This window comes from Neomonachus schauinslandi, chromosome 7, assembly GCF_002201575.2.
Source record: "Neomonachus schauinslandi chromosome 7, ASM220157v2, whole genome shotgun sequence".
Lineage (NCBI taxonomy): Eukaryota > Metazoa > Chordata > Mammalia > Carnivora > Phocidae > Neomonachus > Neomonachus schauinslandi.
Genome location: NC_058409.1, coordinates 57952437 through 58096615, shown reverse-complemented (window position 1 = coordinate 58096615; position 144179 = coordinate 57952437). Strand labels below are relative to the sequence as shown.

Below are 144179 nucleotides of genomic sequence, written 5' to 3'. Positions count from 1 at the left end.
TAAAAATCAACCAGGAGGTCAAAGAACACAAGGGATGAAATTCAGATTGTGAAATGCTTAATGACTTGCCTCCACAAAGTAGAGTATGGGAAGGGGGAATAAAAGTAACTTTACTTTGGAGAAACCTGGCAAACACTATCTGGGCTGTTACCATCAGTGCTGAGCCATGACAATAGCATGTATCCCTGATGTAATGAGAGCAGACCTTCATCTCTATGGTCTTCCTCCTCCAAACCCATTTTCCCTAGTCTAACCACGAGGAAACATTAGACAAAAAACAAATTGAGACACATTCACAAAACACCTGACCAGTTCTTCAAAACTATCACAGTCATAAAAAGCAAGGGAAATCTGAGAAACTATCACAGACCAGAGTGGACTAAGGAGACATGGTAACTAAATGTAATGTAGTATTCTGAATGTGACTCTGGAAAGAAGGACATCGAAGGGAAAATGGTGAGATCCAAATGAAATGGTAAGTTTAGTTAACAATGATGCACCATTGTTGGTTTTTCAGTTGTGGCAAATGTGCCATAGTAACATAAGATGTTAACAATAGAGGAAACCGGATGAGGGATATATAGGAACTCTCCCAGCTATCTTCGCAACATTTCTTTTTTTCTTTTTCTTTCTTTTTTTAGAGAGAGAGACAGAGCGGGTGAGGAGGGGCAGAGGTAGAGGGAGAAAATCTTAAGCAGGGTCCACACCCAGGGCAGAGCCCAACACAGGACTCAATCTCACAACCTTGAGATCATGAGCTGAGCTGAAATCAAGAGTCAGACACTTAACTGACTGAGCCACCCAGGCTTCCAGCAACTTTTCCCTAAATCTAAAATTTCATTTAAAAATAAAAAAGGTTGGGGCACTTGCGTGGCTCAGTCGTTAAGCGTCTGCCTTCGGCTCAGGTCATGATCCCAGGGTCCTGGGATCGAGCCCCACATGGGGCTCCCTGCTCAGTGGGAAGCCTGCTTCTCCCTCTCCCGCTCCCCCTGCTTGTGTTTCCTCTCTGGCTGTCTCTCTCTCTGTCAAATAAATAAAATCTTAAAAAAAAAATAAATAAATAAATAAGGTTATTTTTTAGAAGTTAGTCGAATTCCTTACTTGGTAACATTGAGATATATGGTAGAGTGTGATTTCAATTAATTATGAAAGTGAAGGGGCGCCTGGGTGGCTCAGATGGTTAAGCGTCTGCCTTCAGCTCAGGGCATGATCTCGGTCCTGGGATCAAGCCCCATATCAGGCTCCTGCCTCAGCGAGGAGTTTGCTTCTCCCTCTCCCTCTGCCTCTCTCCCCTGCTCATATTCCCTCTCTATCTCTCTCTCTGTGTCACATTAAAAAAAAATAAAAATAAAAAAAAAGAGAAAGTGAAGTTTTTGTGTTGCTTGATATTTATGTCTTCATGTCAGCCCTGTGTAATCGAAAGGTGTAGAATAGATGTCAAAAGGACACAGAGCTAGCTTGAAGGAGTTCCCACTGTCAAATATGGGATGTTGAATGCAACATAAATAATGGCATTAACAGAAATGACCAATAGACTAAAATAAGAATCCATGAGTCCATACAAATACATATAGATGATAGATAAGTGGTATAATAGATAAGTGTAAGTAAAGAACAAACTCTTCCTTATGATAGAATGGCAACTGTAAATGCAAAAGTAATGATGGGATTAGAAAATCACCATTTAGCAACCACCGTAATAACAATTGTTTCAACCAAAGATCATCAATGTATGATTAAAACCAATGGGTGAAAATTTGATGAGAAACCTAATATTGACATAATCTCCAAGCATCTTTCCAAAGATAGTTGTTAATAGCAAGAGGACAAAGAGTAACTTTACAGTGGAGAAACCAGGCAGCCACCACCCTAACCAAGTGATTAAAGTTAGCATCACCAGTAATGGGACAAATAAAATTTTCTACCCCTCCAGGATGGACTGAGAAAGACACAACATCACTTTTGTAGTATTCATGGCCAAAAATGCATCATCTGAAACTAAACATGAGAAAACATCAGAAAAACAAAAATTGTGGGACATTCTATGAAGTAACTGGACTTACTCTTCAGAAATGTAAGATCATAAAAGCAAAGAAAGACTGAGGACCTGTTCAAAGGGCATCAAAAAAGTATGACAACTAAATGCAACACATGATTCTTAATTTTTTAAAAAATTACCTTTGAAAGTCATTATTGGGACAATTAAATTTGAATACAGTCTGTAGATTGGAACCCAGACATCAATAGTTTTTAAAGCTCCGCATTTCCATGTGCAGCCAAGTTTGAGAACCAGTAGTGCCCTTCTTCTGTTTTTTTTTCTTTTAAATGAATAGATTTGTTTATTTTTCATTTATTTATGTATTTTTAAATAAAAAATTGTATATATTTAAGGTGTATAACATAATGATTTGATATATATACCTAATGAAATTATTACTAGTCAAGCTAATATACTTAGCATTTTTGTGTGCATGATTAGTGCACCCGGAATGTATTCTCCTAGTATATTTTCAGGGTTCAATACAGTATTATTAAGTATAGTCATCATGCTTGTACATTAAGTCTCTAGACTTCTTCATCCTGATTTTCAGTTAGAACTCACTGCTTGCTCAGTAAGACCAAGCAGTTTCCAACTCCTGCATAGTGTCTAAGGATCCCTAGGATGCTCTGAAGACAGAGAGATCATCAAGATGACATGCTATAAACCTAACATTGGCAAGCTTTTATGGTAATTAATAAGACTAATGATGATGTAACTGCATTTAAAGAATTGCAGAGCACTTGAATGATGTAAATAATCTTCCTTCACTATGATGTTTTTTGGTCATCAATTCTGCCTTGTTTCTTAATTTCTAAAGACAAGGTTCTATCTCTAAAGTAAAAAGGGCAAGCAATGAAATCGATTGGAGGATAAGGTTAAGAAGAACCCAAGTAGCTTGTCTCTAAATGTCAGATTTCAGTTCTCTTGCCTATCAGGCCTGACATCCTCACCCTCCTTTCTTCCTTATCTCCTCTGGGCCGAGGATGCCAGGACTTTTACCCCCTGAAAGACAGAGTTTTTGCTGGCTACACTGTACTAGGTACATATGCTGAATCTCCAAAAAATAAGAAAGAACATTGCATCTTCACCAATCTTCCAGCTAAGGTCCTACCTCCCTTTTCTTTCCAAGCAAACAGCTGAACACCACGTCCATTTCCTTATTCCTGCTCCCTCTTCAAACCACTAGAATCTATCTGCCTTCTTGCTCCAGAACTTCAAGAAGTTCCTCAAAGACCCCCTTGCTGAGAAATCCGAAAGACAAGTTTACATCTTTACTGACTAGTCCCCTCAGCAGCATTTTATACTCTTGGCCATTCTAGACAACCAGACCTAGAACAAACATTGAAGTCAGACAGCCTGAGTTCAAAACTTGGCTTAGCCACTTACTAGACCTAATCTCATAAAGCCCCAGTTTCCTCAACTGCTCCGTGGGGATTGTAATTATATGTGCCCATGAGACAGGATATTGTAAGCAATGAGCACAGCATCTGGCTGGCACTCAATAAGCATTCAGTGAATTGTGACTTTATTTTCCTTTTTGTTCCTCCATGGCCACAACTTCTCTGATTTTCTGCTTCATTCTTGTGGCTTACTCAGGCCTTTCTATGTGCATGGTTTTCTAGATTCCCAGGAATATGCCTTATCTTTTCAAAGCCACCTTTGAATATCTCATTCTCCAGTTTTTCCATTTAAATTTCTTGGTCAGCTTCTCATTAGCTTCAGCTGGTATAGCCACTTCAGGCAGCTGCAATATCGAACAATCACTGCTAATTGTTTTATGATAAATGCCTTGGGGATAGGGCTGTTCTCACACTGTGAGCTCTTAGGTGAAGCAAAGACAAGTATTGAGAATGGGGCATTTTGGGAACTTCAAGATAGATCATATAGTGGCAATTCTAAAATAAAAATAAAAATTAAAATAGTGGCAATTCTATTGGGGCTAGGGCTTTTTTGGGAGCTCCAAACCTATTCTGCCCCCTATGGTGGTTGCTAGGTTACTGGTTTTCATAGCTACTCAAGCTGTGAGGCGATTCCAGAGCTGGTGAGTGGAGGATGAGAGTGGAGCAACTTAACACACCACAAATCTCACTGTTCTTACTAAGATTCAGTTGTTTTCTTTTTTTTTTTTGAAGATTTTATTTATTTATTTATTTTAGAGAGAGAGAAAGAGCAAGTGGGGGGAGGAGCAGAGGGAGAGGGACAAGCAGACTCTGCGCTGAGCGTGGAGCCCAACGCGGGACTCGATCTTACAACCTTGAGATCAGGACCTGAGCCAAAACCAAGAGTCAGATGATTAACCAATTGAGCCACCCAGGGACCCTGAGTTATTTTTCTTGAAAACCCAGAAATAAACCCACAACTGTATGGTCAATTATCTTTGGCAAAGCAGGAAGGAATATCCAATGGGAAAAAGAATGTTTCTTCAACAAATGGTGTTGGGGAAACTGGACAACCACACGCAAAAGAAAGAAACTGGACCACTTCCTTGTTTTTTTGATTGGTTTGGTTTTGTTTTGGTGAAAAAATTTATATTGAGATTTAGCCAGCTGGACTCAGTTTAGATGATCCTAATTTCGTTGGCAACATCCAAAGCATCATAGTCAGGAACCAATTGAATATATGCCTTCTTCTCTCCATCAGGCCTGATCAAGGTGTTGACCTTGGCCACGTCAAAATCGTAGAGCGTCTTCACAGCCTGCTTGATCTGGTGCTTGTTGGCCTTGACATCCACAACGAACACAAGTGTGTTGTTGTCTTCTAGTGTCTTCATGGCTGACTCAGTAGTCAGAACCTGACGATGGCATAGTGATCAAGCTTGTTTCTTCTGCGGGCGCTCTTTTTAGGATATTTGGGCTGCCTTTGGAGACATAATGTCTTCGGTCATCGGGATGTAGGTGACGTGTGGATCTTTTTTTTGTGACTTTGGACGTCTTTCAGCACCGCTTTCTTTGCCTTCAAAGCCTTTTCTTTGGCTTTGGCTTGGGAGGGGCAGGGGCTTCCTTCTTTGCCTTCAGTGCCATCTTCATGAAAGGGATTGCCTTGTAAAGTAATCTCTGTACCCAACATGAGGCTCAAATTCACAACCCCGAGATCAAGAGTCCCATGGTCCACTGACTGAGCCAGCCAGGTACACCCTGGACCACTTTCCTACACCATACACAAAAGTAAATTCAAAATGGCTTATGGCCTAAATGTGAGACCTGAAGCCATAAAAACCCTAGAAGAGAACACAGGCAGTAACTTTTTTGACATCAGCCATAGCAACTTCTTTCTACATATGTCTCCTGACGCAGGGTAAGCAAAAGCAAAAATAAACTACTGGGACTACATCAAAATAAAGAGCTTCTGCACAGCAAAGGAAACAATCAACAAAACTAAAAGGTAACCTACAGAATGGGAGAAGATATTTGCAAATGACAAATCTGGTAAAGGGTTAGTATCCAAATCTATAAAGAACTTATAAAACTCAACATCCAAAAACCAAAATCATCCAATTTAAAAATTGACAGAAGACATGAACAGATATTTCTCCAAAGAAGACACACAGATGGCCAACAGACACATGAAAAGATGTTCATCATCATTTACCATCCGGGAAATGCAAATCAAAACTACAATGAGCTATCACCTCACACCTGTCAGAATGGCTAAAATCAACAACACAAGAAACAACAGATGTTGGTGAGGATGTGGAGAACTGGAACATTGCTGCACACTGGTGCAGCCACTGGGGAAAACAGTATGGAGGTTCCTCAAAAAATTAAAAATAAAATTACCCTATGATCCAGTGATTGTACTTCTGGGTATTTACCCAAAGAATACAAAAATACTCATTCAAAGGGTTGCATGCATCCCTATGTTTATAGCAGCATTATTTACAATAGCCAAGATATGGGAGCAGCCCAAGTGTCCATTGATTAATGAATGGATAAAGAAGGTGTGGTGTTTGTATATCCAATGAAATATTATCCAGCCACAAAAAAGAATGAAATCTTGCCATTTGCAACAATATGGGTAGAGCTAGAGAGCATAATGGTAAACAAAATGAATCAGAGAAAGACAAATAGCATCTGATTTCACTCACATGTGGAATTTAAGAAATAAAACAAACGAACAAAGGGAGCAAAAGAGAGAGAGAGAGACAACTCAAGAAACAGATTCTTAATTATGGAGAACAAACTGATGGTTACCATAGGGGAGGGTGGTGGGGGATAAGTTAAATAGGTGATGGGGATTAAGGAGTGCACATATCATGATGAGCACTGGGTAATGTATGGAATTGTTGAATCACTATATTGTACACCCGAAACTAATATACCACTTTATGTTAACTAATTGGAGTTAAAATAAAAATTTAAAAAGTAAAAAAAAAGATTCAGTTGTTTTCCTTGAATGAATGCTCTTTGGGTTCTCACAAGCCTTTGGTTAACTTTCAGAGTTTGGCAATTCTTTGCAAGTAATCTTGTTGCTTACATAAAAGAGTGGATTTTCAGAGGTCCTTATTCTGCCATTCTTAATCCAAAACCACTCACCTTCTTATTCCTAAGCCCCAAACTGCCCTTCCTGTTTGGTTTCTCGTCTCCTTAAATGGTACCCACAGAGCTTCATGAACCAGCAATCTGGAAATAATCTTTGACTCCTCTCTTTCTCTCTCCCTCCTTCTTTGGATTCAATCAAATACCAAATCGCAACCATTCCACTTCCTAAATCTCTCTCAATCTTCCATCTCTTTCTTCTCAATCTCCTTCTCATTTACCAAGGTCCCATTACTATCATCTCTTCCTTTAACCCCTTTCTCTAATGGGTTTCCTTCCTCTCTATATCCTCCATTACACTCAGTCATAGGGATCATTAAAAAATGCAGAAGAGTGGAGGGTAAGAGTTCAGGCTTGAGACTCAAGTTGACATGAGATCCTATGTCAACTTTACTATATACTAGCTCTGGGTCCTTGGTCAAATTACTTATTCACTCTGTGACTCAATTTTCTCATCTATAAAATTGAAATCACATTAGTTCTTAGCTCATAGGATATTCATGAGGATCAAGTGAGAAAATCCTAAAGGTTTTATTACACTGTCTGACATGTAGTAAGGATTCAACATATGATAGTAATATAATAGACTAAAGTCCCAACCCTTTAACATGACTTATAATGCACAAGAGCATCCCCCGGGGGGGGGGGTTACCCTTCAACAGCTTCTCCCAATCTTGGAGCCATTAGAAATTTCATTTCCGGGACGCCTGGGTGGCTCAGTTGGTTAAGCGGCTGCCTTCGGCTTGGGTCATGATCCCAGGGTCCTGGGATCGAGTCCCACATCGGGCTCCTTGCTCAGCAGGGAGCCTGCTTCTCCCTCTGCCTGCCTCTCCCCCTGCTTGTGTTCTGTCTCTCTCTCTGACAAATAAATAAATAAAATCTTTAAAAAAAAAAAAAAAGAAATTTCATTTCCTCATATATATGAGAACACAGTATGTTCATTCTCAGGTCTCAGCTCTCAGCCCTTGGCCTTCAAACATATTGTTCTCTGCCTGAAACATCTGTAGTTTCTCCAATATACCAGACATGATTCTGGCTCAGGGCCTTTGCACTGGCTATTTCCTCTGCCTGGGAGGATTTTTCTTAGATCATCATTCCCTTGCTCCACTCATGCCTCTCTGCCTACATGTTATCTCCTTAGTGCAGCCTTGTCTGATCACCATATGGAAAGTTCCCACGATTACTGCTTTTCATTGTTTAGTTGTCCTTTGTAGCCCTTATCCCTGCCTGGTATTAAATGATCACTTTCTTTATTACTTACCTGTTTTTTTTTGTTCGAATGTAAGATCTGCAAAGGCAAGAATTTTATCTTGTTCCTTGTTGTATCTCTAGCACTTATAAATCCCTGACTCATGAAAGACACTTACAAATGTTTGTGGAATGTATCAGTAAATGTGAGATCTTGGTGAGTTTCCCTGGTAAGATATTTTGATGAAGCTATACCGAGACACAGATAAGAAATAGATATTATTTTAGATACTTGAAATGACCTCCTAGGACCAGATATAGGACAAGTGACAGACCCAGGTTCACTTTAACACATCTATTCCATTAAGATAAGAGCAAGAAATTCCAGGTGGGATCAATATCAGTAACAGTAGAGGGTTTCACTAGTTTCAAAGGATGGACCAAAAGACCTATCTCGGTTTAGTAAATCTCTCTTTGAAGGTTTCTATTATTATGGTCTTCCTGGTTGGACATTCCCTGGCTATCGTAAAATTATTATCTTTTGATACACACACATTAATATATGTCTGGAACTAGGCACTTGTGTCTTCTCTCTAGAGCCCCTTCTGCAGTACATGCAATCAGTACATGATATTTTCACTGTCATGACCTTTGTTATCATGAAGAGAAATCTGGGTTTCATAAGATCTGTGTTTTTCTGCTTGTAGAATTGTACTTACTTTATAGCTGTTTTTTCTGTTTTCTCTCTTCCCATTCTTAATCTTCCTGAAAACCTTCTTTGGAAGAATGCTGGCTTTCTGCTCAAGAGTTTATTAAGTATATCAGCTAGCTGATGCAAAGTTTCGTGTTCATTTTCCAGTAGAGTTTTGGCTTAAAGCAGGAACTAAGATTTGTGTTCCAAGTTCTCTGTTTTCCAGCCCTCGCTGAGCTAGCAATTCAGCACTCAGTTTGGACTGGAAATGGCCTTTATCTTTTTCAACTATCGTTAACAAAAGTTCCCTTCGTGAGCCATCTATCATCTGTATTTTAACTTCTCAGTCTGGTCACTGCCTGCTATTTCAGCTGCACAATGCCATTACTCAAACCTTGAATTTCATTTTCTTTGTGAGCAAGGGCACTTGCTATGTCTTTTGGAAATTTCTGACAGTGTTTGATGAGATCACTGAGCTGATTTCAGTCTTCTGCTTCTAGCTGCAAGTATCCAAGTCTCTGAAGTTCAATGTATTCTTTTTAACCCTTTGGAATTCAGGTCTTGTCTCTTTACTTAGACTAACTTCATTAAAGTCTCCTTTTATCTCTGCAAATTTGCAAAAGCCCTTGTAAAAACCAGTGATGGGGCGCCTGGGTGGCTCAGTCGTTGGGCTTCTGCCTTCGGCTTGGGTCATGATCCCAGAGTCCTGGGATGGAGCCCCGCATCGGGCTCCCTGCTCTGCAGGAGGCCTGCTTCTCCCTCCCCCACTCCCCCTGCTTGTGTTTCTGCTCTCGCACTCTCTCTCTCTCTGTCAAATAAATAAAATCTTTAAAAAAAAAAAACAACAGTGATATTTTCACTGAGGTTTTGCATTGTAATATTTTATCCTGGTTTTTTACATTCCTGTTTTGGGAGGGCCTAAAATAAAAAGTGGATTTACCACCGGCATTTGATTTGTCCATCAAGCTCTTTAATTGCATCTTTAAACCGACTTCCTCAAAATGATTCTTATTTGTATCTTGGGTTCCTTAGAAAACTTCTTTGTAACTTTCATGATCTGTTGATAATCTGACAACTCTCTGAGAATTTCTTTTTTCCCCCATGAGGTTTTTAAATTTCTGTAGAGTGTGCTTCATATCTTTTTCTCATTATAGACAGAAACATTCCTCCTAAAGAAAATGCCAAAGTAATTACTTCTTAATAAGGTGGTTATAGATTCCCAAGGCACTTATTGAAAATTAGGCTATGGAGGGGCATCTGGCTGGCTCAGGTGGTAGAGTGTGCAACTCTTGGTGTCAGGATCGTGAGTTTGAGCCCCAAGTTGAGGGTAGAGTTTATGTGAAATAAAGAAAGAAAGAGAAAGAAGGAAAGAAAGAAAGGAAGAAAATCAGGCTATGGAGACTGCAGTAGGGGACAGTGATGTGGCAGAGAAGACAGAAGGCTGAGGCCAGCAGGCACCAGAGAAAGGAGCCCAGCCCTGGTAACAGGCAGTGAAGCTAATTCCTGCCAGAGCCAAGTGAGATGAAAAGTCCAGAAGGAAGAGCTAGAGCTCAAGATCCATTGGTCTCCCAAAACTTCCCATAGTACTGCATCTGGGCCTGTCACCAGATTAATTTCAGAGTCAGGCAGGGCTGGTCCATCCCCGGATCTTATGCTAGCCCTGCTAATCAGACCCCTCCTCAGCAGTGCAGGTAACTCAGTAGCACAGGTGTGGGAATTAGAAGCAGGTGCTTCTAGGGCTCCTGGCTGGCTCAGTTGGTAGAGCATGTGACTCTTGATCTTGAGGTTGTGAATTCAAGCCCCACACTGGGCGTAGAACTTACTTCAAAATAAGTTAAAAACTTAAAGAAGACACAGTCGCTCCTTCCATGAGGCTTTGTAATACATGCACAAATCTATGGTGAGTATGATGTGACTGGTGCCCCCTAAAGACATGCCATTTACAACTTATACAATCAGACGTAGTGACCTGTACCTCCTACCCCCATCAGCATGAACTCCCGACCCTAGAATGATCCTAAAAATAGATATTGCCTTCCTTCTGGGGAAGTTTTCAGTTTATCTAATCCATTGGCCTTCCCTTTTCTCTAGCCCCTTCCATACCACTATTCAATATGGAAGGTAAATCTCCATCATCATGGGTATCCAGAGAATCTCAAAATATATATATATATTTTTTTTTTTTAAATTTTTTATTGGGCTCCATGCCCCATGTAGGGCTTGAACTCAAGACCCTAGGATCAAGAGTTGCATGCTCTATGACAGAGCCACCCAGGCAACCCTGGGAGACCAGAATATTTAAAAGATGGTTAAGGTACATGAGAAATTGAGAAGAATGTCTTTTCGCTCTGAGAGGGAAGTGTGAAGGGTGTCAGGCCTGGTCCCAATCCCACATGTGCCATTAGCTGAGTAAGCTGATCTCTGGCATTTTACTTTGGGCATTCTACTCTGAGCTTCTGAGATATCACTATAAGATAAGTCGACTGAGGGGCGCCTGGGTGGCTCAGTCGTTAAACATCTGCCTTCGGCTCAGGTCATGATCCCAGAGTCCTGGGATTGAGCCCCGCATCGGGCTCCCTGCTCCGCGGGAAGCCTGCTTCTCCCTCTCCCACTCCCCCTGCTTGTGTTCCCTCTCTCGCTGTATCTCTCTCTGTCAAATAAATAAAATCTTTAAAAAAAAAAAAAAAAGATAAGTCGACTGAGCTGGATGATCATGAGGGCTGCTTCCACGTGTGGCCTTCTGTGGGTATACAGTGATCAGGGGTTAGTGGCCAGACTGAAGGAACAGTGAGAAACCTGAAAATAGGTTCACTGCTTTTCTGGGATGACATGACTTGGGAGAAATTGCTCACTTGGGAGGAATGAATCATGCCATACTACCTAGACCTGGACAAGCAACCTGACACTTTCCTGGTGTTTCTTTCATGTCAAAGTCAGAGCTGTAGAGGCCGCTTTTAAGCAATCAGGCTTAAGCGATGGAATGTAGAAGGTGCCAGGCCCCTCAGGCAACTCACCTCAAAATAGCCATAGGCCCTAACTGACCAATGGGCTACTTACCACCAGGCACAGTTCCCAAAAAGGGGAGAATTCCATATGTCACCATACCTCCTCATCTTCCCCGTCTAAAAACAGCCCCCACCCACTGCCTCTGCTCAGCTGTCCCGCCTGCAGCTCCCTCGTGGTGTATTCGATAAACTTCTATCTCTTCTGTTCCGTCTCAGGTAAATTCTTTCATCTTCCATGCCACCGGCTTCCACCTGATCATCACCCCACATTTGGGGGCCTCCATCCAATCAGGATAGACACCCCATTTAGACACCACCAGAACCAGTTCTAGCATCTCTAATTATGCAGATTTTGACCACAGTGGGAATGAGTGTTGAAAGTCTTAGGTAAGTCCATTTGTTGGTTAAGGAAGTTTTCTTCCATTTCTAGTCTGTCAGGAATGAGTGTAGACTGTCTACGGCCATACCACCCTGAATGCACCGGATCTTGTCTGATCTCGGAAGCTAAGCAGGGTTGGGCCTGGTTAGTACTTGAGTGGGAGGAATGAGTGTTGACTTATACCAAATATGTTTTCTGCATCAATAGAAAGGCTCATGTGGTTCTCTCCTTAAATTTGTTAATCTGGTAAATTATATGGATAGATTTTCTAATATTAAAGCATCCTTGAATTATTTTGAAATCAGGGGGTTTTTAAATACACTGTTGAATTGGATTTGCTTGTATTTTATTCAGGACTTTTCCACCTATGTTTATAAACAATGTTTTATTTATTTATTTATTTATTTATTTATTAAAGATTTTCTTTCTTTTTTTTTTTTTTAAAGATTTTATTTATTTATTTGAGAGAGAGAGAATGAGAGACAGAGAGCACGAGAGGGAAGAGGGCAGAGGGAGAAGCAGACTCCCTGCTGAGCAGGGAGCCCGATGCGGGACTCGATCCCGGGACTCCAGGATCATGACCTGAGCCGAAGGCAGTCGCTTAACCAACTGAGCCACCCAGGCGCCCAAAGATTTTCTTTTTAAGTCATCTCTATACCCACCATGGGGCTTGAACCCACAGCCCTAAGATCAAGAATCGCAGGCTCTCCAACTAAGCCAGCCAGCCGCCCCTATAAACAATGTTTTAAGCACAAAGGAGAGTTTATTGGCTCATTTGACTGAAAATTCCAGCAGCAATTCTATCTATGTTTATAAGTGACAGTGATTTTTAATTTTTGTGTGTGTGTGTGTGTGTTGACCTTGCCTGGTTTGGGTGTCAGAATTACAGGAGTCTTAAAAATGAGTTGTGTAACTCTCCTTCTTTTCTTCTTTGGAATAGTGTATATAAGATGAAGATTAGCTGTCCTTTGAGGTTTTATTAAACAAATCTCTAAAAATATCAGAGTGAACTTCCACTTGGTCAGGATGCTGTCCAGATACCCGGGACAAAGTTCCCAGTAAAACAGCTATGTGGACATTCAGAGGAAGCAAGAAACCAGATTTCTCCCTCAGGGCATCTCCAAACCCTGGTAAATTTGAATTTCAGTTTTGATGGTTGGGTATAATACAGGAGAAGAGGAGACAAAACCCTCTCAGAATCTAATAGAAGATTTCTCTATAAAGCTAGGTCTGCAAAATGGTAAGCTCTTTATATTAAGGGTGAACTAGAAATAATGCACGTCACAGAAGGGCACAGTAAGGAAACTTGCTTGTCTTGACCTTGTTGCTAACTGGAAGGAGGGGAAGTAACTTCCTTGGAAATTTATTTTATTTTATTTTTTAAGATTTTATTTATTTATTTAAGAGAGACAGAGCATGAGCAGGGGGAGAGGGAGGGGTAGGAGGAGAAGCAGCCTCCCCACTGAATGGGGATCCCAACTCGGGCCTTGGCGGGGTGGGGGCAGGGCTCAATCCCAGGACCCTGAGATCATGACCTGAGCCAAAGGGAGACACTTAGCCCACTGAGCCACCCAGGAACCCTTCCTTGGGAATTTAAAGTCAACTTTTATTTGGGCACAAGGCTACCTGGAGTAAAGATTGTAATTCCCAACCTTCTCTGCACCTAGGTATGGTCATAATGACTATATATTCTGGCCAATGGCACGTAAGTGGAAGTGATGCTTACATTTCATTAAGGAATGTTCGATGTATGTTCATAAATGAGATAGAATTTTATTTATTTTTTAAAAGATTTTACTTTTTTATTTGAGAGAGAGACAGAGCACAAGTGGGGGTTAGAGGGAGAGGGAGAAGCAGGTAGACTCAATCCCAGGACCCTGAGATCATTTCCTGAGTTGAAGGCAGATGCTTAACCGACTGAGCCATCCAAGTGCTCCAGTGAGATAGAATTTTAAAGTTCTTTTCTTGTGTTGATTCTGTCTGATTTGAGAGCTCTTAGAAAGGATGAAAGGTATTGGTATAGATGACCCACAGTCTCTGCCACCTTGGTGCAAGAAGTGAATGAGACATGGAAAGGGATATCACAGAAATAGAAGGTTCACATGAACAAAGGGATTCTTTATTTTTTTTAAGATTTTATTTTTAAGTAATCTTCACACCCGAAGTGGGATTCGAACTCACAACCCCAAGATCAAGAGTCACATGCTCCACCACCTGAGCCAGCCAGGAGCCCCAAGAGGGATTTTTATTCCTTAAAGAAGAAGATCCCAGCCCTAGGATCTTCTAAGTTTCAGCCAAGATAAGTACCTTGAAAAATTAATGCTCTAATGTGGAGGGACATGAAGTGAATTATTTTTGTCTTCATCCCAATGTAATCTGGAACATCCTGTGGGCTGAAAGTGGGGAGAGTTTTGGGTTAAATTACTCAGAAAGGAGAAAAAAATTGTGTTTGTGTGTGTGTTTATGAGAAAGGTCCAGTACAATTTAAAATATTTCTTGAATTATTTCTTTTCCTGAGTGTGCTTGTTCGAGCTCTTATTTCAAATAGGCCTCAATTCAACCTCAATCTAGCCTTCTGCATTCCTCAATTCCTCTTCTCTTTTGTCCTAAAAGGAGTCTCATATTACCTGCGTTATCAGGGCCTTGCCCTTGAGCGGCCGGCCTCCCCTATTCACAATCACTCTGGGCTTAAGTGCACAGGGCTGGTCTGAGCCTTAGTTGGAGTGGTTTAAAGAGTTCCTTATCTGGGAGAACTGCTGGCTGAAGGACTCTATTCCAGTTCCAGTGAAAAGTAAAAGATAAAATATTCATGGAGCCCTTCCAACCCCATGAATTCCACAGTTTCAGATATATGCCCCTTTTTCCTAGCACTGGCTTGAATCCTGCGAACATTCACATGCTTGTACGTATTCTAGATTAGCAGTTTTCAAATCTTTTTACTAGTATACGCCACATAAAAGTTTTTGAAACATATGTACTCCCTCACACATTTCTACTTTAACAAATGTTCTCAGCAAATTTCATTTAGGTACGTAGAATATAATTCCTGCATATTGGCATTTTGACATAAATCTGTTACATCATTCTTTTAAACATATCCAATGACATCTAAACACCTTAATGATTTTGAAATGCACCAGCATCCATTTAAAAAATACACAAACAAGCTCCTCTTTAACAATGGGAAATTTTGGGGCGCCTGGGTGGCTCAGTTGGTTAAGCGACTGCCTTCGGCTCGGGTCATGATCCCGGAGTCCCTGGATCGAGTCCCGCATCGGGCTCCCTGCTCGGCAGGGAGTCTGCTTCTCCCTCTGACCCTTCCCCTCTCATGCTCTCTCTCTCTCTCTCATTCTCACTCTCAAAATAAATAAATAAAATCTTTAAAAAAAAAAAAAAAAAAAAAAAAAAAAAAAAAAAAAACAATGGGAAATTTTGTATCACTTCTTCTCCTTGAACTGATGTTTCCAATACATTCTCCCCCCCCAGAATTTTATCTTAATGTAATATGTATTGATGCTTGAACATTTTTATATCACTTCTCATAATTCTTTGTAACAAAAATGTGTATATTTTCATTTTGTTTAATTTGCTATGAACCTAAGGCTCTAAGTCATATAAATGACAATTATTAGTAATACAAAATTGAAATGTTATACTTATTGAAGGAGCTTGAAAAAACTTACTGACACAGATTTTTTTTAACCTTGTAAAATAAATAGGTTAAATTATTTTTAAACTGTCTTCGTGTCAGGGTGACTCGTGTGAATCACTCTTCCACTCAGAGTCAATGTCTTTTTCTCCCATATATTGTCTCAGGGGCATCATGGGCATTGGTGAAGTAGCATTTCCTAAAAAACTGCTTCACTCTGGTCTCAGGAGGGTTTTCCTCTAGGTCACCAACATCTATTCAACGTTTGATGCTGGCACTTTCTCATTTTGACCAGGTGCCAGGCAAAGACAATTATGACAAGACTGCCACTTGGTGGCTATAGATGGTAACATTCATCAATGTACCATGTGGAGGGGGAAAAGAGCACCTTAGAATCAATGAGGGATAGAACTGTGAATGGGAAGGTAGGAAAGGAGAACTATAGGAAACTAGGACAGAGTACAGATGGACCTTAGGGATCTGGAAATAGACCCTTTAAATCTCTCTGTATCTCTCTTCCTCCCTGGACAGTGCACCCTGTTTGAAGACCATGCCCTAAAGGATCAATTCTCAAACTTTTTGGTCTCAGGACCCTTATGCACTCTTACAGATAATTGAGGACACCAAATAGCATTTGTTTATGTGGGTTAAATCTATTTACAGTGAAGGGGTTCAGGACAGGGCCTCTGTGCTGCCCCCAAATGTACCACTTTAGCATGTGGACTATTTTGAGCTGAAGGCATTTGAGACCTTGTGGGCTCAAGAGAAAATTTTGACTTATTTTAACCACATGGGAGAATTTAAATTGGCGGTCTTTCCCAAAATAAGGATTATTGACAGAGATAAATTTTAACTGAATGACCCATCTGTATGGTAGGGCAAATATGTAATTACCAAAGATTTGCTCTTCTTACTGCTCTCTGAAGTGCATTCCTTTCCTCGGAAGTCCCAGACCCCCCATCCCCTCTCCTTAGTTCAGAATGATATATATATCTCATTTTGCTTGACTGTCTTTGGAATTTCCACGTCTGTGTGGATTCCCCATATATATGCCTATTAAATTTGATTTTCTCCTATTAATCTGTCTCTTAGTCCACCGAGAAGGACCCTTGAGGGGACAGGAATTCTTGATAGGAAATAGTATCAGTAATTAAAACAAAAAATTTAGGGGTGCCTGGCTGGTTCAGTCAGTGGAGCATGTGACTCTTGATCTTGCGGTTATAAGTTTGAGCCCCACGTTGGGTGTAGAGATTACTTAAAAATAAGAAAATCTAAAAAAAAGAGAAAATTTTAAATATTTATGGAATTCATTTTAAAAATAATGAACCTAGGGGCGCCTGGGTGGCTCAGTCCTTAAGCGTCTGCTTTCAGTTCAGGTCATGATCCCAGGGTCCTGGGATCGAGCCCCACGTCGGGCTCCCTGCTCGGCGGAGAGCCTGCTTCTCCCTCTCCCACTACCCCCTGCTTGTGTTCCCTCTCACTGTGTCTCTCTCTGTCAAATAAATAAATAAAAAATAAAATAAAATAAAAATAATAAGCCTATTGCAAAAAAATTTTTAAAATAAAAATAATAAACCTATTGCATTTTAGCCAAAATAATATATTTAAAAAATTTTTTTGTATTTGAGTATAGTTGACATACAATGTTACACTAGCTTCAGTATACAACATAGTGATTCAACTTATTTATATGTTATGCTATGCTCACCCCAAGTGTAGCTACTATTAGTCACCATGCAATGCTACCATTGACTATTTTCCTTATGCTGTGCCTTTTGTTCCTGTGACTTCTTCATTCCATAGCTGGAAGCCAGTGTCTCCTACTTACCATCACCCATTTTGCTCATCTCCCTGCCCCTCTCCCCTCTGGCAACCATTAACTTGTTCTCTGCATTTATAGGTCTGATTCTGCTTTTTGTTTCTTTATTCATTTGCTTTTTTATAATTAACATATAAATGAAATAATATGGCATTTGTCTTTCTCAGTCTGACTTGTTCTACTGAGCATAACAACACCCTCTAGGTCTATCCATATTGTAATGGCATGATCTCATCCTTTTTTATGGTTGTGTTATTACACACCTTCCTTATCCATTCATCTACCAATAGACACTTAGATTGCTGCCATACCTTGGCCTATTGTTTAAAAATATGTATTTTTATGTATAATAATATATTTGACAAAACAATTACTATTTTTTTTGAAGATTTTATTCATTTATTTGAAAGAGAGAGAGAGCACAAGTGGAGGGGCAGAGGGAGAGGGAGAAACAGACTCCCTGCTGTGTAGGGATCCTGATGCGGGGCTCAATCCCAGGACCCAGAGACCACGACTGGAGCTGAAGGCAGATGCTTAACCAACTGAGCCACCCAGGTGCACCTATTTATATTTTTAAAAACCTTTTTAATGTTTGCTTAATAGAAGACAGCTAGATTCTTGGATCTGCTTCTGCTTTCAATGTGTTGTGAAATACTGTTTTGGTTAAAGGATATGAAGAAAATTTGGACTCACATAGATATGTATTTGGAAAAGGGAGGATCTCCCAGAAGCACTCCCAGGGGCCCTCAGACCACATTTTTAGAACCATTAGCCTAGAAAAATATTTGTACATGTGCACCAGAAAATACATACATATCTTATGAACATGACTTTTTACAGCACCATTGTTTTAAATAACAAAAAGCTGGAAGCAAGACATACCCAATACTGAAACCATGCCCCATAGGGTAAATGAGGTTTAAACTGTCACCAATGGGACATCTGGGTAGCTCAGCTGATTATTAGGTTCAGGTCATGATCCCAGAGTCCTGGGATCGAGTCCCACATCGGGCTCCTTGCTCAGCGGGGAGTCTGCTTCTCCTTCTGCCTGCTGCTCCCCCTGCTTGTGCTCACTCACTCGCTCTCTCTGACAAATAAATAAATAAAAATATTAAAAAAAACAACAAACTGTCACCATCAAGACCTCCATTGACTCCCCCCCCCTTTTTTCTTCACAGGAATGTTAACCTTATCTTTTAGAGGCAGGCAACAGGAAGAGCTCCGGTTTGAGCTGGACCACTGACTCACACCTGCACAGATAGACCTTGGAATGTTGAACAGTTACCTCCACCTCATTATAATGTTAAAATCTCTGCCCGAGGAGGAGCATAAACTCAATTAAGACAACCCAGGATACACGTATGGGCATATTTTCTAAGTAAGCCTGCACAACCATATGCCGGCCTTTATAAGCGATGACAAAACTCCCCTTTCGGAATATTCATCCTAACCCTGAGTAAAAGAAACCCACTCACCCCCATCGGGGAGTCATGGCTTTGCAAGTTGTTCCCCATGAAGTCCTTATTTGCTGCCAATCAAGTTTTCTTTGTGTGACAATGCTACCTGGCGTAATCTCTCATCACCATTAGCCTCTCAGGAATGAGATGGCGAATCTGCAGGTTGACAACAGCACGAGACTTTCACAAATTGGTATCTAAGGTTTTCCTGGGGAGAGATTTCAGTTCAGCCTTTTCTCCACTAAATGGCCAATCTTTTGCTTCCCTCCTACTTATCCCTTGTCTCTCTCCCTCCACCCTCAAATCTATAACATTGCTTTAACTGCATTTTTCTACTAATTGGTCCCATATCCAGGCCAAAACAAACAAAAATTTGGTGTCTGTGTCTTATCTCAGTTTACTGCGGCTCAGATCACACATCCTCATTTAAGATTTTATACTTTGGCTGGTGGGTCAGTTGGTTGGGTGCCTGCCTTCTGCTCAAGTCTTGATTCCAGGACCCTGGGATTGAGTCCCTCATCAGGCTCCCTACCAAGCAGGGAGCCTGCTTCTCCCTCTCCTTCTGCTCCTTCCCCTGCTTGTGCTCTCTCTCTCTCAAATAAATAAGTGAAATCTTTAAAAATAAAATAAAACAAAAAAATAAGAATGTTTAATCTTTCTTTCAACTTATAGAAATGTCATGGAAAAAACAAAAAGAAAATATTCAAAATGATTGATTGGGGTCAGTTCAGTAAATGCATAGTTTTTAAAATAAATGCTTACCTTTAAAAATCTTAAAGCAGCCATTTCTAAACTTCTCATTAGTTTCAGAGTCACTAACTTTCTTCATTGGGTGTGCTCCTCTTTTGCGTTAAAGAGGGAAACAAAAAAGAAGTAGTTTTTGAATGTTTTCTTACCATTTTTTCTTAGACATTTAAAATTCTATTGTTGAATCTAAAACATTCTTCTCTAACTGAAATGTGATTACAAATAAATAAGCTACGTTGTCTTTCTGTGAAACCTCAGGAAGATCCTTCCACTTTTCCATCCTTCACAGAACAATGAAAACATCTTTCAAGTGAACCCTCATTGAAAGCCTTTTATTGATTTTCTTTTTTTTTTTTTAAGATTTTATTTATTTAACAGAGAGAGAGACACAGTGAGAGAGGGAACACAAGCAGGGGGAGTGGGAAAGGGAGAAGCAGGCTTCCCGCCAAGCAGGGAGCCTGATGGGGGGCTCGATGCGGGGCTCGATCCCGGGACCCTGGGATCATGACCTGAGCCGAAGGCAGACGCTTAACGACTGAGCCACCCAGGCACGCCTGATTTTCAAGAAACTAGATGGTTTCACAGGCAGTTAGCACTCTGTGGCTCTTTTAAAACCAATCACCTCCTAAGAGGCTAACTTCAAAGGAAGCATCATATAGAGGCGATTTAAAAGAAACCAACAGGAGTAGTCTCTTTAAATACACATTAAAAAGATGAATACAATACGAGGTGCTTTCATTTTTTTAAGATTTTATTTTTAAATAATCTTTACACCCAACATGGGGCTCAAACATACAACACCAAGATCAAGAGTCGTATGCTCCACTGACTGAGCACCAGGAGCCCCCAAAGTACTCTTATTTGAAGACGTTGGCTCACCTCTTGTTCTTCCCCTCAGGAAATGAATTAGAATGGATTAACCAGGAAAACTGAAAAGGTTACCTGCTCTTTTGTCTTCCCTTCCTCCCCTCAGCCTCAAGCCTCTCTGAATGTGTTTACTTGAAATCGGGGTATGGAAAGTTTTTTGGATTGAGTTTTAAAAACCAAACAAGTCAGAATAATTTTCCTTGGTATGCAGAAGAACAGAAATGAACTGTTTGCAGAAATGTTTTTTAAAGTTCATAATAAATTGAATAGTGACTATAATGTTGATTTGCCTGATTTATGCAAAATATTTATTTCTAAGAGAAGAAAATGGAGACCAAAAAATTTCCTCTGCCCTTTAAGGTCCTTCTAGCTGGACTAAGAATCAAATTGACATGAGACAGATTAACAGGAGAAAATCAAATTTAGTTTCCTACGTACTGTGTAGTTTCCTACCAGGAATCCACATAGGCATAACATTCCCTACATGTGCAACTTGAGGCTTATCCTGAGCTAAGGAGAGGGTGAGGGGCCTGAGGACAGGAAGGAGAGGAAGACTACTAGTTAGAAGGTGAGAGATGTTTGGAAACAAAAGTTGCCCTGTCAGGGAGATTTTTCCTTGGATAAAGAGATCTCTGTTAACAGCTCTCTTCCTGGTACAGGCTCTCTTTTTTTTTTTTTTTTAAGATTTTACTTATTTATTTGACAGAGAGAGACACACAGTGAGAGATGGAACACAAGCAGGGGGAGTGGGAGAGGGAGAGGGAGAAGCAGCCAAGCAGGGAGCCTGATGCGGGGCTCGATCCCAGGACCCTGGGATCACGACCTGAGCTGAAGGCAGACGCTTTAACGACTGAGCCACCCAGGCGCCCCCAGGCTCTCTTTTCCAGTGTAAATTTAGGCAGTTGAAGGGGAGGTAAAGAGCTTTTCTTGAATCTGCAGGGTTTTGATTGCTTTTAACTAAAAAAAAAAAATCTTCATGCCAAATGGTCCATCTTGGGGCAGTCTGTCCTTGGCCCCTACACACGACACAACTCAGAATGGGCGCAGGAATATATATACATATATAATACATACATATGTTTTCTCTCCACTGATAGTAAGTCTAGTCTATTAACTTGAAGATTTAGAAAACATTAATTTGTTCCCAGAAGGATTGAGCAACTTTGAAAACCTATTGAACGACCCTCTACCCTCTTCATTAATTTGGAATTTAGGTTCCCTGGGATGTTAAAAAGAGTATTTTCCTGGGACGCCTGTGTGGCTCAGTTGGTTAAGCATCTGCCTTTGGCTCACGTCATGACCCCAAGGTCCTGGGATCGAGCCCCACGTCGAGCTCCCTGCTCAGCGGGGAGCCTGCTTCTCCCTCTGCCTGCTGCCCCCCTGCACCCCCGCTTGTGCTCTCTCTCTCTCTCCGACAAATAAATAATAAAATCTTTAAAAAAAAAAAAAGAGTATTTTCCTTTGTATTAGATATACTCAAAGGACTTATCAAGGAAATTAATAATGTAGAATGAGTTCCTGGGAAAATCTTTAAAATACTGAGGCAAAACACTTTAAGGCACCATTTGAGTGGTAAAGAATCATTAGCTTTCCATACTGACAAAATAACTGATAATTACAAAAGATTTCTTCAGTTCTCTAAAGCATCAACCAAAGAATCTTGACCAGGCAACATACTGTTAATTTATTTACAGTCATTACTTGAATTTGGAAAAATAAAAGTACATTAAAAAAAATATCCTCCCAGGGGCGCCTGGTTGGCTCAGGCGGTTTAGCATCTGCCTTTGGCTCAGGTGAGAGTCCTGGGATTGATCCCAGCAGCAGGCTCTGTGCTCAGCGTGGAGCCTGATTGTCCATCTACTCATCCCCCTGCTTGTGTGCTCTCTCTCTCTCACTCTCTCAAATAAATAAAACCTTAAAAAAAAATGAAAATATGGAGGTAAATAGGAGAAAACTGCTAACCTAGTTGAAAGTGGTTGCCTCTGGAGAGGGGACTGAAAGGTAGGGTGTGGAGAAGGGAGATGCTATTTTTCATTCTATGTTTTGTCCTATTTTTGATATTTAATAAAACATTGTGCACATGTTAATTTAACAGAAATCAAGGAGCATGCACTTCCCAGAAGGAGTAGGGTGAGGGCACTCCAGGGTTCTGGTTAGTTTTTGCTTAGGGTCCTCAATCTATAGCTCTTTGTTTCCAAATGAATACTTCGTTGTTCATTGTAATTGAAATTAATACAACTTCCACTACTACTTTGAGGTCCCTGGAGAGTTTATAAGGGAAGATTAGAGAGATCTTTTCTTTTATATTTAAAAACTAACAGAGGGAGGGATGCCTGGGTGGCTCAGTCCGTTAAGCATCTGCCTTTGGCTCAGGTCATGTTCTCAGGATCCTGGGATCCAGCCCCACGTCTTCAGCGGGGAGCCTGCTTCTCCCTCTGCCCCTCCCTTCTGCTTGTGCTCGCCTTCTCTCTCTCTGACAAATAAACAAATTAATAAATAAAATCTTTAAAAATAAATTTAAAAAATAAAAATAAAAACTAACACAGGGAGGGGCGCCTGGGTGGCTCAGTTGGTTAAGCGACTGCCTTCGGCTCAGGTCATGATCCTGGAGTCCCGGGATCGAGTCCCGCATCGGGCTCCCTGCTCCGCGGGGAGCCTGCTTCTCCCTCTGCCTCTGTCTCTCTCTCTGTCTCTCATGAATAAATAAATAAAATCTTTAAAAAAAAAAAAAAAAAAAAAAAAAAAAAAAACTAACACAGGGAGACAAACCATAAAATGGCTCCTAAGCATAGGAAACAAACTGAGGGTTGCTGGAGGGGAGGGGGTTAGGGGATGGGGTAACTGGGTGATGGACATTAAAGAGGGTACATGATGTAATAAGCACTGGATATTATATAAGGATGATGAATCACTGACCTCTACCTCTGAAACCAATAATACATTAATTGAATTTAAATAAAAATAAATTAAAAAAAAACTAAAAAAAAAAAAAAAAAAACCAAACTAACAGAATGCACCACTAGGGTTTGTTGTTGTTTTTTTTTCCCCAAAGTTGAGAAAGTTTTAGGGAACTGGAATAATTAATTTTATTTGCTTTTAAGTCATTATTGAACTGGACGTTAAATTTATAATGAAGTTTTGTAGGTGTCTATGACTAGCTTTTTTCTTTAATAATATGTGTATACCACTGTTTTCAGCTCAGTGAGTGGTGTTTTAAAACTCAACATTGACTTCTATTTCCTAAAAACGAAAAACCAAAAAAAGCACTTCAAATTCAGGAGGAAAAAAACGCAAATTATAAGCTGGTTATTTATAATATGTCATATATACATATATAATTATATGGGCATAAAAGGAGCTAATTTAGTTAATTTAAGAAAATTTTTGTGGTTGAAATATTTCACATGGTCTGCCAAGAGCTAGTCTTATTAAAGCAAGAATATTACTGCTTGTTCCTGAAAAATCCAAATCAAAAGAGATGGACTGTAAACGTATCTACATGTTAGGAGCACCATGTACATCTGTCTTTCTCGAAAGTCTTCAGAGCACTTAAAATAGAATTAAGGTGTCACTGTTTTATGTTATGTCTGCTGACATTACTTCTATTCTTGTTAACCTAGCACAGATGCAAAGGATGCTACCAACCAGACCTTAAATAGTAACTGCACAACCTCAGAGCTAGGAAGGTGGTACAGCTCCACACAAGGCCACATTCTTGTGAGCTCTTCCAGCAGGGAGGGGGGGTATCAGCTTGCACAGATTATTTCTTATCCTTTAAACTTGTTTATTAATACCAGTCAGGGCTGTTATTTAGTCAGTGCTTAAGAAGGCCAGGCCCTGTTCAGCATGGTCTGTAGGGGTGAGTTTTTCTAATCGGTGGAGAGTGTGTTATTAGCCCTGTTTTGCAGATGGTAACACTGAGACTAAGAGGTGGTCCAGCCAGTTCTCTGTAGAGTTAAAATTTGCAACTTCTTGACTCTGGAAGCTCAGGCTTCCACTCTGCTTTTCCATACCTTGGGGCAGGGTTGACAAATCCCTGGGTTATTAAGTCTTGTGTTAGCTCTCTGGGAGGTTGGCATTGATATAGAACCCTCCCACATTGGCATGGATTTGGCAAAAAGAGCACAGGATTCGGGGTCAGGAGGCCTGATCCTTCTACCAGTTCTGCCTCTATCCCAGTGGTTGCTGGTGAGAATTCTCTGCCTTCTTGAGCCTCAGTTTCCTTAACTGGACAGGAGGCCTGGATCCCAGACAGCTCAAACATATGTAAATGTCACACCTCCCCTTTCCCAGAAGCTGCCTAGCTCTTCCCACCTGGACAGAAACTCTAGGTGTCCAACTAATCTCCCCAGGTGAGAAATGGGGCCAGAGTGGATGAGTCGGGGGCCACCAGGGAGCAGGGTGCTGCACTGGTCTGCTACTATTTATGTTGTTTTAAATTTTTTTTCTGTTTTATTATTTCCAAATTTTAGTTAGAGCCAATTCTCATTACTTTCCATGGCTCTGAGTAGGTCCTGCTCTATTACTTTTCTTCCTCTAAACTCCGGCATTTGAGATTGTAGGAGATCCTGCACAGCTCATAAAACCTCAGGACCAGTTCCCATCCGACTTTCCTCCCACTCTCCAGCCTGTATTCTGCCCGACAATACACTCCTTGGCCAAGGGCTCTGTCTTGGAAGTGAGTTCATTTAAGGGCAAGACTTGCATCGAGTGCAAGGGGATCCGGCAAGTGAATTCCAGGCCCAATTTTGCTTCTTCAGCTTTGCTGTGAAGCTTTGGGCAAGTTGTCTAACTTCAGAGCCTCATTTCTAAAATGGGTACTGTTATGTTTTAAGTAAAAGGGCTTGGCGCGAAGTACATAATAACGAACTCTTTTTTTTTTTTCATTTTTCTTTATTTTTTAAAATTTTATTATGTTATTCACCATACCTTACATCATTAGTTTTTGATATTATAGTCTTCCATGATTCATTGTTGTGTATAACACCCAGTGCTCCATGCAGAACGTGCCCTCTTTAATACCCATCACCAGGCTAACCCATCCCCCTCACCCCCCTCCCCTCTAGAACCCTCAGTTTGTTCCTCAGTCCATAGTCTCTCATGGTTCGTCTCCCCCTCCGATTTCTCCTCCTCTCTCTTTTTTCCCCCCCTCCTCTTTTTTTTTTTTTTTTAAAGATTTTTTTTTTTTCTTTGAAAAATAGAGACACAGCAAGAGAGGGAACACAAGCAGGGGGAGTGGGAGAGGGAGAAGCAGGCTTCCCGCCGAGCAGGGAGCCTGACGCGGGGCTCGATCCCAGGACCCTGGGATCATGACCTGAACTGAAGGCAGATGCTTAACCGACTGAGCCACCCAGACGCCCCTCCCCCCTCCTCTCTTGATGTGATTGTGAGGAGAGCAGATTTGGGTAGGGAGAACTAGGGGCGCTATCTTCTGCATGTAATAAGCAATTACTGGGGACTCTTTTTAAAGTGAGGTGGGGTGAAAGGAAGCAGGGATGCAAAGTGAGTCCATGGGCAGGGATGGAGGCTGGAAAATAGATCAATATCCAGGGAAGCGAAAAGGGCTCTCACCGAATCCCCCAAAGTGCCCTGGGAAAGACAGGGCCTAACAGCCAAGTGCCCATGGCTTCAAAGAAGCTTGGGAAGTGGGGACTTCTCCCAAGTTGTTTAGTTTTCCTGGCAGAGGAGGGAGATAAAGGGATTTCAGAAACAGGGATCCAGGGGAGATCTCAGTGGGCGCGAGGCAGAGAGCTGACCAGCACTCGGTGGTCCGTCCCTACTGCGTCGGTTCGGTGCAAGTCACTCCGCAATCGCTCAGTTAAGGATCTGAGCTTTACAGGAGTTAGCCATCAGCTCTTTCATCGGAGCCGAGGGAGGAGGGAGGCAGACTGAGCGCTGGCACACCGGCGTGCGTAGGAGCACTGGGACGCCGAGCCCGCCCGACGGTGGGCGGACTTCGGAGCCCAGCGCCGCACCGGGAAGTGATCGCCGCCGCCCCGCCGCCTGACGCCAGCGGAAGTGCGAGCCCCGGGCGAGCCTGCTCGGAGGCGGAGCGCCCGGGAAGGGGCGGGAGCGGGGCGGGGCTGAAGGTGGCCGTGGCTCGAGGGGGCGGGCGGGGCCTGCAGCGGCGGGGCGGGGCTTGGCGGTGGTTGTTTTCACCCAGGCTGCGGTGCCTGGCTTTCGCCTGGGGCTGCTCGGCGTGGAGGAGTGAGCTGCTGCAGAAAGGGGCGGTCGCCGCTGGAGGTAGCCAGGAGGGCCGGAGCGGAGCGGGCGAGTAAGCCCGTGGTCGTCGGCCGCCGCGATGTCAGCGCAGTGCTGTGCGGGCCAGGTGAGCGAGGGGGAGGTCAGGGGGGCGATGGATCGGACTACGGGACCAGGAGCCTAGGCCACCGCCGGCTTCCCTGCATGCGCGCCCCAGATCCGCGGCTGTAAGTGGGCCGGGGCTGGGTCGTCTGGGGCTGACACTGCGCAGACTGGATGAGTGCATCGGGCCGGAGCACGGCGGGCAGCTGTCGGGGAAACCCTGTGCCGTGGGCGGGCTGGAGGGACACGGGGAAGCCCGAGAGGAGACCCCGAGGTCTTCCCGTCAGGTCTTAGGGACTTCGCTTAGGGCGGGGCAGGCAGGGCTCGGGCGAAGGAACCCGACTGTCCCCGGAGAATTTCCCCTCCTCCTCCTGGCACGAGTGTGTGGTGCTGAGCTCGGTAGCCCACCGCCTCTGCCTACCCGAAGAGCCCAGAAAAAGACGTGCGTTTGGGCAACGTCTCCTTTCTCATGCCGCGAACAAAACTCTGATCATATGGCCCAGGCAGCTTGCACTTGGCATCTAGCAAACCTAGAGCTTTGGCTCTGTGCCTTCGAGAACGTCTCGAAACCTTGTTTCCAAACTATGTTGCTCAGGGCCGGGTGCAGGGAACACTCAGCCCTGCTTCCTGAGTTTCCCGACGCAACCCTGGCTGGACGCAGCCCGGCTGCCTGGGCAGAGCGCGAGCCTTCCCGTCCCTCCTTTTAACTGAACTTGCCAGTTACACACATATAATATCTTAAAACATACATGTCTACTTGGGATAGGCGACTCCTACTGGTTAGTAGCGCATCTGGGGAGAATTACTAGGTTTTAACTCTTTTAATGCTAATTTTACACCTTCCCGCTGAATAAGAAACTACGAAATAGGTAAAGTCTTCCGGATGCGGAGCTCCCTCCTCCCTATCCTCCCTAGTCTGTACAGCATTTCTGTACACAATTTTAATGGTGTGTTTTTTCAAATGAATCCAACTCCGGGGGCATTCAGGTACTGGGATGTTCTTGCTTTCTAATACATTCAGCCCTTAGGGCAATCAAGGCCGGTCCGTAAGTGATGGAGGGGTTCAACTGTGAGTTTCTGTAACTGGCCGATTATACTGGCAGATAATCTGTCCCCCTTCCAGTGGCTATGTGAAGTTATCCTGGTTTTTGAGGTCTAATACAGTACTTGGCATGCATTCATGTTGGCCTTTTCAAACATGAGGAAATTGAGGTTTTTGTGGATTTTCTTAGGTTTTTATTCTTAAGTAATCGCCATACCGAACCTGGGGTTCAAACTCACAACCCAAGACCAAGAGTCACGTGGTCCACCGACTGAGCCAGCCAGGTCCTCCTGAAAATTGAGGTTTTTAACTTGAGGTGTAATGACTTGCCTTAAGTCAGGCAAGGAGAGAGATGATCCTTACCACCTTGCCAGGGCTTTTGAGACCAAGGTGGATGGGAAAGGCTATTTTCTGAATGTGCTCAATCTCAAAGCGTTGCAAATCTTTAATTGTTGTTTGAGATGCTTTCCAATTTGATGCCACACTTCCCATTATTTAGTAATTACAGATATTTAGGGGCATCTGTCCTCCCCTAGTCCCTTGAAAGCCCCTTGAGGCCTTCTGTGACTCCAAGCAGCTAATTTAGGGCTTTGAAAATGATTACCAGTACTCAAGTGGTCTTGTAAAAGAATTATTGGTATGGTTGATATTTTGGCAGGATTTAATGAGTTGTTTCTAAAATCCCCCTCTCAGGACTTTGGAAAGAACCAAATCCTGGCCATTCATCACAGGAAAGTTAACTTCTGCTTTCTCTGGGCTGCTTGAGGCAACACTGTGGCGGATCTCAAGGCAGTGAGGGGTTGATGACACTGATTTCATCCGGATGGGGCTATTAAGGAGTGTACGTTAAAAAAAAAAAAACCTCATAACACCATCAGAGGCTAAGTCTGCCTTGGGGCCTGGGTGGCTCAGTCGTTAAGCGTCTGCCTTCGGCTCAGGTCATGATCCCAGGGTCCTGGGATGGAGCCCCGCATCGGGCTCCCTGCTCAGCAGGAAGCCTGCTTCTCCCTCTTCCACTTCCCCTCCTTGTGTTCCCTCTCTCGCTGTCTCTTTTTTTCCAAAAAAAAAAAAAAAAAAAAAGCTAAGTCTTCCAATCTTTTCATTTAAAAATTTTTTTTAAATTATAATGAATGAACGAATGAGTTTTTCTATTCTACCAATCTTGTTTGTTTAATTTGAGCACCTATGAACTATTTTTACTCATAGCATTTCTTTTTTTAAAAATTTTTATTTATTTATTTGTCAGAGAGAGAGAGGGAGAGAGCGAGAGCACACAAGCAGGAGAAGTGGCAGGCAGAGGGAGAAGCAGGCTTCCCGCTGAGCAAGGAGCCCGATGTGGGACTCGATCCCAGGACCCTGGGATCATGACCTGAACTGAAGGCAGATGCTTAACCGACTGAGCCACCCAGGCTTCCCTCGCACAGCATTTCTGATATCAAATGTGTAGGGTTCCTCACCCCCGCCCCCCCACCAGCCAGTTTCCCAACTCCCCGCACACCAACTGGACTTACAACAATTCAATTCAGTTATGACACCACAGGCTTAGTCGGATAAGACTGTCTCGCCCCGCATTTCAGATGCCAGTCACAAGTCTCCTGGTCCTCCCATACCCAGGAGGAAAACCAAATCTCTGTTTCTGGTTATATCACAATATCACAGCACCTACCATGTGCCAGGAGCTAGGGATAGGGCCATGAGCCAGGCAGACATCATCTCTGCCCTCAGTCGTCCCGTTGTGGGTGGGGGCATCGCATAAACATGTTAACAATGAAACGGTCAGTACTGGTACTGTAACCAGACCTGGTGGCAGAGTGGCTTTGGGTAGCTTGCTGGGGAAGCCTGTCTGAGAAGATGCTCCTGGAACTGAGACTGATCAGTAAGGAGAGGCATCCATGGCACGGTCTGGGTAAGGGGCCTTTCAGGGTTTTCGAGGAACGGAAGGGAGTCCAGGGTGTCATCAGTGAAGCAGATGAGGTAGAGAGGCAGGCAGGTCCGGATGTGGCCAGCAACTGTCAGCCACGTTTGGAGTTCGGGTTTTGTTCCTGTTCCAGTGAGGGCTGTGGTTTGATTTACGCTTAGATCACTTTGGGAGCTGTGAAGACTCAGCTGTATCAGGGACTAGAGTAGAGGCAGGGAGAGCAGTCAGAGCTGTTCATTCAGTGAATATTTTTTAACTGCCTTCTCTGTGTGCAAGCAGGCTGTAGCAGTGAGCACAAATGCCTCCCGATGGAGCTGAAATCTTGGCCATCTGCTGTTGCTGTAGTCCGAGGAGGAGAGCGTGTTTTAGCTTAACATAGGCTGTCGTGTTTACAGTGCGGTGTTGTGGGCTTCTGGGCTAATTTTAGAGGTAGAATTGGACTTTTGTGTGGATTAGGAGTGGGGTGTGGGAATGAGAGCGATTCTGGATTTGTCCCCGGCAACTGGATTGATGATGGTGCCATTTACTAGGTGAGATAGGAGGCTAAAGATTTTATGAATTTATTTGACAGAAAGAGTGAGCGAGAGAGGGAACACAAGCAGGGGGCAGAGGCAGAGGGAGAAGCAGACTCCTCTGCTGAGCAGGGAGCCCAACGCGGGGCTCGATCCCAGGACCCTGGGATCACGACCCGAGCCAAAGGCAGACAACCGACTGAGCCACCCAGGCGCCCCCAGTTGGATGTTTAAATTGGGAGAAGTTTGGGGGCGCCTGGCTGGCTCAGTCGGTAGAGCATGCGACTCTTGATCTTGGGGTTGAGTTCCAAACCCACATTGGGTGTAGAGATTACGTAAAAATAAAATCTTTTTTTTTTTTTTTAAGATTTTATTTATTTATTTGACAGAGAGAGACACAGTGAGAGAGGGAACTCAAGCAGGGGGAGTGGGAGAGGGAGAAGCAGGCCTCCCGCAGAGCAGGGAGCCTGATGCGGGGCTTGATCCCAGGACTCTGGGATCAGGACCTGAGCTGAAGGCAGACACTTAATGACTGAGCCACTCAGGCTCCCCTTAAGTTTTTTTTTAAAGATTTATTTATTTGACAGAGAGAGAGAGCGTGAGAGCAGGAACACAAGCAGGGGCAGTGGGACAGGGAGAAGCAGGCTTCCTGCTGAGCCAGGACCCTGGGATCATGACCTGAGCCGACGGCAGACGCTTAACCGACTGAGCCACCCAGGCGCCCCATAAAAATAAAATCTGAAAAAAAAAATTGGGAGAAATTTGAGGTTGGTAATAGAAATTTTGAGGACTTTAACGGAAGACCTTTAGGAAAAATGTGTAAGCCAGAAAAGAGCTACGGACTCAGTTCAGGATTTGAATTGGGTAATCTGGACAACCAGGGCTGGTGTGAATGTGCGCATTTTACCTACCCTCTATTATCCTTGGTTTTCCTCAACTGTAGAATGGGTGTGATAATACCTCCTGGGGTTATTTTGAGGATTACATGGGATCTAGACATACAGTCTCTAAAACATGGTTTGGCACAGAGTAAGGAACCCCCAAACTCTTAGTTTGTTACTGGCCAATACCCACCTGCGCCTGGACATTCTCCAGGTCGTCTTATTTTTGCACAGACTCTGATAAGCACTTAGATTTTGCTTATGCTGTTGCTAATGGATGCTAATGTAAGGCGAGATGACAGGAGAGACTGGTCACTCAACACTTTGTGGGTACCCAGCGCTGTGGCAGGTCCCTGAAGACTGGATGATGAACAAAGCTTCCTTGCTCTCCTGAAACTTAAGGGCTACTTGGGGTGGAAATGTGGGGACAGCTAGCTACAGAAAGTGATGGGACACACTGTCAGCGGTAAATGAGTTGTATAATTGAAAAATCTAGACAGTGCTTTCAGGGCAATTTGAGAATAAAGCTTGACAGGATTTACTGCAGGCAAGTGTAAGCATTAATGATAGTAGTAGCAATAGCTGAAGTTTATTTCCTGCCCACAATGTGCTCGCTGTTGTCTACCTACCTGTCGCTGTTATAGCGTACATTTTTCACAACAACCTAAACGGGCGATGAATGTTCTAATTGGCCTCCTTTTGCAGGGGAGGCAACTGAAGTACAGAGAAATAAATGAACTTGACTGATATTACATGGCGGTGGAGCCAGGCCTTGAACACTGGTCTATCTGACTCAAGTTGGGGCTCTTAACTACAAGACTGCCATCCTTTATTATTCTGATTATGTATAAATAATCAGTAACAGTTGCTCATTAATGTTGTGTATCCTGAGCCTCAGGCAGTTTTGAATACACAGCTGCTGGACTGCTTTGATAGATATTGGTAGTTGCCAGTGGTTGTGGGTGGGTAGGGTTTAGCTTCTTCCAGATGAAATTCTACGACACATGCAGTTGTTTATTGGCAGGCAGGTACAGAACAGTCATGCAACCTGATCTGAGGCTTCATTAAGTCCCAGCTCTTTGCCCTTCTTGGTACACTGACATGGAACTTGCACGTTCACCTGCATCACTAGACGCAGCTGTATTCTAGAGTGCAGGACCCTACCGAGGCTGCCAAGCTAGCAGGACCACATGGATGGATCGCAGCCATGGTGCCATTCCCGGGTTGCACATTCACTCTCCAGTGGTGGTCGAGCCAGTTCATGTAAGGGCATGAATGCCCTGGCCAAGGTATTTCCAGCCAAATCGTATTAATCACTGAGACTTTCCCCAATGAAAGCCCATTTCTTTCTTTCTTTTTTTTTTTTTAAAGATTTTATTTATTTATTTGACAGAGAGAGACACAGCGAGAGAGGGAACACAAGCAGGGGGAGTGGGAGAGGGAGAAGCAGGCTTCCCGCTGAGTAGGGAGCCCGACGCGGGGCTTGATCCCAGGACCCCGGGATCATGACCTGAGCCAAAGGCAGACGCTTAACAACCGAGCCACCCAGGCGCCCCGAAAGCCCATTTCTAATGTCTGTTAGGTTAGTTTTAAGTCTCGAATGCCACCAGGAACTATCCATCGTCAAAGACACATAAAGCTAGATGTTAAAACAGTGAAAACCTTTTATTCTGTAGCCACTGACAGTGGGGAAAAGAGCTGAGCTCTATTCCCATTTGCCCAGAGTTTTCAAGGGGGAATGAGGGAGTAGGGAGGAGTGAGTGGGGCCCAGTAGAGTTAGGGAAGTGAAAAGTTACAGGTGTGGTTAGTGTCCTTGTGATTAGGCCAGCTGTGTCTGCTAGTTGGCAAGTTAAGATTGTCCTTCCACTGAGACTGTCCTTTTTGATGATTACTTTTCCAAGGAATGGCATGTGGGTCCTTGAGGAAGACACTCCAGAGTCGTAGGAAATACATATACATCTCAAAGGGACAGGAAGAATTCATAATCGTAAGCCCTCTTTGGTAAATGCTCTGAGAAAGGGAGGCCAGGGCTTAGGTGTCGGCTAGGGTTTGTGCAGAGTTGCTTTGTGTCAAGATTTCTTGGGAGTTTTCACCATTTCTCACCATGACTATGTTGGTTAACAAAACCGGGGTTCATCAGAGTTAGAGGTCACCAAAGCCCATGCAGGAGACTTAGAGTGTGGCCTCTGAGGAAGTGTTAGCTGTCATCAGGGGATCTGATCACCTCCAGACTGGAGCTTAAAACACACACACACACGCACGCAGTCCATGAAGACCTGTACAAAAAGTAAATAAGCTCAAGAAGCATTTCCTTAGTAATGATCTTCCCCTGGCTTTGAAAGTTCTTTCTGATCGTGCGCTTAGATCTGCCCAAAGCACATACTACTTGGAATCTGATGGACAGGAATTGTTTCCTGGTTACTGCATGTATGGGCTTCCTCTCTCCCCCTAGACAGAGCTCATACTCTGACCTCGCTGAACCCCCTGTTGAGTGCTTTTAGTTACAAAACTCTTTCTCCCTACAGCTCTTTGTTTATGGTGATTGGAAATGTTAGGTCCTCGTGATATCATGTGATGCTTCCACCCTTGGAAGGGATCCAGGCACAAAAGTTCATTCTATCCATGACTGGTGTGTTTTTGAACTTTTGGGGGTATTTGTGAAACGGGGAAAAACATCACACTTATCACCCAGAGAACCATATTTTGATATTTTAAAGTCCAGCCACCCATATTTAGTATATATGATTTTACTTCGCAAAATTAGGGTTATGCTGTAGGTGCTGTATTTTGTCCTACTCTTTTTGTGGAATTATTGGGTGATCAAGGGAGTTTTTGTTCTTTCGGTTTTTTGGTTTTTTTTTAACTAATCTCTTCTCCCAATGTGGGGCTCAACTCACAACTCCAAGATCAAGAATTGCAGGTGCTACCGACTGAGTCAGCCAGGTGCCCCTTGGTCAGGGAAGTTTTTAACAGACACAAGCCACTCCTTTGCAGCCATTAATGTTTTTTGGGCTGACATTCAGGTGTAGGTATTCTTCAGCCTTCAAACATGATGACTTCTCCAGAGGTGTTAAATAAAGTTGAATGAGTGAAAGGTACTTAATAAGCATAAGTTAATAGGTTTGTGTGCTTTTCTATTTCTAAAAGATCAAAAATAATGAAGAAAATCTGCATTACACCCCCTTTCGATGCCATCACTGACAATATATTTCAGTCATTTCTAACATTTTCTTTAACTTTGATCTTTTTCCTTACCTTTATTTGTATAGCTACTACCTATCTAGATGGTGTTTGAGTCATTATTTTCCTGCTGTATGAAGGTGCTCATCTCTGTTTCAGTTACATTAAGTCTGAGTCCTGTCTTCTTATCAGTAGTATCAGCACTTTTACTTTTCTGTTCATTTTTGTACAATGCAGGCAGAATGCACTGAAGTGCCCACATAGTTGCTCCCCCACACTGACAAAGGGTGGTGATTGGCTGGTGTGGAACTGTTGGCTCATATTCCTCACTGGTGAGCTGATACAGAAAGAGCGTTTGGAGATGTGTAGTTAGGCAAGTTTAGGTTGTTGGGGAGATAAGTCTGTCACATATCTTATGTGTGAGAGAATGAGGGTGGCCATGTTGGTTGGAGAGTTAGCGTAAGGGTTGTTCACCCAGATTTGTTTTCTTGGGTTGCTTTATAGCTGACCTGAGCGAGCTGACAAATAGCTTTGGGTTGCGTGCAATGCCTTGGCTGGGAGGGCTGAAGAGGGCCGACCTGTGGGGAGTGGAAGGCAGCCTCAGACTGTGTCTGCTAATGAGATAATCTCTTCCCCATTGCTTGATTCTGCCTGGTTTTCTGTATAAATATCACCTATAGGTTTCCCACAGCTATTCAAGATCTGGAAGTGAGTCAAGTATGAGACTTGGAAGCTTACCTTTCAGTGTCCCAGGTGTTTCAGTGTGAACTGCAGGGGTAGGGCAGTAGGGATGGCATTGTCTACTTATATTTCAGTTCATCTATGATAATTTGACCTCAAAAAGAAAGTCCTCGGGGCCCCTGGGTGGCTCTGTCGCTTAAGCATCCAACTCTTGATCTCAGCTCATCCACATTGGGTATGGAGCCTACCAAAAAAAAAAAAAGAAAGTCCTCATGTAAGATGGTATGCAGAACTAAACACTGACAGTTCCATTTTATCTTCTTTTTTTTAAAGATTTTATTTATTTATTTGAGAGAGAGAATGAGAGAGAGAGAGTACATGAGAAGGGGGAAGGTCAGAGGGAGAAGTAGACTCCCTGCTGAGCAGGGAACCCAATGCGGGACTCGATCCCGGGACTCCAGGATCATGACCTGAGCTGAAGGCAGTCGCTTAACCAACTGAGCCACCCAGGCGCCCCCATTTTATCTTTTGAATTGTTTTCAGTGCCTGTAATTATAACATAACTATTGTTCAAGAAAAAAATTTAACTGAGTAAATTCTAAAGATCTAATTGGCTTTATTAATTAATTCATGAACCCAGCAGCATCCCATCTAGCAAGTAGAATGGTTTTTAAAGGTAGAGAGGGAGGGGTACCTGGGTGGCTCAGTCGGTTAAACGTCTGCCTTCGGCTCAGGTCATTTTCCCAGGGTCCTGGGATCGAGCCCCACATCAGGCTCCCCACTCCTAGGGGAGCCTGCTTCTCCTCCTGCCTGCCGCCCCCGCCGCCTGCACGCTCTCTCTCTCTTTCTGTCAAATAAATAAATAAAATCTTTTAAAAAATTAAAAAAAAAATTAAAAATAAAGGTCGAGGGGGTGGAAAAGGAATGGTTTTTAAAGGTAGAGAAGGGTGGAAAAAGAAATTATTAGCAAAGAATTCATTGTTTTAGGCAAGGTCGCCCTCTTAGGGGAGGAGAATGGATGTATCCGTACATTTCCCGGTGCTGACAGGGATATTACATGGCAGCTGGTTAAAGGTTACATTTTTGGAGGGTTGAAACTGCAGTTAGGTTAGGTAATAGGTCTTCATTTACTGATTTGGGGTCTTAACCTAAGTGACACCATTTTGGGTGTGTGGTTTTCTTTTTAACACTATAACGATCCTGTGTTCTGTGTGTCCAGTCAAGCAGCACTGTTCGTGAAGTTTCGTTACATTTTGTTGTTGTCAGTTGAATTCAAGGTTGACATTGGATCCTGAGAGCAATATTGATCAAGTTACTAATCTGTGATTATCTTTAATGATCAGGTTTTCCAAGTAGTCTAAAGTGAACCTTTGCAAGATTTTTGAACATAATGTGGGAGTCAGTGTGGCATGTGTGTAAGGAAATTCAAATATCAAATAATGGATTGATTTGGTTACATAAAACATCTGTTTGAATTTTATTCTATTTTATTTTTTTTTAAGATTATTTATTTATTTGACAGAGAGAGAGAGACAGAGAGAGAGGGAACACAAGCAGGGGGAGTGGGAGAGGGAGAAGCAGGCTTCCCGCCGAGCACTGAGTCTGATGTGGGACTCGATCCCAGGACCCTGGGACCATGACCTGAGCCGAAGGCAGACGCTTAACGACTGAGCCACCCAGGCGCCCATCTGTTTAAATTTTAAAGGAAACAGGATTTTACTTTGGCTTTTCTTCTGTAGTTTTCCTTCTGAGATTAAAGCTGAGCTGATGTTTAAGGAAAGCAGCTGTTACAGAAAAAGTTAGATTGGATTTTCATCACAAATTTTGAAACAATTTGCAGGTTGAAGTAAGGTTGCGGTATACATTGATTAAACAGCATTTTTCCCCCTCATGAAAACTGTCTAGTCAAAACAAAAGTAGGAAAAACACATGCACACAATCCCTTAAATCTTATTTATGCAGAGATAACCAGGAGAACTGGAGAATCAGACTTCTGTTTGTTTAAGTATTGTTTTTATAAACTGGCCAACTACACTTTGAAACAAAGCCCACAAGGTCTTCATAGGATTTATTTTCCAGTTTTTTGTTCTTGCATTATATCTCAGTAATTTCACAGAGGGCTGAGTCTCCTAATGCTCTGATCCTTAGTGTATGTGGTTCACCAAAACAAGGAGGAATTCAGTCTTTTGTTGCTGACTCCATGCTTACTGAACTCCTCCAGTGGTATTCTGAGAAACAATGGCAGTATTTTGTAACCATAGCAATGAAAATGTTCTCTGTAGTAGGATTCTTTATCAGTATGAATTTTCCTCAGCTTTGGTAGCATTATTCCTGTTAAATAACAAAAGATCCAACCAAGTAAAATTTAAGGACCTAATTGGCTTTACTAATCGATTCATGAATGGGCAGCATTCCATCTAGTAAGTAGAAGGGAGCTTCAAAGGTCTACAGAAAAGGAAAGGTTTTCTTTTCCTTTTTTTTTTTAAGATTTTATTTATTTGAGAGAGAGCGAGAGTCTCAAGCAGTCTGTATGCTGAGCGCTGAGCCCACGCAGGGCTCAATCCCATGTCCCCGAGACCAGGATCTGAGCGGAAACCAGGAGTTGGACACCCAACCGACTGTACCTCCTAGGCACCCCAAAAGGGAAGGGTTTTCAAAAGTAGGAGGGAGAGAGCAAAAGGAAATTTTTGGTACAGAATCCATTGTTTTAGGCAACGTTGCCTTCCTAAGGGGAGCAGAAGGGGAAGGAGTCTATCAGTAAACTTCATAGTGCTGACCAGGAAATTCTGTGTTGACTAGTTAAAAGTTATATTTTCAGGGGTTGAAACTGCAGTTCAGTTCACCTAAGGGACACCATTTGGGGCCTGTGGTTTTCTTTTTAACATTCCTAAGGACACTGGCGAATTCTTTGCTGTTTGGGGGGGAAAAGAAAGCTTACAACCCCTAAAGCAATATGTCAATTGATAAATATTCACTGGGTACCTAGAATAATATTAGTTCAAGGCGTTAACTAGGTCTACTTTCATGCTTGGGAGCAACTAGTGAATTGATGCTGAATTTTCTTAGTATAAGATCTCTCCTGGGCAGAACTTCTTCAGAGACCTGGATTGAGGTTGGTGTATCTCAGCTTTGGAGCTTTTATGCCTGTGAAAGGGGAGGGAGCAGCAGGTTCACTGGGAGGACACTTCCTTAGGAGTAAATGAACCAACCCAGGGAAGCAGGTGGGGAGCTGGGTCCTCAGGAATGGGCTCTGGTGGTTTCTGTACAGCCTTGTGGTTACATAGTGTTTCATCCGAGAGGGTTCTTGCCATTTTTCAGCTTCTCAAAGGAATCTTATGACCTCAAAAAAACCTAACGTAGAACGATAAGGGAAAGACCAACAGTGGAGATATTTCCACTTAACAGACAGGCTTTTGGGGCGCCTGGCTGGGTCAGTCAGTGGAGCATGCAACTCTTGATCTCGGGGTTGTAAATTCGAGCCCCAGGTTGGGTGTAGAGATTACTTAAAAATAAAATCTGAAAGCAAAACAAAAAACCAAACCCCAAACTTTAAAAGGCAGACATTCCTGTAGCAAACATAGAAAGAGAATAAAGCAATGGAGGGTACAGCCTGCCTGGAAAGGAAAGAGCATGGGGGCTTGGGGTGGGAGAGGTTTTGACTTTGTCAGATGACACCCTACACCCTAGAAGTTCTTAAGGGAGAGTCCAAGATTCCTGGGGGTTTTGGCAGCCTTGGTTTCCAAGGAGCAGAAGCTATGGCACTGTGGGTTAGAGACTACTGGGGAGCTAAGGAACTGATCTTTTAAGCTAAGGTTATGATCTTTTAAGACCCATGGCAATGGAGGGGAGATCAGTAGCTAGATGTGGGAGATGTGGGATTTCAGTGGAATGTGGTTTGGGGTGTTAAAAAACAAAATTCTACTGAGTAAAATGGAAGATCTAATTGGCCTTATTAAATGGTTCTTGAATTGGGGGGCGCCTGGCTGGCTCAGTCAGTGGAACATGTGATTCTTGATTTCAGGGTTGTGGGTTCAGGTCCCACGTTGGGTGTAGAGATTACTTAAAAATAAAAAAAAATTTTTTTTCAAAAAAACCCAATTCATGAATTGGGCAGCATCCCATCTAGCAAATAGAAAGGAGCTTCAAGAAGTTTTAGGAAATGGGGAGGTTTTTATAGGAAGGAGAGTGGGGCAAGGAAGTTATTAGCAAAAAAAAAAAGGAAAAAGAAAGGATTGTTTTAGGCAAGGTCACTTTCCCTTAGTGGGAAGAGCAGGGAGTTTTTTTTTTTTTTTTAAAGATTTTATTTATTTATTTGACAGAGAGAGACACAGCAAGAGAGGGAACACAAGCAGAGGGAGTGGGAGAGGGAGAAGCAGGCTTCCTGCGGAGCAGAGAGCCCGATGTGGGGCTCGATCCCAGGACCCTGGGATTGTGACCTGAGCCGAAGGCAGACGCTTAACGACTGAGCCACCCAGGTGCCCCAGGGAGTCTTTTTTTTAAAGATTTTATTTATTTATTTGAGAGAGAGAGTGAGCGAGAGAGAGCACAAGCAGGGGGAGCGGCAGGCAGAAGGTGAAGCAGGGTCCCTACCAAGCAAGGAGCCCGATGAGGGACTCGATCCCAGGACCCTGGGATCATGACCTCAGCCAAAGACAGACGCTTAACTGACTGAGTCACCCAGGCTTCCTGAGCAGGGGGTCTTAACATGCAGATTTCCTCATATTCCTTTGCAGGGATGGAGAGGGCCCATGTGACAGATGATCTCATTGGTGCTGACTGCAAAATTCTTGACTGACTGGTTAAGACGATATTTCTTGAGGGGGGTGGAGGATGGGGAGGACTACATTTCAGGGAGAGGGTAGAGCTACAATTAAGTTAGGTATTAAGCCCTGGTTTGGTTTCTTGGCCTTGTGTCCATGACTCCTTTGTGGGCCTGTGGTTGATTTTAGAGAGGGATCTGAACAGATTGCCCTTGTGGAGGAGGAGCAGGTTACAACCTGAACAAATCTGGGGCTGGCCCTTGGTATGCATAGTGGAGAGGCTTGGACACTTCCTGTCTCCAGATTGCAGGATGCTGAAGTTCATTTACTCTGAGTTCTGTAAGCTGCCAACATTTTGTTTGAAAAATAAGTATTTAAAGCCATAATTTACATCCCACATATTTTGATGTTGTGTTTTTGTTACTCTGTTTAAGTATTTTCTAACTTCTCTTATGATTTATTCTTTGGCCTATGGGTTATTTAGAAGTGTGTTGTTATTTTCCAAGTATTTGAGGATATTTCAGGAGTATTTTTGCTATTGAAGTCAAATTGACTTTTGTGGTGATCAAAGAACATATTCTGTATATATTAATATCTTTTAAAGCTGTTGTTGTATGGTGCAGAATATGATATATCTTGGTGACTCCCCCTTGAAAAGAACATATATTCTACAGTTATTGCATATAGTGTTCAAGTTGATTGCTTGTGTTGCTGAAATCTCCTTTACTGATTTTTTAGTGGTGGTGGTGGTGGGGATCATCTAATTCTATCAATTACTGGGAGAAGGGTATTTTCTAAAATGATTGTGTTTTGTCTCCCCCATTAGTTCTGTCATTTTTTGTTTAATATATTTTGAAGCTGCATTAGGTGTACACACATTTAGGATTGTTACGTTTCCTTAAGGAATTGATCCTTTAAATTTTTTTAAGATTTATTTAATTATTTGAGAGAGAGAGAGTGTGTGTGCACACACATAAGTGGGGGAGGGGCAGAGAAGAGAGAATCTCAAGCAGATACCCTGCTGGGTGAGTAGTCGGATGCGGGGCTCCATCCCAAGACCCTGAGATCATGACCTGACCTGAAATCAAGAGTCAGATGCTTAACTGACTGAGCCACTCAGGGCCCCTGAATGAATCCTTTAATAAAATGACCTCTTTTATCTCTGGAAATGCTCTTTATCTTCAAGTTTTTGTCTGGCCATACCACCCTTTTAGCTTTCAATCCATTTGTGTCTTTTACCTTTTTTTTTTTAAGTAAGCTCTATGCTCAATGTGGGGCTTTAATTCATGACCCACAGATCAAGAGTTGCATGCTCTACTGACTTGAGTCAGCCAGGTGCCCCATCAACCCGTTTGTGTCTTATATTTAAAAGTGTGTGTCTTATAAACAGTGTGTGGTTGGGACTTGCTTTTTGATCCAGCCTGACAATCTTTGCCTTTTAATTGGATGATTAGATTATTTACATTTAATGTAATCATGTTTGAACGTAAGGCTATGTATGGCCATTTTCATTTCCCCTTCCTTCTTTTTTATCTTTTTTTGGGGGAGGGATATTAGTTGAATATTTTTAAGCATTCTATCCTCCTTTATTGCCTTTTTATTTCTTAGAGTGTTGTTTTAAGGATTACCGTATTGTAGCATCTTGAAGAAGGGATATGAATCAGAATTTCACCATTAGTGATGGAAACTCTTTTGGTGGGTCAATTTACTATATATTTACTGAGTATAGCAAATGATGAATTAAGTAACGTTCATGAGATTTTAAAACTGTATTTTCTGTTTTATAAAAATAATAGATAGTTATCATAGAAAATCTGGAAATACAGAAAAGAATAAAGAAGAGAGTAAATATTGTTTATAATCCCAGAGAGAACAAACCCTGTTAGTATTTTGTTTTTTTTAGTTCTAGTATTAAAATACAATAAATTAGACTGTACTTTATGTACTATTTTATATCCTAACTTATTATCACATGGTACTGTGAACATTTTTACATATCATAGGAATTCTTGTTACATATTGTAGGAATTCTTTTTTTTTTTTTTTTTTTTTTAAAATTTTTTTTTTTTTTTTTGGAGAGAGAGAGAAAATGAGAGAGCGCACATGAGAGGGGGGAGGGTCAGAGGGAGAAGCAGACTCCCTGCCGAGCAGGGAGCCCGATGCGGGACTCGATCCCGGGACTCCAGGATCATGACCTGAGCCGAAGGCAGTCGCTTAACCAACTGAGCCACCCAGGCGCCCCCATATTGTAGGAATTCTTAAAAGCAAACACTGTAGGGCGCCTGGGTGGCTCAGTTGGTTAAGCAACTGCCTTCGGCTCAGGTCATGATGCTGGAGTCCCGGGATTGAGTCCCGCATGGGCTCCCTGCTCAGCAGGGAGTCTGCTTCTCCCTCTGACCCTCCCCCCTCTCATGCTCTCTCTATCTCATTCTCTCTCTCAAATAAATAAATAAAATCTTAAAAAAAAAAAGCAAACACTGTAATCACTGTATAACATTTAATTGATCATATCAGCATTTATTTCACTATTTTCCTCTTAGTAGACATTTAGTGTCTGTCTTCCTTCCTTCCTTCCTTCCTTTCCTTCTTTCTTTCTTCCTCTTTTTTTTTTTTAAAGATTTTATTTATTTATTTGAGAGAGAGAGAATGAGAGACAGAGAGCATGAGAGGGAGGAGGGTCAGAGGGAGAAGCAGACTCCCTGCTGAGCAGGGAGCCCGATGTGGGACTCGATCCCGGGACTCCAGGATCATGACCTGAGCCGAAGGCAATCGCTTAACCAACTGAGCCACCCAGGCGCCCTCTTTCTTCCTCTTTTTAAGGTTTTATTTTTTTTTAAGTAATCTGTATACCAAACGTGGGGCTTAAACTTACAACCTTGAGATCAAGAGTCTCATGCTCCACCAACTGAGCCAGCCAGGTGCCCCTTAGTGTATTTCTTTAAAAAAATCCCCAAACTATTATAAATAAGTCTTATGTAGTTTTTCTCTATGCCTGTGCCTCTTTAGGTTAGAACACTGGAAACAGTCCTACTGTGACACAATGTGAATATACGTTCCTAAAAATCACACTATGCAAAATTGCACAATAAAAACCACAAGCCTAGGGTGCCTGGGTGGCTCAGTCGGTTAAATGTCTGCCTTTGGCTCAGGTCATGATCTCAGTGTTCTGGGATCGAGCCCTGCATCGGGCTCCCTGCTCAGTGAGGATCTGCTGCTTCTTCTCCCTCTGCCTCCTCCCCATGCATGCTCTGTCTCTGTCTCTCTTTCTCTCAAGGAAATAAAATCTTTAAAAAAACAAACAAACAAAGCCACAGGCCAAGGGAAAAATGATGTTGGGGCATAACATTCTAAACTTTATCAGTGATACACTAAAAAAAAAAAAAAAAAGGAAACTAGTTAAAATGGTATTACAGTTTTACAAATGTTAAATGGTTAAGAAGGGGGGCACCTGGGTGGCTCAGTCAGTTAGGTCCCTGCCTTCAGCTCGGTCATGATCTCAGGGCCCTCATTGGGCTCCCTGCTCAGTGGGGAGCCTGCTTCTCCCTCTCTCCGCAGCTCCCCCTGCTTGTGCTTTCTCTCTCTCTCAGATAAATAGATAAAATCTTTAAAAAAATAATAAATGGTTAAGAAGAAATACATAAATACTATGAAAAGTTTAGCACTTCATTTTGAAAAGGTCTGAAATTTGCTTGTGGAAATGGGTGTTGGAAGAGTTGCAGCTTATGAGTTACTGTGAAGTCGTGGAAGGAAGGTTATCTGAAATTGGATGGAAAGGTGTAACACCACATGTGTTTTTGGAAGTTCGTAAGTGCTGGTTGAACTGAGTTGTGTGCATTTCATGTATTCCTGTGCAGCTCAGTACAGCTGAGTATACTTTTCTACCTTCAGTGAGTATCTCTCACAGACAAAATTACGCATCCTATTATGTTCAAATTGTTCTCTAACATGGCAGGGGAGAAAAAAGTTTTCTTTGACTCTCCTAGCATCTCTGGCGGACACAGACAGATTAACAGGAGAAAACCATACACATTTATTGAATGTAAGGTTTATGTGACTTGGGAGCCCTCATAATGAAATGAAATGTAAAGAAATGGTGAAACCTACTTGCTTTTATATTAGGTTGAACAAAGAGAGGCAGTTGTGTGGAAAAGTGATTTAACTTTATGGGGAGACTTACTAGAAAGATAAGAATTATTTTAATAAGGTCTGTTTTAATAGGATTCTCTCCATCTCAACTTTTGGTCTTTCATAAGAATGTCTTCCTCCTGGTACAGGGAGGGCACCTTTCTTATGGGAATTTATCTTCTCTTTTCAGGAAGAAAAAGGAAGGCCAGAGCACCCTTCTTGAACCTGCTGTTTCTCAAGTGCCTTTAACTCAAAACACTCTATGCCAAAGTACCATATTTTAGGGTGACATGCTCTGAATTCTTAATATCAGTCCTGTTGGGGGGCACCTGGGGGGCTCAGTTGGTTGAGCATCTGACTCGTAGTTTCAGCTCAGGTCATGATTTTCATGGTTGTGGGATCGAGTCCCACGTCAGGCTCTGTGCTCAGTGCAGAATCTGCTTCAGATTCTTTCTCCCTCTCCCTCTGCCCCTGCCCGCTCACTCGAGTGCGCGCTCTCTCTCTCAGATAAATAAATAAAATCTTAAAAAAATGTATCAATTCTGTTTGAACAAGTTTGTGGGGTTTTTTGGGTTTTTTTTTTTTTTAAAGATTTTGTTTATTTATCTGAGAGAGAGAATGGGAGAGAGAGAGCCTGAGAGGGGGGAGGGTCAGAGGGAGAAGCAGACTCCCTGCCGAGCAGGGAGCCCGATGCGGGACTCGATCCCGGGACTCCAGGATCACAACCTGAGCTGAAGGCAGTTGCTTAACCAACTGAGTCACCCAGGCACCCCAAATTTGTGTTTTTAAAGCAAGTATAGCAGGACGGACTATAGGATAAATAGCTCAGAAGCACTGGATGTTGGCGACCTTCTTCACTAAGGCTGACCAACAAGTTCACACTCCTGTTAGCTGCGTGAGGGAGAAGCTGACCCTCTTGCCTCCCTTTGGATCAGCTCCCAGAAAGCTGATGCTTGAAGTGGCTGGAAGGATCTTCTGCTCGTCCTACCCAATTGTGCTGAGATTTCTTGTACTATAATAAGCAAATACAGAGACAGGAACTTCCTATCTTTGGAAACAGTTCTTCTTCATTTTTGGGAGCTCTGGTTTAATTCTTCCTGTGGACCTCCCAAGGCTGAAATGACCTGCCAGCTAGGATCTTGGAGAGGGAGGTGACAGTTTTGTATAGTCAGAAGAGGCAGGTGGTGTTGAAGGTGGGCATACGCTGTGGCTCCCCGGCCAGAAGAGGCCCACAGTTGGGTTGATCCTGCTGGTTGTGGGAACCCCAGCATCCACCCAAACCATAAACTGTAAATTGGGACATGCTAACAAAGGGGAATTAGACCTCTGGCTATGAGAAATTTCAGTCGGAAGCCAAAATATTTGGAACTTTTAGCACACACAGATAGTTTTTAAGGGTAATGGTCAGGCAGTTTGAAATGAGAACCATCTTGGGAAGTGTTTGGTTGGCGGCAAGCCACCTAAAGTCTCACTCCTGACTTTCTCATGGGAGTGATATCTGTCACTCCTGGTTGTTGGGTTACTGTTTTGGGATGGCCTGTGGCCTGTGAGAATCTGGGAAGTCACAGGTGACTGCTGGATCTAGAAGGATCCTTAAGGGAGTGACACGCCCACCCTCTCACATCACTGAAGAGGAGAGAGGCCCCCAGAGCTCAGGGCCTCTTCCAAGGCAACAGCAAATCAGGGCCCAGGGCCTGCCACCTTGCTCCCCTGGCCTTGGCCATGCTCAGTGCCCAGTACACAGTTCTTAAATGACAAGTGAGTGAATGGGTGGCTTTTTATTTATTTATTTATTTATTTATTTATTTATTTATTTATTTATTTATTTATTTTTATCCTGAAGATGTCTATTGTCTTTGCAGAGCAGTTCGACAAAGAACTCATGGCTATAGATTTTAAACATCTTACGGTTGATGTCCCATATTGGTTTTTGAGACCATGTTTTGCTGTAATAAGATCAGTGTACACCTTTTGTCCTCTCTCTTCCTTTAAACTCCCAAATAATCATTTACCTTTTTTCCCCCCAGAAAGTTTTGCTCTGTCCATGGATTATAGGATTTAACAGAAAGCAGTTTTTAAGAATGTGCTTTCCTACCAAGTGATGTCATTTGTGAAAGTTGCAGGTTGCTGAATAAGAGGTATTAGGCCATTTAGAAAGAGCTGGTTAACCAGGGAGCCACTCTATGCAAATTATTATGCCGAGCAGTAGCTTCTGGTTGCAGGCTTTGAAAAGCATGCAGCAGTAAATTATTTCCTTATGACGCGGGGGGGGGGGGGGGGGGGGGGGTAGCTCTGAGGGTTGTCACGGGATTGCCTTTTCTTGGAAGCAAAAGGGCCAGCAGAGCTGAGTCTCTGACTTCTTCTTCCTGCTGTGGTATGGCAGGAAGAAAGCAGGGCTTGGAGTTCTGGAGAAGAGGCTAATTAATGCTCATTGCATTTGCCCTTCATTATGGAAAGTCTGAGGGTATTCCCAGATTATTTGGGAGATGCCCCTTCTCTCTTCCAGTCAGCATTATTCTTCCATTCCCTCTTCCTGATGTTTCTAAGACTTAGAGAATAATAAAAATTAGTACTGTAAGTAAAGTCAGGAGCTCCTGATCACAAATTATCTGTTCTATAAGGCTATTATTAGAAGGGATAAAGAAAAAAGCTATGGACTTGTTAAGTGAGCTGTAGCATTTGGAAGGACTGATGTGAGCTAGTGGGTCCCAGGGCAGGCAGTGCTGTTGGTATTTTGGGTGCCACAGTTCTTGCTCTTGAGGGACTCTTAGGCAAAGCTGATAAACCCCAGATGTTAGTAGCGCTCACCGGCCTTTGTGAAGACACTGCCCCCACCGTTATGACCTGTGACCCACAAAGCCCCAGGGAGATGGGATGCTGCCCAGGTAAGAACCACTGAGTGCTTTGGGCTTGACAATTTCTTCGTACAGTTTATAGAGTTCTTGCAAAACAGACTGAATCCTACTTGCAGGGTGTCACAGCTATAGCGATGAAAAAGGACACAAGCAAAGTAGATGATTCTACCGCAGCACCCCCTTGACATATATGAGATACAGTATATACAATATGAGATACAATAAAAACTTGATACAATGACACAGGTTGAACTTCGGATGTGGTTTACTTTAAATGTTGCTCAGAAATATTGCATTAAGATTTAGTGCTCTGGATAAGCCGGTTAAGTGAACTTACGTTTGATAGGAAAAGGAAAAGCATACTTTCTAGTGAGAGAATTCATCTAGACCTATTTCTGGCGTGCATTTTAGGCTGTTTTGTTGATTGTCTAGAGGCGGTATAGTTCGGTAGTCAAGAGCCGATTCTGATGATGGGCAGCTTGAATTTAGGTGCAGTCTCTGGCCCGTACCCGTGGCGTGCTTTTCCTCTGTCCTTTAGTTTACTTACCTGTGATATGAGGTAATCACTAGTATCTTCGTGGGATTTTGCACTTGGAACAGTAGCTGGCCCAGAATATGCGTTCATAAATGCTCCCTGTTATGGGATGGACTGGCAGTCTTTGTTGGGGTAACAGTACCAAAATTTTAAGATGTAAGTAAGTGTCTTTTGAGATTTTAGCCATACCCTTTACATCAGAATAAATAATGTGTAGCTCTAATATTTAACCATATTAAAATGGATTAAAAGGGGTCCATAAAAAATATTAAGAGGAAAGATAAGTGAACTTTTAAAATAATAATCTTGGAATGGCTAAGGTTTTTCTAATTGTGATGGAAGATATATAAAACAGATTGATGAATTTGACTATATAAAAATGAGGAACTTGTCCAGAGCAAAATATAAACAAAAGTCAAACACAAATGATACAGTGATTCACAGGATAAAGATATATTTTCCTTAGTGTGCCAAAAGAGTTTTTATAAATCAATGGAAAAGACACACAATAGAAAAATGGACAAAGGTTAGGGATAGATACTTTAGGGGGAAAAAAAAATGCAAATTGCCGGGGCGCCTGGGTGGCTCAGTCAGTTAAGCGGCTGCCTTCGGCTCAGGTCATGATCCTGGGGTCCTGGGATCGAGCCCCATGTCCAGCTCCCTGCTCAGTGGAGAGCCTGCTTCTCCCTCTCCCTCTGCCTGCCACTCTGCCTACTTGTGCTCTCTATCTCTCTGTCAAATAAATAAATAAAATCTTTAAAAAAAAAAAATGCAAATTGCCAGTAAATATGTGAAAAGATGCTCAGTCTTACTCATAATTTAAAGATACAATTAAAAAATGGAGATTTTTCTCACTAATCAGATTAACAGTTAAAAAGTATAATACCCATAATGTATGGTGATTAACATAACATTAAAAAAAAAAAAGTATAATACCCAGGGGCTCCTGGGTGGCCCAGTCGGTTAAGCATCTGCCTTAGGCCCAGGTCATGATCTCAGGGTCCTGGGATCGAGCCCCGCATTGGGCTCCTTGCTCAGTGTGGAGCCTGCTTCTCCCTTTCCCCCTCCTGTTTGTGTGTGCTCTCTCTCTCTCAAAAAAGTATAATACCCAGAGTTGACAAGGTGATAGAAAAACCAACCTTTGTGGGTTCATGTTTATTCACCTCTGAAGGAATAAACTGTGCTGTTTTTTGTATTGGAAGTAAATGCAGAACATCTTAAGTCATCACTGGTAGTGAAAACTAATTTAAAATAAAAATGTATTAGTCTTCCATACAGTGGAATATTAGGTTGCCACTAAAAAATGAGGTAAATTTGTGCAGAGAGGGAGAGATGTCCAAGATGTGTTGTTAAATAGGGATTAAAGAAAAGTATGTATATGATGAACCCAATGAATATGATTTTCAAAAGGAATAGGCACATGTGTATTTATGTGTGTCAATGCTTGTAAATGCATAAAGATTTCTGAGAGCTTTTAAGATACATTGTCATATATGTAGAAACTGTCATATATAGAAGACTATATACGGTCATATAGAAGATATATGTAGAGACTGTCATAAGTGGTTACTGCATTGGAGTAAGAAAGGGAGGTTGGGTGGTAGGGAATAATGGAGGGGGCATTTGTTTCTCATTTGACATCTTGCTGTGCTGTTTGAATTTATCGTGAGCATGTGTTGGTTGCTTTTAAAATTTTCAATCTTAGGCTTTAGCAAACCTAAAAATGTGAATTTTGACATGTATGATTGCATTTTCTGCCACTGTTTTCATTCTCAGTGCTCCTCCTGCCCCTCAAGGAGATGATGGTAGTGGCGGTGTGTGTGTTATATATTTAGGAAATGGGTTTAGACATAAGAGATTTAGCCCATGTTTGCATTAAGACAGGAAACTGAGATGATTATTTTGGCTGCACAACTGGTACAGATGTGTGGTGTATCTGCATTATTCATCATTTGCATATGTAAATATTTCTTTTTCATAACTAAAGTGTACTGAGGTGAATAGAACTGGAAAAATAAGAATATGCCACCCATAAAAGTGGGTGCCAAGATTACGGTTAAACTGTCAAATTAGATTTTGTAAGGGTCTCCAGCTGGCTGTGGATTATTAGGAGACATATGAAAGGGCTGCTTTGGTATAAGACAAGAAAATTGTTGGAGAAATGGGAGCCCTGGTACCAAGATTCAGCCATCCCCAGTGTGCAGTCTCTTAAGAAAACTGAATGTGGAAAGATCCATGAAAAACTTCATGTAAACTTTACAAAGCATTTTATAGCTGACCAATAAGTTAAACACATGAAACGATTTCAGCTTCTAAGTGCTAGGAATTTGTCCTTGGGGGACACTTGATTCCTGTTTAAATTAACAGGTGTTCAAAAAAACCTCACAGTTTCCTTTTGTGTTCTTAACATGGAGTTGGAGAAATGCCTAAGCTTTTACTTTTCTGTTGAGGAGAAATAGCCAACTTTTTAAAAAATCATGATTTGAGGTTTTCCTTTTTTTTTTACACTTCCCCATTTCTTTAAAAAGGACTTTATTAGGTTATTTTTAATTAAAGAAACTTTATAAAAATGAAAAGAGTTTTATTAAGATACAGTTCACATACTATACAGCTCACGCATTTCAACTGTACGATTCTGTGGTTTTTAGGATAGTCCCAGAGTTGTGCAACCCTAAGTTTAGGACATTTTGTCACCTTCCATGGCCATTAGCAGCCATTGCAACTTTTCCCCCAAATGTCTTCAGACCCCTGGCAAGGGCTAATCTACTTGCTGACTTGGTGGATTTGCCTCTTCTGCAAGTTTCATATGAATAGAATCATATAGTATGTGGTCTTTTGACTGGCTTCTCTCACAGGGTGTGTGTTCAGAATTCATCCACGTTGTAACATGTACAGTATTTCATTCTTTTTTATGGAATATCCCACATCTTACTCATCTTTGTGTTAGTCGATGGTTGTTTGGGGTTGGTTCTACTTTTTGCCTTTTAATAATGCTTTTATCACCATCTGTGTACAAGTTTTTGTGTGCATATGTTTTCATATATATCTAGGAGTGGAACTGCTGGATCATATGGTAACTGTGTTTAACATTTTGAGGAACTGCCAACTCATTTTCCAAAGAGGCTGCTGCATCTTCCTGTCGCACCAGCACTGCCTGAGGGCTCTTGATTTCTTCACATCCTCACCAACTCTCATTATTGTCTTTTTTTAAATCTATTTTTTATTTTATTAAAAGATTTTATTTATTTATTTGACAGGGAGAGACATAGTGAGAGAGGGAACACAAGCAGGGGGAGTGGGAGAGGGAAAAGCAGGCTTCCTGCCGAGCAGGGAGCCCGATGCGGGGCTCGATCCCAGGACCCTGGGGTGGTCATGACCCGAGCCAAAGGCAGAGGCTTAATGACTGAGCCACCCAGGCACCCTTTTTTTTTTTTTTCTTTTTAATTACAGCCATCCTAGTGGGTGTGAAGTGGTATCTCATTTTGGTTTTGACTTGCATTTTCCTAATGACTGATAATGTTGAACATCTTTTCAGGTGCTTATTAACCATTTCTATATCTTCTTTTTTTTTTTTTTAAGGTTTTATTTATTTATTTGTCAGAGAGGGAGAGAGAGACAGAGCACAAGCAGGGGAAGTGGCAGGGAGAGGGAGAAGCAGGCTTCCCGCGGAGCAGGGAGCCCAACGCAGGGCTCGATCCCAGGACCCTGGGATCATGACTTGAGCCGAAGGCAGACATTTAACCGACTGAGCCACCCAGGCACCCCCATTTCTATATCTTCTTTGGAGAATGTTCAGATCCTTTGTCCATTTCTTAGATTTTATTTATTTATTTGAGAGTGTGTGTGTGAGCCGGGCGAAGGGCAGAAGGAGAGGGAGAGAGAATCTCAAGCAGACTCCACGCTGGGCACAGAGCCCAACACAGGACTCGATCTCATGGCCCTGAGATCATGACCCAAGCTGAAATGAAGAGTCAGTCACTTAACTGACTGCGACACACAGGTACCCCTGCCCATTTCTAAATTGGGTGTTTTTTTGTTTTTTTTTTTAAGATTTTATTTATTTGACAGAGAGAGACATAGTGAGAGAGGGAACTTCCACAAGCAGGGCGAGTGGGAGAGGGAGAAGCAGGAGAGGGAGAAACAGGCTTCCCACAGAGCAGGGAGCCCGATGTGGGGCTCGATCCCAGGACCCCGGGATCATGACCTGAGCCGAAGGCAGACGCCTAACGACTGAGCCACCCAGGCGCCCTGGGTGGTTTTTTATTACTGAATTTTATTTTGTTTGTTTATTTATTTATTTATTTAATTTTAAAGATTTATTTATTTTAGAGAGAGAGAGCATGAGCAGGAGGGGCACAGGGAGAGGGAAAGAGAATCTGAAGTAGACTCTGCGCTGAGCACGGAGCCGGACACCCGGCTCAATCTCACAAACCTGAGATCATAACCTGAGCCAAAATCAAGAGTCGGCGCTTAACCAACTGTGCCACCCATGCACCCCTATTACTGTATTTTAAAAGTTCTTCATATATTCCAGATATTCTATCATATATTCTAGATATGATAGCTAGATATTCTAGATATCCGTATAAGATAGGTGATTGCAGATATTTTCTCTTATTCTGTGAGTTGTCTTTTCACTTTCTTAATGGTATCATTTGAAGCATAAAAGCTTTTAATCTTTTTATTTTTTTAAAGATTTTATTTATTTGACAGAGAGAGACACAGCGAGAGAGGGAACACAAGCAGGGGGAGTGGGAGAGGGAGAAGCAGGCTTCCTGCGGAGCAGGGAGCCCGATGCGGGGCTCGATCCCAGGACCCTGGGATCATGACCCGAACTGAAGGCAGACGCTTAACGACTGAGCCACCCAGGCGCCCCATAAAAGCTTTTTTTTTTTTTTAAGATTTTATTTATTTATTTGAGAGAGAGAGAATGAGAGAGAGCACATGAGAGGGGGGAGGGTCAGAGGGAGAAGCAGACTCCCTGCTGAGCAGAGAGCCCCATGCGGGACTCGATCCAGGGATTCCAGGATCATGACCTGAGCCGAAGGCAGTCGCTTAACCAACTGAGCCACCCAGGTGCCCCCCATAAAAGCTTTTAATTTTGATGTAGTTCACTTTATCTGTTTTTCTTTTATTGCTTATGCTTTTGCTTTTGTATCTAAGAAATTTTTGCCTAACCCAAGGTCATGAAGATTTAGTGCTGTGTTTTCTTCTAACAGTTTCATAGTTCTTGCTCCTATATTTAGGTCTTTGATCCATTTTGATTTAATTTTTATGTATGGTATAAGAAAGGGGTCCAACTTCATCCTTTTGCGTTTGGATATCCGGTTCCAACATCATTTTTTGAAAATACTGCTCTTTCTCCCTTAAATTATCTTGGCCCACTTGTCAAAAATTAATTGGGGGCGCCTGGGTGGCTCAGTTGGTTAAGCGACTGCCTTCGGCTCAGGTCATGATCCTGGAGTCCCGGGATCGAGTCCCGCATCGGGCTCCCTGCTCGGCAGGGAGTCTGCTTCTCCCTCTGACCTTCCTCCCTCTCATGCTCTCTGTCTCTCATTCTCTCTCTCAAATAAATAAATAAAATCTTAAAAAAAAAAATTAATTGGACCGTAAATGTTAGGATTTATTTCTGGGCTCTCAGTTCTTAATTTCTAAAAATTGACAGGGGAGCCTGGGTGGCTTAGTTGGTTAAGCGTCTGCCTTTGGCTCAGGTCATGATCCCAGGTTCCTGGGATCGAGTCCCGCATTGGGCTCCCTGCTCAGCGGGGAGTCTGCTTCTCCCTCTCCCTCTGCCTGCCGCTCCCCCTGCTTGTGCGTGCTCTCTCTCTGTCAAATAAATAAATAAATACACTTAAAAAAAAATAAAAATTGACTATACATTGGATGAGTTATTCATCTGGAATATAGACACTGTGGGACAGTCAGTTAGTGGGCTGGAAATTGCAATTTGGTGACTGGTGACTAGTCATTCTTAGCTGGTTGACTCATCTCTGTGTGATCATGAGATTAAATATTATAGAGGTTTAATTATAAGTAACACAGGGCTGTGGTAGATGTTGTTAGAGGCATGAGAGATGATTTTGTTTGTACAAATCACAGAATATAAATACTGTAGCAGTAGAAACTGGAGCCATCCATAGATCACAGTTAAACCCCTCGTTGGTAGTGGAGTTGTCAGGACTAAAGTGCACTTCCTTGCCATATGGAGCGGTAGCTGGTTCTTTATTTAATATTTTCATTTATCAAGCAATAAGTAAATTGGAAAATGAATTTTGATTCAGTTTTCCAAAATTATTTTTTTGAGAGCTATTCCCTTTTTCCTTTTTATCTTTTTTTTTAAAGTAATCTCTTTTTTTTTTTAAAAGATTTTTATTTATTTATTTGAGAGAGAGAGAGAATGAGAGAGAGCACATGAGAGGGGGGAGGGTCAGAGGGAGAAGCAGACCCCCCGCCGAGCAGGGAGCCCGATGCGGGACTCGATCCAGGGACTCCAGGATCATGACCCGAGCCGAAGGCAGTCGCCCACTTGTCAAAAATTAATTGGGGGCGCCTGGGTGGCTCAGTTGGTTAAGCGACTGGCTCAGTTGCAGGCTCCACTGACTGAGCCGGCCAGGTGCCCCCCTTTTTTCTATATTGGCTTGGTGAGGTGGTTAAGAATGCTGATTTTTTTTTTTTTTTTTAGTTGAAGAACGCTGCCTTTGAAGTCACACACCTGGGTTTGGCCCTAATCCTCACCCCTAAGGAGCTGTGACCTTGGGTGACTTCCTCTTGAGCCCAAGTGTGTCATTGCTCCCGTGGAGATAATAATAAAAGTAACTGCCTCATGGGTTGGCAGAAATTGTCCATATGTGCTAGAGTCCATCACAGCACTTGCAGCTGAGTGCTGCACAGATGGGTGTGGTTGCCTTTGTTCTTGTAATTTTTTGTTTTATTAAAGATTGATTTATTTGAGACGGAGAGAGAGGGTGCGCGCAGGGGGGGGAGGGGCAGGAGAGGAAAGAATCCCAAGCAGATTCTATGCTGAACGGGGAGCCCCACGCAGGGCTCGATCCCACGACCCTGAGATCATGACCTGAGCTGAAACCAAGATTTGGACACTTAACTGACTGTTCTGGCCAGGCGCCCCTGTTGTAATTTTTTAGAGAGTTATAACCCTCCGCTCCCCGCCCCCTCCAAGCCCTCTTTGAAAAAAGTTGGCAAACCAGACTACAAAGGGGAATAGCTTTTCGGTTGGATGTGAGGTTTGGATGATGGGGCTAAGGGGGTGTAAGCTGTAAGTTCCTGGAGCTGCCAGGAGGAAGGGGGCCCTTGGGAGTTTCCTTGAGCATTGGGAAGCAAGCTGGCAACCAGGTTAAGTCTCCCTAAGCATCAGCTTTCAGGTGGAGTTTGAGGAAATGAGGTGATAGCTGCTTTGGAGTAACTAAGTTCACATCCCAGCCCCTGTGAGTCTCTGAGCTTCTTCCTTTTTGAGGGCACTAAGAATAATACTGGTCACTGACAGTTGTAAGTGCTTTGAATACCTTTTCCATCTTGATAATCCCGTGATGTGGGAACTACTAGTATTTGTTTTGTAAATGAGTAGTTAAGTAACCTCGTATTGAATGGAAGGACCATTTGATCCAAGCTACTGTAGAACACGGATTTATGGGCCAGGCCCATGGGCTAGTAAATAAGCACTTTACATGGCTGATCTCCTGTAATCCTTACAGATGTTCATCATCATAACTTTGATATGGGGGAATTGTACTTTTGTATTGCTTCACTGGCTGAGATTTCGACCTACATTGCTCCTATAAGGGGAGCACGTTTCTGTTACTTGTTTGCTTTCATGCTTTTGTAGTGTTGACTTAAAACTATGAATTTTTTTTTTTTAAAGATTTTATTTATTTATTTGACAGAGAAAGACACAGCGAGAGAGGGAACACTAACGGGGAGTGGGAGAGGGAGAAGCAGACTCCCTGCGGAGCAGGGAGCCCGATGCGGGACTCGATCCAGGGACTCCAGGATCATGACCTGAGCCGAAGGCAGTTGCTTAACCAACTGAGCCACCCAGGCGCCCAAAACTATGAATGTTTAGTGTGGGGGGTTCAAATTCTTGTTTCTGTTGATCATTTTTGAATTATTTGATAACTTCAAAATTGGTCGCAAAACTTTTTAAAGATTTTATTTATTTATTTGAGAGAGCTAGAGAGAGAGAGAGAGAGAGAGAGAGGGAGCACAATCGGGGGAGCGAGAGGGAGAAGCAGGATGCTGATCGGGGAGTCTGACTCAGAGCCCAATCCCAGGACCCCGGGATCATGACCTGAGCTGAAGGCAGACGCTTAACTGACTGAGCCATCCAGGTGCCCCAAAACTTTTGTTTTATACAGCCTGAAGGGGGTTAATTCCAAGATGTTAAATTAGCAAAATTTGCTTGTATGTATGTAAAGTATTCAGGGGATATATATATAGGACCTATGATTTTGGAAGGTGGTATTTTGAGAGAAAGGGAATTTTCTGAACTTAGCACTGAATTTGCTTTAAGCCTAAGTATAATTTTTGTTTTCTGTCTTTTACTTTTGTATCTTCTTGTAATAGTTAACTTTGAAGAGTTTGGAATGATCTTTTTTATGTATCTTAGAAAGTGTGGGAGGAATTTTAATATTAGCAATGGGAAAAATGAACCATGGGACATTTTAGAAATGGACATTTTGTGCAGAATAAAAATGAATAACATGTAAGCAACTTTAAAAATGTTTACTTAATATAATAGTTGAAAGAAGGTAGCTAATGGTCCAAGGAGATTTGGATTATGGGTAGGATTTTAGACTTGCTACAGGTGCCAAACTCAGTTTCACTCTGTTCTATGCTTAGTGTCTACATTTTTAACTGGAGCCCCAGTAATTGCTCAAAACTTCTAAACATCCTCTCTCTCTCTGTCTAGATCATAATCTTATCATGTGTGTATGTCAGCAGCTCTTGCCGGTTGCTTCATTTTAGAGACAGCACCGTTGAAGTCTCGGTCAGTTTTAGGGCCTAGCTGACTGAGTTCGCTTCACAGGACCTTAGGAAGTAAGGAAAGTTACTTCCCTTTTATCCACCTCAGCTTTCCCATGTGTGAAAAAATGGAAGCGACCTTCTTTTTCTCCGTGTCTTTTGTTAAACAAATTCAACCAAGTAAATTTTGAAGATTTGGCTTAATTCATCCATTCCTGAATCTGGCAGCTTCACATCGAGCAAGTAGAAGGGAGCTCCATTTGGCTGTAGAAAAGGAAAGGTTTCTAAAAGGGGGGGGGGGCAGGAAATTACCAGCAGAGAATCCATTGTTTTGGGCAAGGTTGCCTTCCTAAGGGGAGTGGAAGGGATCTATCAGTAAACTTCCCAGTGCTGACCAGGAAATTCCATGTTGACTGATTAAAGGATACATTTCTGGGGAGTTGACACTGTGGTTAGGTTAGGTATTAAGTCTTATTTGCTGACTTGGGGTGTTAACCTAAGTTGACACCATTTTGGGCCTGTGGTTTTCTTTTGACACTTCTTATTTTGTCTTTCCAGCACCTTTTCAGAGTCCATATAGCTTATACAGTTTTTTCCGATTATAAAAGTAGTACATTTTCATGCCAAAAAATTCGGTGATTATTTTCTCGTTTGTGAAAAAAATGGCAAAAATACCAATGAAAACGTGGCATAAGTGAGTATTTAGCTCCCAGGGTTGTGAGGACGCCATGGCTGTGTCTGATAGCAAGCCGCTGGAATGGTGCTCGGGGGGGCGGGGTGAGGAAGATGCGGCTCCGGTGGGCTCTTCTCACTGCCGCGGGCCTTGCGTTCCCGTACCTGCTTTACAGTGTCTTCATGTTATCTGGCTCTGTGGGGGCAGGTGGAGGAAGCTTCCAAACAGTGTACTGTGAGTCTCCTGGAGATGTGGTGATCTATCGAAACAGGTTTTGGAGTCCTGATGGTCTTTGCGATCAGAAAGTCCGGTTTCCTCATGCGTAGAATGGGGATCGCAGTACTTAACATCGCAGGGCTCTTTTGAAGATTAACTGAAAGAATGTCACGGAAGCACCTCAGTGCGGTGCCTTGATACAGAGGAAGGGTTTAAGAAATGGTAGGTAACTATTATTTATAATGAGTACTGAGTAGAAGGATCGTCCTGGTTGCCTAAGCCACTCTCATCTTTAATTATCAGTGTTTTGATAGCAGCACAGCCTGTAATTCTCAGCCTTCTTAAACTGTGGAACTTGCTGCGAAGTCTGACGCGTGGAAGTAGTGCGGGAGCGCTGGGGCTTCGTTTGTCCTTCTTGGATTCACGTGCGCGCATGCGCGAACACACTTGTCTGTGCGGCTGCATCGTTCACCTGCCCATGGAGTAACCCTGTGCTCTCAAGGCAGTATCGAAGTGTCCGGCTTAGCACAACTGTCCCTTCTCGTGTGAGCAGTCTCCACCCTCCACCCTTATCCTGGCCTGGTGCTATGTTAGAAAGAACAAAAATGCGTTCTGCCCATCAGTGGGGTGGTTACCAGGGTAGAATGCGAGGAAGTTTGCGAAGGCCCGATCCAAGTGTTACACTTTGATGGAAGTGTGAGAATGGAAGAGTGTAGCCTCAGCCAAGAGTTCAGCCCTCCTAAGTGAATGAAGTTAGGGTACAGGCCCCTGGAACATAGCACTCACACAGTTCTGGTCCCATAATGAGCCTACCTGCCATTATAATCTTTAAAATGGAAAGAGAGGGGCTCTTGGCTAGCTCAGTCGGTAGAGCATGTGACTCTTGATCTCAGGGTTGTGAGTTCAAGCCCCACACTGGGCATAGAGCTTACTTTGGAAAAAAAATGGGAAGAGAAAACTTAGGAAGCAAATGCCGCCTTTTATTTTTTAAAGATTTTATTTGACAGAGAGACGCAGCGAGAGAGGGAACGCAAGCAGGGGGAGTGGGAGAGGGAGAAGCAGGCTTCCTGCGGAGCAGGGAGCCCGATGCGGGGCTCGATCCCAGGGCCCTGGGATCATGACCTGAGCCGAAGGCAGACGCTTAAAGACTGAGCCACCCAGGCGCCTGCAAATGCCCCCTTTTAGATGGTAGAGATATTTTTATATTTGACTTTGGTCTGTGCCCAACATTTGGAGCTAATAAAAAATAAACAAGCAGACAAAATAAAACACGACCTCTGTCGTGAGTGCTCCTGGATGACCTCAGCTAGAAGTAACATCTCTCTCTTGGGGGCTGCACTGTTCATTTAGCTGTCTGCCTGTCCTTGTCATGCCAGTTACTTCAATAAGAGTGCTGTCTCTCCTCATAGACAGTGAGCTTCTGGACTATTCAACAGATACTTAGGGAGCACCAGCTTTGCTGCGGGCACCAGGTTAGGCACTGAAGAGAGCCTAGAACAAGATGGATAGTCTTTGCTTTGGTGAAATATAGAGGCTAGTGCGGGGGACAGATTTTAAATAAATCATTCCCAAGAGACCTAATTCCAGTGAGATGAGTTTTATGAAGTTAAGACAGTTTATAAAACGAACTTAATCCAGGCAGTAAGATTAAGCAGGTCAGGAGGCAATTTGGGGAAACATTAGTACTAGGGCTGCCATATAAGGTTGCACAGTTTGTGTACTGCACAAAGGTGACCAGCTGAGAGGGAAAGTGAGAGTTGAGATGCAGTCCCTGCTGGCTTGCTCATGCTGCTCCTTTTCATAATTTATAGAAAGGCATTGTATAGACTACCAAGGAGCAGTATTTAGTTCCTCTTACCCTCCCCTGCCCCAAAGTGTTACACTGACAGTTAAATATTATAAAGCAGTGAAAAGAAATGGACTTAGGAGGTGCCCAACTGAAACAGAAATCCCAGTTCTTTCATTTACTAGGTTTGTCTTTGTTATTTGATCAACTTTTTCACCGGTCGTGGAGATGAAGTTAACAATGGAGATGGATAACAACATAGGGTAACAACGTAGGATATGGAGATGGATAACAACATAGGGTCATGATGAACATTAAATTCTGTAGTGTGTGTAAAGAATCGAGTAAGGTATATGATGCACGTAGTAGGTGCTCAATAAATTGTGTTCATAGAAACTTGTCAGTTGCTTCTGTTACCATTTCTGTTGCCTATTTTAGCCTATTTTCTCTGTATTTCCCCAATTTCTTCTTTGCCTTCTTTAGGAAGACTGGACATTGGCTAGAGTATCTGTGCATCAAGCCTTCTCACTTTCTAGTTGGTGGATGGGAAGTTGTATTATCAAAGGTTAAATCTTCAGGTTTCCATTTATGTCTGACAACTACTTTTTATTTTGGTTTGTTTTTCCTGCTTCGGAATGCTTTGTTTCAAGACATTCTGGATGCCTGAGGGTAACCAGGAATTTAGTCTGTCAAATGAGTTTTAATTTGATTAGAACGTTGCCTCTCAAACTTGTTCTTGGTGTGGGATATCCTTTGTAAAGCATGGTGTTCCTTACTCAATACCATGAGAAAGTTAGTGATATGAACTAGATCAGTTTTGACAGCAGAATGGGATTATTGCCTATGTCTTACAAAATTCCAACATGTTTGTTCATGAAAAAGCAAGCTAAATATCACCTTCTGATTCCTGGTTTTCCATTAATATTTGTGATGTGTTCTTTCTGTTTGCCACCTGCCTGCATAAGTGGGGGTAGGTGAAGTTTCCCCCGGGCTCCTCTTCCCACCATCACCAACAAGTCTGGGTCCAGAGAGGTTTCTCACTTACTTCCTACTTCATTGCCATCCTCCCACACTCCCCAAATTCCTGTGTGTTGTCAGATTCCTATGTGCTGTCTTCATGGAGGGTGGGGGTGCCCACTTCAGAGGTGCCATCCATCAGCCCTGCCCCAACCCCAACCCTGTCACGCCCCTAGGAGCTCCCTGAACACCAAGGCCTTGGATTGCCCCAGGGACGGAAGGAGGGGTGAGACAGCTCCAGAAGTCTTCAAAAGAGCCCTCTATTTGGTCCATCATCCACTCTACCCAGCAGACTTGAGAAATTCTAGGTTTGATTGAACAAATAACCGTAATTAAGGTCCATTTCCTGAACTCCCTATCCCTGGGGCCTGTTCACCTTGCAGCCCAATAACCGTTCATTTGGTGTATATGTCAGCCTAGCTTTGTGGTGCATGGTGTTTGATTTCGATGCTGGGGTACTATTCTTCACAGTCAAGGACTGATAGAAGAGCTCTGTCTTTATAGTTTTCAAAAAGCAGAGGAACACCACTCCCAACATGAGTAAGTTAACTTGTTTCATTAAAAGAATGCCCTCTCTTTTAGATTCCCCTCTGCCCCACCTCCTACTTGCTCACAAAAGCAATGCCCTGATGAGTAGAAAATAAGAAGGTAAAGGTTGGGGTCCCCTATGTAAGAATATTTTCCATTTCTGTTGGTCTTTTGATAGAAAAAAATATGATTCATAGGTTCCTTCGTTTGGCCCTGGTTCCTTTTGCAAATGGATTTTAAGAACATCAACAGGAAGTTTCTCACGTTGGGGGTTGGCTGCAGGGGGGAGTTGCCTGCGATAACAGTTATCTGCCAGTTGGTACTGTCCAGGCAGTCATACTTGAATAAAAGCATCCTCATAAATGCTGCCCAAGATCTTGTGCCGGCTAGCTTTGTCATGAGGACCAGGTTCAGAAGAGTGTAGGGGGTGATGATGAGGTCCACTGGGCATCTGGGCAGCACTTAAGTTGAAAAAGGCAATTATGGGGTGCCTGGGTGGCTCAGTCGGTTAAGCATCTGCCTTCAGCGCAGGTCATGATCCCAGGGTCCTCGGATCGAGCCCTGCATCAGGCTCCCTGCTCCGCGGAGAGCCTGCTTCTCCCTCTCCCTCTGTTCCCCCTGCTTGTGCTCTCTCTCTCTGTCAAATAAATAAATAAAATCTTAAAAAAAAAAATGATACTATATTTTAAAAAAAGAGAAAAGGGAAAGGCAATTAGCTATAGCTACTTGCCTGGGGGGAAAGGCACCCCATTCATTCCTTCCTCTTTGGAAGTGAGAGAAGGAGATAAATTTGGAAGGTGAAAGGAGAGCAGAGCTAACTGATAAGGAAGGCTTCCTGAAGTTTTGACCGACTGATGGATGGTGAAATTAAGTGTGAGAAAGTTGTTTATCGGCTGTAGGAAAGCAGGGCAGCTGTTACTAAAGCTCCAAGGAAAAGCTATTAAAGCAGGACCTTTCATGTGGCCACCAGGTTTTCCTCCTCCAAGAGTTAGAGGGTGGAGGTGACCGGTGGGAGGGATGTGAGTTTTCCCATGAGAAATGCGGAGTCCAAGCCAGTGTGAGCCTTTCGTCTCTTCCCCCCCCCACACACACCTACAAGTGCTAGAGCTGTCCGGTACAGCCGTGAGTTTTCCAAACCAGAGGCCCCAGGTCTGACATTTTTGTCTCCGATTTACGTGTTCATTTACTTGAAAAGAGGTTCGAGATGTCACCCTCTATTGGGCTATTTGTGAATCCTGAAGAATAGGATCCCGTGAAATCCTGACTGTTGGAAAACCTAAGGTAGGTGGTGTGTGCAAGTTTTCCCTTGCACTGAGCCACTGGAGTTGGATGAACCTTCAAAGAGAGGCATCTTGCCGGCCGGCAGAGGGTCAGGGATGTCTCTTGAGTAGTGGCTCCTTTCTGCAGCCTGGGGAGGGAAGCTGGTCAGCACTTGACCCTGCACATGGGTTGTAGGTGGCATTGTGGGCCGGGGGGCGGTCAGGGACTTTCCTGCTGTCTGCCTTCTCAGAGCGGGGGGGTGGGGGTGGGGAGGTACCTCGGGGGACTGGGTGTTCACCAGCCCTGCCTGTGGCTGTTGAGCAGCGTTCAGTTTTTGTGACCACCTCACAGTTACCTCATCATGTGCCAGGCTTTCATTTTAACTGTGTTGTGACGGAAACCTTTCAAAATGCACTAGACACTTAGACACTGCCTTCTTAACCATGGTGTGCAGTGTCCTTTAAACTTATTTACGGTGACTTCGTCTAGTTGCTTTGAGTATCCGTTAGTCCGTTGCACTATAGATAACAGAGATACGGGTCCCAAAGGCTGAGTTATTTGGCCCGTCCCTCCTCCCGATTTGCTTAGTTGTTTCAAGCAGCGTGTTTTTCCTGGTCCACTGAGGCGGATCACTAAATTTGTCTTTGAGCCACATCACCTACCATTTCTGGGCCACAGATTTGACGTCAGGAACATGAGAGGACTGGACTGGATCAGGGGCTTCCAACCTAAGTGCTAGGTAGAATTTGGGGGATGCTGAGTTTCATGTAGACCCACTAGAATGTGGGGGCACCTGGGTGGCTCATCGGTTAAGTGTCTGCCTTCTGCTCAGGTCATGATCTCAGGGTCCTGGGATTGAGCCCCGCATCGGGCTCCCTGCTCAGTGGGGAACCGGCTTCTCCCTCTCTCTCTCTGCCCCTCCCCCCTGCTCGTACTCGCTCGCTCTCTCTCTCTCAAATACATACATAAAATAAAAAAGTCCACTAGCATGCAAGCTTCAGGAGGGCAGGAGCTGTACTACCCACTCCTGGCACACTGCCTGGTCACTAGTGAGCATTTGATAAGTGGATTGTATGAACACGGATGCACATTTATAGCATTATGTGCATCTGTATGTTTTATACACTGGAGTTGCCTGTAGACTTCCTTTTGACGGGGAGGGGAGTGCCCTGCCAACCTCTGGAAACTGCAGACCCACCTGAGCTCTGAGGCCATCGCTCCTCCAGCTGCCGGGGGCCAGTGAAACAAGCTCATTTCTGTCCGCTCTCCCAGAGCATACTTGGATCCGGTTGGCTCTGGGGCCTCCGTTGTCAGCCTGTGAAGCATTCCGTGGCTTGGCAGGGTTTGGGGCCTGGGCTGGCAGAAAGCACCCCTTGGAAGGGGCTTGGCAGATTTTTCCATTGCAGCGTAACCTCCGTTACACAATTAGGCGGATTTGGGGTTTTGTGTTTCGTTAACTGCTTGTTGAGAAGTAGAACAAGCAGGATTTCCCCCCGTTACTTGGATGAGAAGATTTAAACTTTTTAAAAATGAGCCTTCCCATCCCACACCTTGCCATTTTGAATTTCAAGGTTTCGTGCTCTTACACCTTTTTTTTCCCCCCTCCCTCAAAACTCTTCTTTCTTAGCCCGGTTCTCCTGCAGGCAATTGTGGCTTCAGTGGGTGCAAATGAATGTTCTGCCGCCTTGTTTGTTCTTCAGTGGAAACAAAGTACAAAGATAGCTTTAGCTTTTGGCAGGTGGGAAGTGCTTCTGTGTACAAGGAGGAGCTTTTCCCCAGGTTGCTAGAATGCCCTCTGGGTTCAGATCTCAGGAGTTTTTGTTTCTAAAAGTATTTTCCATCAACAGAGGCATTTATCAGCCATGTTAAAGCAGGAAATGAAAACATTGCTATAACTGAGGTATTCGTTTTGAGTGTCCGTTAGTCCGTTGCACTATAGATAACAGAGATACGGGTCCCAAAGGCTGACTTATTTGGCCTGTCCCTCCTCCCGATTTGCTTAGTTGTTTCAAGCGGCGTGTTTTTTTTGGTCCCATCACCTCTTTCCATATGACCTGCAGGACCAAGGACAATGGGCATCTAGGGAGGAGGAAGAGGACTGACGGTGTGTAGATGATGAGAAGAGCTGGCTTTTTGTTCTCTGAGCACTCTGTGCCAGGCTCTGTGTTAAGAACTTTATCTGAGCTAAAAATTGGCCCAAGGCCGCGCAACCCGGCAGTGTTCAAGCCTGGGTGTGAACCCAGATGGCCTGACCCCATAGCTCTTGCTCTTACCCCTAAAGCAGTGATTTGCAACAGATGGGGGGCAGTTGTCGGAGACATTTCTGATTGTTACCACTTGTGAGGGGGACAGGGAGGGTACTCCTGGCATCTAGTGGATAGAGGCCCAGGACAACTGCTAAATATCCTACAGCGCACAGGCCAGCCTCCCCCGCACCCCACCCCCCCCAGCAAAGTCTCCCGCACCCTGAATGTCCTAGTGTGGAGTTTGACCTGCCTCCCGGGAATGTTTGTGTCTTGTTAACCTTTTAACCTTAAACCTAATAGACTCCACCTGCCCTACTAAAATATATCAAGTGTGGTATTTTTTTAGAAGAGATAGAAGTTGAGGGGGGTGTGGTGGAATGAGTCAATCCAACTGCTGGCTTAGGACAGAGAACTTGATACTTTTTTTTTGTGGGGTGCTGAAAATAACAGTAACCTGGTGAGAGAGTCCCAGCAAGGAGAACAGCTTTGCTCGGGCCCCATTGTAACCCGGAAGCTGGTGCTGACTTCGTGTGTGTTCACAGCCTGCCTGTTTCAGATTCCGTCCCGAAGTCTCTGGGTGCCCAGTGCCATTTAAGGAAGGACATTGATCCTTGACAGCGCTTTTCATGGAATTGCTGGTGAGGGCGGAACCCAGCGTGAGGGAGTTGAAACCTGCGCCTGAAACTACCTGTCAGAAACTCTTGTCTGGCAAATGCCCAGGATCTGGTTGCCACAGTTGTGGGAACGATTGTGAAAACCCTGGAGCTCTAAGGGGTTCTCTGAGCCCAAAAGAGAAAAACTTAAGAATTTTAGTTGAGGGAAATACAAGAGCTCATTTCTGGGTTAGGCGAACAAACGTATAGCTTCTTCTTCAACGCCTTGAACTTTCAGGTAGCTATGTAATTTTTCTCATTTCAGTTTTATTGCTTCAGTTCTACCAAGTAGAGGTTTATTTCTATCCATTAAACACTAAAAAAATATTACAAGGGTTAAGGAATTTTCTTTTTTTTTTTAATTGTGGTAAAAAAATTGAAAATTTCCCATCTTAACCAGTTTCAAAGATGCAGTCCAGTAGGAATTTTCTGTTTTCATTCCTCAGTTTCAGTGATAGTTTACTTGGCCGTTTTCTCCCAGTCACGTATCTAAAGTAGATTCCATTTACTCATTGGTTGATTGAGTTAACAAATATTTGAATGCTTACCACCTGTGAGATAGAATAGGAACGTTGTTTTTTTTCCAAAATAGAAACTTGTCATGTTTTTCCAATTAGAAGCCAAGTGTTTGTTGCAAAGAGTTTAGAAAATACAGAAAAACATAGTCACTCCTAATCCTACAAGTTTATTAATTACTGTTGCCAAGTTGGTATATCCTCCCAGATTGTTTTTTGTTGTTGTTATTGCTGATCTCTGTCTTACTATATTGTTACCCCAAATGCTATCATACTCTATACTGTAGTGTTGTTAACCATTTTCAGTTAATACAGTGTGGCTATTTTTCCATGGCAGTAAATTTTTCTGTATCATCTGTATGATCACTGTGGTGGGTGCATTGTATTCAATGACGTGAACCTACCATAATTTCAGTGGTTAGTCTTTCAGTGAACATCCAGGTTTCCTTTCTCTCTTCTAAACAGCATGTAGATGGTCATTCTTACTTATATCTTTGTGTTCTTGCTTAGTGAGGGTAGAAAAAGGTCTCTTATTTTTATTGCTGTATTCCTGGGAATTAACACTATGCATAGTAGGTGTAGAGTATAATGAGTGAATGAATGGCCTGGTTATTTCCATAGGGTTAGGAATAGGGCTTTTAATGTGGGATAGGACTTAATGGTGATGTAGGGAGCTTGGCGATTGGGGATCCACTGAGGCCAGACATTGCCTGGGAGAGAGACAGGGGCACGGAGAAGGAGATGCCTTCAGATATTTGTTGGGTGCTTACTGTACACCCACGGGCCAGCAAGAAAAAGTGTTTCCTCTCCTACCACCTCCTTCCCACGCAGCCAGTTTCCCTTTAGCAGGCAACCAACATTCCAGGCCCGTGTTGTCTGTCCTTCTCACCCTCTCTGTGCCAGCAGTAAGCGGGGCGGAATGGCAGAGAGCCAACCAGATTGAAATTCTGGCTCTCCCACTCATCAGCCTTCTGACCAGAAGTTGCCTAATGTCTCTGAGCCTCTGTCTCAGCTCTGTAACTTTGGGGTGATAAAATAATAATAATAGTTGTGCCTTGCGGAGACTAAGGGATGAATAAATGTTAGCTATTGTTAGCTAATATTGTGGATTAAGTACGCTGTAATGAGCTGCCCTCTCTTCTTTTGTATGGGAGAAAGCCCCTGTAAGGCCCAAAGCAGTTTACTGACACGTGTGTAATACGTGTTGAGTTTCCTACCACATGATCGCTTTGTGCCTTAGGGACCACCTGCCACTTGTATTTGTTGTTTGGTGAGATAGTTCTTTACTGAGCAGAGGGAGTTGTGTGTTCTTGTCCTCCCAACTTTGAAGCCTCCTCTTTCCCTTGCATAGCTCCCAGTAAGGGACAGCCTGTGACAGCATGGTGGCAAGCATTGCTATTTACCGTCACCTCTGCCTGCCTTCTTGTAGTAAAAAGGTCTCTGCCAGCTCGATGAGAAGCTGTTTTTGAGCTTGGGCCGGAATGAGCTGCAAAATGTTGGTTGTGGGCTCTAGAGTTTAAATAAATATTGCTTGTCAGAGTAGAATCAGTTGTTCATTACCTCTCCGCGGACCCCTGTTGATTCATAAGTAATCCTAAAACCTCAAAGGAGGACGAAGCAAAGCGGGCTGTGACATCGCGTACATAATATTGTGTATTACTGAAAGATGTGGAAATCTAAGTAGGGTTAAAGGTTAGAGAACACTATTAGTTGAATAAAAAAATTTGAACCCAGCTTTTATGCTTTAATGTTTTGCTTCTGTTTCTTTGATAATATAAACCCCGCAGCATGCCCAGGAACCTGGGTTCTGCTTCTAACACCTTCAACAGCTTCAGTATTTGAGGAACTTCACCCACCCATTATTAAGGGACATATTATAGTTCTTGTAGTTACAGAAGGCTTTTATGTCTTTCCTCTGCTTTGCTAGGGCTCCTATATTTCCAAGTTGGGAAAAACAACTGCATAAAGGGTGGTGTCAGATTTGGAGATTTCTTTCCTTTCGAAGTTTGGACTTAGTTTAGACACACTAAAGCCAACGTGGCTATCCAGAACTCTCGAGGAATAAGTCCCTCTGAATGAATGTTTTCCACCTTGCTGAGGGATTTACTGCCTCCAAACTAAAGCGCTGAAAGTCAAAATAAAATAGTGACCCTCTTTGGTATGTTCTTGTGGCTGAAGTGTCCTTTTTTGCCTTCCTAAGTGGAACGAAGGGAACGCGATGGATGAGTGAGCACAGTGCCCTGTGTGAGCTGTACCATGAGAGCAGAGGCCGGAAGCAAGTGATGCTCACATTCCCTGTGGGGTGTTTGAAGGGCTTTCAGCGGCTCCAGTTCCTAGTTCTTGCTTCTCTTTAGGACTGGTTTTTCTCTTGCTTTGGGGTTAACTCCGTGTGCTTGCCTCGTGCAGTTCATTTTTCTTTCTTTCTTTTTTTTTTAAGATTTTATTCATTAATTTGAGAGAGAGAGAAGAGAGAGCACGAGTGGGGGGGAGGGGCAGAGGAAGAGGAAGCCGAGCAGGGAGCCCGACACACACGGGGGCTCGATCCCAGGACCCTGGGATCATGACCTGAGCCGGAGGCAGACGCTTAACCGACTGAGCCACCCAGGCGTCCCTGCAGTTCATTTTTTGAACATCTAAGTATTTATGGATGGTGGGGATATCTTGTAACTTCTTGCAGGGATGACAAAAACGTAGCATGAATGCCAGCATGCCTCTGGCAGGTGGTACTTATTTTTTCTGGAGAGACATTGAGCCTTAGGATGCACCTCAGACAGCATTCCAGGCTAGCCCCGCTGGTGGGCTGTGCGATGTGAGATGAAACCTATTTACCTACTATCTGTTGTCTACCTAGGCTCCTTCAATTTTCAAGTGAGGAAAACGAAGCCCCAGAGAGGAAAGATGACTTACGCAAAGCCACTCAGAGCTAGAATCCAGGTCTTCTGGTTCTTGGGCCGGAGAACTCCCACCAGTTTTTCCCTCCGAGCAGCTGTGGGCTTAAGCAAGGCTGTTACAACTGTGAAAATAAGACTTGAGGGAGGGAGGGACGGTCATAAATAAGATACCTGTTCTATGTGTGTGCACAGATTCTGTGACATCTCTTTGGCTTTCTTCCTGATTCTTTGCTATTTCTAATTGGAGTTGCCAGCTGGGGATTCTAAGTAATAAAGGAATTATGCTTTTTAATTTGACAGAGGGAAGTTAAAACCAGCCCTAGCTCATGTCCTCACATGCCTGAGATCAGTCCCTTGGAAGAACTATCTGTGCCCAAAGCCAGGGCAGGGGAGGGGAGACTGATATTTATTTATTTGTTGGTGGGGGGGGATGTGTGGTGTCCTTAGATAGGAGAAGAGTTACTCTAAGTGGGGAGGCCCAGCTCCAGGTAACAGCAAGTAGCTGGCTTATCCTTTCATTTTGACTCTTTCCTGGCCAGGACAAAGTCCCTTCCGTTTCCAAAAGCTTTTGCTATTCATACTGTTGCTATTTTTTTTTTTTAAGATTTTTATTTTGGGGATGCCTGGGTGGCTCAGCTGGTTAAGCATCCCCCCTTTGGCTCAGTTCATGATCTCAGGGTCCTGGGATTGAGTCCCGCATTGAGGGGAACCCGCATCGAGGGGAGCCCGCTTCTCCCTCTGCCTGCCATTCCCCCTGCTTGTGCTCTCTCTCTCTCTGATAAATAAATAAATAAATAAAATCTAAAAAAAAAAAAAAATAAACATTTCATTTTTAAGCAATCTCTGCACCCAACATGGGGCTCGAACTCACACCCCGAGATCTAGAGTCACACTCTCCACCAACTGAGCCAGCCAGGTGCCCCCATACCATTGCTATTTTAAATGAAGTTACATAGAGGGTATAAAGGGCTCTTTGAAGACTTTTCTTTTTTGCTATGTTTGGGGGAGGGGAAGGTTCTTCAGAAAGGAAAAAACATCATGTAAGTCAACACCATATTTGCAAATGCTTCTGTATCAGTATTTTCAAACTTAACTTTTCTTAAGCAATTTTCTTTTTTTAATCGTAAGAGTTAACACCTGAGCGTGATAAAAACCCAAGCAGAGGAGCGCAGTGAGAAGTCGACATAGTCTTTTCCTCCCATATCTAGACCCACGCTACAGAAAATCAGCATCAGTGGTCACTGTAGGCACATGTACGTTAGCGGCCCCCGCTCCCCCCCCCAACCGCCGGGCATGCATATAAAATATCAGGGCATGCTGGCTGTGCTTGCTGGAGCTGTCATAAAAATGTACCATGGCTGGAGTGGCTTAAACAACAGAAATTTCATTTCTCACAGTGCTGGAGGCTGGAATTCCTAGATCAAGGAGTTGGCAGGTTGGTGTCTTTTGAGGCCCCTTTCTTTGGCTTCGGGATGGCAGTCTTCTCCCTGTGTCTTCATGTGGTCTACTTTGTGTGTCTTTGTCCTGACCTCCTCTTCTTACAAGGACACTAGTCATGTTGGATTAGCACCCACTCCAATGATCTTATTTAACTTTAATTACCTCTTTAAGAACGCTGTTTCCAAATATAGCCACATTCTGAGGTAGTGGGGCTTGGGACTTGAACATATGAATTTTCAGGGTTGGGGAGGGGAGGGGGAGGGCACAATTCAGTCTACAAACTGACTTACTCTTTTTAACTATATCCTATTTGTATACACAGCCCATTATTTTTCCAGTCCCCACGTAGCTGGAGAAAAAGACTGTTTTCATGCATATAATGAACAACGTTACACTAAATCCCTGTGCCCTTCTGCAAGCATATTAGCAGAATGAACTTTCAGAAGAATTGCAAGCATTATCCTCCAGAGATTTCTTGGGTCTCTCTTGAGTGTATAATCATTTCTTGTGGGAGAGGAGAGTGTGCAGTATCTACAAATTAAAGCCCTTAAAGCTCTTCATAATATAATGCTGGTATGAGAGACTCGGAGTGCATCACATGACTTATGAACATGGCCCTATGGAGTGGAATTGCCAGCCATTTTGTTTGAGGAGTTTTGCTATTATGACTTTATCATATATTATTCATTATTCATCATTATTTATTCTATTGAGTCATTGACGGGTCCTGTTTTATTCATTTATGTTATTTTATATTTTTAAAGTAGACTATTATTTTAGAGCAGTTTTAGGTTCACAGCAAAACTGAGAGGAAGGTACAGAGCCATCTCCTGCCCCCACACATGCATAGCCTCTGCGTTGTCAACAGCCCCCATGGGGTTGTACACTTGTTACAATTAATGAATCTACATTGACAAATCATTATTAACTGAAGTCCATAGTTTACGCTAGGGTTCACTCTTATGTTGTATGTTCTACATCTGTGTTTTTTTTTTTTTTTTAAAGATTTTATTTATTTATTTGATGGAGAGAGACACAGCGAGAGCAGGAACACAAGCGGGGGTAGTGGGAGAGGGAGAAGCAGGCTTCCCGCGGAGCAGGGAGCCCGATTCCGGGCTTGATCCCAGGACCCTGGGATCATGACCTGAGCCAAAGGCAGACGCTTAACGACTGAGCCACCCAGGTGCCCTGCATCTGTTTTTTTATACCCTAATTTGTTCAGTAAAAGTTTAGGCTCCCTGGAGCCAGAGGTAACAAGCTTGTGACAGAGCTGGAAGTTAGGCTGGCCAGGAATTGATTTTTTCCAGTTTGAAGATCAGTGTGAGTGACATGCTCAAAGTAATAAACCTGTAAGTGGCAGGCGCTGGATGTGAACCCATTTTATTCCAAATTATGCTCTTCCTAAAAGAAGTGGTAAGTCAGCAGCACTGTGAGATTTTCTAGATGCTAGCATTTCTTTTAAGAACGCCATTTTGAATATACGCTTGGTATATATATCAGTGTCTAGGTTAAGATAGTGCACTTGTATCCTTGGTGATTGGCATAGTTTGATTTGATAGGTAACTCTTAGGCTAGTAGAGAATGGCTGTTAGATTCTAATATCAGGTGTAGGTGTATGTGCACACACACCTGTATATATACACGGATACACCTACTTACACATGTGCATGTATATATGTATTTTTAATTTTATTTATTTGACAGAGAGAGGGAACACAAGCAGGGGGAGTGGGGGAGGGCGAAGCAGGCTCCCCGCTGAGCAGGGAGCCCGATGTGGGGCTTGATCCCAGGACCCCGGGATCACGACCTGAGCCAAAGGCAAACGCTTAACGACTGAGCCACCCAGGCGCCCCACTACTTGCCTTTAAATAATAACAAAGAGGGTGCCTGGGTGGCTCAGTTGGTGAAGCGTTTGCCTTTGGCCTCAGGTCATGGTACCAGGGTCCTCGGTTTGAGGCCCACATCGGGTCCCTGCTTGGCAGGGAGCCTGCTTCTCCCTCTCCCACTCCCCCGCTTGTGTTCCTGCTCTCGCTTTCTCTCTGTCAAATAAATAAATAAATAAAATCTTTAAAAAAAATAAATAAATAACAAAGAATATAAAATAATTTATATAAATATGTAATAGAAATAAATATATAAATAAATACATTTATAAATTTAAATAAATAAAATACAGTGTAAATATAAAAATATAAATATAAGAATAAATATAAAAATAAAATATAAAATCTGGAGATAGTTTGAATGTTGATTGTACTATGGGAACATTCTGTCATGGGAAGCATTAACTGCTTTAAAAATACTTCTTTTCCGGGCGCCTGGGTGGCTCAGTCGTTAAGCGTCTGCCTTCGGCTCAGGTCATGGTCCCGGGGTCCTGGGATCGAGTCCCACATCGGGCTCCCTGCTCGGCGGGAAGCCTGCCTCTCCCTCTCCCACTCCCCCTGCTTGTGTTTCTGCTCTCGCTATCTCTCTCTCTCTGTCAAATAAATAAATAAAATCTTTTAAAAAAAATATTTATAAAAATACTTCTTTTCCCAAATAGAATAAATATTTTATTGCATTTGAATTTGAAATACAGTAAGACTGGTTATTTAAAACCATAGAACTAAAAAAAGTTAGCAGCCAACAAAGGAGACAGTTGGGAAAGAATTTGGGAGGTGAGGAGGAGGAAGGTGACGGCCAAGAGAAAAGAGTGCTATGTCAGTGGAAGGAGAGAGCAGGAAAGAAGGTGGGGGAGAGGGGGAAATTTGGGCCTAAGGCTAGAAAGAGGTCAGTAAAGTCAGGGATAGAGGATGTGAGTGAATTATAAAGGAAGGTAACCTATCAGAACCACCCACATGCAGCAGTGTTGGGATCTCTCTTGTGTGAGCTGTTAGCCCAGCCCAAGCAGAGTGACTTATCTTACAAGGCAGTGGCCAGAAGAGTCTTTTGAGGAAGACGGTTTGGAAAACTGAACAGAAGATGGCAAGAGTGCATTAGCAAACAAGTGATGAAATAGTATGCAAAGTACTCAAACAATGAATGGTGTTACTGGGCAGAGAACCAGTGCTGAACTCAGGCTCAGCTGCTTCAAAAATCAGTACTTGGGAGACAAGTTATGGTGGGAAATGAAAGGTTGCTTTATTCAGGAAGCTGGCAGCCTGGGAAGATGGTGGACTAATGTCCCAAAGACCGTCTTCCCTGTCCAGGCGAAGCCAGAGAGTTTAAAGAGGAAGGTGTGGGACATTGGAGGCTGGGGGTGGGCTACCTGCAGGAGAAGGTGGTGCCCAGGTGGATAGTCGTAGACATGATCCTGAACAGACTTGCTGGCAGCAGCAGCAGCTCTGTTCCAATGTGGTCCGGACTTCTCCTCTGGGGAAGTCTGGTCCTTTACTCCTTAAGGCCGGTGGTCTGCAGTTCTCAAGGAAAGTAGGTTAGTTTGCCTACAGACTAAGGGAGTGCATAAGCTTGAAGCTTCGTGTGGTGCTATAATGGCGGTTTCCCGAAGTAAACGAAGGAAGATGTGAAAACACGGTCCTGATTACAGCCTGTTACACCTGTATACGTGTGACCTCTTCTCATTGTAAGTGGTGTTTACAGTGTGGCATTCGAATTGATGCTTGTGTTCAAACCATGAGACGCCACGAACTTCCTTCCAAATCATCACCAAGACGTTGAGTTTTTAGGTTTTAGACGTTAAATTGACTGTAGTTTTTTTTTTTTTTTTAAGATTTTTATTTATTTATCTGAGACCGAGCGAGCATGTGAGAGACAGCATGAGCAGGGGGAGGGGCAGAGGGAGAAGCAGGCTCCCCGCTGAGCAGGGAGCCCGATGTGGGGCTCAATCCCGGGACCCTGGGATCATGACCTGAACCGAAGGCAGACGCTCAACCAACTGAGCCACCGAGGCGCCCTGACTGTAGTGTTAATATCTGTAAGGTTTAGTTGTTATTTGCAGGTTATGGTAATTTCTTTTGTAAAATTTCCTGTTGGCTTAAGAGAATCCCTTCCTAACACCAGGTGTGTTAGATCAAGTCACCTATGAGACCATAGCACAAGCATAAATACTGTTACTACCCCAGTTTTATAAATGAGGAAACTGAGTCTTAAAAGGGTAAATACCTTGTACTCAACGGTACACAGCTAGTAGACGGAGGAGCCAGGTTCCAAACTCTGGCAGGCTGATTTTGAGCCTGAACCTTCTTCTTTTTTTTTTTTTTAAGATTTTATTTATTTATTTGAGAGAGAGAGAAAGCGCGAGGTGGGGAGGGTCAGAGGGAGAAGCAGACTCCTCGCTGAGCAAGGAGCCCGATGCGGGACTCGATCCCGGGACTCCAGGATCATGACCTGAGCCGAAGGCAGTTGCTTAACCAACTGAGCCACCCAGGCGCCCTGAACCTTCTTTTTTTTAAAAACAAACAAACACATTTATTTATTTATTAGAGAAAGAGAGGGAGAAAGGGGCCAGAGAGGCAGAGGGAGAGAGAATCTTAAGCAGGCTCTGCGCTAAGCACGGAGACCAACGCTGGGCTTGATCTCACGACTGGAGACCCTGACCTGAGCTGAAACTAAGAGGCGGAGGCTTAACCGGCTGAGCCACCAAGGCACCCCTTGAGCCTGAACTTTTATTATTTATTTATTTATTTATTTATTTTAAGATTTTATTTATTTATTTGACAGAGAGAGCAAGAGAGCACAAGCTGGGGAAACAGTAGGAGGGTGAGGGAGAAGCAGGCTCCCCGCCAAGCAGGGAGCCCGATGCGGGGCTCGATCCCAGGACCCTGGGATCGTGACCTGAGCCGAAGGCATACGCTTAACCATCTGAGCCACCCAGGCGCCCTGAGCCTGAACTTTTAAAACAACACTGCCCCCATCGCCCTATGCTTTCCTAAAGATCGAGTTTCTTTTTAGCACAGTGAAAATACTGTGTATGATGTTATAATGATGGGTATGAGTCATTATACATTTATCCAAACCCACTGAACATACACCAAGAGTGAACCCTTAGGTAACCTGTAGACTTTGGGTGATGATGATGAAATGCAAGCGTAGGTTTATCCTTGGTAAAAAACGTACCATTTTGGTGAGTGGTATTGCTAATGGGGGAGGCTTTGCATGTGTGGGAGGAGGGGTATATGTCAAATCTCTGTGTCTTCTCAATTTTATTGTAAACCTCAGAGTGGTCTTAAAAAAAGAGTCTTTAAAAAGAAAAAAAATTAACACCAATCTCAAACTTGAAAATTTAATCCCTGTTTTATTTAATATTCCCAGATTATGTCTAGTTGCATTGACCAATGAAGCCCCATCAGAGGTGGGGGGGGGGAAATCCGTTTCCCCACCTAAAAGGTGCGTGTTGCTAGGGGTACAGCAGGATCTCTGTGCTCCTCGGCGCCCGGGCCTGCTCGTTAGCCTAACAGCTTACCGTTAGGGACACGGAGGTGTGTAAGGGGCACCTGTGGCTTCGGAGCTTCAAGTTACGCACTCCCGGTATTGCCTGCGAAGGAGGCTGCCTACCCGCCCACGTGGCCTTTCCCATCCAGCCGTCCCGGGGAGTTTATACAGTTCATTCTTTGCCTCACAGGTTTTTGCCAAGTCCCTTTCTTGGGCCCAGCTTCTTGTTTTTTTTTTTTCCCCCACGTTCTTCCCACCCCACTTTGTCCCTTTTCTCCTTCTTGGCTTCTTCTCTTACCCCTTAGCTGATCTCCGAAATCTTCGTTTTCCCTCGGAGCACTGGCGACAGGGTTTCAGGGGAACCGTGAGTGTTGAGTGTAATGGCCCGGCATCTCCCGAGCCACATGCCTGCCTTCCACCAAAGACACCATCAGACCACCGCGGTCCCGTGGGCAGGCTGGCCCCGGGCAGCGGTGGCCTGGAGGGCGGACCCGCAGGGGGCTGGCGTCCGGGGGTCTGTGGGGCCGTGGCTCTGAGAGGCTGTTTTGTGTCCGCTCCCTAGCTGGCCTGCTGCTGCGGCTCTGCCGGCTGCTCCCTGTGCTGCGGCTGCTGCCCCAGGATCCGACAGTCCCGGAGCACGCGCTTCATGTACGCGCTCTACTTCATCCTCGTCGTGCTGCTCTGCTGCGTCATGATGTCCAGGACCGTGGCTAACGAGATGAAAGAGCGTGTAAGTCGGCCTCCGTCCAGCCCTTCCCGTTTCCCACGGTTGAGGAGGGCGTGTGGGAAGCTTTCAATGCGGACGATGGGGCCCAGCCACCCTGGTGTGGTTTGGGCTCTACTCGTGTTCTCTGAACGTTCCGGAAACCTTCTCGGTGCTTTCCTGCCAAGCGGGGGAGCCCCTCAGCGGCTTGCACTTTAGCAGTAGTCCAGGTACGATCCGACGCTTCGGGTGTGGTCGTGTGTCTTGGTCGGGTGTAGCCTTGTTTATAGCTGTCCCCCCTCGGATGTACGGTCTTTCCTTGTCGACTTCGTACTTTTCCCTTGTCGTCAGGATGGCCGCCAGGGTCTCAAGTAGCAGCTGTTGTAAACGCAACTTGGCCTACGTGGGAAGCAGGATAAAGCTTAGAAAATCCCACAGATAATGAGGAGTGGGCCGTAGGGCGATTTTTACTTTGCTGATGTATCGTTTCTGGGTTGGGTGTCTCCAAGGGTGCGGGATGGATTTCTGGCCATTTCCTGGGCAGTGTATCATGCTGCGGCGGGCCTGGTGATGTGATGCTGATGAAGACACGTAGGCCCTTTTCGTGGACTTTCCCCATGGAAGGCCTTTTAATCAGCCAGATGACAGGGGGACATGTTGGGGGTTTTGAGGGAGCCCAATAAATAACATTTCTCTTCCTAGGTTCTAAACAAATTGACAAAAAGAGACTACAGGGTCAGCAGATAGATGCCAGACATCACCTTAATCCCTCGTAAAGCTGATGTGAGACAGTGTGGCTTGGATCTGCAATTGAAGGGGGCTTCCTACTACTGAACCCCAGAGCGAGTTAGGCTTTTTCACGGGGGGACCCCACCCATTACCAGTCTCACTGGGCTGGACCAGACTTTGCCTATAGAGGTATACGGTTTACTAGGAAGAGCAGCAAGCGTGTTGCAGCTCTGGTCCAAGGAAAGCCTGGCTATCCAAGCCTGTTTTCCTGGGGCCCCCCAGAATGAGGATGGGGAGGAGGCCAGGGGTAGCGCTCCAGTGGTCCCCCTCCACACTGGAGGTGACATCACCAGGAGCAACTCCCGAGCAAGAGTCTGTTCTCCCCAACCTTAGGCTGATAGTACAGACTGTCTTAAATATACTCTCAAGTGCTTCAAAACAACCATTTCCTTAAAAGCACTTGATACATTCTTATCCATTGGGTCCTTCGAAGAGTTCTGTTAGGTAATGCTTCGATCACTGTGGCTGTACGGCCTGGAATAGAGTGGAGCCACTGTGGAAGCTTGTGAAATTGGGATTCTCCGCTGACTGCTTTAAACGTTGGCGCTCTCCTCAGTAAGGCACTGCAGCGGGGGCTCTGGGGCATTCACGCTTGGGAGAGATGGAGCTTCTCCTGCGGAAGACAGGGTGTAAAGTCTTCTGAGGCATAAACAAGGTAGAAATTAGTAAGTGCCGTATGAGGGGAGGCATGAAGTGCTTTGGAAACTTGAGGGCAGGGAGACCCAGAGCTAAGGCTGCCTCGTTAGACCACACCAGGCTTCGCTCTATGTTGGTGGTAGTTAGCACCAATTCTCTTCGTCATACTGTGGTTGGATCTTGTATGTTTGTATGCAGGAAGTTTGAGAGGAGAAATACTGAAAGGGCATTTGATCTCCCATTTATCATCTTTGTTTTTCAGGTGACTTCATGTTCTCTATCTAAATGTAGCAGGCGTTGGTTTGAGGGTCCACAGTGGTTGTGGCAGGAATTCTGAGCGGGTATCAGATGTCTCTGCTGCAATTCCGGCCCTTCAGAAATTTTCAGTCTCCGTAGAATTAAGCTTCAGATCCAAGAAACAAAACCCAAGACTCTACAAACATATAGTGGTGAACCCATCTGAAACATGGTTACTCGAGGGCGGGGTTCCTTTGGGAGCCACAGGTATACATTTTAGGATATGACTTTAATAATAAAAATAATTTTAACATTTGATGGCCATCCAAGTAACCTGCCCCTATGAAACACTCCTTTACGACTTCAGCCAGTGTCTATGATTTCCAAGTCTTTGTAGAACGTTTAAGAAACAGAAGATGTTGAGTGCTGAGTGGTATCACTAAGGGAGGCTTCATGGAAGTGACTTGGGTAATAATAATGACTGTTTTAATTGCTAATATGTATTGGGTGATACCAGGTGCCAGGTTTTATTCTGAGCATTTTTTCTGAATCCTCTTGGTTCCTCACTACTGCACTCAGCTGAGCAGTAGGTGCTGAGGCACTGAATCATTTCAGTACCTTGCCCGAGGGCTCCAGCCCTAAGTGGTACAGTTGGGATTTGAACCCAGGCTGAATGTGTTCTTCACGCCTAGGCTCTGTAGGTGGACAGGAGGGCAAAGAGATGAGACATGGATAGGTAAAACGGCCTTGCAGGGATTTTAGTGCCAAGGTTAGGCCTTTGACCGTGGTTTGGTGGCCAGTTGGAAGCCATTATCGATTCTTGAGTGGGAACGTGTCCTTATAGAAACAGACATATTTAGGGAGGTGAGCCCAGCAGTGGTGTGTGTGTGTACAGTGTGATTTGGGGTCAGGCAGGATGGGGGGGTAGGGGCAACCCTGACTCCTCACATTGGCTCTTGTGAGTGTTTCTATGCCTGTCTCCTGAATGTACTTATTTAAAAATGGTTTGGCTGGCCTTTCTGCATAGGGAATGAGGTCTCTGTGGGGAAAACCAATCCTTTTCCATTTTTAGGGCCTCATAGAGGGCAGGCCCACTGGTCACAAAGTCAGCTTGTTTGCAGCCTGTAGAATGGAGGCTGACCTCATCCTCAGGCAATGCTTGAGGGCAGGTGTTGAAAGGTCCCCTTGTGGGGACACCCACTGGGCTTCTGTGGCAGTCCTCGCCCCCGCTTTGTTGGGACTGTGGAAATGTTTGAGGATGCGTTGGGAAAAGGAGAGAGCATGTATGCTTTGCTTGTAACTGCCCGGAGGGGGGTGTGTCATGGCCTCCTACCCAGCATTCTCACCTTTGTCTGCAGAGGACGGGACTCTGTCCAGAGCCACGCGGGCCTTTGGTGCGTGGGTTCAGAACACGAGAGCAGCCCTCCTTTTTAGTTGGTGTTTTTTTTTTTTTTTTCCTTTTCTTTTCTTTTTTGGGCTTGGTTTCAAAATGTGGCCCAAGTTTAAATTTGAGCAGGAGGGAGCTGCAAGGAGCTGCCCAGCCAAAGTTCATCCTCCCTCCTTTCACTAGGGAAACTCTTCTTTCCCATGAGAACTTTGGCTCAGAGCAAACTCTACCAAGTGCTGGTGATGCAGGGCGTGATTTCTGAGTTTCCTGGGGCAGGTTTCCCCTCCCAAAATGTAGGAGCCGTTTTACTGAAGGTCATTCATGTCATTAATCCTGTAATTCAAGCAGGTATAGTCTTTTTTTTTTTTTTTTTAAGATTTATTTATTGGGGCGCCTGGGCAGGCTCAGTCATTAAGCGTCTGCCTTTGGCTCAGGTCATGATCCCAGGGTCCTGGGATCGAGACCCGCATTCGGACTCCTTGCTCGGCAGGAAGTCTGCTTCTCCTTCTCGCAGTCCCCCTGCTTGTGTTCCCTCTTTCGCTGTGTCTTTCTCTGTCAAATAAATAAATAAATAAAATCTTTTAAAAAAATAAGATTGATATATTTATTTGAGAGAGAGAGAGGAGAGGGAGAGAAAAAAATCCCTAGCAGACTCCCCGCTGAGCGCAGAGCCTAATGCTGGGCTCGATCTCATGACCCCAAGATCATGACCTGAGCCCGTCAAGAGTTGGAGGCGTAACCTACTGAGCCACCCAGGCTCCCCAAGCAGGTATAGTTTAGATGTGGTTTTGGAATGTTGGTGAGGTCCTGAGCTGAAGGCCGAGAAAGAATTCTTGAGACATCTTTGGTGCAAAAAGGTGATTTTATTAAAGCACGGGGACAGGACCCGTGGGCAGAAAGAGCTGCTGCCCTGGGGTTGTGAGGGGTGGCTGATTATATACTTGGGAGTTGGGGGAGGTAAGGACAAAGGGAGGTCTCCAAAAGGACTTTCATATGCTAAAGAAGACTCTCAGGATGCTGGAGGCCTGGCTAGTGTCAAGTTAAGGTGTTGTTTTTCCTCCTAGTAAGGTGTTCAGACAGTTGGGAGTGTCCTGGAGGAACATTATACTCTGCCTGCCTCAAGTATTTGTCAGTGGGCTGCAGGTTATATGGAAATTTTATTTTATTTATATTCCCTTCTACCTTTGTTTCCCACATCACTGTGGGGGAGAGGGTGCTGTTAGGGCTCCAGGAAATTGAGTCTGTGGGTTTCTGAAAGTTAGGCTATTGGTTAGAATGCTTTTTCCTTGTAAATCACTAAGACATTTGTAAACTGATGGAGACTCCTGTCCTGCAGGACTGTGATCTCTGTCAGTCAGCTGTTTGTTTTTCCCTTCTCTTAGCTTTAGGGCAGCCTGGAGTGACTGAGGAATGTCACACCATCCCACCAGGGGGGAGGGGGCTGGTTTGTGGGGTGTCTGCTTGTGCTTTGTCCTCAGCTTGCCTTCTGCTCCCTCATCAGTCTTGAGATATTTGATGCTAGGGGATTAAAAATCCATTTCAGAATGTAGGATGAGAGCCTTAAGCCTCCTGACCTGCACCACTAAGTCAAGATGTAACTTCTATACTTGGAAGCAAATGATGACACTTTGAGGTTTTGGTCCCCTTGGAATCTGCCTGGCTTTTTAAGAGGGAGGAGAAAGGGGAAGGTTCTCCTTGTTTCCTGTGGAGGAGGGGCCTCAAAAACCCAACCTGCCTTGGAGAGGGCAGGATAGGTGATTTATGTGGCCCTCAGGCCTTCCTCCCTGTGAGCTCAGGTGCCAGGCCAGCGTTAGGAAGAGCCTTAAATGGGCCTAACCTGAACCGTCTTAGATCCATTTTCTTCACTCGCGTCCCACGTTGTCCCCAGGCTGCACTCATTCATTGAGATGGGTGGTAGGTTAGTGCCTGAACTGGCTCAGTCTTTGCATTTTATTTTCTTTGGAACCCAAACACGTGTTCCACGTTGTAGAGTACTGGGTTTTGTGTTGTTATATGTTTGCTTTAAACTTAAAGTTTTTTCAAAGATTTTATTTATTTATTTGACAGAGAGGGCGCACAAGCAGGGGGAGTGACAGGCGGAGGAAGAAGCAGGCTCCCCGCTGAGCAGGGAACCCTGGGCTCAGTCCCAGGACCCTGGGATCATGACCTGAGCCGAAGGGAGATGCGTAACCGACTGCGCCACCGAGGTGCCCCAAGCTTAAATTTTGAACAGCTATTCCTTGTATTGAGAGGAGAGGCTATTAAGATCTTTGTTTTTGATAGCAACCTTTTTTTGTTCTTTCATTTTTTATTTGTTAATTAATTAATTAAAGTAAACTCTGTGCCCAACATGGGGCTCAAACTCATGACCCTGAGATCAAGAGCACATCCTCTTCCTACTGAGTCAGCCAGGTGTGCCAGTTCATTTGCTTTAGAAGACATTCCGCTTTGTTTGTAATCTTATTTGGTCTCTTTTGGAAACATGTTTTACCTTATACAGTCTTTTCTCATGGGTTTAGGTCCATTTTCTTTTAAGTGAGAATGCGAAAACCTTAGTTTTGCGAAAACCTTAGTTTTTGCATTGGTGGTTCTTGCCCTGGATGAAAAGAGCTTTGTGGTTAATTTCAGCACAGGGTGATATAACGCTGCAGGGCAGAGTGGATTTTTAAGGACCCGTGGGCAAGGTCTATAGGATGTGGACTGGAGCAGGACTCCTGGCTGCAGTGTTTTTTTTTTTTTTTAAGATTTTATCTATTTGTTTGAGATAGAGCAGCAAACTGGGGGGAGGGGGCAGAGGGAGAGGGAGAAGCAGATTCCCCACTGAGCAGGGAGCCCAACATGGGGCTGGATCCCAGGATCCTGGGATCGTGACCTGAGCGGAACACAGACCCTTAACCGACTGAGCCACCCAGGCGCCCCCTCTTCAGTGTCCTAAAAGCAGTCCTTACATTCCATTCTCTCCTGGGACTTGCTGCAAGTCAGCCAGCCTGACGTTGGAATGCCTGCCTCCAGGCCGTTGGAATGCCTGCCTCCAGGCTGTCAGCTGGTGCCACACCCAGAGATTGCAGGTGAGCCCAGGACTCATGCATTGACCTACAGGCTCTTGTTTGGACAGTGGTTTTTATTATCATTAGTTTAAAATTTAAACTTGGCTCCTTTAGGAGGGGTGAGCATGCCGTGGCTCCTCAGAGGCCCCATCACAGTTTACTTACACTGTGTCTCACACATTACTTCTTGCCCCTGAAGAAAGGCATGTGGATTTGCCACTCCTGAAGTAGCTTAAGCTCTTTGAGTTCACAAACGTCTGACAAAGCTATCAATATGAAAATGGACACGAAGCTTCTCTTACCCCATCTACCCTGAGCTCTGGGGAAGTTGCTGAGTGGAATGTTCTAGAGTGGTCTGTGCAAATCTATGCCCATAGCCCGAGGCTGAGATCCAAGAAGCCCTTCTCTGCTGTAAGTAGTCTACCCTCTTGCTCACTGTAATCAGGCATTTTTATCCAAGTAACTATTTAGAAATTGAACTTGTCTTGATCACAACGGACCACTCAGTTTTAGGACTAATGTGGGGTGGAGGTAGGACACTGAATTGGATCTAAACCAGGCCTCTCCTTCCTCAAGTAACATTCATCACCCCCCACCCCACCCCCACTTTTATTTATTTATTTAAAGATTTATTTATTTTGAGGGGGCTGGGGAGGGGCAGAGGGAGAGGGAGGGAGAGAGTTTTGAGCAGACTCCCTGCTGAGCTCCCGACAGGGAAGTGGGTGGGGGAGGCACTCAGTCTCAGGACCCTGAGATCATGACCGGAGCTGAAATCAAGAGTCAAACGCTCAACTGACTGAGCCACCCCGGCACCCTACCCACCCCCACTTTAAAAATCTTCAGTACATACTGTAATCAATCACAATTTCTACGTTTATTGTGAAGTCCAAAATTTGCTAGGGAGCGGGAAAGGAGATGGATGTTAAGGCTGCTAACTGTGGATTTAAACTCTTTGAACAAAGGTAACAAGATGGGCTTAAAGAATTTTTCTCTATTTATTAAAAAAATCCCATCTCTCCCAACACATTCCCTAGAGGTGTGATATGTACATTTTTTTAATGTGTATTTCTCAGTCATTTGCACTGTTCATTATTGTCTTTCTCAGGAGGAGAAAGGAGAAGGAGATATGGTAGAAGGAAATTCATGTATATTGCCAGCATTAGTATAAGATTATGTGGAAGTAGATGAAAGTGAAATAGTTAAAGAATTATTTGTAGCCAGCCACCCAAATCTTGTAGTATCCCCATCACCCAGAACAAAGTGGTCATCCCCGGCTTGCCTGAGCCTGAAACATTGCCCTCTGACCCTTCTCATTCCCTTCCCTTCTCCTTTGCCTGGGGCAGCTCATTCATTTCTAGCTTTGGTTATTTCAGTACGCATATCTGCTAATCAGGGCATGCTTTTCTTTTCCTTTCTTTTCTTTTTTAAATATTTTATTTATTTGAGAGAGAGAGAGCTCTAGAGAGAGAAAGCCAGAGAGCAGGAGTGGCAGGCAGAGGGAGAAGCAGACTCCCCCCTGAGCAGGGAGCCCGATGCGGGGCTTGATCCCTGGGCCCTGGGATCATAACCTGAGCCGAAGGCAGATGCCCAACTGACTGAGCCACCCAGGTGCCCCAGGGCATGCTTTCCTCCGGACAGTGCTTGGTACCCTGTCAAATGCCTTCCCTCTCTTTTTTTCTAGATCCAGTGCTTGACCACACACTTTCCCCAGACAGGTCATAAAAGTATTGATTGGGTTTCTACTGTGCATTCCAGTCAGTTTTGATTTACCCCCACCAGGCTCCTTGATGTCACATTCCAGTTTTGTTATTTCCTGAACAATTAGTCAGTTCATTGACATTTAACAACACTTTGGTGGTTCCTAGTATTGACAGAGGTTTGATCCAGTATGTTTGAGGGTCTGAAGTTTGGTAGATGAGCTACCTTACTTTTTAGTTTTAACCTGCAGTATTAAGAGGAATGTGAAGGCATTCGAGTCAGTATTGTTTGTGGGAAAAGCTTTCTCTGTGCTAGTCTCAGGGGATTAAAAAAAAAAGTAAAACAAAGTTTCTAGTTAAAGTATCTAGTTAAACAGATAAGAGATGGAAAACAGATACTGTGTTATGATGTGTTCTGCCCTGTGAAGAGACAGCAAATATCATATGGTGTTAAGGGTTATGCAGAGAAAATAATTACCTCTTTTAGAGTATGATTTAAGTAGAAGGTTAGAAGGATTTTTGGGGTTTTTTTCCCAAGATTATTATTTTTTAAACATTTATTTGAGAGAGAGAGCGCAAGAGAGAGAAAGTGTTGGGGGGGGGGGAGGGAGCAGAGGGAGAGGGACAAGCAGACTCCATGCTGAGTGCAGAGCCTAACGTGGGTCTGGATCCCATGATATCATCACCTGAGCCAAAAATCCAGAGTCGGCCACTTAACCGACTAAGCCACCCAGGCATCCCCAAAAATGTTATTTTTATGTATCTCTGCACCCAGTGTGGGGCTTGAACCCACCACCCTATGATCAAGATCAAGCTGGCCCAAGTCCGCTAGATGCCCCAAAGGTTAGAAATTTTAAAAGTGGGAGAATCTTAAGTCAGAATTCTAACGAGACCCCTCATTTGACAGGTGAGAGGGTGGGGCCCTGGGCTGTGGCTCGTCCAAGGCTGTGACCCCAGGTGGAGCTGAGACTAGAGCCCCAGGAGGGCTGGCCTCCTGGCTGCCTGGCCAGTGATGTCCCTGACTGCACCCCCTGGGTTTGGTTGTCCCTCGGGTATTTGCAGAAGTGTAACAGGGAAGGCCTTAGCAAACTGAGCCTTCCTCCTGAACGCTCATCTTTCTTCTGGAGCCAGCGGTGAGGAAGTATTCCTTCTGGAACTAGCACTGCCTCGGGCCTGTGGCAGCTTTCTTAGCTTATCTTCCCCACCTGCTGCTTTCCTGTGGTGAGGACCAGAAGCTGGGCTCCAGGGATGATGGTTGGTCTGACGTGGAAAATAGGAGCAACCACAAATCTAGTCTTTATATTTGGCGGCTTTGCATCTAAAACACAAACTGCCTTCGGGTTGTGTTTGGTGTCATTATATTTTAAAAGTAAACAAATATCAGCAGTGAAAAATATTCCACTTTCTGTCCCAGCCTAGGATGACAGGCATTCATGCTGAAGCTGGAAAGTCTGGCTCTTGTTTTGATTTTGATGTTTACCAGCTGAATGTTAAGAAAACTGTGTACGTAAGACCTAGTATCAGGTGTCATTCTGGAGCATTAAAGCTCTATAGAGTAGTAGAACTCCCCATTCTTAGCTGGCATTTTATTATGTTTTTGTGTTAGAACCAGTGTCAAATTAGCAAAAAAAAAAAAAAAAAAGAAAGAAAGAAAGAAAGAAAAAAAAATTGCTGACCTGATCAGTTCTTTGATTCTGGAGTTTTTGGTTTTGTTTTGTTTTGTTTTGTTTTTTAATCCAGCTGGGGTAGAAGAAGTTCTCTTTCTTTCTTTCTTTTTTTTTTTTTTTTAAAGATTTTGCTTATTTATTTGACACAGAGAGACATAGTGAGAGAGGGGACACAAGCAGGGGGAGTGGGAGAGGGAGAAGCAGGCTTCCCGCGGAGCAGGGAGCCCGATGCGGGGCTCCATCCCAGGACCCTGGGATCATGACCTGAGCCGAAGGCAGACACTTAGCCGACTGAGCCACCCAGGCACCCAGAAGTTCTCTTTCCGAACAGCAGCTGAGTTCCTTGTACTGTTGTACGTTGTATGTGTTGAGTGCATCAATGTTTCTGAGGTCAAAGGTGGGTTTGGGCCCTCAAACCTCAAGTCCTTGATAGGACACCATGGGAATATTTTCACTGTGGCCTAATGAGAATTTTTCCGCGGGGGGCTGGCAGTGAGGTTCTGCCTCTTAATACTCTGGGTCCCCTCCGCTCCAAGTGGGAGTGACTTTGGGGGCACATGTTTCCAAACAACCTTAGCTTTGGTCTAAGTTCCATCCAGACCTAACACCATGTGGGAGAAAACAAAGAGTCCCTGCAACCCTCCCATCCGTCACTCCTCCCCTTGCTTGGGCCTCACCCTCCTGCTCACAAGTGAGTTCTGGGAAAATGATGGTGGGAAATAGTTCTGTACTACAAGCAGCGATTTGAACTAATGGATACCCTGCTGAGAGTCTTTTCTTGAATCTGAACCAAGGGTAGAGAAGTTTGATCCTTGTCCAGGAATAATGAGCTTGCCAGGAGCCAGGGAACAAGAAACAACAGTCATTGTCTTTGGACTGGAGGATCCATTACCTAGAAACTTTTGGGGGGCATCAGGTGTTAAGGAGGATCTCTGTTTCAGGATGGATCTGGCTGTGGGAAGGGGAGAATGAACCCCCTTTTCTGTCATCTTCAAAAGCATCTCCATGACTGTCTGCTAACGGGACCTAGGAGCCCTCCTCTGCGGATAAATAGAACAGACAAGAGCTTACAGTTGGAAATGAACAGTTCTGTCATTATAAAAACAGGCCCAAGGGAGCAGACAAATGGCACCACACAGTCAGTAGCCTCAAAACGCTGGGAGCAGGAAACATAAATATTGTGAATAGTTGAGTCTTGATGCTCTTCAGAATTTAAAAGGGTGATCATGTTACTTGGTTAAACTGTAATCCAGTTTGTACTTGAGGAAGTCTTTTAAGTCAAATAATTCCTTCCTTCCTCCTGTCTTTCGTTCTTTCCTATGTCAGTGCCCTGGGGGAGGTGCAGGGGATATAAGTAGTAACACAGTAGTTGTCCTTAGAGAACCAGACCCCAGGTAGGGGAAGAAGAGAATGGTTTGGTAATTGTATGCAGAAGGAGGCCCTTGATGTCGGACTGCACATATGCACGTGGGCGTGTTTGAAAAGCTACAAGTGTGTGAACTCCATTAGTGACTTGGACACAGCACTGTCAGCTTAGCCATCATTTCTGTTGACTTTTGGGGTCACATTAGCACTCAGAAATGTTTTCTCTGTGTCCTTGTCTGGAGACAGGGTTGCTGAGGGGAGGGAGGAGGTTTGTGAGGGAATGGAGTGTGTAGCCCTCTAAAGCAGCCTTGAGCTTAATCACTAGGGGGTCAGGCATTTTAGGGGTGGGGTTTTTAAATTTCAGTGATGACTGTTTCTGCAGTCTTAAAATAAGTCTAAAATTATCTTTTGAAATGCTGGCTTTCATCAGAGTGGGTTTTATTTTTGGTTGTACAGGGTGTGTTTGCATAACAGATGTGAGGACTTTTTTCTGTTAGAGCTTTTGAGGGCTTCTGGCCCACAAGGGGAGCACTGAGACTCCCAGGCATGTCTTCCCCCTTGTCCTCCACCACCCTGCAGATAAATTAAAATACTTAATTTGCGGCTCTAAAAATGGCATACGGGAGATGTACAATTAGATTCATTTAAAGCACAAGTTCCATTTTGGGGCAGCAGCACTCTAGAGGAGAGGAAGAGTCTCCATGGAGGTGAGAAGGCAGGGCAGGGTCCTGGGACACTCAGAAGACAGTCCAAATGGACCTCTCTGCTCCTCCGTGGCTTTTGATCTGTAGAGTAAGTTATCCCCACTTGTCATTTGCCTTTGAGATGTTTTTTTCTATTCGCCAGTTGTACACTACTCCCCAGCTGTTGTTCCTGGTAATGTAGGCTGGTGAATTTTTCCTATAGAACATTCTCTGGTCTGGGGGCTGTATTGTCTCTAGCAATTACTCAGACTCTGCCGTTGTAGGGCAAAAGCAACCAAAACAATGTGCCAACAAATGAGTGTGGCCGGGTTCCAATAAAACTTTATTTTCATAAACAGAAGCAGCGGGATATGATCCACAGGCTGAGTTTTTGATTCATGTGTTCGATCATCAGTGGCCCTATGCATGTCATATGTAGTCAATCCGTCCTCCCTGGGGGGAGAACTTCAGTGGCTTAAAAGTTATGTTGAAGGCACCAGAGTCTTTGCTTAAGTTGTAGATAATTGGGATGTGTCAATCACACGCTAGGTCGATGAGACAAGAATATTGCAGCAATAAATTTGGTGTGACACGTTTAACACTGTATCTATCTTAGTCTGCATGGCCTTTTGAAATAAATGGTAAATTATTCACAGATAAAAATAATTTGTATTCTTCTTATGTAGCCAAATGAAGCATTTTGGTGATCAGGAAAAAGTGGGGAGGGAGAAAATGAGTGTGTCCCCTGCTGCTGAGAACTCCCCATTCCAAGTCCAATAAATGGTAAAACGGGAAAGATGCTGGGCCAGAAACATAAATGTCTGCCGTGTCCTGGTCCTCAGGACGAGGATTAGGGACTAGGGCCTCAGAAACTTGAAGTTAGAGGTGTGGTAGAGTCCATTCTTTTGGGGGATATTAGATTCTCATGTCCCACCTAAGGCAAAAATCATGAATAGCCAAAATTAACCATGAAAATGCTTGAAATATCCATAAAGTAGAACACACATGGTTCTGTGTGTAGAGCCTTTCGCTAGAAAGTTAGCTTCTTGTCAGCATGGATTTTTTAAACCCATTTTCTTCACTCCTTGTATCCCCTTAATCTAGAACAATACCTGGACATAGATGTGAATTAGTGAGCACATGACTAACCCTGTACTATAAGTATATCTTAATTGTATGACGTAATGTATAGTATGGAAAAAAGATTTCACATGCAAACTCTAGTTTTACTGGGTCTAAAAAATTATTTATAGAAGACAGTCAAGCACACAGTTGAATTTGTCATAATACATCGTCACTGTATTCCAAGTCCACATAGTCACAAAGACAGCTGATTTGGGGCACACTTAGGCTCTAAACATGTCTTCCATCTGGTAAGTGATCCGAATAGAAAGTTTTGCCTGTTGAGATGTTTCGTCCTCTTGTTAGAGAAAGCCCAGCATCTCTGCGTTCACGAGTGATTCTTCATTGGCCTTGTTTCTCTCAGGACAGGTACAAACTCCTTCAGACCCTGTGTTCTATGGGAGGGGCAGGGCAGACAGTAACCTTATTTGGCAGTAATACAAAGTGCAGTCCTCTGTAGTGAGTTTTAAGTTGTCTCTGAGGTTAGGTGTAGATTTTTTTCTTAGACTCAGAGGGCCCCATCCCTACCCTACCCCCTTTGCAGTGTTTTTGGGCAGAGACCCCCCCCCCCAAGAAAGAGGATTGAAATGCTGACCCTGAGGGGGGCAGTGGAGGATTTCCTGGCTCTGAAAGCTGTGTCCCTAGCCCTTCTAACACTTTTCCTTCCTTTCTTCTACTCTCCCTGTTACTCCAATGCTCGAGTTCTCAAAAACCCTCCCTGGGGAGAGCTTGGCAGTATCTGCTAAAATTTCAAACATACTAACTTTATGACCCCCCAGATTACCTTCTTGGTGTCTGTCCTCCTTGATGTTTTACACGTGTACAGAGAGAGATGCACGATAGGGAAAATATCCAGTATGTGTTGTTTGTGAATTATTGATGAAATAATTATGAAAAATCAGAAACAACCTAAACGTCTGCCATTTGGGTAACAGAAATGAAATTATGGTTGGTACGGACATTCAACAATCTGCAAGACACTGTGAGTGGAGAGCAGCACAGCAAAGTGTCCAGGAGGGTTCATGCAAAGCTGTGACAGCGCTTATTACTTCTGGGAAGCAATCAAGTTGGAGGAACAGTGGTCAAGAGGATTGTATTTCCCCTGTATTTTATTTTATTTTATTATTTATTTATTTATTTGTCTATCTATTTATTTATTTTGAAAAAGAGAGAGAGAAGTTGCGCATCCTGGAGCGCGAGGCGGAGGGGAGGGGGGCAGAGCGAGGAAGAGAATCTTGAACAGGCTCGTGCCCAGCGTGGAGCCGAAGTAGGTCTCCATCTCACAATCCTGAGACCATGACCTGAGCCGAAATCAAGAATCAGCCGCTTAACCGACTGAGCCACCCAGGAGCCCCTTATATTTTCTCTGTCTTTATGGTAATTTACATTTTCCTTGGCAACAGGCATATAATTATGTATTGCTGAGTAATCACATATTAATAAAATTTAAGAACGATCCTTGGACCCCTGCGTTTGCCATTGGGTTTCTTGAAAACAAGGGTAAAAGACCCAGTGGGTTCACTTCCTGACCCATACACAGAGCCTGGCTGTCTCCTCAGCCATCTGCATTCTGGCTTCTGTTCCCCCTGGCTCTAGAGAATATTCTCATTCAGTGGCCCAAATGACTGTCGGCTGCTAAGCCCAATGTTACTTCTCAGTCCTCATCACACTGGCGGTATTTGACCCTGCTGACCACTCTCTGCTTCTTGAAAGCCTCTCCTTCCAATTCTCCTTTTCAGTTCTGTACCTTTTCAGTTTCTTCATTGAGTTTTTTCCTTCTTCCCAGCCCCTGAATATTTGTATTCCCCAGGGTTCTGGGCTGTGTCCACCTCGGTCCCCTTCCCCTCCTTCACTGCCTTCCTCTCCAAGGGAGTTTACTTACTGCCTTTGAATGCCTCCTCTGCCATTTCTTTCTTTCTTTTTTTTTTTTTTTAGATTTTATTTATTTATTTGAGAGAGAGAGAATGAGAGACAGAGAGCATGAGAGGGAGGAGGGTCAGAGGGAGAAGCAGACTCCCTGCTGAGCAGGGAGCCTGACGTGGGACTCGATCCCGGGACTCCGGGATCATGACCTCAGCCGAAGGCAGATGCTTAACCGACTGAGCCACCCAGTCGTGCCTGCAATTTTTTTTAAGTGAAGTATTGCCCCACCACTTTGAAACTGCTCTTCTGTGATCCTGTTCCCCACTGGTCCACCGTTGGATCAGCTGTCAAGCTAGAAACCAGTATTCCTATACCTGAGTTCCTCTGCCTTTAGTTGTAGGGCTTACCCCAAATCAGCAAACAGAACCTACCCATTCCTGGGCCCCAATTCCCCAAATGCTTTGCCTCATTGAGGAGTTATATAAGTTTTCACTGGGATTGACTTACTTCTCATTCAAGACCGGTTCCTGGTTCCGTTTACTAACGTTTGTATTTTCCACCTTTGATGTTAACTAATTCTCTTATGGAGGTTGACTTTAGTTAGTCTTTGTTCCCCTTTTGTGGAGGATCCCTTAATTCCATCATAATTAGTCAGTCCTCTGGGAATTGTCTTGTTTGTATTGAAAGCTTTTTGTTTACAGTTTGATCAGAGTTGTTTTTTGTCTAATCAAATTTGTGGCTGCTGGATCCTGATGAAATGCTTGTGGTGAAGGAGCTGTGAGCACTAATGCTCGTCTCTGTCTCATGCTTCTGAGATTCTGCAGAGTTACCGTTGGGAGCATTGAGTTCCTGATTTCAGAGGTGACAGGGTCAGATAAAACTAGACTGTTTAAGTTTAGTTCCTGTTGTGGCTTTTAATAATGACAAATGTAGACTTGCCTCTTAATATTTAGAAACCCGCACAAAAGAGAAGCAGGTATTGGTTGTTGGTACTGATTTTAATTAGACGCCCCCCCCAATCCCAAAAAGGGCCTCAAAGATAATCACCTGTCAAGGAATGAGCCTAGAGGTGGTCCCCTGGGAGCACGGAAGCTGACCTCAGCATTCCCCATTTCACAGCTCCTGTCCGTCGGTGGGTAGCAGACAGACATGGCTGGCATGGACCTGGAGTTATTCCACAGAGAAAAACAAATCATCTTAGAAAGTTTGAAGATAAGTGGAATTCCAGAAAGAGGAGAGGCAGACAGAAAGAGGCTCTGGTTCTGAAATTCATGTTCAAGTAAGGGATATTAAATAGAACTTGCAGATCCAGTTCTTCTAGTTTTCAAGCTATGACTCAGGCCAACGTGCCCAGAGCTTTCTTGGCACCTTGGATTCATGCAGCCCTCTAGAAATATGATAGAATGTAAGAATCATTAGCTTTGCTAATATACCATTTTCTTATCTCTCCCAAATAACACTTTCGTATCGGAAGGGCACCACCACTCTCATCTTCCTCCTCTCCGTTTCTGTAAGAACCCTCCCAAAGTCTGTTCTTTTAGGTTTGCGGCATCTGGGACCCTGGCCAGCCAGAGCTGTATGTGGGCCTTTTTGTGGCTCTCCTGTGGTTTCTTTATATTTATTCATCTGAGATAGAAGTTTGTTTGAGGAGCATAGCTAGTATCTCTCCCGTGTAGGGAAATTATGTGGATTTTCTTCTGGCTTTCATCTCTTTGCGCTTAATACTTGTGTTGATTTTGAAAATATCTTCCCTGATTTGGGAGTTCAGATATATTTTCTTTTGAGTGGTGACTATTACAATATGAATCCTTGGTAAAGTAAATAGAACATCTGCTAAATTCTAAGATGCTTATTCCCCCCACGTGTAAATCAGAACATAGGAACCTGTCAGTCATTCGTGTAATGTGCTGCTTCCCTCTCCCAGAAGTTCTTTTTATAAAATAGATAGCACCTTAGAATTTAAGGAAATTTACTGTGTGTGTGGTTTTTGTTTTTGTTTTTATTTTGTTGTTAAGTTCCATGCCCAGTGTGGGGCTTGAACTCTAAGACTGAGAGTCGCATGCTCTCCAGACTGAGCCAGCCAGGCACCCCAGGAAGTTTACTTAATGGGCATTATGGATTAGGAGCCATGACAAGCACTTTTCAGGGATTGACTAATTTAATTCCCGGGACAACTTCATAAGGTGGTGGCAATAGTATTTTGTTGTACAAGTAGGGAAATTGAGGCTCAGAGAGAGTGTGGAATTTGCTCACGTTAGTAGTGGAGTTAGGGTTAGAAGTCCACTGAGTCCTTGTTTATTCTTACTGATAATTTGATGGCTTTGAGTTTGGCTGCCTTGAGGGTTGAAGGGAAACCTCTTGCCCACAGGTCCCTATGGAACCAACATAGAAGTAGTGTCCTTGGATGCCCAGAGCCAGACTTAAAAGAGGCAACACCCTGAGCAGGTCCATCGCCTTCATCCCACAGTGTAGAGTCTGTGTGTGATTTATGTTTTCTTTTTCTAAAACTGGGATGGAGCTTGGAGCAGCAAATATTTAACCAGAGCAAATTCCCCTTGGTAAATTCCATTGGGTCATGTAACATAGAGGTTCTTTGCCTGAAAATATTCACCTCTTACTGAGAATTAAATGACTAAGTCACCCACAGAACATAAGGCAGGTCTTAGTACCTGGAGCAGTGGGTTGTTTGGCTACTTTTATTTTGGATGAAATGACTAGTCAGTGCCACATACTCACCCTTTGATGGGCCTGAGAGCCTCTGGGACTAAAGGAGGGAGGGATTGGGGTGGGGGGGATGATAGAATGGGAGTTTAGGCCCTACTGGCATTAGCATTCTCCTTGAAATGGGTATGAGGAAGGTTGGGGTGGGGGGAGAAGAGACTGAAGGTAGAAGATGGGCTGGTGGAGATGAAAGGGGTACCGACTTGCATGTATTATAGTTGGGGGGAGAGGGAGATGTCAGGAATTAGTTTTGTTGATTGAGTAGAAGAGAGAAGGGAAGGAAGAAAAAAGCTGAATATTGTAGAGCTTTAATTCTATATGAATAAAACAGCCTAATAAGTGAGGTGGTGTCATACCTCCATGAATATAGCTTTTACAGATTTAAACCAGTATTACCTATTTGTTACAGTACTACTTAATATGGGTAGAGCTTTTGTTTCTGGCTAAAAAGTTCTGAAACATTCACTTTGTGTGGGATCTCCCATTTTGTCAGTGTCTGAAGAATTTATTATTTATTTTTTACCTATGTATTTATTTTTTAAAGATTTACTTATTTATTTGAGAGAGAGAGAGTGCACACGTGCTAGCAGGGGGAGGGGCAGAGGGAGACAAGCCGACTGGGGTGCCTGCCACTGGGCTTGATCCCAGGACCCTGAGATCATGACCTGAGCAGAACTCAAGATGCTTAACTGACTGAGCCACCCAGGCGCCTCTATTATTTATTTATTTTTGAAAAAAAATTTTTAAATGTTTATTTTAATTCCAGTTAGTTAAGATACAGTGTTATATTGATTTCACCTGTACAATATAATGATTCAACAATTCCATATATCACCCGGCACTCATTGCATGACAAGTGCACTCTTTAATCCCCATCACCTATTTAACCCAACCTCCACCCCCCTACCCTCTAGTAACCATCAGTTTGTTCTCTATAGTTCAGAGTCTGTTTCTTGGTTTCTCTCTCTCTCTCTTTTTTTCCCCCTTTGCTCATTTGTTTTTTTTCTTAAATTCCCCATCAGATTGAAATCATATGGTATTTGTCTTTCTCTGACTGACTTATTTCACCTAGCATAATACTCTCTAGCTCCATCCATGTCACTGCATAAGGCAGGATTTCATTCTTTTTTATGGCCGAGTAATAGTCTATTGTATATATATGTATGTATATATGATATACACACATGTATATATGTATATATACTCATACCACTTCTTCTTTATCCATTCATCTATTGATGGACAGCTGGGCTGCTTCCATAATTTGGCTATTGTAAATAATGCTGCTATAAACATGGGGCTGAGGGTGCATGTATCCCCTGAATTAGTGTTTTTGTATCCTTTGGGTAAATACACAGTAGTGTGATTGCTGGATCATAGGGTAGTTCTATTTTTAACTTTTTGAGGAACCTCCACACTGTTTTCCAGACTGGCTGTGCCAGTTTTCGTTCCCACCAAGAGTGCGTGAGCATTCCCCTTTCTCCACATCCTTGCCAACACCTGTGTTTCTTGTGTTGTTGATTTTAGCCATTCTGACAGGTGTGAGATGATACCTTGTTGTAGTTTTAGTTTGTATTTCCCTGATGGTAAGTGATGAGCATCTTTTCATGTCTTCCTTGGAGAAATGTCTATTCATGTCTTCTGCCAAGTTTTTAATTGGATTATTTGTTTTTTGGATGTTGAATTTCTGAAGATTTTAACCCCATGAGTTTGCTCACCTGTGGTAAAACACAGCTAAAATTCAGACTCGTTCAGAAAGCACTTGCTGACTTCTCTCATTACCTGCGTGGGGGTGCTTCCTGTGTCCTTGTGTCTAGTCCTGATTACTGTCCTGAAGCAATTTCCAGACCAGACATTCTCACTGGGATGCCCAGGTGCTTCGAACCCTATAAGTTAATACAAACTCCTGATCTCTTCTTCTAGTTCATCTGTTTGTCCTCTGCCAACCCTACTTCCCCACCAAACAACACCTGCCCCCCCTTCACTTTTTTGTCATCCATACAGTCCTACCAACTATGACCTCTACCTACAGAATTTCTGGTGTCCCTGCCAGTGGTTTACCTTCTTCATCCATTACCTGGACTATTAAACCAGTGGCTTTTCAACTTACCCTCCTGCCTGAAACTGGTCACCTTTCTAGTCTGTCCTCCACATTGTAGCTTAAACTGTTGTTTCTCCTGCCACCCAGACTTATTAGCATAGAGTACTCCTGGCCTCTTGCGGCAAGACCCTGAATTCTTTTGAGCTTTATCTTGTGCCAAGGAATGCTTTTTTAAGTTATGTCTCATGCAATATTTAGGATAAGTATGTCCCAAATATTGTATGGGGCATTGTTAGAAGGTAGGAGAGGAACAGTAAAATATCCCCCAAACTAAGAAGGCAATTTTGAAACTGGAAAACGAAGCAAGTGACTCCATGCAATTTACAGAGTTTTATTCAGGGAACCTTATTGACGGTGGGGGTGAGGCAGGAATGGGGGGTGGATCTGGCAGAGGATGATCCACAGCAGCTGCACAGTTATCCTCTGCAAAGTCCAGACCTTAGTCCAGATTTTATGGAGTGAGGGGACATGCAGAAGGGTACTATAGTGAGATCAGAAGCTTCACGTGCACCTAATAGACAGCTAACCTTTAATTAGGTCTTGTGGCACCACCTGTGGTATATCTAACAGATTCACAGGAGGCCAAAACAAGCCTTTCCCCCAACCCCTATGCTCGGCTTGGCAGATGTTTCTAAGGTATGTATGTTAATCTTCAAGGGACCCCAAGAGGGGTCATGGAGTGAACACAAACTAAATGGAGGGCCAAAGATGGAGTCATTACTGTCAGCACTCCTGCAGACATACTTATACTAAAGAATAAGTCATTGTTTAATCAAAACTTAATTTATCTGGCAATCCTGCATGTCTGCTACTTTGTTTTGTAGCCTGTTCAGAAATACAGTAGTGTCTCTCTCTATGCATTTACATCTTGATCGGATCTAAAAAAAAAAAAAAAAAAAAATTGCAGTTGCAGAAACTTTGTGACTACAAAATATTTGACATTTCTTTATGAAATCTTTCATATCCATCTGTTCACAAATAAGGAGCTATATTTAATTGGGTCTCAGCAACAATGCATTTTTGCCTGAGACACTAACTTGAAAAAATACGTTGTTTTGGAAAAACATGTTTCAGATTAGGGTATAGTAATGACTGTGGAACTTTTCTGAGTGGAGGGAATCCTCAGTCAGGAAAATGAATTCCAGTTAAATTTAGTCTTCTTTTTGCTTATGGAAATAATGAATACTAAATAGCTTCAGTTACTATTGTTTCTTTTCTTTTTTTTTTTTTAAAGATTTTATTTATTTATTTGACAGAGAGAGAGAGAGCGAGAGCAGGAACACAAGCAGGGGGAGTGGGAGAGGGAGAAGCAGGCTTCCTGTGGAGCAGGGAGCCCGATGTGGGGCTCGATCCCAGGACCCCGGGACCATGACCTGAGCCGAAGGCAGACACTTAACGACTGAGCCACCCAGGTGCCCCTACTGTTGTTTCTTTAAGATCTTTTCTGAGGATAAAACTAAATTGTCATGGTTCAATTTTACTTCCAGCTTTGTGTCATTTTTTTCCTCTGCAATATTTTTTGTCTTGTGAATAACAGTTACAATGTGATTTTCAACTTATTTTTTGTTCTGAAGAATGTTCACCTTTGATGTTGATAAGAAGCAAGGTTTGTTTTTTTTTTGTTTTGTTTTTTAACCACTGGCTAGATCTTTATTTTCCAACATTATTAGTAGTAGACATATCCTGCTTGTTCTCATTATGTAAGATTTTAGTTATTCTGATAATATGCATAGGTTTTACATTGAAACCTTCTAGTTGAACTAGAATAAACCATTGTCAACCTTTATCAGAAGATTAAGGCTCAAAGAATGCCAGTGAATTAAAAAAAAAAGCCCAATTAATATCCAGTTCACAGAGAAAAATACAGATAGCCATAAATTTAACAGAAGATGTGAACCTTACTTGTAACGAGGAAGATGGACATTGAAACAAGATAGTGTTTTTTATTGTTGGGAAGGAAAATTTTTCTCTACCCTTCAAGAATCTTCTGGCTGGTCTAAAATTTAAATTGACATGAGACAGATTAATCTGGGAAAGTCAAACTTAATTTCATACGTTTGTGGAATCCACATAATTTCATAAGCATGAGATTCCAAAGATGGGCAAAATGAGGTATATATGTCATCCTGAACTAAGGAGAAGGGGGGAAGGGGCCTGAGACCTCAATGAGAAGAAAAGCAATTCCCAGGAAGATGAAGAGGCGTAAATGTTTGGTAAACATGTTTGCTGGGCCATACAGAAGCAAGGGACAGAGAGAGGAATTTTTACAAACAGACCTTGCTCAATTCTTGTCTACCACACTGAGTATGCTGTACTTCTCTATGGTGTAGCTCTCTTCCTGGAGCAGGTCTCCTATTAAATTCTCCTCCCCCCCCCCAAATCTAAATTTTTTTAGGCAATTAGCAGGGAAGGTCAAAGTTTTTTTGAGTCTTCTGGAACATGATTGTTTTCAGATCAAAATAATTCACATACCAAAGTGCCATATCTTGGGGCCATTTGTTTTGAAACTTTACATTATCTTTAAATTGGATGTTCAGGTTGGGAATGTGAGCAGTCTCAGATATTACTGGTGAGGTATAAATTGGTGCAGTCTTTGAAAGCGTGGTTTGACTTTACCTCTTGAAACTTTAAAATTTGATTCCATTTCTAGGTCAGCAGTCCTATCCCATATAAATAATGACACGTGTACAATGAAGCATGCATAACAGTGTTTATTGAGTCATTGTGTGTAATAGCAAGAAAACACAAGTAACAGAAAACAAAAACATCCTCCCCAACGTGTTCACTGTGGGAATGCTTATCTATTCTTACTATAAAATATTAAATAGTGGTTAAAAAGTGGATCAGAGGGGCGCCTGGGTGGCTCAGTCGTTAAGCGTCTGCCTTCGGCTCAGGTCATGTCCCAGGGCCCTGGGATCGAGCCCCGCATCGGGCTCCCTACTCGACGGGAAGCCTGCTTCTCCCTCTCCCACTCGCCCTGCTTGTGTTCCCTCTCTCGCTGTGTCTCTCTCTGTCAAATAAATAAATTAAATCCTTAAAAAAAAAAAACGGATCAGAATTTTATGTATAATTAATAGGGAAAGATCTCCACGGCTTATTTTAATTGGGAAAACACATATTGTAGAACAATACGTATACTCTTTTATTAACTAAGTTGTTTGTTTATATACTGTATATATGGCACCATAGGTATGTATATGTGGGTACATTATGAGAATTAGGGATGGGGACACACTTGTAAACTAATAAAAATACCCACCAAATTGTTAACTCTTGAGGAGAGGAGTGATATTTTGGGGTGGGAGTGAAAGAAGCCTTTCACTTTTCATTCTATATATGCATTTCAAGAAAAATATATCCATGTGTTACAAGTATAATTTTTAAAAATTCTGATGCTAGATTTCAGAATTCATTTAGGCTAAGTAAAGGTGAAGTGGTATGCTATAGCACTGTATCTTTAAAAATGATTCAGGGACGCCTGAGTGGCGCAGTCGTTTAGCGTCTGCCTTCAGCTCAGGTCATGCTCCCAGCCTGCCACTCCTCCTGCTTGTGCTCTCTCTCTCTCTGACAAATAAATAAATAAAAATTATTCAGAAAAAATTAAGAAAAAGTCTTTGGAAGAGGGACTTTTTTCTCAGTCTGCATTTCTCTGTGCACAAGGTGCATTTCCGTGTTGGATTTTGACTTGTAGGCTGAACAAACACTTCATGATAGCCCCTCTTTTTTTTTTTTTTCAAAGATTTTATTTATTTATTTGACGGAGAGAGACATAGCAAGAGAGGGAACACAAGCCGGGGGAGTGGGAGAGGGAGAAGCAGGCTTCCCGCGGAGCAGGGAGCCCGATGCGGGGCTCGATCCCAGGACCCTGGGATCATGACCTGAGCCGAAGGCAGCCGAAGGCAGACGCTTAACGACTGAGCCATCCACGTGCCCCCATGATAGCCCCTCTTTACCAGGCTTTATTTTATTTTATTTTATTTTGTAGAAGTCTATTTATTTTTGAAGTAATCTCTATACCCAGCATGGGGCTCAAACCCACCACCCCAAGATCAAGAGTCACATGCTCTTCCGACTGAGCCAGCCAGGCGCCCCTCTCTTTACCAAGTTTTGACGGATGACTTTTCTCTCTTTTCCCTCAGATTCCTTTTTACGAAGATATTTGTAAAGGCATTAAAGCTGGTGACACCTGTGAGAAGCTGGTGGGGTATTCGGCGGTGTATAGAGTCTGTTTTGGAATGGCCTGTTTCTTCTTCGTCTTCTGCCTCCTGACCTTGAATATCAACAGCAGCAAAGGCTGTAGAGCCCATATTCACAATGGGTAAGTCTTTGGTCTTCGGGGGTGGGGGTGGGGAGTTTGCCCTTTCCTGATACTTAGAACACTGTTCCTCCATCTCTTGTACTCATCAGACTAACTGCTCTTCCCCTAGTTGAGATTGTTGACTCTGGCTTTAGGGAAGGTGGGACTTGTCACCCCTCGGTGACACTAAGAACTAGAATCCTATTTGTAACACTTACTACCACAATGAGAGCTGCAGCGGAGACAAGAGTTTTTATTTCTCGTGCTAAGACCTGTCCCTACATCATTCCCCCCTCCTCCCAACAAAGTGGTGTTTTGCACAGAGGCCACGCTGAGTTGGTCTAATTATGGGAAAAGGCAGTCTCCAGTCACTTAATTACTCCCTCTCGATTTGGAAGGAACAGTACCAACAGCAGAAACACGGGCTGATGTGCTTACCTTCTAAGAGCTCTTTTGTCCTTCCATGAATATCATTTAAATACATTTCCTCTTTTTTTTTTTTATTTTTTTCCTTCCAGCTTTTGGTTCTTTAAACTTCTGCTGCTGGGGGCCATGTGCTCAGGAGCTTTCTTCATTCCAGATCAGGAGACCTTTCTGAATGGTACAAATGGGGTATTGGGGTACCTATTTATTTTGTTCTTACCCATTTTGTAAAATTGTTGCAAACTGTAGTCCAGGGTGCCTTTGATATTTTGAATTAGTGATTTTCTTGTGGTTTAATAAAAAATTCCCTCCTTACCTGCCCACACTTCATCCACCGTCTCCTCTCCCTATCCCCTCCTCTCCCCCCTCCCCCCCTTCTTGATCTCTCCCCTATTCCCTCTGTTTCTGGCTGGGTGTTACCTTGCAGCCTGGAGAATTCAAATGGTAATTTTAAGGCTATTGGCCTGAAGGGAAAATGGGGCACTTAAAATTTGTTTGAAAACCAGTTTAGCATGTCAGCGTGACACCATCAGCCATGTTTGAATAGGCCCAGGGAGGCCTTGTTCTTTCCCAGCACTGCCCAGGAAATCCGCCTACACCTGAAACCAACACCGGGCTTCTGAGCAGCTTCAAATCTGCTTGCAGCTGAAGTGAGATGGGAGAGGCTTATCTTACTTATCTAAACTTACCTTATGTGAAACTGTATACCATTGAATTATGTTTCTTTTTCACCAAATTTACCAAAATTAATTTAATTTGAAGCCTTTAATCATACCTGAAACGGGGGCCTTTTCCCAAAAGAGCCAGGGAGGGAAAAAAGCCTGAATTTCAGTGGCTCAAAACATAGTTTTAACCCAAATGAATTCATTTTTCTAGTTCAGGTAGTAAAAACATTCACGCTGTGTCAGCCCATAAGGAGTAGCCCACGGTCCCTCAAATGGTCACTAGGGTCCGGCTAATATTTAGGGTCATACTAGTTGGGTTTTTTTTTTTTTTTTTTAAGATTTTATTTATTTGACAGGGAGAGAGAGAGCACAAGCGGGGAGCGGCAGACAGAGGGTGAAGCAGACTCCCCACTGAGCAGGGAGCCCAACATGGGGCTTGATCCCAGGACCCTGAGGTTGTGACCTGAGCCGAAGGCAGACACTTAACCAACTGAGCCACCCAGGCGCCCCTACAGTCATACTAGTTTTATGTAGTCCTTAAGGGAGTTATATCTAAGTCTTGGTTTTTCCCAAAATTTTGTTAACTAGCTTTCTGTTCCCCACAGATGTACTTTTATGTATGAAAATGGTAGATTTAGGGGGCACCTGGGTGTCTCAGTCGTTAAGCGTCTGCCTTCGGCTCAGGTCATGATCCCGGGGTCCTGGGATCGAGTCCCGCATCGGGCTCCCTGCTCCGCCGGAAGCCCGCCTCTCCGTCTCCCACTCCCCCTGCTGGTGTTCCCTCTCTCGCTGTGTCTCTCTCTGTCAAATAAATAAAATCTTAAAAAAAAAAGAAAGAAAATGGTAGATTTAGGATGGGAAGGGGCCTAGCAGTCCTCTAGTGCATCTTAGTCATTTTTATAGACAAGCTGTAACCCAGAGGAGTGACATGGCTCTTTCAAGGTTAGAGCTTCCTTGTCGCAGAGAAGTGGATCTGAGTCTCTTGGCCCCCAATCTGAACCTTATTTCCCTACTAGTCTCTGGTGGCTCCCTAGACAATACAGTTTGAATCCTTTTCCCTCTTAGTATGTGTTTTTACTTTTAAATTGTGGGTCATTGTTGATTCTGTGAATGGCTGCATCTGTTAGGCTGCCTGGCAGGTACAGTGTGTAGCTTAAGCTCAGGTGCTCCCGAGCCACACTCCTTGTGCTCACATCCCAGCTATGTCCTTTACTGGCTATGGGACTTTGTCCCATTTACATAGATTCTCAATTTTTCTTATCTGTAAAGTGGGCGTAATGGTGGCACCCATCTTATGTGATTGCCTGGAAATTGAATGTGTTGCAGATACACTAAGAATGCAGTAAAGATGAACTATAGTCATTATTCTCCTTTGAGCTCAACACTGGAACAATCATCTCATCTCCTTTCGGATTATCTTCTTTTGCAGCCTGGCGCTATGTGGGAGCCGTCGGAGGCTTCATCTTTATAGGCATCCAACTCATCCTGCTCGTGGAGTTTGCACATAAATGGAACAAGAACTGGTATGTGCATTTTGGGAAAGTTTCCAAGGGAACTCACCCGTTGCTCAGAGAAACTGCCCACAGGACGGGGTTGATAGAGGCTCGACTCTGAGTTGCACTGGCCGGGATCAGCAGCCTGCTCACGCCTCAGACAGCTTGCCGGCACTTTCCCTGCACTCCTGCTCTTTGAACCTTTTCATTCACTCTCTCCGGTGCTATTTTTCTCTCCTTTCTTACTTTGCTTATAAAATATGAATGAAGGGGCGCCTGGGTAGCTCAGTCGGTTAAGCAGCTGACTTTGGCTTAGGTCATGATCTCAGGGTCCTGGGATGGAGTGCATGAGCATCAGGTTCCCTGCTTAGCAGAGAGTCTGCTTCTCCTTCTCCCCCTGCCCTGTGTGCAGCTACCCCCCTTGTGCTCTCTCTCAAATAAATAAATGAAATCTTTTTAAAATATATGAATGAAAATACCTATTGTCCCTAGTTAAGACTTTTTGTTATTTTGTAGATTTTATATGTATCATGTTATTTTATACTGTTTTGGAAAAAAATCAGAAATAATGTATGAATTTGAAATTTATTTTTTATCTTGGACAAAACAAAATATATGGTCCAAATTCTTTGAAAGTACTTTTTTTTTTTTTAAAGGTTTTTTAAATTTGTTTGACAGAGAGAGCGCACAAGCAGGGGGAGCGGCAGAGGGAAAGGGAGAAGCAGGCTCCCTGTTGGGAGGACCCCTGAAAATGCTTCTCATTCTTTTCATTCTGATTACATTTCTCAGCTTGGTAGTAGTAGTTTCATTTGGGTTTTGGTTTTGTTTCTTTAGAGAGCAAATCAAGAGGTGTGTGAGTGAAAGGCTAGCGTTACCATTTTATAATTTGGTAAATATTGGAGTAAGTACCCAAATACTTAGAGTCAGTTTTTAAAATGTTTACAGCACATTGAATAGTCACATAGGTAGCACTACAGAAATTTATTTTGTCTACTAAAAAATCATCCTAAGTCTTCCTAAAATTTTCACATGTATACTTCAAAACGGGGAATTTTTAAAATAATAACATCTTCAGTACTGAGTGCCTGATTTGCCCATTAAGTAGTATGTTCTCTCGAGAATACTTGTACATCTTCAGCTCTGATTTGATTGTTTTGATTGATTCTGAAGCCATTTTCCGGTACTAATTATTGATGCCAAGCTGTAACAGGCATTTTGGAAGAGTTTGGCTGCTATAAAAACGTTCCAGAAACCACTCAATAAGAATGGCTTAAGAGCTTTGCAACAAATGATGTTATTGTTGTCTCAGCGTTGAGGCTAATACCCCAACAAAATCCCTTTTGTCAACATACTCATAGTTGATTTGTCTGTCTAAAATTAGGATTAAGCTAGGAAGCTCACTAAAAATGTACTTTCAGGTAAATTAACTTATTAGTTTTGGGGGGGCATCTTTTTTAACTAAGACTGTTGCTTACAAGGTTAGTCTAGAAAATATAATACATCGCTCCTAATGGAACAACCAAAGTGCTTTTTCTTCCCTTTTCTTCTCTGTTTTCTGTTTTTTTTTTTTTTTTTTTAGGGTTTTCTTTATTTGTCAGAGAGAGCACAAGTAGACAGAGCGGCAGGCAGAGGGCGAGGGAGAAGCAGGCTCCCCGCTGAGCAAGCAGCCCGACGTGCGACTCGATCCCAGGACCCTGGGATCAAGACCTGAGCCAGAGGCAGACGCTTAACCGACTGAGCCACCCAGGCATCCCTGTTTTCTCTTTTCAGTAAACATCTTCAGAAGGAAAAGATCCCAATGGTAGTAGGATGGAGGCCCTGGGCCCAGAAACCAGGAGGCTCCGGGTGTTCGTGTCCCCGCTTCTCTAGTTCACGGTTTTCTTTTACGCGTATTACTTGGCCTCTCTGACCTCACTTTTCACACCTGCAAAATAATATGGTTGCATTAGATGTTTGATGTGTTGTTTTCTTTCTACCTCGAATTTTGTGATTTGAAGTGACAACTCTTAAAAATGAAATAGCAAAAAGTAGAAGGTACATTCCGGTGTTTCTCACAAAGACCCATCTTCTGAATGTGCTAGATTTGTAATTTCTATTGTGGTTGGGTTCTCCTGAGTCCTGAGCCCAAGTGCAGCTGACTCTCCCAACCCGGTGCCCGCTTACTTTGTTGGTGCTCTGCCCATTGTCTGGTCCTTTTCTCATCTCCTTCCAAGTGCTTCTTTCCATTTAGCATTTATTCACATTTCGGAGGAGTATTAAGTGTGTGCCAGACAGTGTGGTGGTAGGCACTGAGAGTATAAAGAAAAATAAGTCATGGTACTTAGGTGGGACGTCTGCAAGAGCAAGCTGTCACCGAGGAGGAAGCCACGAATCTGGAGCCACGGGAATGGCAGCCATTTTGCTACCATTGCTGCACAAAGTTACGTTTTAACCGTTGACAGTCCTCGCAGCAGTATTCATTAAGCACATACTATCTGCCAGGCACTCAACGGCAGGAGAAGAGCAGTGAACACAGTGATGTCCTGCTCTGTGGAGCTTACCTTCTCCTTTTGGGGAGGGCAGGGAGCATGGGTAGATCATCGGTTTATGACCAAGCAAATAAGTGACAGGCTCGATGGGGAAAAGACTGGAGGAAAAGAAAGCAGGGTGTGGGCTTTGGGGAGAGCAGGGCAGGGGGGAAAAGCTTCACAATCAGGTGTGAGGGAGTTAACCGCGACCAGAAGGAAGGGGGAGAGATGGAGGCAGGACTCTGCTTGTTGAGGGGCAAATGGGCATCCTCTGTGCTGCACCCCACTGCTGAGGGGTGGGCACCAGAGGAGAGATAGGAGATGGCATTGGGTCAGATCATGGCGGGCTTCTGGGGCTGTTGTGTGAGATGGAAGGGCATCACTGGGGTTTGAAACAAAAAGAACATGATAGGATGTATATTTTAATTACAGAAAAGACTAGAGGGGGAAAGAGTTGCAAGTAAGGAGACCCATGGGAGATAATCCAGGTGAAAGATGACTGTACCTTGAACGATGATAGCAGCAGTTAGGTTCTGGTATATTCCAGAGTTGGAACTCGTAGATTTCGCTGATGGTGATGAGGACATGGTGGGGGAGGAGGGAGCCAGGAGAGAAAAATTGCAGTCAGGAGCTGTTTTCTTTTTGTAAAAAATTCCTCTTCTCAGGGCACCTGGGTGGCTCAGTTGGTTAAGCGTCTGACTCGTGGTTTTGGCTCTGGTCACGATCTCAGGGTCGTGGGGTCAAACCCCACCGTGGGCTCTGCGCCCAGGGCAGACTCCGCTTGTCCCTCTCCCTCTGCTCCTCCGCCTGCTTGCGTGTGTTCTCTCTCCCTTTCTCAAATAAGTAAATAAAATCTTAAAAAAAAGAGAGAGAAAGAAAGTCCTTCGTATGCTAACAAGAGCCCAAAAGACCAGTGGAGAAACAGTCGCACCCCACCCACACCGGTCAGCTGTGTTCACCTTTTTCTACGCGATGCGTTCTGGTTCTCTGTCATTGATTACCATTTGGCTTTCAGATTTTTTTTTTTCATTTCTCGAGTCTCATTTTCTGTCATTTCCTTTGTGTGCCTTTTATGTTAGACTAATTCTGTGGTCATTGAGTGCCTGGCTTGGTTTCAGGAATATGATGGTCATTATCATTTCTGTCTTTGCTCCTGTTTGTCTCTGGCTGCAATAACTTTTTCGTAATTAAAACATTTTAGCTGAGTTGCCTGAATACTTTCCAGTTTTGTGAAAACATTAAGCAAGTTGCCTTCTCTGTGAAGTTTTGTTAGAATGTGGTTACAGTGGGGCCGTTTAATCATAAGGCAGATGACAGTGATTCACTCCGTGCTCCCTCTTGTTCTGTCCTCTTTGTTTAGTGGTTTTGAACATTCTTTTTTGTTGTTGTTCTGAATAATTTCTGTAGGTTGTTAAACCACCACTTATTTCTCCCATCCCTTTATTAATAAGTATATAAACTGGAAAGCAAATTAATCTCTTTAAGTTTCTTATTATAATCCTGTTATAGTTTTTACTCACTGCCCAGCTGATTTTATTCTCTTTACACTCTCCCTCCATCCCACGTGGCATTGTTCTGGAGAAGCAGTACCGCGGTCGATGCCCCTTTGCCGTGGAGGGCTGCAGGGGCTGAGGTCCGCCAGTGTTTCCCTGAGTGAAGGTCGCTTGCTGCTTCTCTCCCCAAAGAGCAGCTGCGGCAGCACCTCTAGTAGGATGCGGTGCCATGTCCGGGCTCTGTGTTGAGCGGGAAAGCGTGAAGAGAACCCCATCCAAGAGCCACTTTTTCGTTTGTTTGTTTTAAAGATTTTTTAATTTATTTATTTGACAGAGAGAGAGAGAGCGAGAGCAGGAACACAAGCAGGGGGAGTGGGAGAGGGAGAAGCAGGCCTCCTGCCAAGCAGGGAGCCCCATGCGGGACTCGATCCCAGGACCCCGGGATCATGACCTGAGCCGAAGGCAGACGCTTAACGACTGAGCCACCCAGGCGCCCAAGAGCCACTTTTTTTTTTTTTTTTAAGATTTTATTTATTTATTTGAGAGAGAGAGAATGAGAGACAGAGAGCACGAGAGGGAAGAGGGCAGAGGGGGAAGCAGACCCCCCGCTGAGCAGGGAGCCCGATGCGGGACTCGATCCCGGGACTCCAGGATCACGACCTGAGCCGAAGGCAGTCGCCCAACCAACTGAGCCACCCAGGCGCCCCCACTTTGTTTTTAAGACTTGCCAAAGCTGACCCCAGGGAGATTCCTATTCAGAATGGGGAGGGTAGAGTCAAGTCTGTGGATGTGCATTTTAGTTGATGAATACACATAAAAACAGAATGTTTTAGTGTTTAGAAAACATCCTGAGCCTGAACCAGAACTGTTTTGCATATTTTACCTGTACCTTCTGGCTTTGCTGGAGCATGACTGTGGCAAGAGGGTAGGTCTTCTGGACAACTGGGTTTCTAATGGCCTGGGGCCTGAGAGCCCCGCCAGTGCCTGAGGGCTGGTAAATGTGGTCAGAGAATGGGGGCTTCGTTGACTTGTCTTCTCTCCTCTCCCTCTTACCCACTTGTGAGAAACAGGACTGCAGGCACAGCCACCAACAAGCTGTGGTACGCCGCTCTGGCCCTTGTGACCCTCATCATGTACTCCATTGCCGCCGGAGGCCTGATTCTGATGGCGGTGTTTTATACACAGAAGGACGGCTGCCTGGAAAACAAAATTCTCCTGGGGCTGAACGGGGGCCTTTGTCTGCTCATTTCAGTGGTAGCCGTCTCGCCCTGCGTCCAAAATCGTAAGCACGTTTTTTCCCCCTTCCTCCTTATTTATGTTTTGTTGTGTGTAAGTTTGAGCAAAACCTCATGTTTTTAGTTGTGTTTTTAAATTATGGTCTTTCCTTAATTTGCCATGGATGGGTCGGCCATAGGAAGGGTGGGACTGCAGTCTCCTCTTCATATCCCACACTTGGGTCGAATGTGATCGTTGGCATGCCTCAGGTCAAGAAAGATCTGAACGTAGTGAAGTCAATAAATAGGAAGACAGATGTTACCATTATTATTATTTTTTAAATATTTTATTTATTTATTGGAGAGAGAGACAGGGATAGCGACAGAGAGTACAACACAAGAAGGTTAGAGAGGGAGAAGCAGGCTCCCCGCTGAGCAGGGAGCCCGACGTGGGGCTTGATCCCAGGACCCCGGGATCATGATCTGAGCTAAAGGTAGACGCTTAACCGACTGAGCCACCCCGGCACCCCAGATGTTACCATTATTAAATAATGTACTACAAGGAGCCTTTAAGTGGAAGATGCCTTGAGTGTATATTAATAACTATAATCCCTGTGTAAAACTGGAATGAGAAGGCTCCAGAAGGAGCTCTTTCTGGGCTCATCTTTCACCCAAGGCCTCTGGGTCAGAAATCGGGAGCCATGTGGCCTAGGAGTCAGGAAGCAGGAAATCCAGTCTGGCTGAGCCAGGAGCCGGCCCCACGAGCTAACCTTCCTCAGACCTCAGTCCTTTCTCAGCAAAGCCAACAGAAATCTGTAAACCTTCCTGGCCCAAGGTTGTTTCAAAGGCAAATAGAAGAGGGGTACCTCGCTGGCTCAGTCAGTAGAGCATGTGACTCTTGATCTTGGTCATGAATTCGAGCCTCACATTGGGCATAGAGATTACTTAAAAACAAACAAAAACCCACAGAGGCAAAAAGGAAGGGGTAATGGGATTTGAAAGTGCTTTAGAAAGTCCAGCTCTGGTTTATCTTTTATAAACAACTTCTGATGTCTTAAGCCAGAATACCATCTTTGGCTATAGAAAGAAGTAGTCAGGGGCGCCTGGGTGGCTCAGTCGTTAAGTGTCTGCCTTCGGCTCGGGTCATGATCTCAGGTCAGGGTCCTGGGATCGAGCCCCGCATTGGGCTCCCTGCCCTGCTGGAAGCCTGCTTCTCCCTCTCCCACTCCCCCTGCTTATGTTCCCTCTCTCGCTGTGTCTCTCTCTGTCAAATAAATAAAATCTTTAAAAAAAATAAAAAATAGAAAGAAGTAATCATAGTCTAATATTCTTGAAGGTATCTTACTCTACAGGTGATGAAATGCAAATGATATCCAGGTTTCTAATAGGAAAAGGGAAAGGTGGCCAGTAATTTATAGTCCCTCAAATCATTTCTAAAATGGTGATTTAAAAAGTGAACTAGTCTTAGGGTGCCTGGCTGGCTCCATCCCGATTGGAAGAGCGTGTGACTCTCGATCTGTGGAGTCATGAGTTCAAGTCTCACGTTGGGTATAGAGATTACTAAATTAAATAAATAAACTTCAAAAAAAAGTGAACTAGTATTGAATAATTTAAAGGTTTTCTGGTACTGAAAATTGCAAGTACATTATTGAAATTGAGAGTCCTAATCTCCTAGTCCCTTTTACTGATCAGTTAAGAATTTCCTAAAACACACTAGTGTTCAGATTAAGCTACCATTTGGGTTAAATCCTACTTTTTAAAATAGTTATAATATGTTGGGGTGCCTGGGTGGCTCAGTCGTTAAGCGTCTGCCTTCGGCTCAGGTCATGATCCCAGGGTCCTGGGATCGAGCCCCGCATTGGGCTCCCTGCTCCGTGGGAAACCTGCTTCTCCCTCTCCCACTCCCCCTGCTTATGTTCCCTCTCTCGCTGTGTCTCTCTTTGTCAAATAAATAAATAAAGTCTTTAAAAAATAATAAAATAGTTATAATATTTTGAAATATTTGGTTTAATGCCATTAGTTGCTAAAGTGAGTCTTATTCCCGTGCCAAAGAGCAGCATTTTATAAAAGACTATTTCTATATCTTTATTGGTTAGTACAATTTATTTTATTTTTATTTATTTATTTAATTTTTTAAAGATTGTATTTATCTGAGAGAGAGAGAGAGGGCTGAGCACGAGTGCGGGGCAGAGGCAGAGGGAGAGGGAAAAGCAGACTCCCCCTGAGCAGTGAGCCCAATGTGGGGCTTGATACCAGGACCCTGAGATCATGACCTGGGCCAAAGGCAGACGCTTAACTGACTGAGCCACCCAGGCTCCCCTGGTCAGTACAATTTAATAATTAAAACTTGAAACAAATTTAATCAGAGGGAAGACTGGATGAACTAAATCCTTTCATGTAGGCAGGTGGTTGAAAATTCCACCAAAAAATGATCAATCCTTTTTGTCATATCCTGGTTACTCTGAATGATTGAAACAGTTTAATTTAAATATTATAACATATTAAAGCTCTTCCCTCAATGAATGCTGAGCCCCAGTGCCTTCTTCTTTACCTGAACTGGTATTCCCAAAGGTGTTGTGTTTTGGTTTGTTTGTTTGTTTTTGTCTATTGACAGGTCAAGCTTTTTTCCACTGTCATGGACTTTAAGTGTCTGATGGCTTTGTAGAATCTGGAATCCATGCCCTATGAAATCTGTCTCCCATTTACTTCACTAAGCTCTGTGGTCTCACAAATAATGATGGTGAATTTTCTTCTGAGGTCTTAATATTTAAGAGCTCGTGTTAATGAACCTCAGGAGGACTAGGCAGTATGTTTAAGTACAGTTGTTACTTAAAAAAAATTTTTTTTTAAAGATTTTATTTATTTATTTGACAGAGAGGGACACAGCGAGAGAGGGAACATAAGCAAGGGGAGTGGGAGAGGGAGAAGCAGCCTTCCCGCGAAGCAGGGAACTCAGTGCGGGGCTCGATCCCAGGACCCCGGGATCATGACCTGAGCCGAAGGCAGACGCTTAATGACTGAGCCACCCAGCCGCCCCTAAGTATAGTTGTTATGAAAATAACGTGGTGGTAGAGCACTCAGCAGAACCTGGCATCTCTAAAGTAACATAGTTAGGCTTAGTGTATAATTCCATCCACTTCCCTGTCTTTTTAGTGTTGTTTGGAAAATATGTTATTGACCTCTTCTTCCCTTTAAAGATGGGGGTCCAAGTTTGAGGAGTATCATTTGGGGATGGGGACCTATGTTTTTAGGCTTTCTTATTTTTGAAATTTAAAACTCTGTGTTAAAATCTGTCACTTTGATTTTCCAGGACAGCCCCATTCCGGGTTACTGCAGTCAGGGCTCATAAGCTGCTACGTGATGTATCTCACTTTCTCGGCGCTGTCCAGCAAACCCGTAGAAGTAGGTAAGCCAGCTAAGCCAGCCTGCCTTCTTAGGGAGCGTGGGTTTGAATATTTTCATTGTAGAGGAAGGAGTATGTCTCTACTGAGCTGTTGATGAGAATGTCAGAGATGTAATAATTGATATAGATGATCTGGATTTTTCACTAAATAATGTCCTTAACGTGGGATACGAAAATGAAAATTTCTTCTTCTGAGTCTTCCTGCTGTGTAGGAAAGACAGGAACAAAGATGGGCTGTTGAGTTTGCTTTGCGGCTAATCTACATTTTCCTGCTCTGTGTTTTCAAGGAACATCCTTGTGTTTTGCTTATTTTGCATTGTCTTTTTCGTTGGTTACTAATTCCCTTTTCTTCAGGTGGCCATCTCTCTGACTGTAAGAGAGGGTGGGAGGAACGTGAGAGTGGGAAGCAGGAGACAGGACTTGAGCCCAGCTCTAACGCTGGCTGACTGTGTGACCTTGAATTGCTCTTCTTAAATGTTTGTTTACAGCGACAACACAACATGTATGAGCTTGGGAGTCCGTCCGCCTGGGTTTGTAGCTTGGTTCTGCCACCTCAGTAACTTGTAGAGGGTTATTTACCTCTCTCTGCCTAGATACCTTGTCTTTCAAATGAGGATTTTAATTATTATTTTAACAAGGTAATTAAATAAGATTCCTATTTTATAGGGTGGTTTTTAAAGAATTCAATGAGTGTGTATGTGTGTATGTACATATGTGTTCCTGGCACGTCCTAGGTACTCTGTAAGGGTTAGCTATTGTTATTGTAGTGGTTGTAATGATTATTTGAGAACCATAAGAGCCCTATTCTATTATACATTGTTATTATCTGAGCCCCTTGCCAGTAAAAGACCAAAAGACCATTTCTTATTTTGATTTCTGAACTCATTACATTTCATCATCCAGATTGCTTTTGTGATATATAAACGTGTATATAAATGTATACACACATATATACACATAAGCATGTATGAATGTATGTATGTTTGGGTACATTTGATCTTGTATAAATCAAGTTAAATAAATGTGCTATCTTTTCTCTAGAATAGAAAATTGAAGTTGTTTTCCTTTTTTAAATGTAGAAAGTAAATGCAAAGATAATTTTGAAAGTTTTATATACATGTATTGTGTCTATGAGTCTTGTCTTTATAGCTATTTATAGTGCAAAGTGATACAACTGTAGGTCTTATATTAAGTACGGTCTATCCTGGATTTAATTTTTTTTTTTTTTTTTTAAATAGCTCTATCTTGACTCTAAGTTTATTTAGGTCTAGTTTCTTTAAGACTTTCTTTTACGACTATTAATTTTTGGTTTTAATGTAATGAGGTTTTTGGCTACAGTGTTTTTCTCTTAAATGGCAGGTATCACTTACAAATAGAAAACTTCCTTTTAATTTCAGGTGGTACTACTTAAATAGAAAAGTTCATATTTTGGTCAGTTAAAAAAATTTTTTTTTTCATTGGCCTAAGAATAAAGATTCCTTACACCACAGTACACACAGCTATTTTTGCTGTCTCAAATGTGAGTGCCAGTAATAATTGTAGTCTGTCTTCTAATACTTAGAATGTGCATGTTTGTAAAATGGATTTTATTTTTATTTATTTATTTAGGGAGGGGGAGAGGGAAAAGGAGAGAGAATCCCAAGCAGGTTCCACACCCAGCATGGAGCCTGATGTGGGGCTTGATCTTACAACCTGGAGATCATGACCTGAACCAAAATCAAGAGTTCGATGCTTAACCAACTGAGCCACCCAGGCACCCTACCTCTTGAAACTTTTAAGAAATCTAGAAAACATGCAGGATATTCCCAGGTCACACGCTATTTTTTTATTTTAAAACCTTTTTTCTTTTTTTTAAGAGATTTTATTTTTAGGTATCTCTACACCCAACGTGGGGCTTGAACTCACAACTCTTGAAAACAAGAGTTGCATTCTTCTTTGACTGAGCCAGCCAGGCGCCCCAGGATGTGTTTGTGTTTAGCACTTACTTTTATTTTTTTAAAAGTGGGTTCCACGCCCAATGTGGGGCTTGACCTCATGACCCTGAGATCAAGAGTCACTTGTTCTACCGACTGAGCCAGCCAGGCGACTGACGCACACATGCTGTTTTTTCTCACACCTTTGCACAGGTAATTTTATTCTGTCCTGTGGGTGTCAGCAATGTTCATAGAGTGTATTTTGAAACACTCAGAAAGCACATACCTGAGTATTGTCATTTTTTTTACATCATGATTCAGTAACTACTAACCAGTTACACCTATTAAATACAGTGGAGAAAATGATATATCTGTACTGTTCCCTTGTAAACAAGGCTTTTATGCACAATAGTAACAAATGGAATTAATGCATACTACAGCATCATTGAGGAAAGAACTTCTCTTTAAATAACTCTTCTATTTATAAATAAACTGATGTTTTTTAGCACTGTAGATTTAGTACATTTACAGATCTGATCAACAAAAAGAAACAGGACATATATATTTTTTAAAAGAAAATGTAGAGGGGTGGTGCCTGGCTGGCTCAGTTGGTAGAGCATGTGACTCTTGATCTCGGGGTTGTGAGTTCAAGCCCTGTGTTAGGTATAGAAATTACTTAAAAATAAAAATTTTTTTTTTTTTTAAGATTTTTATTTACTTGTTTGAGAGAGAGAGTGAGGAGAGAGCGAGAACATGAGCTGAGGGGGTGAGGAGAGGGAGAAGCAGACTCCCCGGCTGAGCAGGGAGCCTGATGTGGGGCTCAATCCTGGGACTCCAGGATCATGACCTGAGCCGAAGGCAGACGCTTAACTAACTGAGCCACCCAGGCACCCCCTTAAAAATAAAATCTTAAAAAAAGAAGGAAAGAAAGTGTAGAGAAAGGGACCATTATGGAAGACCCTTCCTGGGAAAGGAGGTAAGAAGTAAGCAAAGGATAATAGCATCACGACCACCCTATTACTGACAGTAAAGGGACTTCGCATGTGGGTGGAGGCTTTGGACCGGGTGGCTCTTGCACAGCCAGTATGTATTTGGTTGTTGAGTAGCCTCGACACGCTTCCAGAGAGGATAGACACGGTGGAAACTCAAGAATGTCTGCATACTACCTCTGTTTAGAGCCTGCTAAGTCAACTGAAAAATAGGTATAGTTTTACTCTTTACTAGTGTTAGAAGAGTACTGAAAAGAGCAAGACTCTTACTGCATCATGGCATGGAGAAACCCTTTGGCATTCAGCTGGAATCTGAGGGTCTTGTTCGAAGAGGCTGCTTAGGTGGGAGGGGGTGCTTTTTTTTTTTTTTTTAAGATTTTATTTATTTATTTGATAGAATAATGCACACAAGCAGGGAGAGCGGCAGGCAGAGGGAGAGGGAGAAGCGGGCTCCCTGCTCAGCAGGGAGCCCGATGCGGGACTTGATCCCAGCACCCTGGGATCATGACCTGAGCCCGAAGGCCGACTGAGCCGCCCGGGCGCCCCAGTGGGTGCTTTGAAATAGCAGCAATCTAGTCTGACTTCAGTGGGACTGTAGAGTAGGAGTTTCCAATAATAAGCCTTCACTCTTCCAAGCTACCCAGATTTCCCCCAAATGAATGTCTGTCTGCTACAACAGGCTTTTCTAATTAACTGTGATTACTTTGTCTTTTCCTTGTAAGCTCTAGATGAGCATGGGAGGAATGTGACGATCTGTGTGCCAGACCTTGGTCAGGACCTGTACAGAGACGAAAACTTGGTTACTGGACTTGGTACCACTCTCTTGTTCATGTGCATCTTATATTCATGGTAAGTCTTAGGAGATACTTGAGGCCACCTTTGCAACTTTAAAAGTACGGAGGAAATTTTAAGAAAGGTTTAGCAACAGCAGCGAGGCAGCAAAACAAATCCCACCTGAGGAAGAGGGAAAGTAGCTTGAAGTAAAAAGTGTGTGTCACAGCATCGAACCTCAGTGTTTGGACTTCGTTTTCCTTACTTGTATTTATATGGGTGACTATAATAGATCTATAGTACGTTGCAGCCCTTGAGGAAATGGTTGAATATTAGTCGCTAAAGCATTTTTGGAGGGCAAGGGAGTACAAAGTGGGGAAGAAGTGGTTTGTGCCAGAACATTTTGGCCGCTTTCTAATCCACGGGAAATGCCATTTGTTCTGCTGCTGATGGAAAGAGTACAAAGCCGTACATACATGGTCATTTTGTGCTTGGCCCAAGAAGACAGGAAACGCCCCTTTTCTTTTATGCTGAAACCCACAGTGCTGTTAAAGCAGGCTGTATTTCACATGCTCGTTCGTGGTGGGGTTGGTGCCGCCTTTATTTAGAATGTTTGAAAGATTGCCCAAGGGAGAAAAGTAACGGGTAGAAATGCTTAGTTACTGATTCTGAGTATGTATTTCAGTGATAATTAAGCTTCCCTTTGGCAATGATCTTCTCACACTTAGGTTTTACTTCTGTGTTTTACGTTTTCTTTGTTATGTTTCAATGTATAAAAATTTCATCTTGTTATAGGTGTAATGTATTATGGTCTTCCCCTGGCAGAAACTGAAGAATCCTGACAGTGCTAGCTTATATAAATAACATGTCTTTCTGTACACCCTGGTATTTTCTCTTACAGCTCTCACACTCCCTCCTGTTAGAAAGGGACCTACAGACAGACATTTTGGAGACACGGGAACTGGGTCTTTAGAGTACTTGTTCAGCCACGTGTCAGGCCATGAAGTGCTTGCTTGGGTGCAGGTGGTTGTCCCAGTGAAGGTTCTGTAACATTGGTCCTCATCCTGTCCCCGACAGAGTGACAGATTCTCCTGACAGCGGAAAGGACCACGGGGACCATGTCTGGCCTTTCATTTTTAATTAATTCCATAGCTGTTCACTTCGTACCTACTATACCCAAAGCAGTAGATGGGATTCGGGCCCAAGTCAGTGAATGTTGTCAGGAAAACCATAAAGCCACCCAAATTTTGAATGCTGATTCTCAGCTCTTCTTTCTCTGAGTAAGCTTTTCCTTCCTGAGTCTGTTGTTCTTGGGCTTCGGGGGTGGGGGATGGGGGGAAACGGCGGCGGCACAGCTAATTTCATCGTTTATCCCTCAGGTTTTTTTCTGTATTGGCATGTAAAAAATATTGCAGATGATGTGAGGAGAAAGTAGATGACTAATGAGCGCTTGCCCCTGACGCCCTGTCTCACAGCAGCGCTCCAGAGCTACCAGGTTCCGGGAGGGCTCCCCTTGTGTGGTCGCTGCTGCCCACCCCCTCCTCCCAGCAGGCACCGCCATGTTGCACTTTAATCACTAGCGTTCCGTAACGTCTGTTACTGGCATTTACAGAGATTCCAGGTAGCTGCGGTCAGCTTTGAAAATTGTTATCCTTTTTAAAAGATTTTATTTATTTATTTGACGGAGACAGAGACACAGCGAGAGCAGGAACACAAGCAGGGGGAGTGGGAGAGGGAGAAGCAGGCCTCCCACAGAGCAGGGAACCCGATGCGGGGCTCGATCCCAGGACCCTGGGATCATGATCTGAGCCGAAGGCAGACGCTTAACGACTGAGCCACCCAGGCGCCCCATCCTTTTTTTTTTTTAAAGGAATATCTAGAATTTTTTTCTTTTTTAAGATTTTATTTATTTTTATTTTTTTTTTATTTTATTTTATTTTTTTTTAGATTTTATTTATTTATTTGAGAGAGAGAGAATGAAAGACAGAGAGCATGAGAGGGAGGAAGGTCAGAGGGAGAAGCAGACTCCCCGCCGAGCAGGGAGCCCGATGCGGGACTCGATCCCGGGACTCCAGGATCATGACCTGAGCCGAAGGCAGTCGCTTAACCAACTGAGCCACCCAGGCGCCCCAAGATTTTATTTTTTTTAAGTAATCTCTACGCCCAATATAGGGCTTGAACTCACAACCCCCAGATGAAGAGTTGCATGCTCTTCTGACTGAGTCAGCTGGGCGCCCCAGGAATATCTAGAATTCTTGATAGCAGTTGTAGGAAGCCTAAAGACTGCGTAGTGTGAACATTACATGTTTTCCCTGAAAGCCCCAAGATTGCTTGGGTTTGGGGTTAACTTTTTTGTAAGGTCCTAGAAGTCTTACTGTAATGCTATCTCCTCACCTGCTCCTTTAGGGGGCTCTCATGCTGGCCTCCACACTCGGTTTCTGGTTCTCTGTCATAAGTCCTGCTTCTGGGGCACTCACTATGAGTATGTTTTATCTTTGCTGTCTTAGCTAGAAGGAAGGGTTCGACCTAAACCTACTCCCTGGCTTTACAGCTGAGGCCATTCTTTCTCTAGACGCCTCTTCTGTTGTCCCCAGGCATTACTGCTATAAGAAGTATCAGAGCTTGGACCCCATGCAGGGGTTCCCTAATGGCTCTTTGTGTAGGTCCATCCCCCTGACACCCCCTTAGGCCCCAGCCTCCACTAACTACTCCTTAATTCCCTTCTTGGTCTCTAGATTTTGATTGAAATTGTTGTTCTGTTGGCTTCAAGTTCAGACTGTCCAGCCAGGCAGGATCCTGGAGTCAGTCAGCTTCAGTTCCCTCGTTGTACGTAAGGAAACTGAGGGGCATAGAGCCCATTTCTGTGATTCTCCACCCCCAGTCTCAGGAACCCTCTCCTTGTGTCTCCTTGGCTAGAGTGCTGGGAGGGGCAGGTTCATAGTCGTTTTTCCCCCTGGGATTGTTTGGAGTAAGGTCCTTCACTGAGGTTCAAGGGTAAGCTGGATGACTTTCCTCATTTTATTATTAGGAGGTATTTGTGCTATCAAATGGTCCTGGCCATTTCAGTTTTAACTATGCTTATGAGAAAAATAATTATTATTTAAATATTTAGGAATTTGAATTTAAAATTGGAAAAACTAAGAATCCTTATTAAATGTCAAACAACTTGCTAATTCAAAATGAAACATTCATGGCAATAGGGCAGACCGTGTAGAAATTAAGTACAAAGTTGGTAAGACAGACTTGGAGAGAAGATTGGCTTAAACTGAGAAGAGTTGGCAAATCACGGTGTCTATTCTTTTGGTGTGTTCTTTGTCTGCTACCTTTATTTAAGAAAGGAGGACAAGTTAAAAAAAAATGGAGGAGTGTACAAGCTTTATTTTGAGAATCCTGCCGCTCCCTCACCTACCAACTAGAAATCTTCTGGTCTTGCATTAAGGGGCATGTCAAGGCCTCCCCCCAGTTCACATAGGACTGTCTTCTCCACTGGGAGCTAGGAGTCACCAGTTATACTTGGGAATGTAACTGAACTTCACACAAAGGGTGGGAATAGTCATGAGATCTCCCAAGGGCCCTGTAAGTTTGTCAGGGAGCAGAATCTGTGTTCTCCAACGGGAAAGTCTGGACATGTTCTCTAGAGATTTTCTTTGATCTAGGGGAGTTTGGCAGTTCCAAAAGCAGTTGAAGTGGGTGTGGAGAGCCACCTGCATTTTGAATCATTCTGCGTTTATGGAAGAGGCCCTGGGCATGGCAGTGGTGGTGGGGGGTGGAGGGGGTGGGCGGAGGGGAGGCAGTTTTTTTGTTTATCATAATTGCAAGGCACTGCTGGTTTCCTGTGAGTGCGGGCTAGAGATAGTCAACGGGCTGTAACTTGTCTATAGGGTGAGGCCCTGTCGCAAGCAAATGCGGTCAGTCTCCTTCCACGCCCCACAAGGAGCAGTGGGTGAAGTTGCTCCTGCCTTAGCCCTGGAAGGGAAGAGGTTCTGCATAATCCAGGAATTGTTGTGTAGCAACGTGTCTTGCGCTCATCAAACAGGGGGGTCTGAGTAATAGAATGCAGGCGATAAGAATTTCCTAGGTTTTTAAGGAGTCTGTGAAAACAGTGTTTCCTTGGTAATTCCAAGAGAGTATTTTGTGGGTGAAGGCCATGACTGAATTATAATAATATTTTATAGTGGCATCTACTTGTAGAAGTCCTTTGTTATTAATGATGAACTGAATACAGGTATTTATTTATTTTTAATATTAAATTCAATTACTTAACATAGTGTATTATTAGTTTCAGAGGTAGAGGGTCAGTGATTCATCAGTCTTATATAACATCCAGTGCTCATCACATCACACGCCCTCCTCAGTGCCCATCACCCAGTTACCCCATCCTCCTACCTCCTTCCCCTCCAGCAGCCCTCGGTTTATTTCCTATGATTAAGAGTCTCCGGTTTATCTCTCTCTCTGATTTCATCTTGTTTTATTTTCCTTCCTTACCCTATGATCCTCTATCTTGTTTCTTAAATTCCACATATGAGTGAGATCATATGATAATTGCCTTTTTCTGACTGATTTATTTCGCTTAGCATAATACCCTGTAGTTCCATTCACATTGTTGCAAATGGCAAGATCCCGTTCTTTTTGATGGCTGAGTAATAGAATACAGGTATTTAGAAATAAGAACAAAAGCTTCCCCATTTTGTGCTCTCTGATGATGGAAGTAAAGTGGCAGAGGTGCCAGAATCAAAAGCTTTGTTTTTCTTGAAACCATTTTATTCCAAAGAATTTACAAAAGGGCAGTATGTATTCTAACCCTTTTAAAGAAGGAATACCATCTTTTAGGTGAAAATTGGAGATAATCGATCTGTTTCTAAAAAGTTACATTTTCCTCCGCAGAAATGATATGCTATATTAAATCATAATTCACATGCAGAAAATATAGCACGCTCTTACATGCAAGACCGAGGTGTATGTGTTTCTTGGGTGCACCACTATTGGGAAATATCTCTAAAATTCGTTGAATGAGGCTAGAAGTCAGGAAGTGTGGGAGCGCTTGGGCCTTGATCAGCATCCGTCTGTACTGAACAGAAGAGAAAGTAATGCTATTGGACTTGAGTGGACCACAAAGGAAGCAGTGTGCTTGGATCCCAGAGGACCTTCTTGTGAGGAAGGCTTTTTATTGTTTATATGCATTTCACTGATCTCTTCTGTCTCGGAGAAAGAGGATGAGAATGAGCAGAGAAGGCAGTGTTGCTTCTTGGGGTTTATTCGGTTGACATGAGTCTTCTAATTCCTACTTCTCCTGGGGCCACACCCCCTCCTGCCCCCAGGCCGGCGCCTGAGGCATGGCGCAAGAGGTTAGGGATTGTCTTTTTCACTGGGTCCCCAAGGGCTTAGAACAGGGCCTGACACATGGCAGGCTCACAGTAAATATTTGCTAAATGAATTTATAGAGTTAGCCGGAACCCTGAGTATTGTATATATTTCTGTTTGCTTAAAATGTTCCCCCCCCCCCCCCCCCCCGAAGAAATACCTTTTTTACCCCTAGAAGCCAGATTTTATAATATTTTACCTCTCTGGGTATAGGGAGAATGGTGGGAAGAATTTTTTTTTTTTTTAATCACACTGACAGCTAGTCTGTTGAATTTCCAAACAGAAAACCTTGTTCTGCCAAAGGCTGATTATCACAGTAAATAACTGTGACCTTTGCTTTTCATGCCCTTGCTTTTTTTTTTTTTTTAATGCTATCTCTGGGTTCTTTTGTCCAGTTTTGATCCCTTCTAAGTGAGACTACTCAAAAGTTGTGGAAAGATAAAAGTGAAATCAGAAAATCCTTTTGGCTTGGTGTTTGAGGGAGGAGAGGTGAAAACCAAGATAATAGGACCAAAAGATACCTTACTTCTTTATCGACAAACTTCTATTTGCTTAAAATGATCTAATGCAATCCGTGTGAAAAGACATCAACTGTAGAATTGGTCAGTCAGTTTTGGAGCAAAGCGGGATACTGGAATAGACGAGTTCTTTTTTTTTTTTTTTTTTAAAGATTTTATTTATTTATTTGAGAGCGAGAATGAGATAGAGAGAGCATAGAGGGGGGAGGGTCAGAGGGAGAAGCAGACTCCCTGCCGAGCAGGGAGCCCGATGCGGGACTCGATCCCGGGACTCCAGGATCATGACCTGAGCCGAAGGCAGTCGCTTAACCAACTGAGCCACCCAGGCGCCCTAGACGAGTTCTTTTTAAGGAGCCAGGACCAGAGGGTGCCGTGAGCCTCTCACGACAGCACTGGCCAGGCGGCTCTGCCCTTTCTCTGTTGGGATATAACATGTGTGTGTTTGTTTCTTAGCTTGACATCGACGACGAGGTCAAGTTCTGATGCTCTGCAGGGGCGATACGCAGCTCCTGAACTGGAAGTAAGTTCATTTCCTTCCCTGGTCCTGCTTCATCTCAGAAGACCCATTTTTCAGGAAGCCTCTTTCTGTGTGTTTGCATCTTTATTGATCTGCATCCCATTTTTCTCCCCAGGAAGGAATACAGTTTTTGTACAGAAAAGACAATGTCTTGTAGATACGATGGGATTAAAATGAATCTTTGATTTTCCTCCAACAAAACTAGCCTCTAGTGTGGCATTGCTGCCCATCTCCCACTCGAGGCCTGGGTAGCTTTGTCGGGCTGCTCTCTGCGATTTCCTTCTGTCATAATGGACTGTGTGTGTGTGTGTGTGAACTTCTAGTCCATTCTTCTGTGTTGTTCTGGAGAAGGGAAGGAGCAAGCATCTGCTCCCTGCCACACTGCTGAGCATTGTCTACGTATTAGCTTATGTAACTGCATCAGTTCCGTCAGGTGGGCATTTCACTGGATAAGGAATTGGGAACAGTAGAGGTCCAGAGAAACAGGGTGGTTGGCAGAATGTCTGTTACTTCCTTACTTGTGCAAAAGTCTTTTGCTGGGGCCCTCATGGAGCATCCACTTAGGTCAGAAAAGGGCTAATCCCATGGAGGCAGCCAGAAAAAGACTCAGCCCTGACCCCAAGAATGGAAGGAACATGGGATTCCAATGGTGGCTGAGACTTAACAGCACTTGCTACATGCCAGGCAGTTCTAAGGGCTATATTTGTGATTGCATTTCATCCTCATAAAAACCCAGTGAGGGCTTTATCTCCATTTTACAGAGGGGAGAGACAGAAAAGTTATTTAAACTTCTGATTAGCTGGCATGTGGCCTGTGCACTCTGGCTCCGGAGTCCGTGGTCCTGAACTCTGCTGCCCGAGAGCTCAGCCGCTGGCTCCTGGCCCCTGGCCCCCGGCCGTGTCCTCGTAGCCTTCCCAGGATGGAGGAGCCCTGGTGTCTGTCCAGATACGGACACTCTTCTCTGCAGCTGGGGCTCTGGGGACAGTCTTTCCTGCACCTGACCTGGAGATAGTGAACATTATGAAGGGTTGTCAGTCTGCCAGCAGCATTCAACAGCTCTTTCTGTCCCTTCAAAAAAGGAGAAGGCTCTGCTGAGTCTGAATAGGTTACTGCTTCTTACACAGAGGAGAATGGTCTCTAGAAGGCAGGCATTTGTTCTCACCACTGGCCGGGTGACCACCTGCTGAGGTCGTGCTCTGTGGCTTCAATATCCCTATTGTGTAGAGTGCAAGCTCAAAGAACAGCAAGTCTCTAAGTTAGGTTTAAGAGGATGCTTTCCTTCTCATTCTAAGGAAAATGTCCCACTGTTTTCTTCTGAACGGGAGAGCCTGCAAAAGGGAGAGCCTGCAAAACGGAAGTTGGTTTGCTCTCCTTGTATCAAGTTTCACAGGATATACCTTTGAAAGAGAGAGTGGTTTCTTATGCTAAGTTAAGCTTCAGAAGAACTAGGACCCCAGGATACCCTGTCTTGAGCCCACTGAATGATTAGTGAATCTTAGACTGTGTCACTTGATCCAAGATTCTGTCACGGCCATTCCCTCTTTTAGAAGTATCCCTGATGTAGTAGAGAAACGGGCTTGGCTTTGAGGTGTATAAATGAGATGAAGGCTCGAGCTCCATGTCCTTGTCCCTGGCTCTGTGTTCTTTCTAATAAAAGTACTGTCAGCCAGAAAGTGCCAAGGACCCAGTACTCCCCAGCCGGTCTTGCTACGTGTAATGTTTCTTACTCTGTTTACCAGTCTTTCTGAAATCATGTATTAATTTTTCATAATCCAGTTTTTTATTAGTTTATTGTTCTGAGTAGGTCAGAAACATGGTACAAATTTTTTTTTTAAAGATTTTATTTATTTATTTGACAGAGACAGAGACAGCAAGAGCAGGAACACAAGCAGGGGGAGGGGGAGAGGGAGAAGCAGGCTCCCCGCGGAGCAGGGAGCCCGACGCGGGGCTGGATCCCAGGACCTGGAATCACGACCTGAGCCGAAGGCAGATGCTTAACGACTGAGCCACCCAGGCACCCCAACACGGTACAAAATTTAAAAGGTGCCAGAGACTCTTCAAAGGAAGGCATCCCCTCCATCCACCCCGGCCCCCAGCACCCCTGCCTCCGTAGAGGCAGACAGTGCAGCAGCCTGATTTCATAGGAAATGTAGGTGGGCCTCCTGCTTCCAGACCTCCTAGCTTTACCATGTCTGATTCTGCCGGCTCCACCACCTGCTAGACCTCGCATGCCTAGACCTGTTGCCTCTTGTGAACTGCAGACCTTGGAGTGCCTATCCTGCATTTATACTCCAGCTCTGTCACTAGACTCGTTTTGAACTTCAGGCCAGAATTGCTTGACCTCAGTTTCTTCAACTGCAAACAGAATAATAATCCCAGCAAGTAGAGCAAATCATCACTAGGAGTGAGCTCCGCGAGAGTGGGGACCTGTCTTGTTCACCTTGCATTTCAGGTTGAATTTTCCAGAAACAGCTGCCAAGGCAGAGTTGACATGCACAGTATCTATTAGGGATCAACACACGTGGAAGGAAAGGAAGGGGAAGGAGGCAAAATTGGGCCAAGGGTGAAGTTGAAGGGCACCGTAGGCTGGACAAAGCCTCTGTTGACCCCTTCGGTGCCCCAGAGCAGCTATGACCCATCAGAGCAGTCGCTGAGGGTCAGTGGCCGCACCCCTACACCCCTGCCGTGAGCAGTCATTCAATGTGGGTTGCTCAAGAGGGCTGGCTCTAGGGCAGGGCAACTCTGTGACCGAGGGAAAGCCTGGGAGCCGCCGTCTGGAGGCTGCTCACAGCACTCCCACGTAGCTGAGCGAGCACTCAGTGAGCGCTATTGAAGGGGCTCTAGGTGGCTCACCTCCGTGTCTGTTTCCTGTCGCCGGCACCAGAGCACTTGGGAAGAACAGATGCTTGGTCAGATCCTGTGGAAGGGGTCTTTACGCGGAAGGCTTGGCACATCACGTGGATGGCCTTTAGTGAAGTAGAAAAGCCCCCTGACGTTGTTGGGTTTGCTCTTCCAGGTAGCCCGGTGTTGTTTTTGCTTCGGCCCCGATGGAGAGGGTAAGTAGTCAATCTCCCTTACGTGCAGCTCTAGTCTTAGGTGTTTGGGATTCACACCCAGAAAACTTGAATGGTAAGAGGAACGTTTTCTTCCAAAGCTGGTGTACTGTTGATCTACTTTTCACATTCTTCCTGAGTGATTGCTGGGTGTATTTGTTTGTGTTGGTATTCTGGCCAGCAAGAACCCGTTTCTGTTTTGGCTAATATGTAAGTTAAATTCTACAGTGAGATTTAGAAAAGGAGGAAGTACATTTTTTTCAAAGGAATGAAAATTTGGAAAATTTCTTCCCTTCAACTTCCTTTTCTTCTTGGATTGGAGCATCCCAGGGGCTTGAGAACGCTTGGCTTGCTCTCTCACTTCCAACTGAGCTTATCCTGGGTTTTCTGTTAGTAAAGGTTCTCTTCTGCTCTGTTCAAACAAATGTGGTGTTAGGAAACTCATCCTGTGGAGGAGGGTCCTGGGGTTGGGTGGGGGTTTTGCACGGAGGGTGTGGATGAAATTGCCTGAGGCTACAAACGGTTCTTGACATCTTTTCTACTCACCAGTCTCTGGGATTGGAATGAGTGAGGGTGACTGCTAACGCGGCAGGCGTGCACGTGTTCACTCAATGAGCTTGCCCTCGCTTTGTGCCTCGCAGACGCTGAAGAGCAGCAGAATGTGAAGGAGGGACCACGGGTCATTTATGATGAGAAGAGAGGCACTGTCTATAGCTACTCCTATTTCCACTTCGTGTTCTTTTTGGCTTCCCTCTATGTGATGATGACCGTCACCAGCTGGTTCAAGTGAGTGGCCCATTGTCTTAGACATTTTAGAAGGGATAGTCTTTTTTTTTTTTTTTTTTTAAAGATTTTATTTATTTATTTGAGAGAGAGAGAATGAGAGAGAACACATGAGAGGGGATAGGGTCAGAGGGCAAAGCAGACTCCCTGCCGAGCAGGGAGCCTGACGCGGGACTCAATCCAGGGACTCCAGGATCATGACCTGAGCCGAAGGCAGTCGCTTAACCAACTGAGCCACCCAGGCGCCCTAGAAGGGATAGTCTTTAGAAAATCAAGTTAAGTCCTAGTCTTTAAGTGCCGAGAGCCACACTGAGTCAGCTAAACTCTTCTCCAAGTCCTGCTGTGCTCATCTACACAGAAACAGTCCTGGGGTCTCAGCAGTCTGCGGGCATGCTTTTAACCCTGCGAATTGCTGATGCTCACGCCCCACAACCAGGGCTAAGGTGGCGCGTGTCCCCTCATTCCTTTTCTGTGCATTTACAAGCCTGTGCAATTTTTAAAATATAAATACGATTATATGTGTTTCCCCTTGAGATTTTTTTGCTTTGTTTTGTTTTTTAAAGTTGGCAATACATGATGGATCTAACTTTCCCTGTCACTACATAGAAATTCTCTTTTAATTCTTTTTGGATCATTTTTCACTGATCCGAAGTTTTGGTTGGATCATAATTTGTTATAACTCAGAATACACATGGGATAGACATTTAGGCTCACTGTGCTTTCTTTTATCCGCTCATGCAGCAACTATTTGAGTGGCTTCGATGCGCTGCACTGTTAGAAATGGCAGGCTTATAATCTAACGGAGGAGACAGACCATGATCCAAATGCGGTGTGGCAGATAGTGCTGACTGTTGGGGAGAAAAATGAGGAAAAGGAATGAGGAGTACCAGGTGGGGTTTAGGGCCGGTGGGGCCAGCAGAAGGCTTCCCTGGGGAGATTTTTCCAGAACATCTTAAGGGAAAAGAGAGGAGGGAGCTTCTAATGTATCCCCAATGCATCTAATGCTTTGGTAATTCCTGGAAAGTTTTGGCATGGGAAGCTTAAAAGATGGAGGGAGCTATAATTAATAAGGCAGAAAATAACAGATATTGTCAAGAATGTGGGAAAAATTTAGAACCCTTTTACAAAAACTCCTGCTAGGATCGTAAACATAGTGCAACCACTTTGGAAAACACTTTGGCAGTTCCTCTGAATGTTAAACACAGAGTTATGGTATAACCTGGCTGTGCTAATCCTAGGTATATACCCAACAGGGAAGAAAAGTATGGCCACACAAAAACTTCTACACACATCACGTATAAGCAGCATCACTTATCACAGCCAAAAAGTAGAAACCACCCAAATGTCTATTAGCTGATGAATGGATAAACAAAACATGCTATCTCCACACAGTGGAATATCACTCAGCAATAAAAAGGAATCAAGTACTGATCCATGCTACCACATGAACAAACCTTAAACACCGGTCACGAGAGGCCACATAATTCCATTTATATGAAATGTCTGGAATAGGCAAATCCAGAGAGACAGAAAGTAGATTAGTGAATGCCAGGGGCTGGGAGGAGGCAGGGAAATGATGTACACTTTAAATGGTGTGAGTTGTATCTGAATCGAGCCGTTAGGAGAAACAGAAAGGCTGGAGGGGATGGGAGCAGGGAGACCCCTTATGGAAGAGATCTTCTCACTGCCTTGTTCTCTTCCTGCTCTGACCACAGTTGGCTCTCGTTTCCACAGCTATGAAAGTGCCAACATCGAAACCTTCTTCAGTGGAAGCTGGTCCATCTTCTGGGTCAAGATGGCCTCCTGCTGGATGTGTGTGCTCTTATACCTGGGGACCCTGGTCGCTCCCCTCTGCTGTCCCTCTCGCCAGTTCTCTGTGTGAGGAGGATCGGAGCAGGCCTGCAGGCTGCAAGTGACATCCCTTGAACAAGTGTCCCAGGGGTCTGAGCCATGACTGGTGCTTCGTGAAAAGCTGGCATCCTCTGGCTGGTTTGAGTGGGTCTGAAAAAGGCTTTCAGAAAGAAAAAAAAATCACCTGATTGGCTTTTTAATTCGGAAAATCAAAAAGAAATAACCATTTTATTCCGAAAGAACTGAAATTTTCAACCAAGCTGATCCTGAGTGATATTTTGTGTGTGTCTCCGCTCTAAAAACTGGAAGACAAATTAGGCTAGTATTTTCCTTCTATACTTTTTTTTACCAAAACACAGTTTGGGGCATGACAGGGATAAATCTGATCTTGTCATTCTTATCCTTGGAATAGAAAACCTTGCCAAAATCTTGAACCCTCAGCCCCTGACGGAATGCAGATCCGTCTCCCACACCTCGGCCGGGAGCCTCATCTGCAGTGGGCTCTGCAGAGACCACTCATCCTGCAGGCTCCTTGCTCTCAGCTACTTGGTATTTATAGGGTACAAGAGGAAGCACCTGCTTTTAACTCCACCCTTGTGCTGTTTCCTCCTGGCCTCCAGACGTTTCCCTTTGAAGCTGTGATGCTGGGAATCACAACTTCACACTCTGCCCTTGCCCTTCTCAGAGGTCCCCTCATCCTTTCTGGGCTCAATGTCTTTGCCCTAATGTGAAAAAGCACAATTTGCTGTCACTACCATGTGGTTCTCCCACTGTGCTATTCCTTCCTGATCCGAGTTCCTGCAATAATTGTGACTCCTATTTGTGGTGTTATTCACATGATTATAGAACAATATCCATGTTGTTTTCTTTGTCTGAATGATGGAGGGCTATCGTTCTTACTTGTTTGTATTATTAATATTAATAATACTCTAGGACCTTACCTTGACTGAAGCCCGCTGCACCTCTCTTTCAGTTATGAAAGTCAGCCAGTTTCTCTTCCACCTTGAGGCCTTTGAAATTGTAAAAGCAAAAGGGCTCTTGTTTCCTGGATCTGGAAGGTGCATGATAATATTCACTGTGGTTTTTTGGAGTAGATTTGCTGAGGTGAGGATTCTAGGCAGCACCTCAAACTGGGCTGACCAGATAAGGCTTATCTCGTACAAGTTGTAAAAGTGGCCAAATATACTTAGAAGAAATGGTAGGGGGTGAGGGGGTGGGGAGGGGGGTATGTAATTAAGCCATAAGCAACATCCATGGAGATTTCCAAAAATACGAACTTGTAAAGTAATACTCATAAGAGATTTGACTTTAGGCAGCTGCCCAAGAAGATATCCGTGTTCAGTGTTGATGTCCGTCCTCAGTCAGGGAAGAGTTTGCTCAGTGGAAAGTCTATTAGGGACCCCAGTGGAGACACGGGGATGCTCCCAGGAGTGTCTCGTGCAGGGTGGAAAGGGTCCTCTTGAGCTCCCTGGCACAGAGGGTCTGAGAATGGAGACACTTGGCCTGTACTTTGTGTGTCCTGCCAAGTTGGGCAGAATCGGGTCCCTGTGTGCCAAAATGCTGGTGTGGGGAATTAGTCCAATTCTTCATTTTTGCTCCTTTGCCCTCCTCCCAGGAACACAAGCGGGAAAACGGATTCAGTGAACGAATTCCTCTAGAATCTTGCCTTATTTATGTTTGAGGTTCTGTTTTTAAAGGCAGTCGTGTATGGGTGAGAGCCTTGTTTTTTGCAAACTTAATCCAATTTCTTATTTTAGGCCAGAAGCTCTTTGAGCTTGGCAGTTGAAAGGTCTCTGGCATCACAAAACGGAAAGCCGCCGCATGCAGTCCCTTTTAAGCCAGTGGGCCTGGGAGCTCTGTGGGTCGGGGACAGGTTGAGGGAATGGGTTGTGTATGGGACAGCCCCCGGGCAGGAGCTGCCACGGTGGCTGGTGCGGTGACACAGGGCTCTGGGTAAGCTGAGACTGGCTTTAGGAAAGACCGCGAGCAGAGTCCCATCAAGAGCTGGGATGCTAGTTTCATTGTGCTTTCTTCCTGCCAGGGTCTAGGGTTTGGGCAGCCAGCTATGTGACTTTAGAACTGGCCCTTAGGGCAGGTCACGGTCCAGCTGACAAGGCTCCTGTTCCTTGGCTGGCCTTTGTTGGCGGGCTTCCCCTGCAGAAAGAAGCTCAGGGAAACAGAAAGGAAAGCATTCGTTGCCAGTGGCAGGGCCCTCATTGCTTCCTTCTTTAGCTGGCCCAGCCAACGCATGTTTTGGAGCTGCTTAAAACTTGGTCTGTGGCCCAAAGTTCTTGAAGTTTAGTTTAGTCTGACACGAGAGGCAGAGTTGCAGTCACTCTGATTTTTAGTCTCAACTGAGAGTCGAAGCAAGTTTATCTGAATGATGGGAGAGATGAGGATATACCCTAAGGACTGAGGGCATATAAATAAGGTGACTTTAATGATTATTCATTGTCATAAACAATACTCAGGTGATGAGTCAATGTTTGTGGGTGTAAAGAACCTACATTCTTGTGCTGTTGTGATTTAAGAAACTGGAAAAATTGTGCCAATTGCTTTGAGTTGCTATAATGAAGGTGTTCATTGGATAAATTCACTGATCTCTTTTTAAAATAATTTTGCTTCCTACAACTTTTTGTACATGATTTAAAAAACTACATTCCCAGTAGCTGCTGGTCAGACTCCTTTAGCGATACAAGAGGGAGAAGTTTTTTAAAAAGCTCTATGTGTATGTTTCTTCTGTGCTATTCCTCCGATGTGGAAATTTTTTCCCTTCTCGTTTTCATGAGTAGAAACACTAGGTGGGGGAAAGGATTCTTCTGGGAATGTTGCTGTATACCTAGATGGGTCATCTGACTGAAGGCTGGAGACTTTTCTGTCAAAAGCTTGTGGAAACCCAACTTGGTCCTTACTGGGTTGAGTTTTTATAATACTGGTTAGGTGGTTTTGCTTTTGTCCTCTCAGTTCCTTGGGGAATGGCTTGAAAGAATCGTTCCCCAGAGGTGTTTGGGGCTCTTTGGCGGAGTAGAAGGACTGTATGCATGTGGGCTGTTGGAAGGTGGGGCTACTGGAGATTTGGGGTTCTGGTGCCCATCAGGAATGGTCAGCAGTTGGGCCCCCACATCTCATTTTTTACATTTCCAGTTCTTCAGAGGATCCTTCATTCTGGATGACCTTCGTGTAATGCTAATCCCCACCCTCACCCCCATATTGTCCCCCTCTGCCTATTGAAGATTATGTACTTATTTAATCTTAGCCAGAAGTTCATTGGTGCTTCATGTTACCCTGCAAAGGGAATTCCAGAGCCTTTGTTTAAGCCTCCTTGGCTTTTTTTCTCCTTTGACTCCCTTTCTAAATAGCATTTCATTTTGGCGTACGTTTGTGTTCTACTCCTCTTGGAAGTGAAAGCGGTTTTAATCTATAACGAAGAAGGGTGTGACCTTGGGCTAAGACCCTGCCTGTCCAGAGAGAACGCTGGGTCCTCCTTAATCAGGGACAGTGCAGTAGTCACTCAGCTCATGGAATTCTCTGTAGGAGACTCTCCTAATAGAACTAACTCCCTCAGCTTTGTTCTTAAGGCCACCATGTTTCCTGCCATCTTGAAAATGCTTGTAAAGCCTCAGACACGTTCATCTAGTGTTGCATTTCAGGCAGAGATGGGCTCGCTCATGTTGGACTTACGTTACAGAGCTAGAGAGCTGTTTACGTAGATCTTTCAAACTAATGCTGGTCATTCTAAAGATCTTTATCTTTTTTAAATTTTCTTCCTCAGTAAATCACTTGGAGAGGCATTCATTTTGAAAGGGGGAAATATTTGGCTTTTACCAAAGAGGGTTTTTTGTTATTAAGCAAAATTCCTTCAGAAAAACTTAATTGGGTAAGGATAGATTAAAAACGCATATGTCCAAATCCACTTCTGTAGGAGTTCAGTCTTTTATGTGCGTAAAATGATGAAGAACTCTTTAAGGTAATCCTCTGGGTGAAGGATCCTGGGAAATTCTCTCAGGTAAAGAAAGCTTGCAACAGATGTGTAATATATGTCTTGAGAGTTATTTATAAGAAATTTAAGAGGATTGTTTTGCTTTCCTATATCAAAGATTTAAGTTGTTTTTTTACTTTGCAAAAAAAATTCTACAAAAAGTTTTATAATTGTAACATTGTTAATTTTTAAAACTTTTCCAAAACAATTAGCTGTAGCCGGATTATGTGGTTATGTTTTGCTGTACTTAGAATTTGAAATGTAATATGTGTGGTAAATTTACTGTTTGAAATTTATAATAGTCTTGGATGTGGTTAGAGTTTTGTTAACTTTTTAAAAAATTATTTTCTTCCCTCTAGTCACAAAGGCAACTGTGGGTTTATATTTGTTTTTTGAATGCTAATTTTTCTATGAAGCATCTGAAGTCGACCAGTCTTTGCCTATGTAGAAAACTCAAAACTTGTTAACTCTGTACTTTAATAAAATTTAAAATGGAAAATTACATCATTGTTGTTGTTTTGGTTTTTGTGTTTTTTTGTAATTAAACATCCTCCAGGTGGTGTTTTTTTTTTTAAAGATTTTATTTATTTATTTGACAGAGAGAGACACAGTGAGAGAGGGAACACAAGCAGGGAGAGTGGGAGAGGGAGAAGCAGGCTGCCTGGTGCGGGGCTCGATCCCAGGACCCTGGGATCATGGCCTGAGCTGAAGGCAGACGCTCAACCGACTGAGCCACCCAGGTGCCCCTCCAGGTGGTGTTTTCCGAAGATGTTGCCTTCAGATGTTAATCACCATTCTCTCAAGCTCATAGAATCTTTTCTGATTCTTGATAATGAAAATATAAACATGAAAACCCAAATTTTTTGTTTCCTCCACCCCCCTCTCAAAGCTTTTGTGGACTGCCTTTTTCCTATTCTTAGGCTAGTGCCACACTATCTTAAATATGAGAATTAGAGTGAGTCTCTAAGGAAGGTAGTAGAAGTCTTCCAGCATGGGCCTTCTTTTTCAAGATTCGGCTTTCCTAGGCCTTTTATATTTTCCTTGAAAATTTAGGCTTGAGTGGGATGGCACTGTGTCATTAGGCTAATTTGGGGAGAATTGACATTATAACAACATTAAGTCTTCTGATCTAGCATTATTTTTCATTCATGTAGGTTTTTAAAATTTTCTTTAGTAGCATGGTATAGTATTTCTACTTTTACTAAAGTGTCTTCATGTAAAATTTAATCTTTTTTTTTTTTTTTTAAAGATTTTATTTATTTGTCAGAGAGAGAGTGAGCACAAGCAGGGGGAGCAGAGCGGCAGGCCGAGCAGGCAGAGGGAGAAGCAGGCTCCCCACTGAGCAGGGAGCCTGATGCGGGGCTCGATTCCAGGACCCCAAATCATGACCTGAGCTGAAGGCAGATGCTTAACCGACTGAGCCACCCAGGCATCCCATAAATTTAATCTTGATCCTGCTAGTCCTTTTTTAAATGTGAGATTAGTTTCGTGAGTGTTTAAATTATGCATGTCACATAAAAGTGACCACCTTGGGGCGCCTGGGTGGCTCAGATGGTTAAGCTGCTGCCTTCGGCTCAGGTCATGATCCCAGGGTACTGGGATCGAGCCCCACATCCATCTCCTGGCTCAGTGGGGAGCCTGCTTCTCCCTCTGCCTCTCCCCCTGCTCATGCTCTCTCTCTGTATCTCTGTGTCTCAAATAAATAAATAAACTCTTAAAAAAAAAAAAAAGTGACCACCTTAACCATATCAAAGTATATGGTCAATAGTGTTTTGGTTTTTTTTAAAGATTTTATTTATTTATTTGACAGAGACATAGCGAGAGAGGGAACACAATACTGTTGTGCAACCAACCTCCAGAACTCTTTTCATCTTGCAGAGCTGAAGCTCTGTACCCATTAAACAGCTTCCCACCAGCCCCTGACTTTCTACCACTATTCTACTTTCTTTCTCTATGAATTTGTCATTTGCTTCATTTTCCCCCCTCTGTTTCTTCCCACATAGATGCTGATCCTGTTCAGGTCTTCTGACTCACTTGTACTTTGGGGTGCACCACTTTTTGTTGCAAATGTTGTCCACGTGTTTTTGGTTGTGCTAATTACTCTGTTTTTGTAGGGGAATTCAGGAATATCCAAAATTTCTGCTTCTATCATTGCCATCATTTCTTCCATTCACTCTTGAATTGAACCCGTTGCAATAGGGCTTTACACACACCTTTTCCCTGAAACTGCGTTTTCGGGCCATTGGTAACCTCTATGTTGCTGAATCCATTGTCCTCACCTTACTTGGTTTATCAGAAGCACTTGAAAGTATCAACTAAATGGCCTTTTTCAGATTTCACTAGTATTTATATATACCCTGTTTTGAAAGGGATTGTCTATTAGAGTTATCTTGTCTCTGTTGACATTGTACTTAAGATCAGAAGAGGCAGGTAACTTTTCTCAGGTCCCAAGTCTCTGCACCCACAGAACCACATTCAAAGAATCACCTCTGGAAGCATGGTCTATAAGTGGACGTGACTTCATTCTTAGCACCACTTTCTGGACCATCCCATAAGGCCTGATTTGCAGCTAAGTAGTTTGCTCAGCCTGCTTCCAGCCCATAATGACTGGGAGTCAGTGGCTTAGTTTGAATGATTTCTGTCTCAGTGTAAGGTGGTGGTGCTTTTGCTCATTTCTCTTAAAAACATTGTGTTCGGGCGCCTGGGTGGCTCAGTCGTTAAGCGTCTGCCTTCGGCTCAGGTCATGATCCCAGGGTCCTGGGATCGAGTCCCACATCGGGTTCCCTCCTCGGCGGGGAGCCTGCTCTCCCTCTCCCACTTCCGCTGCTTGTGTTCCTGCTCTCGCTATCTCTGTCTCTGTCAAATAAATAAATAAAATCTTTAAAAAAAACAAAAAACAAAAAAACATTGTGTTCTCTGGGAATCTTAATGGGATTCATTAAATCAGATAAAAGCCATCTCCGCGGGGGCGCCTGGGTGGCTCAGTTGGTTAAGCGACTGCCTTCGGCTCAGGTCATGATCCTGGAGTCCTGGGATCGAGTCCCGCATCGGGCTCCCTGCTCAGCAGGGAGTTTGCTTCTCCCTCTGACCCTCACCCCTCTCATGCTCTCTCTCTCATTCTCTCTCTCAAATAAATAAATAAAATCTTAAAAAAAAAAAAAGCCATCTCCGCGGATCTTTTCTAGAAGACCTCCTCTTCTTTCGGCGGCAGGTCAGAGTGCTGTGTGCAAGTACTCCTATTCTTGCAGAAGCCTTTTTGTCTAGCCAGGAGGATCTGAGAATCACTCCCTCAAATCTTTCTGAGGTCTTAGCTGAGAGGGCTTTATCTTGACCCTGAGGTCACATTTTACTTGTGGCATCTGAGAAATAATAAGTAGCTAATAAAATAGTGCTGTTGAAAATACTTCATTGAATGTGTCCAGTTGTATTGTTAAATGAAAAGTAGTTGAGAAAAACTATTGCAGTGCAACCCAAGTCCTGGGTGTGTGTGAACTGTCAAAGAAGAAAATTATCCTGATGCTTGTTAAAACAGTAAGGAAGAGTTTATTCGGGACTATTGTCCTTTGAGTTCTACAACAGGGCAGAGATCAGGCTGTTAGAAACAAGACAACAGGCCCAAAATGGGAGTTGCTTATGCTAAGGTCCATGTCACCAAATGGAGACTTAGTTTTGGTTCTCTCTCCGAGAGTTTGGTTTCTCTCTCAGAAATCATACACCAGTTAATCAGGAATCATAAGCCAGTTCCTTAGGAATTACTTGATGAGCATCAGTTAGGTAATTGGCTCGTTGACGCCTGTCATTCCCAAAGGAAAATGACCTTGCGATAACCAATCCAAGTCTTTGCCTAGTATAACTTCCTTGTTTCCTCTGCCTTGTGCCTATGTCTTCCATTTTGTACAGCTACTTGGAGTTCCTTCGTATCTGCTAGATTGGATGCGGCTCAATTTGAATCCATTTTTGCTCAAACTCTTAAATTTTTAAATATGCCTCAGTTTATCTTTTAATAGACTGAACTCTGAATACAATAAGGACAAGTGGGAATGTGTAGCCAAAAAGCAGAGGGAGGGGGTCAGTGGATGGACATTACAAGAGGAGACATCCAAGGGTAGGGGGGATTCTTGCTAAATTGACCTAACCAGACTCTTGCTAAGGCAGACCAAGGATTTATACATCAAAGGTGAGGGATGTTGGGGCACCTGGGTGACTCAGTTGGTTAAGCATCTGCCTTCGGCTCAGGTCAAGATCCCAGGGTCCTGGGATCGAGCCCCGTATCAGGCACTCTGCTCAGTGGGAGCCTGCTTCTCCCTCTCCCTCTCCCCCTGCTTGTGCTCTCCCTCTCTCTGTCAAATAAATAAATAAAATATTTAAAAAAAAAAAGTGAGGGATGAAGAACATGAGCCAATATCAAGGGTGGGAGGTTCTTGCTAAGACTGGGCTATGCAGGCCTGGCAAGGACAGGATGAGCATGGACGGCCTAGGCCTAGTCAAGAAGAGAGCCCAGGAACTTATGGGCTTGGAACTGAAAATACAGCAAATCAGGCCTTATGGGCTTGGAACTGAAAATACAGCTGTAGAATGGCTGCTGTCTTGAACCAAGGAGGTGGGAAACCTTTTTAGATTTTATTTATTTTTTTTAAGAGACAGCGAGTGCAGGTGGGGTAAGGGGCAGAGGGAGAGGGAGTGAGAATCTCAAGCAGACTCCCCAGTAAGCTCAGAGCCCAGTGTGGGGCTTAACTTCACGACTATAAGTTGATGACCTGAGCCCGAAATCAAAAGTTGGACACCCAACTGACTGAGCCACCCAGGTGCCCCAAGGAGATGGGAAACTTAAAAGATATTGTTAGTGACTCTTTTAGGCATTATGGACACAGGGAAGAAACCCAATTTGCAGGAAAGCTACAGGATTGAAGCAGACGTACAGAGGAGCACTTGTTAAAGAGAAGGGGGAGGCAGAGAGAGAATGGGGTTCTGCATGTCCTATGGTGTCCAGTCCCCAGCTCTAATCCGTTCTGGAATTCCAGTTTAAAACGACAATGGGGGGCGCCTGGTGGCTCAGTCGTTAAGCGTCTGCCTTCAGCTCAGGTCATGATCCCAGGGTCCTGGGGTCAACGGGCTCCCTGCTCAGCGGGAAGCCTGCTTCTCCCTCTCCCACCCGCCCTGCTTGTGTTCCCTCTCTCGCTGTGTCTCTCTCTGTCAAATAAATAAATAAAATCTTTTTTTTTTTAAAGATTTTATTTATTTATTCATGAGAGACAGAGAGAGAGAGAGACAAAGACAGAGGGAGAAGCAGGCCCCCCCGCGAAGCAGGGAACCCGATACGGGACTGGATCCCAGGACCTCGGGATCATGACCTGAGCCGAAGGCAGACGCTTAACCGACTGAGCCACCCAGGCGTCCCATATAAATAAATAAAATCTTTAAAAAAATAAAATAAAACGACAGTGGTAGTTCATGTTTATGGAACCCTTGATGTGTGCCCGGCATAATCCTCACAGAGATCCCATGGCCCTTACTCTTCTAACCCTCATTTTACGCATGGGGAAAAGGGGAAACTTTTCTTAAAATTCTTACTAAATGCAATTGTTTTTACAGAGGTTGCCAAATCTCTGCTCTCCCCATTGCTTTTCCTTCTTTTCTTTACCACACCCTCCCCCTCCAACCCAAACTACCCTTTCAGGTCAATTTTTTCCTTTTCATATGTAGAGCTTTCTCTTGGCTTTTCTATTTGTATAGCAATTATATTGATGAGGAATAGCATTTGAGTAATCTACTGGACCTCAGTGTCTTAAACACCTGAGTTTTTGGTTCAGTATCTCAAGGACTTTAGGCCAAAGGTTACTGTGAATTTCTGGCTTTTCCTTTCTGGCCCTCAGGGACTACTTGGTAGATCCATCTTATGTACATTCTAGGCAGAAGACCAAGGTAGGGCTCAGGGCTCCCTGGAGAGAAGCACATTGCATATTTTAGGGCAGGAAATATGAGGGTCTGGAATATTCTGTCATTGCCAGTAAATAAGAATACTTACAAAGACTCTGATGACAAGCTAAGTTATGTCTAGTAATGAATTTTGTCTAGCAATAAGTTTTGTAATCATTACAGTATATAGTGTATTTTTCTGCCTTTTAGGGTGACAAGGCAAGTAAAGAGACTAACTAATTAGACTTATAATATCAATAATTATAAGAACTTATAGGTAATTTTGAAGTCATTGTTTAAATGTTTATTATAAATTATTAAATTTATATGGTTAAACTTTATATTTAGTGTGTTTTAAGTGTTTAGAAAGATTTAGTCTATAGAAATGTGAATACTTTTTTGGGATTTTTGAAGGACTTGAGAAAATCAAATGTATTAGGTTGTAATTTGAATTTTCTAAAATGTAATTTTAAAAATTTGATAAGTATCAGGGCATATTTCACCAATTAGGCTTATAAATTTATTAATCAAACCCAAATAAAATTGGATAATAAAATATTAACACAAAATTCATCAATTTGTAAATAAAATTACATGAGTTTAAAGGCTTAGAAATTAAGTTTTAAAATACCTTATTTAAATATATAAGATGTAAGTTGAAACTCAACTTATTTATCTTAGTGCCTGGAAGTTCTCTTCAGACATAAAACCCAGTTGACACTTTGGGTGTATCAGTCAGTGTTGGCTAAGTTATGCTGTGGTAACAAGCAACTCCAAAAGTCTCAGTGGTTCATAATGACTAAAGTTCTGTTCTTCATGTTACATGTCAGCTGTGGGCTGTCTGTAGTTCTGTTTAGTTCTCTTCACTTTGGGAGGCAGGTTGATAAAGCAGCCTCTATTTGGGACTTTGCTGATGAAGGGTAGCAGAATACATCACACCAATATATGTCACTTTGTGTAAGGATTATTTTGAGCTGAAGGTAATTGAGAAGAAACAGAAGAAAAGCTCTGCTCTCTCCCTATTTGCCTGAAAGCAGGGCATAAATTTACAGTTATCCCCCATTCTCTCTGTACCAGAAAGGAGAAATGTTAATCCCTGGAGACAACTTTGGACCCTTATCAATGGAGGAGGCAACTGACTTAAATCTGCATAACAAATCTTACTCTTGTTTACCATGCTCTTTCTGGTTTGCCCATAACTGGCCTTCCCCACACTTTCTTTCTTTTGTCTTCAGCTGAAGATGTTATTTAAGCCTGAGTTGTAACCTGTTTCTGAGAGTTATTTTATCCTGGGTATCTCCCTTGGAGGTATAGAATGATGGGTAGCAAACATGCCACTTGGGCATCTTGATTATTTTGAGCTGTAGATACTTAAAAAACAGCAATTGCAGGGAGAAGTTTCTCTGAACTCCCCTTGTTTGCCTAAAGACAGATCCTCCAAAAGGAACTCAGTTATTGTAAATCCCCTTCCTGGGATTTTCATCAACTGGGGAGGATTGACTTTCATCACAGGAGAGGCTAGAAGTTGACATCACACCCAGATGAAATGTTCCAAACTATCATACCTCCCATCCATTCTCCTAAGGGCCCATTCATCTTTTCTAAAAATCGTTTACTCTCCCTAAGAAGCCTACATCCCCCCTCCACACACACACCTTTTCCTATTAAGATGTTATTTAAGTCCGAATTCTAAGCCACCTCAGGGAATTACTCTTTTTCCCCTGTGTTATCTCCCACGTGTACATGAGATATTAATAACTTCTGTTTGTTTTTCTCTTGCTAATCTATTATTAATACAGGAGTCTCAGCCAAGAACTCAAGGATAGAGTGAAAATTCTTTTTCCTTTCCCAGAACATGTCAATAAACTTCTCTTTGTTCTGTTTTCCTCTTTTGTTTTAGGGGCCCCAGCCTAGAACTTAGAAGGGTGTAAGGGAAATTATTTTTTCTCCCCTACACTGGTCTCAAGTGTTACGGGATTTTTTCTCCATCGGTGCCCATGGTTCTTCAAAAAATGAAGTGGTAAACAAGACAGAGTGGTGGGCAGCAAAGCAAGGTTTATTGAGCAAAGTGATAATACAGAGTGATAGCAAAGTGATCATACAAAGCTCCCAAGGAGGGAGGGGACCCAAAGGGATTGCCACCAGAGTTTAAGTCTAGGGGTTTTTATGGGCTTGTTGGCGGGCTGTTTTAATCTGATTAACCCTCCCTGTGCCTGTCATCTAATCAGGTTTTTGTCACATGGGAAAGGGTGGAGGACTCCTTCCAGGGTGGTGTAAAATCCTTTGAAGGGTGGTTTTCTCTTAGGGTAGAGGGTTGGCGGGGAGGGTTGTTCCTGCCTGCCTGCCTTCTTTATCCTTCATCACGTGGAAGAAAGAGAGAAGATGGCAGAACCACATGGTGATTCCTAAATCTTCTGTTTAGAGGTGGGGCACATTTCTGTTACCGTTACATTGCTCGAAGCAAGTCCTATGGCCACTCTTGAGGTCAACAGGGTGGGGATATATAATCCTTCCACACTGGGGGCCAAACAAGTCACACACCCAGGGCTGATGCAATGAGACAGGGAAGTATTATCCCCCCCAAGGGTGGGGCAGCAAATATTTAGAATAATAATACAATCTATTATAATATGGAATAAGGAGATTTCTAAAAATTTCTTACAATTTCCTTTTTTCTCTGTCACCTATGTTGTCAATATGTCCTAATTTAAGTTTTTAATTAAAAATTTCTTTAGTAGCCAGATTAAAATTTATAAATTTGATTTGGACAAAAAGGCAGTAGATAACTAATTTGTTGTTTTTAATACAGAAAGGGTGGTATGTGTACAACTGTTTTAGGAAGATATATGTCACAACATTAAAGGAAAAAGTGTCTATTGGAAAGCTTACATTTCAGGTAGATCTCTATTCAACCTGTCAGCATAATAAGAACATGGCTATGAAATGGAATGTGTTTGTTAAATAAATAAATCAGTAAATGATGCATGTTGGTTAGTTAGTGGGGAGAGCATAGTCTCATGTTGGCTTACAGACATCTTGTATTACAAGATACATTGTTTTGTGGTTATCTGGCTGATGTCATGAAATTCTGACTTTTGCCACCAGGGAAGATTATATTTCTCCTTGGCAGGGAATTCCATATTTAGTACAGTTTGGATCTTCCTGCATAACATCACAGCAAAACTTTTGTGCTTAATTGACTCTTCATTTGCTTCTGCTTATATAGTCAGTACTGATCTTACTGATGAACTAGCTTTTTATGATCCAAATTGGGTCTCTGCCTAGTTGGTCATTTTTGTCCCAGTTATACTTGGGGGTTGAGACTCCATCAAATTTTCAGTTCTCCTCCCACCCGCACCATTTTGGCTTTTCATTATATTTAACTGAATTTTCATAACAATGACCCTGAAGTGTTCTCTTCCTCCCTGTCCTGTGGAGACAAGAAAATCCAGACGACCACACTGACAGGTAACCTGTAAGCTCCTCCTTGCTCAGATAGTCTCAAACTTTAGACTAGGTTTGCAGGAATGTTCATGATTCAGCCTTGTGAGTCTGCTGAATAAATGCTGATAGAATCAATCTCAGTCTTTTTTCCACTATTTCAAGTAATAGCTTTATTTATGTATCTTTGTCTCACCACCCCACCTACCATATGGCCTTCTCTTGACCTGTACAATGACATCTCTTGAATCACTTTGCTCTTCTCCATCTCCAAAGCCACTGTCTTAGTTCACCTTGGCCACCCCAAGATTATTGGAACAACTGCCCACCTGCATCTTTCCATCTTCGGATATTGCCAATCCATTAGAAGCCATGGTGACCTTTCAAGTAAGTAATTCAAGTTACCTAGGTCATGCCTGTGTAGGAAGCTCATTGCCATCATCCTGTGCTTACGGTTTCCAGGTCCCTTCAGAGCTAGTCTCTGTCTACCTTTCTAATCTATCTCCCAATACACCTCATGTCAACCTTTCTGTACTACTTTTTGGTTTCCCCAAATGCTCTTCCTTGGCAATGAAACTTGCTGCTGCCTGGAATACTCTTCCTTCCCCTATTTCTACCAATCTCATTAATTTTCAAGAAGAATTCCTTCACAAAAGTCCCTAGATTTGTGTTCAGTTGATTGAATAGCCAGTGGACAGGAATCTCAGAGAGGCCATCTTTGAGTTCAGCCTACCACAGAGAGATCATGTTTTATCCTATAAAGGCATTTTAAGTAGAATAAAACTCTTGCACCAGTTTTAGGTAATGTGTAATTATTATCTGGAGCTGCAGAAAGAAGATGAACATTTCCTGGGCCCTTGGTTTTGGCTCAGGTTGTGATGTCAGGACCATGTAATTAAGCCCCACGTTGGGCTCTGTGCTCAGCATGGAGTCTCCTTGGGAGTCTTTCTCTTCCTCTCCCTCTGCCCTTCCCCCTGACCCATGCTTGTGCACTTGCTCGCTCTCTCTCATAAATAAATAAATCTTTAAAAAGAAAAATAGATTCCTAAAGTATACAGGCTTAGTTCTCATTTGCAAAAAAATTCCAAGGCAGGTTTTCTTGTTGATGGTGGCTTTCCTCTATCTAGCAATTCAGAGACCCAGGTTCCTTCCATAACTGCTGTTCCCCTCTCCCTAGAGCCTGTCATCTACATCCAGTTGGTGGAAGATAGAAGAGAACATGGAGGTGGTGCATCTGTTCCTTAAGCCTTTGTCTAGCACAAGCACACAACACAGTCATTTCCTTGGTGAGCACTAGTCACATGGTCATACCTAACTATCAGGGGTGTTTGGAAATATAGTCTAGCTGTGTATCAGTGAAGAAGAGGGAATGAATTGGTGAACAGTGGCAGTCTCTGCCTCAACCCACTGCTGGCTTTCTATGTAATCACCATTTAATTAACACTACAACCTTGAGAGGCATATTATTCCCACTTTACAGAACTGGAAGCTGAGATCTGGAGAAATCAAGTGTTTTGCCCAAGGTCCCACAGCTATTATGTGGAGGACCTCAGTTTGGATCTCAATCCTGTTTGAATTCTACCTTCTTACTCCTTCCATTCTGACATATGGGCTCTTAGAAAGTTTGGAGACTGAGCCCATGGCTATGGATGGGTTGGTTGGATTGTAATTACATTATCATGGCTGGTTTTCTCCAAGTGAATCAGAATTACCTAAGGCACTTGTTTGAAATGGTTAGTTCTTTTTTTTAAAGATTTTATTTATTTATTTAACAGAGAGAGAGAGAGAGAGAGAGGGAACACAAGCAGGGGAGTGGGAGAGGGAGAAGCAGGCTTCCCGCGGAGCAGGGAGCCCGATGCGGGGCTAGATCCCAGGACCCTGGGATCATGACCTGAGCTGAAGGCAGACGTTAATGGCTGAGCCACCCAGGTGCCCCTGAACTAGTTAGTTCTTAGCCCCACTCCACTAAAGCTTCCTGCAGCCAGTCTGGGGGGTGCGGGCAGGAACCTGCCTTAGCAGGCTCCCTAGGTTATTCAGATGTGTTGTCATGTTTGCAAAATGCCAGTGCAGCTGGCCCTTTTGGAATGGGGAAAATGATTAGGTCGATTCCCATTTGAGGCCTGGAAAAATGTCTCCCTCTGGGAATTGGGGTTCATGAAATTCCGGGGCTTCTCCAGAGTAGCTTTCCCTGCCCCACTCCAACGAAGGAGGTCACCAGGGAGGGATTCCAGAGAATGGTAAGAGGGTCTACTGAATACAGTTCTGTGCCTGCCCTAGTGGCCCTATTCTCTGCCCAAGGCCCTCCTGCTGGGCCCTCTAGTGGCCTCTTTCAGATCTCTGGAGAACTTGACCCCAACTTTCCTGTCACCTGCAGAATCTCATGTACTCGGTGATGCTTGCTGTCTAGGTCACTGTTCAGCCAGGTCCTCCAGTATATGGCCTCCCCTCCAGGCCAGGCCAGGTTTGCCTCCGCGGAGGGCTGAGCCCTAATGAGTGAATGGGTTGGGATGGGTTGAGATGCCTGCTGAGCTCTGGCTGCTTCCGGGCCACTGGACGAGTGTATGACATCCTCTTGGAGGTAAACCACCAGTTTCTGAGCTCCTGCCCACAGTGGGGGAGAAAGCAGGTGAGCACACCCTGCCACGCCCCACCTCAGCCGCACGGCGTGGAGATGGGCCACCCACGTCCCAGAGAAGGAAATAGGGAATATGCACTGACGTTTCCTGTAAGGTTCATAGTGACCTGGACTGACTTGGCCCATCCCACCCTGTTCAGCGAGAGGAGGGGACACTAAGCTAGATTTTCATTTCTGTTTCTTTCCCAGAAACCATTGATGTTATAGGACTTAAGGCCTAGGTAAAATATTCTCAGGGCAAGAGGCAGCGGAAAGTCTCTGGCCCTGACTCTAACAGGAAAGCCTGCTTTTAGAATTTGTAAAGAAGATCGAATTTAGCTTGCTAGTCCAGGGAGGGGAGAGACAAGATGGAACGCCAGGGGGGCTAAAGGTAAGGGGCCTGATTTTTGCATTGCTGCCGCCAATAGGAGGCTTTCCGCTCTGCCCCACACTAGTCCATCCGCCCCATTCTTCCCCAGCATGGGTTTCCCAGATGAGACCAGACTATTGATTTCTTTCACATGTGTTGTGGAATTGATGTCTTCTATCCATCTCAATGTTGAATTAACTTTGTGACCAATCTATTAAGCACCCCAATAAAAGATTTCCTTCCTTTCTAGAATTTTCCATATTTGTCAGCAGAGGCAGGAGTCCCCCTGAAGGTTTGTTAAAAAGCCATTAAAGTGTTCTAGATGGCTTGCTTGCAGAGGGTAACTGCACTCGACCTCTACGTATAGTTTTTGTAACCTCTAGCCTTCAGAGATTCAGCTGGGACTGAAATTAGCAAAAATGGATCATCTTTTATGCAGTAAATGGTAAGCTCAGGAAATTTTCATTTATTCACCAACATTTTGTTGAGCACCTACTGTTTGTCAAATTCTAGGAATATGAAAAGGAATAAATCCTGGCCTCAAGCGGCTCAGAGTCTCATTTGGGGAAACTCTTACGCAGCTATTGAAAAATCTCGCTTTCAGGGCGCCTGGGTGGCTCAGTTGGTTAAGCGACTGCCTTCGGCTCAGGTCATGATCCTGGAGTCCCAGGATTGAGTCCCGCATCGGGCTCCCTGCTCAGCGGGGAGTCTGCTTCTCCCTCTGACCCTCCTCCCTCTCATGCTCTCTGTCTCTCATTCTCTCTCTCTCAAATAAAAAAAAAAAAAAAAAGAAAGAAAAGAAAAATCTCGCTTTCAAAGACTCCGGGGAACCCAGTGTGGAACCGTATACCGATTACACTTAAGCACAAACAAGATTAGACAGACATTTTGTTTTTTTAAGATTTTATTTATTTATTTGAGAGAGAATGAGAGACAGAGAGCACGAGAGGGAAGAGGGTCAGGGGGAGAAGCAGACCCCCCGCTGAGCAGGGAGCCCGATGCGGGACTCGATCCCTGGACTCCAGGATCATGACCCGAGCCAAAGGCAGTGGCTTAACCAACTGAGCCACCCAGGCGCTCATAGACAGACATTTTTCAAAATGTTAAAAGGGACTATTTTTGAGTTCTCGAATTGCAGGATTATTTCCTTCTTTACACTTTTCAACATTTTCTGAATTTGCCGAAGTGAGTCGCACGATTTTGATAATTGGGGGAAGAAAGTGTCATTAAAAAATGATTACACCTGATGAGCTGCAGGCCCAGCGGTCTGTTGCCAGCTGATCCCCTGCCTTTGGCAAGAGACAAATTTCATGAGCCTGGAAACCCTGCCAGGAAAAGTGCAATTAACCAGAACGAATCTTCCCTGGGGCCTGGGCCAGCCCTCACCGGAGGGAGGGAGGGACGGTGCAGAGAGGCCCATCTGGAGAGGGGCTGCGTCGTTTCTCAGGGAAACTCCAAAACTGAACTGTGCCCACCTATGGATTTCAGGGCCCTAATTTACAAATTAATCGCTGGTGCCGGATGGAAAGCCAGCTAAACACCAATCTCACTCGGGCTGCGTCCCCACCTTGAAGTGTGGGGCAATGTGGCCGGGCAAAAGCTCAGGCGGATCTGCAGCCCCTTGGAGCCTCCAGGGAGAGCAGCACACTTTCCTCCAAAGGAGCATCAGGCTGCGGGTCCGGGAGCCCAGGTTTCTGCCAGAATGCATCCGAGCCTCCAGCTCCCTCCCGGTCCCTCCTGCTGTATCGTCTGGCGCTTTCGCACTCAGGCCCGTTCCGTCTGCACCGCCAGGGCCGGAAGGCAGGAGAAGCTCGGAGCCGGCCGGCCGTCTCACAAATCCCTGGGGGGC

General features: G+C 43.8%; 1 protein-coding gene and 1 pseudogene across 1 annotated transcript; one reads left to right on the top strand and one right to left on the bottom strand.

Moving 5' to 3' along the window:
* Nucleotides 1–4598: 4598 nt before the first annotated feature.
* On the bottom strand, nt 4599–5067 carry LOC110589260 (annotated as a pseudogene).
* Nucleotides 5068–26572: 21505 nt separating this feature from the next.
* SERINC5 (serine incorporator 5) lies at nt 26573–127197 on the top strand. The gene is made up of 12 exons (XM_021699790.1): nt 26573–26706; nt 75304–75471; nt 98899–99077; nt 99575–99657; nt 101574–101667; nt 106708–106919; nt 110162–110257; nt 113879–114005; nt 120260–120326; nt 123340–123379; nt 124018–124162; nt 125894–127197. The coding sequence occupies exons 1-12, from the start codon at nt 26680–26682 to the stop codon at nt 126039–126041; spliced, it is 1386 nt and encodes a 461-aa protein (XP_021555465.1). The 5' UTR covers nt 26573–26679; the 3' UTR covers nt 126042–127197.
* The last annotated feature ends 16982 nt before the right edge of the window (nt 127198–144179 follow it).

Excerpts from the sequence above, each read along its gene's own strand:
- SERINC5 (XM_021699790.1), top strand. The coding sequence starts at position 26,680 with ATGTCAGCGCAGTGCTGTGCGGGCCAG. Across the intron at positions 106,920-110,161 it reads CTCGCCCTGCGTCCAAAATC|GACAGCCCCATTCCGGGTTA; the intron begins GTAAGCACGTTT and ends TTGATTTTCCAG. Across the intron at positions 114,006-120,259 it reads ATGTGCATCTTATATTCATG|CTTGACATCGACGACGAGGT; the intron begins GTAAGTCTTAGG and ends TTTGTTTCTTAG.